The sequence below is a fragment of the Myotis daubentonii genome, chromosome 16 (genome assembly GCF_963259705.1).
Source record: "Myotis daubentonii chromosome 16, mMyoDau2.1, whole genome shotgun sequence".
In the NCBI taxonomy this organism is placed as follows: domain Eukaryota; kingdom Metazoa; phylum Chordata; class Mammalia; order Chiroptera; family Vespertilionidae; genus Myotis; species Myotis daubentonii.
Genome location: NC_081855.1, coordinates 20,174,010 through 20,312,204, shown reverse-complemented (window position 1 = coordinate 20,312,204; position 138,195 = coordinate 20,174,010). Strand labels below are relative to the sequence as shown.

At 55.0% G+C, this 138,195-nt stretch overlaps 4 protein-coding genes across 8 annotated transcripts; 2 read left to right on the top strand and 2 right to left on the bottom strand.

Annotated features, from left to right (window-relative positions):
- The first annotated feature begins 18,880 nt into the window (after positions 1-18,880).
- On the top strand, positions 18,881-61,657 carry SPNS3 (SPNS lysolipid transporter 3, sphingosine-1-phosphate (putative)). Its single transcript, XM_059669027.1, has 12 exons — positions 18,881-19,196; positions 22,467-22,532; positions 26,983-27,119; positions 27,628-27,779; positions 28,421-28,487; positions 29,181-29,323; positions 30,109-30,261; positions 34,707-34,896; positions 53,695-53,760; positions 59,917-60,015; positions 60,153-60,324; positions 61,282-61,657. Exons 1-12 carry the CDS (start codon positions 18,989-18,991, stop codon positions 61,353-61,355), a joined length of 1,527 nt encoding a protein of 508 aa, XP_059525010.1. The 5' UTR covers positions 18,881-18,988; the 3' UTR covers positions 61,356-61,657.
- A 6,608-nt stretch (positions 61,658-68,265) lies between these two features.
- On the top strand, positions 68,266-105,915 carry SPNS2 (SPNS lysolipid transporter 2, sphingosine-1-phosphate). 5 transcript variants are annotated; one of them, XM_059669029.1, is made up of 13 exons: positions 68,266-68,829; positions 82,928-82,993; positions 93,427-93,563; positions 98,320-98,471; positions 98,693-98,759; positions 100,033-100,175; positions 100,390-100,542; positions 100,661-100,850; positions 101,149-101,214; positions 103,120-103,218; positions 103,304-103,468; positions 103,738-103,928; positions 104,362-105,915. In XM_059669029.1, the coding sequence occupies exons 1-13, from the start codon at positions 68,460-68,462 to the stop codon at positions 104,834-104,836; spliced, it is 2,274 nt and encodes a 757-aa protein (XP_059525012.1). In that variant the 5' UTR covers positions 68,266-68,459; the 3' UTR covers positions 104,837-105,915. The 5 variants fall into 5 exon arrangements, 3 of the variants coding, with proteins under 3 accessions (XP_059525012.1, XP_059525014.1, XP_059525013.1); XM_059669031.1 differs by having other exon boundaries at positions 68,267-68,829; positions 103,304-103,467; positions 103,882-103,928; positions 104,362-104,500; XR_009449099.1 differs by having other exon boundaries at positions 68,318-68,829; positions 103,304-103,467; positions 103,780-103,928; positions 104,362-104,463.
- A 301-nt stretch (positions 105,916-106,216) lies between these two features.
- MYBBP1A (MYB binding protein 1a) lies at positions 106,217-121,463 on the bottom strand. The gene is made up of 26 exons (XM_059669028.1): positions 121,193-121,463; positions 120,919-121,014; positions 120,112-120,195; positions 119,951-120,025; positions 119,743-119,850; positions 118,444-118,619; positions 118,139-118,306; positions 117,896-118,013; positions 116,762-117,057; positions 116,394-116,504; positions 115,696-115,821; positions 115,352-115,519; positions 115,156-115,261; positions 112,508-112,604; positions 112,240-112,391; positions 111,850-111,933; positions 111,620-111,769; positions 111,365-111,535; positions 111,120-111,277; positions 109,692-109,938; positions 109,333-109,467; positions 109,185-109,253; positions 108,494-108,607; positions 108,232-108,333; positions 107,207-107,355; positions 106,217-107,028 (listed from the first exon to the last, which is right to left on the bottom strand). Exons 1-26 carry the CDS (start codon positions 121,403-121,405, stop codon positions 106,302-106,304), a joined length of 4,200 nt encoding a protein of 1,399 aa, XP_059525011.1. The 5' UTR covers positions 121,406-121,463; the 3' UTR covers positions 106,217-106,301.
- Positions 121,464-122,349: 886 nt separating this feature from the next.
- GGT6 (gamma-glutamyltransferase 6) lies at positions 122,350-125,538 on the bottom strand. Its single transcript, XM_059669032.1, has 4 exons — positions 125,325-125,538; positions 124,558-124,760; positions 124,362-124,475; positions 122,350-123,850 (listed from the first exon to the last, which is right to left on the bottom strand). The coding sequence occupies exons 1-4, from the start codon at positions 125,456-125,458 to the stop codon at positions 122,799-122,801; spliced, it is 1,503 nt and encodes a 500-aa protein (XP_059525015.1). The 5' UTR covers positions 125,459-125,538; the 3' UTR covers positions 122,350-122,798.
- Positions 125,539-138,195: the final 12,657 nt, after the last annotated feature.

Sequence of the window (138,195 nt, the reverse complement as noted above, 5' to 3'; positions counted from 1 at the left end):
ATTACCACATGAAAAGATGTTCAACATCATCGGTCATGAAGAAAATGCCAATCAAGCCACAATGAGACACCACTTTACACCCACTAGGATGGAGAGAATCAAAGACACAGCAAATGTTTGCAAAGGATGTGGAGAGATTGAAGCCTTCACACGTTGCTGGTGGGGAAGCAAACTGGTGCAGCCACTTTGGAAAACAGGCTAGCATTCCTCAAATGGTTAAACATGGAGTTACCATTTGATCCAGCAATTCTACTTCTAGGAATATACCCAGTATTCAATATTTGTGAGAATACAGGTTCACACAAAAACTCATACATGAATGTTCATAGCAGTGTTACTCTTGATAGCCAAAGGTGAAAACAACCCAAGTGTCTATCAACTGATGAATGGATAAACCAAGCGTAGTGGATTCATGCAATGAAATATCATTCAGCCACAGAAAGGAATGAAGTACTGACATATTCCACACGTGGCTGACCCTTGAAAGCATGCCAAGTGAAAGAAGCCAGGCACAACAGGCCATACATATATTGTATGATTCCATTTATATGAAGAGTCCAGGACAGGTAAATTCATAGAGACAGAAAGTCGACTGGTGGTAGCCAGAGCTGGGGTGGGGTGGGGTGGGGGTGGGGGGAAGAAGGGAGAAATTGGGGGGAAATAGGGAGCGACTGTTGATGGGTATAGGAATTCCATTTATGGTGATAAGATGTTTTAAAATTGATTGTGGTAATAGTTGCACAACTCTGAATATACTGAAAACCGTTGATGTACAATTTCAATGAATGAATTGTATGGCATGTGAATCATCTCAATAAAGGCGATATATATGTATATATCTGTATGTTTGTAAATTCGTCTTTATTTTATTCTGCCTTTTGATTTGGGGTCTGCTCCCCAAAAGAGGCCTGCCAGCCTGGGCTGGGGCTCCTCTGTGGGAAGGAAACTCCACCCTTGCTTGCCCTTGAGTATTTGACAAGGACCTGAGGCTCTGCTCCCGAGTCTTTCATTGGCTCTGGGCCTGAATATGCCCCCAGGAAGGTGCCCCCCTTCTCTTTTGGGGCTGGGTGGAATCAGGACAAGGATGAGTGTTCTAGCAAGAGGTATAACCCGCTCACTTTTGGCACCTTGACCACTTTGAGGTGTGCAGTAAAATTCATTTTTTTTAAAAAAATATATATATTTTTTAATTGATTTTTTTACAGAGAGGAAGGGAGAGAGAGAGTTAGAAACATCGATCAGCTGCCTCCTGCACACCTCCTACTGGGGATGTGCCTGCAACCAAGGCACATGCCCTTAACCAGAATCGAACCTGGGACCTTTCACTCCGCAGGCCAACGCTCTATCCATTGAGCCAAACCGGTCAGGGCAGTAAAATTCATTCTTACTGAAGATTGGGGTTTTTGAGACTTGAATTTCCCTCTTGGAATTGTCCCTCCCTCTTCTTCCTCTCTCCCTTGAGTTCATGAGGAGCAATTTGTTGAGCATATTTTGCATGTGTGTTTTATCTGACGGAAGAAAGTGAAGACACTGGACAGAACCATGCTTCTCCCTGTGGCTTGTCAGGATTTCCTAGACACTGGGGTCTGTGGATTCTGGCTGGCCGGCAAGCCTAGCTGTTGCTCTACTAGTATTTTTTTGTTATTGTTGTTAAATCCGCACCCAAGGAGATTCAAAAAATATATATATTTTTATTGATTTCAGAGAGGGAGAGATAGAAACATCAATGATGAGAGAGAATCATTGATTGGCTGCCTCCTGCACGCCCCACACTGGGGATGGAGCCCACAACCCGGGCATGTGCCCTTGATCGAATCAAACCCGGGACCTTTCAGTCCACAGGCCGACACTCTCTCCACTGAGCAAAACCAGCTAGGGCCTAAGGAGATTTTTTTCCACTGATTTTGTTTTGTTTTGTTAATCCTCACCTGAGGATATTTTCCCGTTGATTTTTTAGGGAGAGTAGAAGAGAAAGGGAAAGAGAGAGAGAAACATTGATGTGAGAGAAACACATTGGTTGCCTCCTGCATGAGCCCGGACCAGGGCCTGGGCCAGGGAGGAGTCTGCAACCAAGGTATGTGCCCTTGACCAGAATCGAACCCCTTCAGTTTGCGGGCTGATGCTCTGCCCACTGAGCCAAACCAGCTAGGGTCTCCATGGATTTTTAGAGAGTAGAAGGGAGGGGGAGAGGCAGAGAGCGAGAAACATGAATGTGGGGGACATATTGATTGGTTGCCTCCTGCACACACCGGACCAGGGCCAGGGATTGAGCCTGCAGCCGAGGTCGTACCCTTGAGCAGACTAGAACTTCAGTCTGCGGGCTGATGCTCTATGGATATCCATTGAGCCATACTGACTAGGGCTGGTGGTCTATTTTTATTGAATCCTTAGCTAATAACGGTTTTAACATTCGCTTGTTTAGAAAAATACATTTCCCCCCCTCTCCTCCAGGACCTCCTCAACCCTCATAAGAGGAAGGGTCCCTGAAAATACAAGAGAAAAGAAAAGGGGCCCCTTTTATCTCACTTTCCTCTCACCACCATTCTGCCACAGGAAGGGTCTGAACCAGAAGAGCCTGGACACCCAACAGACAGATGGGAAAGCTGAGGCGCAGCCCCAGAGACAACCCAGGCCTAGCCCCAGGTCCTCTGCCCGGCTGACTGAGTCACTGGAGACACCCTATTTCAGGGTCCCCCTTAGGTATGTGCTGACTCCAAGTGTTCTCAGTGGTGAGCTGGCCATTTGTCACTTGGGCCAAAAAACTGCAGCTTAGCGAATAGGTTCTCACCTTAGTCTTTATCGCCACCTGGTGGTCCCTGATCATTATAACTCTGACTCACCTTAAGGTTGGTTGGTCCTCAGAATCAAAGAGCTTATCCTCACATAACTTCATTTCCTAAAGTAGGTCACACAGGCATTCATTCTTTTCTTTATTAAAATGTAAATGAAGACGGCCTGAGTGCCAGGGACTGTGGCGCAGTGATACAGCAGCTGCTGAGATAGACAGTGGGGGAGAAGAAAGAGAAAAAGAAACAAGAAAACTATCAGACAGTTGGTAAGAGCTTTGCAGAACATTAAAGTATGGAGCTGGGCCGAAACCGGTTTGGCTCAGTGGATAGAGCGTCGGCCTGCGGACTGAAAGGTCCCAGGTTCGATTCCGGTCAAGGGCATGTACCTGGGTTGCGGGCATATCCCCAGTAGGAGATGTGCAGGAGGCAGCTGATCGATGTTTCTCTCTCATCGATGTTTCTAACTCTCTATCTCTCTCCCTTCCTCTCTGTAAAAAATCAATAAAATATATTTAAAAAAAAAAAAGTATGGAGCTGGGACATGCAGGTCACAGACGCTGGGAGGCAAACTGCACGGTCATGGAGGGCTTCTTGGAGGAGGTGACATTTAAGCTGTTACCTGAATAAGAGGAAGCCTCTTGTGCAAAAATCTCAAGGAGCAGTATTGCAGGCAGAGGACTGTTTGCGTCCCTGAAATGGGGATGAGCGCTCATGATGAGCGCTCATGTTTGAGAGACAGAGAAAGCAATGCGACTGTAACGGAGTGAGCAAGAGGGAGGGTGACAAGAGATGGGAGGCCAAGACAGCAGGGTAAGATCTGGCCTGAAGGGCTTGGTTTTACTCTATGTGTGGTGCAAAGCCTGTGGACTAGGCCGGTGGTGATGGAGATGGGGGAGAAAAGAATGGATGCAAAATGTGTCACAGAGGCAGAGTTGGCAGGATTTACTGAAGGACTGGGTGTGGAGGGTGAAAGAGGACGAGACTCATGGTTTTTACTCGAGCGTCTGGGTGACGACGGTGCCGGAATAGGTGTGAGAAGACTGAGGGCGGAGGAATTTGGGAGGAAGAACCAAGAATTGTTTTGGAAATGGTGAGTGTGCGATGCCTGTTGGATGTGCAGGTAGGGATGTTGAAGAGATGGCTAGAAATGTGCATTTGAGGCTCGGGGGAGAGGTCAAGGCTGAGGTTGCAGATATATTCAGATATTCAGATGTGGGAGTCATAGAGATGACCTTTAGCCTCGGGGTGCTGGTTGAGAGAGAGGGGTCGGGTGGGGTGGGGGAGAGGGAATGGCTGAGGGGTGAGCTCTGGTGTCTGCCTACAGAGTAGGCAGCAGAGTATGAAAAACAGCCATAGAAGCTGAGGGGAGCCAGTGAGGCAGGAGAACCAGGAGAGCATGCAGGTCACAGCGGCCGGAGGGAAACTTCGAAAGCGGGTGGGGTGAGCTGGGTGTCCTACTGCTGACAAGCCAGGAGCAGATTCAGAAGTGACCGTTTGTTATGGCTCTAAGGAGGCTGTGTGGTGACTTCCATTGGTTGAGACCCTCAGCTAAGAGGCCAGAACACATGAGGGATTGTGGGGCCAGAATTCCAGGCGGGGAAAGGAGACAGTGGGACAGACAGTGCCTTTGAGGTAACGCTGTGAAGGGGATAAATCAAGAGCTGAGCCAGGCCAGGGAGGCATTCTAGAGAATCGGGCAACAATAGATTATTCACTTTTGCAGCATAACCACTGTTATGAGGGATTTAAAGGAATGTGCTGTTTTAATCTTTCTCAATTGATAGAAAAACAACATTCAACAAATTAGGGAAACCATCTCCAAGGTAAAATTGTGCTGCACCAGCACGGCCAAGAGTGAGCCTGAGTGGGGGTGGTGAAGGATTAGAAAAGACAGACAAAAGAAGAAAGCTGGGCCCTGACTGGTGTGGCTCAGTGGATAGAGCTTCGGCCTGCGGACTTAAGGGTCCGGGGTTTGATTCCAGTCAAGGGCATGTACCTTGGTTGCAGGCACATCCCCGGTGGGGGGTGTGCAGGAGGCAGCTGATCGATGCTACTCTCTCATCGATGTTTCTGACTCTCTTTCCCTCTCCCTTCCTCTCTGTAAAAAATCAATAAAATTGTTATGCCCAGATTTCAAGATCCCCCAAAGGACATCACTAGGGAGCACCGAGTCTGATGCAAAAGCATAGAGTCTTTATTCAAGCCCGGGGCTTGGTCCCTCTGCCTCCCCTACCGACACAGCGATAGGGTGCGAGAGAGCCCCCGGAGTTCCAAGAGAACAAAGAATTTATAGGGCTTGGGGTTGGGGTGTAGGGGCACACTCTGACCACTGATTTGGCCGATTCCGGTTGGTTGAATGAGGGCCGGGGGCTAGTGACGCAAGGGCAGGGGGGTGCAACTAGGGTCTGGTTACACAGACGGGGGGGGTGGCTAGCATACTTTCGGCCTTGGGCTAGTTTCCCCCACTTTCCCATTGGCCGAGATAAGGGCAGGCTGAGTAACTGATACATTCTGCGGCTTTTTCTTGGAAGAGGGGTTAGGGACACAGCTATCAGTCCTGTTCTGTCCTTTCAAAATATATATATAAAAAAAAAGAAGAAGAAAGCTGGGTCTGGGTGGGACTCTGCCCTCTCTGATGAAGAGAGACAGTGCCACGGCCTGTAGGCCGTCTCTTTATTTTATAGCCAGATTCCACGAGGCAAAGTAAGAGCGTGGTTACAACGTTCTCGTGGGTTTCGATCCTACTCAATTACATGCACCTGAACTCTATCAAGCCCACATCACTCAGGCAGGTGGGGCCACATGTTCGGACCATAGGTTCAAGCTTACAACTACAGCTATTGGCTATAATTGTGCTGGGAGGGCTCTGCCCTCCAAGCTAGGAGTTGCACGTGGCCATGAGAGGACTGTGCCCTCTCATTAGTCCAAGGCTTGAACCTGTCCAAACACTGTAGCCACTCTCCACATAAAACAACCAGAAGGGTTTTTTGGATTTGACTCATCCAATGTCTGGGTTGCAGGAATTATTTTTAATTTTTCTCCTGTTTATTTGTTTATTTTTTTAAAAAATAGTTTTATTTTCAGAGAGGAAGGGAGAGGGAGAGAGAGATAGAAACATCAATGATGATAGCGAATCATTGATTGGCTGCCTCCTGCACGCCCCCCACTGAGGATCAAGCCTGCAACCTGGGCATGTGCCCTTGACCGGAGTTGAACCCATGACCCTTCAGTCCACAGGCTGATGCTCTATCCACTGGGGCAAACTGGCTAGGGCTTGTTTATTTCTTTATAGTCTAATTGTTGCTGCTGTATTCAATGCCTTCCTCTTTTTAGATCCTGCATTCCCTGTATTCCATCCCTGGGAACTGCTTTCAAGGCAGAAGCAAATGTCCGTCCAATAGGATGAGACTTTTCATCTAAAACTAATCTCATAGATATGAGATGATAGAAATAGCAGTGGGGAAATGTTAGGGGCAAAAATAAAATATTGGGAACTAGCTATAGTTAAAAAGAATATTAATCATGCTCTGTTAACCATGATTGCCTGGTTCTGATTAAAGAAAGGACATCCTAACCTGGCTGGGAGTTGTATGCCCCCGGGACTTGGGACCTGCAGTCAACCTTGGAATGCGGTCCATTCTCATTCAAATCTGCCTATTATCTTGGAAGATTAACAACCCTGTTGCTCAAACAATGGAGTCCCGCCCCAGCCCACCTTGCCTACTTCCCCATGCCTGTAATTCCTACTTCCCCAGTAATCTTTTTTTAGTCCTACCCTATATAAGCAGCTGGCCTGTGGGGTTTTGCGGAGCAGATTTTTGTGGATGACCTGCTGCTCTCTCATACTGCTGACATTATTGAAATAAATGCTCATATGATTAAAACAAAAAAAAAAAAAAAGAAAGAGGATCTTTTTTTTTCAATATACAACATAAATTATTATCAGATTGTATATACAAAATAATTAGCCATTTACATGCAATAAACATTGAAAAGAAAGGGAATTTTTTTTTGCTTTAAAAAAATTCATTTATTGATTTGAGAGAGAAGGGGACAGGAGAGAGAAATGTGGATGTGCTGTTCCTCATATTTATGCGTTCACTGGCTGATTCTTGTGTGTGCCCTGCCGGGAGATCAAACCCGCGACCTTGGTGTGTCAGGATGATGCTCTATCCAACTGAGCTGCCCGGCCAGGGCTGAGAAAGGGGATCTTTTAAGTCACGATTTCAATGGTGGTGCTTGATGCTGGCGATGACTGTGGGGAAATAATGGCTGAGAAGAGCACGACTCCTCTTCGAGAAGTGGAGGGACCAGGGGCGTCCGTGTGCATGGTGTAGGCACCCGAGGGTGACAGGAGCAGGGAGGACGGAAAGGCTGAGCCAGGCATCAGCATCTCCGTCCAATGAGGAGACGGCAAGGCGGATCCACGCGTGGCTGGGTCTGATGCCATCAGCGCCACAGAAACTGGGGTTTTGAAAGACAAGGGAGGAAAATGGTTTCAAAGTGGCCACGGGGAGCGAAAAGGACACCCAGCAAGCTCCGGGGTCTTGCGAAGTGAGGGATAGGAGGGGAGAGAAAGCAAGCAACATCCTGCTGAAACTTGGCCTGGAAAGCCGTGTTATCCAGTGATGGTGAGGCTCACCTGGGGCCAAAAGATGTAGAGGGATTGTGAAAGAGAAGAGTGGAGGAGTGGAGGGGACTTTGGAGCTGGTAGACTGTGGGTCTCAGAGGATGAGGGCAGGAAATTGGGTCAGATTAGCAGGGTAGAGAGTAGGATGCAAGGATGAGGTTCTAGGGCAGCGGTTCTCAACCTGTGGGTCGCAACCCCTTTGGCTGTCGAATGACCCTTTCACAGGGGTCGCCTAAGACCATCCTGCATATCAGATATTTACATTACGATTCATAACAGTAGCAACATGACAGTTATGAAGTAGCAACGAAAATAATTTTATGGTTGGGTCACAACATGAGGAACTGCATTTAAAGGGCCAGAAGGTTGAGAACCGCTGCTCTAGGGGATGATGGTAACTAGTTGTGGGTGTGTGTGAGGAAGGATGGGAGGGATTCTGGTGGTCTCTTCTGGGAAAATGGGGAAATTGGTCATGGCCAGCAGTCTCTAAGGTGACTCCCAATGGACCCTGCCTCCTAATATCCCTGCCTTTGTGTAGCCCCCTCCCCAGTGACTCAGGGCTGGTCTGTGTGACCAATGGAATATGGTGGACGTATTGGTGAGTGATTGACAAGGCAAGGTCATAAAAGCCATTGCAGTTTTTGTCTTGATCTCCTGGACTGGCCGCTCCGTGGGGAGCTAGTGGCTATGTCACAAGGACACTCAATCAACCCTGTAGAAAGGCCCAAGTGAGGGGAGGGGATGAGGGAAGGGGATAAGGAGAGGGAAAGGCCCAGGGGTGCTCCCACGAGGGAGTGTGCACTGGGTCCTCTGTCTTAAGGGTTGTAAGGGCGGAGATTTTAGGGGAGGTCCCAGGAAAGAATCTTAATAGAATATTGGGCAGTTTCCCAGGTGTGTCCATTCAGGGTTGTGGTATCCACTGATTGATTGGCCGGGGGTCATTATTATTATTTAAAAAATATATATTTTTATTAATTTCAGAGAAGAAGGGAGAGGGAGAGGGAAGTAGAAACATCAATGATGAGAGAGAATCATTGATCAGCTGCTTCCTGCACATCCCACACTGGGGATCCAGCCTCCAACCCAGGCATGTGCCCTGACTGGGAATTGAACCATGACCTCCTGGACCTCCTGGTTCATAGGTCGACGCTCAACCACTGAGCCACGCTGGCCGGGCAAGGGGTCATTATTCCATGCAGCTGGTCCTGATGTCAGCAGACAGGTTTTGTTGCTTATGTGAGCCTGGAGCTGAAGTAGGGCTGCAGCATAGGTGTTATCTCTAGGGAGGAGAGGTCAGGGTGTCCAAACTGCGACCAGGAGACCAGAGATATGCTAGGGGAGGAAGTCACCCTGGGGGCGAGGTCCCACCCTATAATTGATTGTCCTTGGCTAGGCACCTGTGGCTTTTCCACCCTGATGATGTGCTGTACCTGGCCCATTGTCCTTGTTCTGGTCATATTTGTCTAACTGCCTACATTATAAATAACTAAAAGGAATTCAGTCATGCCATAGCCAATTTGGCTCAGTGGATAGAGCGTCAGCCTGTGGACTGAAGGGTCCCGGGTTTGATTCCAGTCAAGGGCACATGCCTGGGTTGCGGGCTCAGTCCCCAGTAGGGAGTGTGCAGGAGGCAGCCAATCAGTGATTCTCTCTCATCATTGATGTTTCTCTCTCTCTCTTCCTCTCCCTTCTCCTCTGAAATCAATAAAAATATATTAAAAAAGAAAGAAAGAAATTCAGTCACTGTTAGAAATCCCACTCCAGCCTGGCCAGTGTGGCTCAGAGGTTGAGCGTCGACCTATGAACCAGGAGGTCACAGTTCGATTCCTGGTCAGGGCACATGCCCGGGTTGCAGGCTCGATCCCCAGTGTGGGGTGTGCAGGAGGCAGGCGGTCAACGATTCTCTATCATCATTTCTATCTCTCTCTCCCTTCCTCTCTTTGAAATCAATAAAAATATATTTTTTAAAACAGGAAATCTCACTCCAAAAAATTTTAAATTCTCATTCAGTCAAGGTGATAACCAACCCTCTGAGACTACACAAACAAATTTAAAATATTCTGTAGTACTTTTCTCTCCTTTTTAAAAAAAATATTTTTATTGATTTCAGAGAGAAAGGGAGAGGGAGAGAGATAGAAACATCAATGATGAGAGAGAATCATTGACCAGCTGCCTCCTGCACACCCCACACTGGGGATCCAGCCTGCAACCCTGGCATGTGCCCTGACCGGGAACTTCCTGGTTCATAGGTCAACGCTCAACCACTGAGCCATGCTGGCCGGGCTTGAGTTAATTTTTGTATGTGCTGTGAGGTAAGGCTCCCACTTCATTATTGTGCATGTGGTTATCCAGCTACCACAGCCTTATTTGTTGGAGAGACTATTCTTCCCCCTTCTCCACAGTCTGCTCTCTTGGGCAGCTGTGAGGGCCTTGTCTCTCAGCGGCTTGATGGTGGGGTAGCCCCACATGGAGCCGGGAGCCAGGGGCTCCCTCTTCTCTCTGGTGACATGAGTTTAGAGCTTGGGACACCTGGAGATGGAGCTGGGACTAGAACCTGAGCCTGGTGTCCCCTGGGTTTCCAAATATTTTCATTGGGAGTGAAGACTCAAGCTTGAGTTTCAGCTTGGTCTGTCTGTGGCTTCCAGTTATGCTTAGATACATGAGGAAGACAGCTGCTGTCTATTTGCCCAAGGGTCTAGCTTGTATCCTGGAAACTAATTTGCCCGAAATAGTGAGAGAGAGAGAGCCAGGGCCCCAGGCTTGGCTGGAGCAGCTTGCTCCCCAGGCTGGAGGGCAGAGCGATGCCCTGAAAGACTCCACTCACCCCCAGGCCCTGCTCTGCTCCTCAGACTCCAGTCCAGGCCAGAGCGGAGGGAGCTGTGCACACACCTCCCGGAATGGCTTCCTGAGGTCCCTGAGACGCTGGACGCCCCATGGAGACACGCCCTCTATGCAGAGAGCACCTGCCTGCTGATAGTTGGAAGGGCATTCCGTGGACACGCAAGCCTCCCTCAGCACAGTCCCAAAAGCAGTGTGTGGGCTCATGTCTCCCAAGGGGGTAGAATTCTCACTATTCTGCTGGTAAGGGCTAGCGTGACAGAAATACCTTTGCTGAAATCCAGAGTCTACTATCTTATCACTCCCAGGCTGGTGCAGCTGGTGGCCTAAGAAGCAAGGTTTCACTCACTCCTTCAGAACATCCACTCTGTCTTCCTGTTGGGGTCCAGGCGGGAGCCAGACTCTGGGGGAGGCAGAAAGGACACACACACTGCCTTTCCCGTAAGGGGCTCGCTGACCAGTGGGAAGACAGAAGATTTCAATTGTGAGCAGTCAGTATCCTGATAAAGATTAGCACTCAGCGGGCATACAGGCTTCCTGGAGGGGGTGCATTCCGAGTGGAGTTGGGCAACACCAGGAGGAGGTGGTTTCCTGAAGCCCATGGGTGGGGTTTTGAAAGCTCAGGGAGCTGGGAGAGCCAGGGGTAAGGGGAGTTTAGAACATTCTCTTCCAGAGATTGCTAAGCATCTACATTTGCTTCTCTTTTCCCATCATTTCTTCAGTTTGCCAGCCTCCCTCATCCATACCCCATTCCTAGTCCAGGCCCAAAGCTCACCTGGGCTAGGTCCCTGTTAACTGCTAGTCCCTGTATTTATCAATGCCAAAGGAAAGGAGAACTTTTCAAAACTGCTACCCACTCAGGAGAGCCCAGATGACGAGTGGGAGGGGGCCTCTGTAGGCATGCAGTCCTGACCTTTCTTTTCCTTTTTTTAAAACACACACACACACACACACAGACACACACACACACACGATTTCAGAGAGGAAGGGAGAGGGAAAGAGAGATCGAAGCATCAATGATGAGAGAGAATCATTGATCAGCTGCCTCCTGCACACCCCTCACTGGGGATCGAGCCTGCAACCGGAGCATACGTCCTTGACCGGAATCGAACCAGAAACCCTTCAGTCCGCAGGATGATGCTTGCCATAGTAATAGTGATAATGATAGGAAATACCCTTATACTCTGCTCAGACAATGCTCTGTCCACTGAGCCAAACCAGCTAGGGCCGTCCTGACCTTTCTGATGTAGCTACACCCATGGGGCACCAGCAGTCCCGACCCTCGCGGCCACAGGTGTAACATGCAGTCATACTTCTTTTGTCTTGTCTGGTAGCATCATTATTTTGTGCGATGATAAAAACTAGACATGCCACTGCTTTTTCTTCATTTATATTATTACATAAGCGATGCACTGCAGAGAAATTAGTACACACAAATAGGACAGGAAGGTCCCGTTGGAAAGAGGATAGGAGCACAGTGTTCAGAGCCAGAGGGAGCAGTTATTTAGCCTCTCTGTGCCTCAGTTTCCTCGGCACATGGTAAGTGCTATGTTAGTATTTGCTATTATTATTACTGGCAATTAAAGAAAAAAGCAAAGAAATGCAAGGAATTACCTATGATTCTGTGCTCCTGAGATAAGTGCTACTGTAAACCCTTTGGATATACCTTCCCTCACAGGGTGGGGCAGAAGTAGGTTTACAGTTGTGAGTACGTGGAACAGAGTTTATTCTTATATTATTATTTATTAATTATTGTATTATTTTCCACGTGAACAACTGTAAGCCTACTTTTGCCCCACCCTGGATGGTCATATGGTCGTTTCCACAATGTGGTATACAATATGGTCACAACTCTTATTTTCCCAATCAATCGCTCATGCTTGCACGTGTCTTGTTAGCCAGGAATCCAGGATCATGAAAGCTCAGGGAGCTGGGAGGAGAGCCAGGGGTGAGGGGAGTTTAGAACATTCTCTCCCTCCTTCTCATCCATCTTGCCCACTTCCTCTCTCCTCCCTTTCTTCCTTGAATTATCCAGGAACTTTGAGGGCTTACTAGTCCATGGAATCGTTCATGACTGCTGTTACTTCTTATGGCCACACGGTGTCGCTATTGAAGCCTAGTCCCTAGGACTTGCTGGTGAATGATGTGTCTTTTTTGAAAACGCGCTATAAACTCCGCTACCCAGTCCCCCTCGCCTTGAGATCCGAAGCTTTCAGCTCTCCGTGTTCAGCGGTGCTCTTCCCGGTACACTTTCCACAAGCTAGGGTGCCTCCTGGCTTCAGGGGCCCTGGGTTAGGACAGTTTCTGGCATCTGAGGCGTCCTAGATGCATCCAGAACCTCATTTTTTCCTTTCCTCCCCAGGAGCTTGTATAACCCTTCCAAACAGAAAGGCTCACATTACACCCCGTTTCCTGGGAATGTGGTTGCTCGGTCACTCTTGCAGGGCAGGCGACCCTCTCAGGCACGGAGGTGCTTAGCAATCTCTGGAAGACTTGTGTTCACCCAGCGGCGCTTCCCTTCGCTTCTTTCTCACCAACACAGGCAGCCTCCTGCGTGGGGTGGGGATGGGGGGCTTCTGAGCCTCTCTCGCAGCTGGGGCACGGACACGTGACTCAGACCTGGCCAGTGAGTCCTGAGGGGGATTTCTAGGAAAGATCCTCCTCCCTGGTCAGTGCACATGGACACGCTTCAGGAGAAACCTCCCTCCTTCTCACCTGTGAGAGGACAGACCCCAGGAGGAAGGCCTGCTAGCCAGCCTGCAAGCCGGTCTCCAGTGCGCGGCCCCTCCCCTGCTCTGGGGCGGTCCCTCCCACCTGGAATCAGGGCGACCCCCAGGGAGACTGCAACGGAATCCAGACCTGGGAGGCTAGGTCACCACAGGGGGTGGACCTCCTGCCTTGGTCCCTGCTGGGTCGCTTCCCTGGGAGGAAGCCAGCCTCCATACCGTAGGGACATTCAAGGACGCATGCCCTCCTGTGAGGGCACTCAAGCAGGCCTGTGGAGGGGAACCGCAGCCAGCACCAACTTGCCAGCCGTGTGAGCGAGCCACCTTGGGAACGGACCTGCGGCCCCATTCAGGCCCAGAGATGACGGCAGCCCCAGCTGACCTCTCTGCAGCCCCGTGAGACGCTCAGGCAGCACATCCAATAGGCGGCTCGCAAACTCCTGACCCGCCGGAAACCACAGGAGGTAATAAATGACTGTTGTTGTTCAAAGTCATAAGTTTGGGGGGGCGGGGGGCATTTGTTATGCCCTAAAAGATCAGTGGTCAAAGGCCAACACTGAAAAGAGCTGGAAAATACTGGCGTCTTCGATGACGTCGTAGTGCCTCTGAGTGAACCAATCCTGAAGCCTCCTGCTTCCCGACTTCTGCGAGATGATTGATGTCCTTGTTCAGCTGCGGTTGGGTCTGCTGCTGCAGCTTGCAGCCAAAAGGAGACTTCCTGCGGATTCTGACGGCTGGTTCCTGGGTGATTTCCTCTCACCTCTCATTTGGCAGGGCCGAACATTTCTTTTCTTTTGTTTTTTAAATATATTTTACTGATTTTTTACAGAGAGGAAGGGAGAGGGATAGAGAGCTAGAAACATCAATGAGAGAGAAACATCGATCAGCTGCCTCCTGCACACCCCCTACTGGGGATGTGCCTGCAACCAAGGTACATGCCCTTGACCGGAATCAAACCTGGGACCCTTCAGTCTGCAGGTGGATGCTCTACCCACTGAGCCAAACCAGCCAGGGCCGAACATTTCTTTTGTTCAAAAACAAAACAAAAACACAAATTTAAATTAGATTGGGATCCCCTCTGAAAGGGCCTCCATGAAAAATAATCTCAAATGAACTTCTGTATTAGTTTATAGAGGCAAGCAGCCAAGTGATTTATGATGGGCCAACTCATAAGTTTTCTTGTATTTGTTTTTTTAAAATATTTTATTTTATTTTTTAAAAATGTATTTTATTGATTTTTTTTACAGAGAGGAAGGGAGAGGGATAGAGAGTTAGAAACATCGATGAGAGAGAATCATTGATCAGCTGCCTCCTGCACACCCCCCACTGGAGATATGCCTGCAACCAAGGTACATGCCCTTGACTGGAATCGAACCTGGGACCCCTCAGTCTGCAGGCCGACGCTCTATCCACTGAGCCAAACCGGTCAGGGCTCTTGTATTTGGGTTTTTTTTTTTTTTTTTAATGTATTTTTATTGATTTCAAAGAGGGAAGGAGAGGGAGAGAGAGACAGAAACACCAATGATGAGAGAAAATTATGGATTGGCTGCCTCCTGCACACCCCGTACTTGGGATCAAGCCCACAACCCGGGCATGTGCCCTTGACAGGAATCAAACCCAGGACCCTTCAGTCCGCAGGCCAACCCTTTATCCCCTGAGCCAAACCGGCTAGGGCACAGGCATTTTCCTTAAAGGGCCTGTGCACAGACTCGCTCTGAACTCTAGCACTGGCACAGCAGCTTGAAAGGTGCCAGGAACATATGGGGAGGAACTGAATTGTCTGGCTTTGGAGCAAGGGCTGGAGGGGCAGCTTTCTCCCAGACAGAGATGCTGGCAGAAGCCATTGTTCCTTTACTGAGCCCTTCCCCCACAGAGCTGGCAGGTGGGTGCCATATCTGAGTCTCCATCAACCTGACTAATACTATTTGCCCAGCCCTGGTGATTCCATGAGACCCTGCCCCACCCAACTTGTGGGCCCACCTAAGTTTTCCAGTGGCTTTTCCATACTAACAGTCTGTCTTGACACGTTTTGTATTTTCCTAAAATCTCACAAAGATTTACAAACCCCGAACCAGTAGCATCTGGCCTCTGCGTGCCCCATATTCTTGCTAAGCAACCCCAAGCCAGCACTAGTGGCAGCTGGCCTCAGTTCACAGCTTAGCCTTTCCCAGCACAAGTGGCAACCACCTGCAGATCCCTTTGTAACTCATACCAGGTGGCCCTAGGCATGGTACAAGCAGCAGCTGACCTTGGCCTGCAACCCCCAAGAAGCCCCAGTACTTCTGGCGGCCAGCTTTAGACCACATGAGGGCATCACCCAGCCACCTCTAATGACACATCCAAAGGCAGGCTCAGCAGGCACCAGGATTCTGCTAAAGCAAATCCTATTCTGTGGGGTGAGCCCCTGCACTATAGTCGTGGCCAGGCCTCACAGACACTCAGCCTGAGGGTCAATCCCTCCCAGTGACATGCCAATAGCAATCAAAGCTCAACTACAACAGGAGGGCACACACAATCCACACAGGGATACACCTGGAACACCCAGCTCGGGTGACCAGGGAGGCTGTGGCACTGGACCCCACAGGATACTTATTACATAAGGCCACTCTACCAAGACCGGGAGACACAGCAGCTCTGCCTAATACATAGAAGTAAACAGGAAACAGCCAAAGTGAAGAGAAAAATAAACATGTTCCAAATGAAAGACTAGAACAAAACTCCAGAAAAAATAACTAAACAAAGTGGAGATAAGCAGTCTACCAGATGCACAGTTCAAAACACTGGTTATAAGGGTGGTCAGTGATCTCACTGAGAGTTTCAACAGAGATGGGAAATCTAAAGATGGAGGTAGAAAATATAAAAAAGGGTCAGTCAGAAATGAAGAATACACTAACGGGAATGAAGAATACATTAGAGGGAATCACAGTAGATTAGATGAAGCAGAGGATCAAATCAGCGATTTGGAAGATAAGGTAACAGAAAACACCCAGTCAGAACAGAAAAAAAAAAAAATCCAAGGAAATGAGGATAGTTTAAGGGGTTTCTGGGACCCCTTCAAGCAGACCAACATTCGAATCACAGGGGTACTAGAAAAAGAGAGAGAGAAAGGAATTGAAAACTTTTTGAAGAAATAATAATGAAAAACTTCCCTAACCTGGTGAAGGAAATAGACACACAAGTCCAGGAAGCACAGAGTCCCAAACGAGATGAACCCGCAGAGGCCTACACCAAGACGTATCATAATTAAAATGCTGTGGGCTAAAGACAAAGAGAGAATCTTAAAAGCTGCAAGAAAGAGCCAGTTACCTACAAGGGAGCTCCCATAAGACTGTCAGCTGATTTCTCAACAGAAACTTTGAAGGCCAGAAGGGAAAATATTCAAAGTAATGAAAATTAAGAACTGCCTACCATGTGCTGCTTGCCAGGGGTGTCACCTTAGAGATCTTGACGGGCTGGGCTTGTGAAAGGATCAACATGCCTTTGCTAGAGATTTATTATGTCTGTCCTTGGAAGAAGAAAAGAAAAAACCATAAAAAGAAATGGCTAGTTCAAAGTCCAAACTCTTGTTTTATGGATGTCAAATGTTCAGGTTGCTACAACATCATCACGGTTTTCAGCCATGCTCAGATGGGGGTGGCTCTTTATGCAGGTTGTTCAACAGTGTAATGTCAGCTGCCAGGAAGAAAGGCTAGACTCACGGGAGGGTGTTCATTGACGAAGGCTACACTAATGATCCGCACGACTTCCTGAATTGGTGTTCTGTCACCGAAAGCCTTATCAGTTCAGTGCTCTAGCTACTCTACCAAGACAATGTAACTCGTTTAGTTTTCTAAGTACTATACAGCAGTGATGTCCTTTTTTGGTGTTAGTTTTTCAATAAAGCTTTGATTATGGGCAAAAAAACAAAAACCTACAACCAAGATTACTTTACCCATGAAGGCTATCATTTAGAATCAAAGGACAGATAAAAAGCTTCCCAGAGAAGAAAAAGCTGAGTTCTTCACCACCAAACCAGTATTACCAAAAAAAAAAAAAAAAAAAAAAAAAAAAAAAAAAAAAAGTTAGACACTTCCTTAAGATAAAGAAGAAAAAAAGATAAAAATATGAATAATAAAATGGTAATAACTATATATTTATCCACAACTACTTTAAACACAAATGGATTAAATGCTTCAATCAAAAGACATAGGATGGTTGAATGGATAAATAAAACAAGACTATTATATATGCTGTTGATAAGAGACTTCAGATAGAAAGACACAGACAGACTAAAAGTAAAGGGATGGAAAAAGATATTTCATGAAAAAGGGCACAAACAAACAAATAAACAAAGCCAGGGGAATACTTATACCAGACAAACTAGATTTTATCCTTATTAATTTTTAAAAATATTTTTATTGATTTCAGAGAGGAAAGGAGAGGGAGAGACAGTTAGAAACATCAATGATGAGAGAATCATTGATCGGCTGCCTCCTGCATGCCCCCTACTGGGGATCAAGCCCACAACCCAGGCATGTGCCCTTGACTGGAATCGAACCTGGGACCCTTCAGTCCGCAGGCTGACGCTCTCTCTATCCACTGAGCCAAACCAGCTAGGGCATTATAGCCTTTGTTTTAAAATCTAGTTTGGCCCTAGCTGGTTTGGCTCAGTGGATAGAGAGAGTGTCAGCCTGTGGACTGAAGGGTCCCAGGTTCGATTCCAGTCAAGGTCATGTACCTTGGTTGCAGGCACATCCTCAGTAGGGAGTGTGCAGGAGGCAGCTGATTGATGTTTCTCTCTCATCGATGTTTCTGACTTTCTATCCCTCTCCCCTCCTCTCTGTAAAAAATCAATAAAATATATTAACAAAAATAAAACCAAGGCTGTAACAAGAGATAAAGAAGGACCCTGCAAAAGAAGTGGTGCAGATAATATGATGGAATATGACTCAGCCATAGAAAAGAACAAAATCATACCATCTGCAAGATGAACTTCGAGGGTAGTGTGCTGAGTGAAATAAGTCAGACAGAGAAAGACAAATGCCATGTAATTTCTCTTATATGTGGAATCTAAAAAGCAAAATAAATGAACACACAAAACAGAAACAAACTCATTGGTTGCCAGATGGGAGGGCGGTGGGAGGATAGGTGAAAGAAGGGGATGGATTAAGAAGTACAAATTAGTAGTTGCAAAATAGTCATGGGGATGGAAATTCACCATAGGGAAAATAGTCAATAATCCTATATAATAAAAGCCTAATATGCAAATTGTCCCCTCAAACGGGAGTTCAAACAGGAGGTGGGCCGGCTGGCCAACCACAGAAAGGGAGGCTCTGGCTGGCCAGCAGCCAGCAGCAGCTAGGGCCCTACCAGTGCAAAAATTTCATGCACTGGGCCTCTAGTATTGAAATAAGTATGTACGGTGTCAGATGGGTACTACATTGATTGGGGTGATCATTTTGTAAATTACATAAATGTCTAATCACTGGGTTGTACACCTGAAACGAATATAATATTATATGTTAAGTGTAAATGAAAAATAAAAAAATTGTTTAAAAATATTTCCCCCTAGATTTTTTTATCCATTGATGAGTTTTGCCCACAGGCTGTCCCAGTCCCTAGTTCACATCTCTTGTGTGGGCAGCCAGGTCCTCCCACATCCAGGAGTCTCATCTTATTTCCTGTCCGGTGAAGCTTCTCTTCCTCACTGCAGCCACTGCAGTCACCACAGCCACAGACTAGAATAGATCAACGCCGCAGACTAGATCAACGGGGCAATGGTGTTCAGTCGCCCAGGGCGGGGGGTGGGGGCAGGCGCCCTCTTCCCCTCTAGCAGCCTCTGGGGCAGGGGATGGTGAAATCTCACCATCGAGGCTGTGGTGGGCTCCGCAGGAACCTGTGATAAGATGCTCAAGCAGTTAGGGCAGCTGCTTTGAGGTTGGGCTGCTGGGAACCCACAGGAAGTGACTCGGTCCAGAGCTGTATGCCTCCTGGGACAGGAGTTGCAAGCCAGCAAGGTGTGGGGCATGTCTGCGGAGCTCCAGGAGCCCGGGCCAGAGGGGCCTCAGAGGTCCCCAGGGCCAGGCGGGCACTCAGGGGCCTCTGGCTCAGGTCAATGTCCTCCTCCACCCACGCCTGCCCTCTGGAGCCTGCCCCGCTGGAGAGCGTATGTGGCTGCTGCAGTGCTCTGCTACATCAACCTCCTCAACTACATGAACTGGTTCATCATCGCAGGTGAGGAAGGGGATAGGCATCCCGGGCAGCCCTGCCCATCTACCCACTGGCTGTCCTGCCAGCTTTCTGCTTGTGAAGCGTCATATCCCTGCTGTCTTCACCCCTGGCCATGCCAACCTAGTTTCCCAGTCCAGCCCCAAATTAAGAGTGTGCACATAGGTGGGTGGGTGGGTGGGTGAGGACAGCAGGCCTGGGCCTTTAGGCAAAGGCCTGGAGGTTCTGGGTGGAATGATTGGGTGAGGTTATGGAGGACAGGGCAGCCTGGCCTAGTCCCTAAGCAAGAAGTAGTTTGTTGGGTATTTGTGGGACAGTAGCTGCGTGCAAACCTTGCACATCTGCCTTCCTTCCCGTAGGCCCTAGGGTGTGATCTCCTCTGTCACTCATTTCCTCATTCATTCATTCAAAATTCAACCTTCTTTTCTCTATCCCTGATTCATTCAAAATTGACTGAGTACCAACTATGGGCAGGACCCTCTGGGTGGGGCTTGGGAACCCAGGGAAGGGGAAGCCAACCTCGTGGTTCCTGAACTCAGGAATGATCATCTCATAGGGCAGAGGGAGAAGAAGCTCATTATCAAGACTCCTGCAAGGTAGAGAGATGCAGCCAGATGAGGGAGGCACCACGTAGCCTGGGAGCTCAGAGGTGGCACCTGGCGTGGGTGGGATCCCTGAGACCACATCAGAGAGCGGCTGTGGAATGAATGGGACTCAGGGGTTGCAGAAAGCCCTAGATCCAGGGTCTGTCTTTGATGAACTCAGAGGGTCACAGACACGTGTGCAAGTAGGTCTAACACAGGCAGAGTGGGTGAGCATCAGCTGGGCGGTCCCAGGGCCAATGACTGAGGGTTCTGGTAGAATCCACAGGAGAGGGAGCATTTGTTCGGCCTTAAAGACTCAGAAAATTGGCGAGGCGGGGAATGGGATGAGGCAAGGGCATTCAGAGAGAGGGGTCCGGGTGAGCCAGGGCACAGGGGGCAAAAGTGCACGCTCTGATCAGGTATAGTGAAGGGGAGAAAGCAGGAAATTGTTCTAAAAGGGGGCTTGGGGCTAGATCATGGACTTTTTCGGCACGAAAGCCAGGAGCCGGGACTTCCTGCTAAAGCAGTGGGGAGCCATGGAAAATGTTTTTACATGGGGGGACCACAGTCAGATTTGAGGCCCCGATGGAAGCAAAGTGAAGCAGGGAAGCCAATTCAGGGGCAACTGCAAAGAATGAGGCCAAAGCCGAGGCGGCCGGAGCTGGAGTGTGGGCCCAGGGCGTGAAGAGGGAGGGACGGGCAGGACTCAGATGACAGCAGGGCCATCATGGGTGCAGCGCTCTCTGAGCCCCACGGGCCGAGGTCCCTGCTCTCACTGCCACTTGTCCGGATGCCTTTGGCTGGGTCAGGCCCTGAGTTCTGCCTGCCCGAGGCCCTTCCCAGCTGGGACTTCCTCTGCTGTGAGAAGCGAGGCTGAGGCTGTTAGTGGGAAGAAGGAGGCCTGGAGAAGTGAAACCAAGTGGGGCTGCTGGGGGCAGGCAGGTACCCCAGCCACTAGAGTTCTCTGTGGGAAGCAGCCCTTTGGGAGGCCCGAGTGACCGCTTAAGGTAAAAACGGAGGCTGCGCTCAAGCCCCAGAGCACCACAGGGCTGGGAGGGCCCAGGAGTGGACCAAACCCGGGGTGAGTCCTCATCCCTAAACATGGGAGATGAGTGTGGTTAGAGAGAATTTTTATTTAGTCATTTACTTTGCTGATCTGCTTGTCTATTTATTTTTTCCAATGATTCTGTCTTATTCGTGTAATTAAAAATATTGAAAGGGACGGAAAAGGCATAGAGGTTGGTATGCCTAGATGCTGTGGCAATTGGGCCCAGAGTAAAAGTCTGAACAAAAGTCTTCGCTTCTCCGATTCTTTGCTCTTTCCTCACCTGCTGACAGGTCTTGGAGGTGTGGATGGGGGCTTTCTCCTCCCTCCCCACCCCGTGGGCATTTCTGCAGGGCCCCATTGGGGGTTTCTGCCCCCTTCTGTGACTCTGGGTGGGATAGCAGCCTGCCTCTGGCTGGGATTCTAGTCCCAGCTCTCCCATTTCCAGCTGTGCAAGCATGGCTGGCTGGAGCCTCTGTCTCCTCGACTGTGTTGTGAGGACAATGATAGTTCCCAATTCTTGGCAAAATACTGCAAGCGTCCAGCTCAGGGTCTGGCCCTCATGCATCTCATAATTCACTGAAAGTAATGATTGCTCCTCATCATGACAGGCCAGAGCCCCACCGCTCAGATACTTGGGTGCCTGGGACCCCGACTTCCTAAAATACACCAAAGGGCTGAGGGATTTCAGGGAACAGAGCCTGGTGTCAGGGGGCCCGATTCCTACTCTGCAATAGGCTGAGGGCCCACGGCACCACCCACAGCCTAGCAAGGCCTTAGAGGGGCTTTGGAGACCTGGCTAGTGCAGAGCAGGAGCCTGCCACCCTCAGGGAGGTGGGGCCAAGGTCGGATCTATCTCTGAAGCGTTCACGTGCACTCGTCATGTCTGCGTGCTCGCGCCTCTGGAAGAACATGCTTGGGTGTGCGCACGTGCAGGCCACGGCGCATATGTCTTTGGATGTAGATGGATGTCTGTGAATATCGGGTTTGTACGCGAGCGGGGCTGCTATGCGCAATCCCAGGGACTTCCATTACACTGTGGCCCAAGGGGATGGCTGTGCACTGGGCAGCAGCAGGGAGCGGCCAGTCCCTCTGACTGTGATGTGAATGGCAGCCCTGCACATGTGCGGACGCGTGCATGCCTGTGGTGTGCCTTTATGCGTACATCTCAGCGTGTGTGTGTGTGTGTGCCTGGGTGTACGAGGCTGGGCTACCACGTCTGTGAGCACAGGCTCCTCTGTGTATGTATATCTGTGTCTCTGTGAGTATATTTCTCTGGGCGCTCCTGTTTGTATGTATGTGGACCTGCATGTCTGTGTGTCTGTATACCTATGTGTCTATGCCTGGGAGTGCATGCTGTGTGTGAATGTGGCTGCATAAGTTGGGGCCTTTGGGATGCATGTTTCTGTGTGTGTTTGACGTGCACACGTCTGTGTGTCTGCTTGCGTGCGTGCGTGTGTGTGTGTGTGTGTGTGTGGTTGTATTATGTGTGTGTGTGGGGGGGAGGACAGTGGGCCTGGGGCACGCCCTGTGCTGTCTTTCAGCTGTGGCCCTTTCCAAATGTGGGGCAGTTGCCTGTAGAGGCCCGTGGGCTACTTCCCATTTCCTGAGCGCGGTCCGTCCGTCCGTCTGTCCGTCTGTCCGCAGGAGTGCTGCTGGATGTACAGAAGTTTTTCCGGATCAGTGACAGCAGTGCTGGTTTGCTTCAGACGGGTAAGGAGCGAGTCCTGGCCCTGGGCTGGGCCGGGCTCAGGCCGGGCTGGGGTTCTCTGGCAGGTCCTGCTCTGTGCCCAGCAATAGCTCAGTCCCCGGCAGAGGAGGGCGCTGCGGGTGCGGTGGGTGAGAGGGACAGCCGGTAGCAGCGGAGACTCGTGCTTGAACAGGCAGCCCCTCGGGTCTGAGTGTGGTGCTGCCGGGAGAGCAGGGGCGCGGGCCTGGGAAGGGCTCCCGGGCTCCCGATCGTGGCTGTGGAGGTGGTCACTCACCCTTCATGTTGGTTCAGCTCAGCTGGGTACCGGAGCCTGGCAGGGATTGAGAACTCCTGACGCCTACTTTCCTCTCATGGATCTGAAAAATCTGGTCACCAGGACACACACACACACACACACACACACACACACGCACACAGACAGACAGAAAGACAAAGACCCCCACCCCCACACACAGCCTCAGAGAGGGTCTGGGCCCACAGGCGCCTGCAGTCCAGCATCAGGGAGCAGCCACGAGTCCCATTCCAAGGAGGGGGCAGTTGGGGTCATATGTGCCTGCACATGCACCCCCCAAATGTGTGCACGCACTGTCATAACATAGGACGCACATGTGTGAATACACCCGGCCAGTAACCAGCACATGCGTGGTTCCTCCTCCTAACAGTCCACCATCTCAGCATTTTAGAACAAGGCTGTCAAACTGGGGTACGGGGACCCCTGGGGAGACATAGAAACTTTCCAGGAGCTGCCGGAGCAGCGCCTTGAGAAAACCAGTTATAGATCCTCAAGCCCGTGGCTGTCTCTCCTACAGTGGACCTGCCTGAGAGCAGCCTCGGGCTCTCTCCTCTCTCCCCTCCAATCACCCACCCTCCACACCTCTCCCCATTTCCTCAGGGGTGCATGGCTTCGTGTGGGGAGGGGCTGGGGGCAGAGCCGTCAATAGGATCCCCTGGGGATGTTGTCTCCAGGCCACAGATCCATGGCAAGACGCCAAGCCTCATCTCGCTGTCTCGCTGGCGTGACAGTCTGCTATTTATCTATGATTTAGAATTCAGAAGTGAGAAGGTTGTCTCGGGGATGGGTGTCGGCACATTTATTTCAATAAAAAGTGAAGCCAACATTTTAATGTCTTTCTTACAGACAACCAGTCTGATTTGTCCTGTTGGTTTGGCAAATAGGTCTGGTTTTGCTCATTAGACTCTCGGGCAGGCATTTCTCATAAACTGAATGAACTTGATCTGCAGCCTTGAGGATTTGGATGAAAATATAGTTAAAAAAATATGATAATGCTGGAAATCACATCCTTTGCAACTATTTACACTTATGATGAAGGTGTTTTAAATGTCAGTGAAAAACAAGTGGAGGGGTGCACAATTCTATAAACTTCTCTAAGAGGCACGGAGCAGAAGCTGCTTCAGACCATGGCTCTCCCCGTTGCTCCTGTCTCAATTCCTTCATAATTGTAGCTAAAGCAAGATCATCTCCGCTCAATGCCCTCAAACTTCTAGATTAAACAGATAATGGTAGTTGAGTCAACATTTCCCTTGTCTGGCTCTTACCATGGTGAATAGGATCATTACTACAAGGCCCCTGATAAGGGAGATGCTGTGGAGGAAATTGTGTGTGTGTGTGTGTGTGTGTGTGTGTGTGTGAAAAGGAGAGAGGGAGGGAGGGAGAAGAAGAGGGAGAGAGAGAGAGAGAGAGAGAGAGAGAGAGAGAGAGAGAGAGAGAGAACGTGCAGATGTGGATACGTGAGCGTGTGTTTGGGAGTGGGTGAAGGGCAGGGTGACCTCTGTAGAAACAGCCCCAAAAGGTGTATGGATGGATGGAGAGGGCAGTGGGACTGGAGGCCTGATGGCCAAGCGTGTCTCCGGTGACCTCAGGTGAGTATTTTTATCTTTCCAATCACCATGCAGTGGCCCAGAGACTCACCCTGCTGTCTGTCCACAGGGCTGCAGCATGAAGGAAACCGCTAAGAGAGGGCTTGGTCAAGCTGTAAGAGTGGGGTAGAGGGAAGGGGGGAACAGTGCTCAGACCCCCTGCCCCCCAGTTGGACAGAGAAACTTCTGGAGTTAGTTGATTAATAATATTAAAAAGGAACATTGATGTGGCTTTACCCTGTGCCAGGCACTATTCTTTTCTTTTCTTTTTTTTTGTTTTGTTTTGTTTTGTTAATCTTCATCTGAGGATTTGAATCTATTGATTTTTAGAGAGAGTGGAAGGGAAAGGGAGAGACAGCGAGAAACATCAATGTGAAAGAGACACATCGATTGGTTGCCTCCTGCATGCACCCTGACCAGGACCAGGGAACCTGCAACCGAGGTGCATGTCCTTGACCAGAATCGAACCTGGGACCCTTCAGTCCACAGGCCAACGCTCTATCCACTGAGCCAAACCGGCCAGGGCCTAGGCACTATTCTAAGTGCTTTATAATATTAACTCATTTAATCTTCAAAACAATCCCACGAGGCAGGTATTATTATGATGCTCATTTTACAAATGCGAACCTGAGGCACAGAGCGGCTATGGAGCTTGCTGAAGGCCACACAGGGCTGGGATTCAAATCCAGACAGCTGCCTGTAGAGTCCTCTTAACCTGGCGGTGCTTGGTGACTCACTCCCACCTTGTCACAGAAATTATTTGAACTTGGAGATGCCAGAAAGGAAAGAAGGAGTGCTTGCCTTTCCCTGAGGGGCAGGTCTCTCCACCCCAGGGCATCTGCGGGTTTAAATAAGGTGTTTACGTTCCGTGAAGCATCCCTGCCCCAAATCTCATAAAAGCATTAGATTTAGGGAAATATTTTTTATATCCTTTGGGTAAAAAAGATAGGTGTTAACAGGACACAAGACAACTTCCCTAGAGGAAGATTATAAATTTGACTACATCAAAGCTAACCTCTCCTGCATGATGGTGATTGAAACTACAAATGCAATAAGTAATAACAGGTAACATTTATTAGGCATTTATATAAAGCCAGCCACTGCCTTTTATGTGCCTTATTTTATTTAATCTTACGAGGCAAATACTCTTACTGTCCTTGTGTAGGTGAGAGGCGAACAGGAGAGTTAAGGAATGTGCCCAAGGTCACAGAGCCAGGAAGTGGCGGCGGCGTCAGGAGGCGCCCAGGGAGTTTAGTCTCAGATCTTGCATTTTAAATCTTTGACTGGGAGAAATTATTTCCACCCAACCAAGGGCCCAACAGAGAAATGGGCAGCGGATGCTGAGCTTCACTGGGAATAGCACGCAGATTAAAACATCAGCGAGACACCATTTGTTTTTCAACCATTAGATGAACAATAACAAAGTGATTGATCCTATCAGGTGTCACAAGGGTGCTGGCATATGATTCTATGCAAGCGTAAATCGATACAGCCTTTTTGGAGGCCTATTTTGGCAGTCGCTATTAAAATTATAAATGCCATTGACACCAAAGACCATTCTCGGTGGAGTATTAGGTCGAACCATATTAAATTCTCGTTTTTGTAGGTCAAAACTGGCCTAATTTCTGCAATGGCAGGCGGCTCAACCCAACACTGGAGTGGGAGGGGCTGGAACCTGAGCCGGGAGGGATCTGGACACTCTTTGGGCTCAGGAAATGTCAATCATATGTGCTCAATGAATGGAGACCCAGGCAGTGGGCGGGGCCCTCCAAACCCTAAGGCCCTTGGATGGTGGGACTGGGTGGGGAGGGTCCAGCCCTTCCCCTCCCACCTGCAGGCGCTCAGAGGCAGTGGGCACGTCCTCCAAGGAGGGTGGGCGGAGGTGAGTTATTTAAGGAACAGAACCAGTGAGGGCATCTATTCACGTGGCAGTTTCTTTGTCTTCACAGAATAGCAAACGTATTCATTAATACAGCCGCCAGTTCTTACGGGTTTACTTTAAATAATGGTATAAACACAACTGACTTGTCAGGGGAATGTTTTACCTACTTAGGGAAACCAACGCAGCTCCAGCCTCCAGGAACCACTGTGCTCATTCTAAACTGTGCTCATCTGCTCCCAGAGGGCCCAGGCACATCAGCATCCCTTCTGCCACCCCTCACCCCCAGCAGGCTCAGTCCCAGATCAGGCTCACAGAGGGCAGGAGTTCTGGCAAAGCTAGGGCACTGGTGGGCACCGGTTCCATGCCAGGCTCCATGTCCACTTCTATCTCACAGCCTCGGAAGGGCTCCCGAGGGTTGGGGGTGCTGGGGTGCTGGTCAGAGAGGTGGAGTTAGTAACCCAGGGCCGCACAGTGAGCAAAGAGCCCCGCTGGATTTGAGCCTCTGCGCCGGGTCCAGCCCCTGACTCTGGGCAATGGGTTATGTGCTAGGAGGGGATTGAGGGTTCACCTTCTTCTTTCCTCCTTTGGGCCTTGACCTGCTGCCAAGGTGCCCTTCTGTGGGTCTGCTGGGCCCACCTGCCTGCCCCCGCTTTTGTGGGGAGATGCATGCTGCCCTTGCCTGTCTCCTCCAGTCTTCACCGGCTGCCTGCTGCTGTCGGCACCTGTGTTTGGCTACCTGGGCGACCGACACAGCCGCAAAGCCACGCTGAGCGTCGGGATCCTCCTCTGGTCAGGAGCAGGCCTCTCCAGCTCCTTCATCCCCCCCCAGGTAGGTGCTCTCACCCCTGCACAGGCCCCAGGGAACACCCCTCACCCCCCTTCCTCCCTGACCCAGCCCCATCAGAGCTGGGTGGGGCTGCTTCGGCCGTTCCAGGCTCCAGGCTTGCTGGGGATTCCTTCCAGGGCTGAGAGAGGAGCCCGTTAGGCTTTCTTAACAGGGGCCTTCCTCTCTTGCACTTCCCGCTGCTGCTGTGGCTTCTTTTCTGCCCACTGTGCGGGGGTTGGGGTGGTGGTGTAATACCACCTTACAGTTTGGGGGAACTGGCCTAGTGAGCAAGGGCTCCTTGGGGCTCAGGGCAGGCAGCAGCCGCAGGCGCCAGCAGGGGGCACCCGTGTGATTTGGGGAACCTGGGCTGGGAGGATAGCGAGGTGCCTGCAGCTGGATCCCCTCTTCCTCTCCTGGGGGCACGTGTCTCCATGCCCCTCTGACAAACCCTTGAGTCCCTTGCCTGTGGCGATTTCTGGAACGCACCGTGTTCTCGTGCCTGCCCGCCCAGTACTCCTGGCTCTTCTTCCTGTCCCGGGGAGTGGTGGGCATTGGCACCGCCAGCTACTCCACCATCGCGCCCACCATCCTGGCCGACCTCTTTGTGAAGGACCAGCGGACCCGGGCACTGGCTATCTTCTACATCTTTATTCCTGTTGGAAGGTTAGTAGCACCCTGGACCCACTTCCTGGGGTGGCAAACTGAGGCCCAAAGGAGTCAGAGCAGGGGCCGGGTTGGGGGAAGATCCATCGGACTCTACCCCTTTCTCACCGGGTCACTGTCCCTCTCTGGGCCTCAGCTCCTCATCTGTGAATGGGGACCATACGCTGGTGGGCTGTGGAGAGGTTTAGCGAGAGGAAAGGTGCTCCCGACATGCTAGTGCACTCCCGAAGGGTGAGCAAGAGCAGCTTGGAGGTGGGCCTGCTCAGAGAGGGGTGGCTCTGACAGGGGAGGCAGAGAAGTGCACCAGGGCTGCAGTGTACCCCACAGCGGGGCAGGACAGAGTGGGACTTACAGTTAGGCCCCAAGCGCTCTGACCCGGGTTTCCTGATGTCGCCTGACTCAGCCAGAGCTGGGCCTCGCGCGAGGGAGGGGGTCATCGTATAGAGACACAGTGGACAGTGGTGCTGGAATGGGCGAGGAGCCAGAGGTCCCTGGTGACCTGACCAAGGGCAGTGGACATCTGGGCCTCACGTGGCTCACTTTTCCCAGTGAAAGGGCCAGAGCTGCAGGGGGCCGGCTCCCTGGGGTGGGAGCGCCCAGGCTCAGGCTGGCGTGGCGCCCTCACGGCCCCTCTTTTGCAGTGGTCTGGGCTATGTGCTGGGGTCAGCTGTGAAGGCGCTGACTGGGAACTGGCGTTGGGCCCTGAGGGTGAGTCCAGCTCCTGTTTCTTCCCTCAGCTTTCCCCCTGGGTCGAGGGGACTTTCCAGCCTCCAGTGGCCTTTGCCACTTGGCACCGGACCCGGCGCCATGGGGGGTGATCAGTATTAGCAGCTTCTGACAGTTGGGCCTCCTATGGAATGTGGGCTGTGGAAGCCATGGCCCTGGGTTCAAGTCCTGACTGCTCAGGCTGCTAGCTGTGTGACCGGAAGCAAACCACCTCCCTCTTAGGAGCCTCACTTTGCCTATTTGTAAGACAAGGGAGTAGATGCTGCTTAGGAACTCTCTAGCTTACGGAGATGAGATGGAAAGTACTGGGGCAGGGCTGGCGTGGCAGATGGAGGGGGAGGGGCAGTGATGGGGGCAGCAGGACACAATAGCCAGGGCTCCGGTTCTCAGTCCTGTCAGGCTCATTGATCCAAAAGAGCAGTGTCTGCACTGGACCCACAGGTATTAAAGCAACCCCAAGGACACCTTGCTCTCATGGGGGGAAGGGAGGGCGGGGGTGATGGGGTGAGAAACGGTTAGGCTCTGTATAACCAGCACCCAGGAATTGAGCCCTTCTCCCACCACCCCCAGGGCACAGAGCACCCCAAGAGCCTGGACCACAGAGCTCAGTCACCCTAACATCTCTGGGCCACAGGGGCATGTGGCACTGAGCTTCCCGGGTCCTCCTGTCCCTAGATCATGCCCTGCCTGGAAGCTGTGGCCTTGATCCTGCTGATCACGCTGGTTCCAGACCCGCCTCGGGGAGCTGCGGAGAAGCAGAGGGAGGTGAGGGACCTGAGGAGCAGCTGGTGTGAGGATGTCAGATACCTGGGGAGAAAGTGAGTGTTCCTGCTCCTTCCTGCTTGTCCCCAGAATCCCTGCCTCCCCCTCTCTGCCTCCAGGGAGCCCTCTGTGACTGTCCGAGTTCACAGCCCTTTCTTTCTCCTCTGAGCTCCCACTCACCAACCGAGATGCCCCTCCCTCGCTTGGAGGCCCCCTCCCCCTCGCCACGTGACAGAATATGGGCTGGGAGGGAGGGAGAGGGGAGGGGGCAGCATGAGCTCCAGCCTTGGCTCAGCCATGGCCTTAGCCCTAAGTGACCTGAGCTTGGAGCCTCACTTCCCTCATTTATTCAGTGGACTGCTTCTCAGGGCGGCTGGGGGGATGGCGGGAGGTAATCACTTACCTCTCTGAGCCCCCTGGGAGTGCACCTCACCTCAATTCCAGGCATGGCCGGGGAGGCAGACAGGAGGCAACTGCACTCCCAGGCCTCATGATTTACCCACATGTGGGGCTCGACCAGGACCCAGCTGTTTGTTACAGAGCCATGAGGCCGAGGGCGGGCGCCCGGAGGAAGGTGGGGGCAGCAGGGGGGGCTTCTGGAGAGGGTGGTGTTGGATGTGGGCCTTTCAGGCTGGGGAGAGCTGGTCCCAGGGGAGGGAGGAAGGCAAAGCCTGAGTACAGGCGTGGAGGTGGGACGTGCAGGGGCCTCAGGGATGCTGGGTAGGAAGCGGAGCCCACCTGAGTGCCCGGATGGACGCTGGGAGAAGGGGAAGGAACAGAAGCGGACGCCCCTGCAGCCCCAGCCCTCTCCCTGCCTCAGCCAGGGTGCTTTCTCTTGCAGCTGGAGTTTTGTGTGGTTGACCCTTGGAGTGACAGCCATGGCCTTTGTGACTGGAGCTGTGGGCTTCTGGGCCCCCAAGTTTCTGTTTGAGGCTCGCGTGGTGCACGGGCTGCAGCCTCCCTGCTTCCAGCAGCCGTGTGACAGCAAGGACAGGTGAGGCCTCTGGGAGCCCTGGGCACCTGGCCCAGGTTAGGGGGCTCTTGGTGGAGAGGTGTCAGGTGGTTCCGAGCCCCCAAACTCAATCTGCCTGGGCACATGGTGCTCGGCGAAGACCCCAGAGCTCGGGAGCCAGCTGGCAGCAGGAGGCTGGTCTGGCTCTGGCTGAGCCCCAGCCACCCTGGGTGTCCTGAGGCGGCTCCCTTGTCCTCCCGGGACCCCAGTCCCTGGCTCCCCACTCTTGGACTGCTGCGGAGGTCCAGAAGGCACTTGGGGTGGGAGTGAGAATGACGGGACTCTTAGGCAAGTTTCCTTTGAAGGGACCCATAGTATGAGGTCATCCCATTTTACGGATGGCAAACCAAGGCACTGGGAGGCCTCGTTACTCACCCGGCTTAGGGATGTCACCCATGCATTCATTTGTTCTTTACCTCATTTGGGGCTCTGAGAATCCGGGAAAGCTGCTGGGAGGGTGGGGAGGAGCGGAGAACAAAAGCCCTCAGGGAATGCCCGCCTCACTCTCTGCCCTCCTCACCCTCTTCTCCAAGGACTCCATGACTCCTGATTGAGAGAGCACATCTCGGTCCTCTCCTACTAGCTTTCTCCTCCTCCTTGAAACCCTTAATCCTAGTTTCTCCTCCTAATGGATGCTTTTCAGTCCCTCCTGCTCTCTGCCCCTGCCCCATAGGCCCTTCAGAGTCCTGAGGGCTCTGAGCTCTTCCCGGAGCTCTGTGCTCGCTGAGGCTTTAGTGACACCAGCTCTCTGCTGGCCCCCTCTCTTGCCTCTTCCTCCCTCCCAGATGGCCAGAGGGAGAGCTCCCTGTCATTGCCAGGCTGTCCCATGCCCTTTCACTTGTTGGTGCCTTTGCTCAAACTACGCCCTCTGCCCATAGCTCTCTTCCCGTCTCTCATTGTTGCTTCTTAGGCTTTCACTTTACTTCAGGCCCTAAGCTATGCATTCCACATGAAAAACCATCTGAGGTTTTATAGTAATTAATCCTATTATTCCTGTATGACAAATGAGGCGATGGAAGATCGGAGAGGGTGAGTGACTTGTCCGAGGTCACACCACTAACAGGTAACAGAGCCAGGATGCAAACCCATCTGACTCCAAAGCTGGTGCTTTTAAGCTCCACATCCTGTTGCCTCTGGAGACTGCCTGTTACTGTTAATTGACCTGAACGTCTCTCCACTTAGCTGGGAGCAGCTTCCTGGCACTCACCCCGTGGGTGCTCAGGGAAAGCACCCGTGAGTCAATCCATGGATGCATCCAACGAGGCTGCCATGTTTGTCTTGGAGCTTGTTATCTCCCCGGAGGCAAAGACTGAGTCCGCACAGCCCCCAACAGCTTGGAAAAGTGGGGAAAAGCAGTACTCGGTTCCACCTCAGGCATTAACAGGCTGTGCGTTCCCTGGGCAGCTTACTTCCCCTTTTCTCAGCGTCGGCCTCTGTCTCAGCCCCGTCATAGAGCCTGTGTGAGAAACTGACATGGGAGTTTCTGTTAGTGTCCTGGGGCTGGTGCAACAAATTACTGCAAACTTGCTAGCTTAAAGAGACAGACATGTATGTTCTCCTAGTTCTGGAGGTCAGCAGTCCAACATGGTTTCACGGGGCTAAGATCAAGTTCAGCAGGGCCACAATCCCTCCGGAGGCGCTGTGGGAGAAACCGTTCTTGTCTCTTCCAACTCCTGGTGGCTGTCGGCATTCCTTGGTCTGTGGCTGCATCACTCCAGGTTCCACATCTGCAGACACATGGCTTCTCCTCTTCTGTCTCCAATCTCCCTCTGCTTCCTTCTTATAAGGACACGTGTGGTTGCACTTAGGGCCCACTAACTAATGGAGGATAAGCTCTCCTCTCAAGACCCTTTGTGCAATCACATCTTGTCATGTGAGGTAACATTCGCAGGTTCCAGAGAATAGGATGTGGACATCTTGGAGGGCCATTATACAGCCTATCACAGAGTGGGTAGAAGGTCCCAGTGTTGAAGTTCTGCACAGGCTCCATCTATTAATATGCCCTCTGTGGTTAGGATAAGCCTTAGGGTGAGGGTGGGTGAGGGCAGAAAGCTGCAGGACACAGGACACTCTAGCTTGGCCAGAGGGAAAACTTCCAACACTCAGAGCTGGCCAGATGGAAAGGGCTGCATGGGGGTAGTGAGCTTTCCACCCCTGGGGGTATGTAAGTAGAAGCTGGACAGCTGCTTGCCAGGACCATTGTGCAGAAAATCAGCATAGAACTTGCAGGCCTTTAAGCACCCCCCATTCTTGGCTCTGAGTGTCTGATTCTGGGAAGGCCTTATAGAGGGGCTTGGTGACTGGGTGTGTCCTCTGGCCACACCCTCTGCTTAGGGGTCTCCCCTGTCTACACAGCCTGTCTGAATAATGAACCCTAAGACCAATCAATCTTGGTCTCGAAAATCTGCCAACACCGGCTCAGACTAGGACTCAGGCAGATCGCATTCATCCGGGATTCAGGGTCACTTGACTGGGCTGAGCCGGAGCCTTGCACAGCGAGGAAGGGTGGGAGGGTTCAGTGAGCACCTTTAAGCTGCCTACGGACCCACGTGCTTCGGTCGGCAGAGGGCCAGGAAGCCCTGGCTGTGTGGAGGTCAGCAGGGGCTGTGCGACCTCAGGCAGGTGCCTGCCCACTCTGGGCTCTATACTTTCTTCTGTAAACCGAGGGGGTGGGGCAGAGGAACAGACCCACCAGTCCTCAGCCTGTGGAATGGCATTTCACAGAAGTTGCTTAGAGGAGAGGAGTTTCTTGCGACACTCAATTTGTCAGTAACCATAGTCTTGCATCTCTCATGTTCTTCCATCTTGTGGGAGCCACCACGAAGGTAATGGCAGGGCAGTGGGACATCCCATGAACTTCTGGAAATGTTTGGGTCTGGCCAGGTGGAGAAGTTGGGTGTGAGGTAATGCTACTCAAGGCCAAGAGAAGAGTGTGGGCCAAGGCAGGGAAACAAGAAAGCTTAGGACGAGTTTAGAGAATTCCCAGTCATTTGTGTTAGAGGGAGGGAGAGAGGAGAGAGGGGAGGTCACACAGGTGTGCGGGGGCCAGTCCTGCAGTACTGGCCGAGAACTTGCCCCGAGGACAACAGGGAGCCACTTGGGGGCTGGAAAGGTCCTGGTTACATTTGTGTTTTCAAGAATTCATGTTGATTAGTCTCGGTATCCCTTTGAGCTTCTTTAATGGGAGGCTTGGGAGAGCAGGATGGACTAGGAGATGACGATGTATGTCCAAATCCTGCCTCTGTCATTTATTAGCTGGGTAATCTTGACCTTAACCTTTTTCAGTCTAACTTTCCTCATCTGTCCACCTGGGAATTCTGGGAAGGTTCAATGAGCTCATCTGCTCAGCGTTTATCTCTTGTGGTCCAGGCTCTATGCTCCCAGCACAGTCAAGAAAGTAAACCAAACCTGGTCTCTGTTCTCCAGGAATTCACAGGTGATACCCTGATGACAGAGACACAGAAGTGCGATGGTAACCGAAGGGAGTAAAGGAATCAGGGGGAAGGCATTTCCAAAGAGGAGATACTTGCGATGGGTCTTGAAGGATGAGTAAGAGTCCAGTAGGTGCAGAAACTAGTGAAGTGTGTCCAGATGGAGGAATAAAAGTACGAAGTGGGAACGATAACAAGTTCCCACTTCTGGAGGCAGAGGAGGATGGAGCTGGAGGTTGGGGTTGAGGTCAGCCAGGGTCAGATCATGAAGGGCCATGTGTGCCAGGAGTTGGCACCAAGTCTGGTAGATGTTTGAGAGCTGGTGGAGACTTTTAGGCTGGGGGTGGGCAGGGGGACAGTCAGATCTGTGTTCTGGAAAGCACCCTCAGGGGACCTGTATGGAAACTGATTTGGAGGCACAGGTTTCCACAGGAGGGAGGTACAAGAGGGGCCAAGTGCGCTGAAGTAGGCCCCGGCGTAGGCGGGGAAAGATAGTGAAGTTAGGAGGGGGCTACTTGAGAGGTGCTCAAGGACAGAGAGTGGAAGGTGGGATTCAAGGAGGGAGGGTGTGCAGAGTGTCTAGGCCAGGGCAGAGGATCATAGGAACTCAGTAGATAAATGTTCACTTGCCTCCATTCCCATTAGTATTGGGGGTAGAAGGTGAGGAGGTTGGAGCAAGATTGGCACCAGAGAATTGAGATTTCTGAGTGGGATAGTTTTGGGTGGTGGGAGGATGGAGAAAGTTACTGGGGTTGAGGAAGCCTGGGAACTGGGGTGCTGGGCAGCTCACCTCATGGCCAGTGGTATCCCCAGAATGAGGCAGGAAAGGGGGCGGAGAGGACCTGGGTTCCTACCAGGTTCCCAAGGGCCTGGGGGCGCTGTGAGGAGGGAGGGAAAGGGGCCCACGTCCACATTTCTTTTGGATCCCAGATCATGCACAGCAGCAGGTGGCTGCACCCACCCACTGACCAATCCCTTCCTGTGCTTTCCCATCAGCCTGATTTTTGGGGCACTGACCATTGTGACCGGCATCATTGGGGTTGTCCTGGGAGCAGAGGCTTCAAGGAGGTACAAGAAAGTCAACCCGCGGGCTGAGCCCCTCATCTGTGCCTCCAGCCTGTTCGCTGCAGCCGTCTGCCTCTACCTGGCTCTCATCCTGGCCCCGACCACTCTCCTGGCCTCCTATGTAAGTGAGGGCCGCATCGGAGGCGGGGTGAGATGGGGTGCGATGGGAACTCCTGCCTGATAGAGGTTCACACTGTGCCAGGTCTTTACGTGCAGCAGGTGTATCAGTTCTTCCGGGTGGAGCTTGTTATTCCCATTTTACAGATGAGTAAACTGACGCTTACCAAGAGTTACCCAGCTAGGAACGGGGAAGAACTGGGATTTGAGCCTAAGCCTTTTAGATGCGAAAGTGTATTCTCTGAGCTCCTGGCTAATGCTTTGATTGGAGATAACGAGACTCCCTTGCTCCTAGGACTTGAAGAAATAGGGTGGTTCCTTCCAGGTTACAGAGGAGGACAGTGAGGCCCAGCTTGGCCATAGACAGTGCAGACACTGCTTTAGAGGTGACCCTTGTGATACTATCACGTTTCCAGATCCATGACACACACGTGCGCCTCACACTCTATACCAGTGACAGGTGCTCACGCCTCCCAGCCTTGGCCATGCCCGCGCCGCCGCCAGGGGCACCATTCTCTACTGTGTACCTGGAGATCCTTCTCCTTCTGCAAGACCCAAATCAAAGGCCACCTCCTACTCTCTGTCTGCTCTCAGTTCAGTTCCCACTTGGGCTCAGCACATGTGTGGCTCCCATCAGGCACCGCGGTGCACGGGTGGGGCTGTAGCCACATACACATGTATGTGTGTGCAGCAGTGTCCCTGCCCCCAAAGCGCCAGCCCTGACGGACCCACCTGGTGGGAAGGGCGCCGACTCTGGGAACATGGCTGCAGCCTCGCCCCGGCCGACAGGCTTGAGCGCCTCCCTGTCCCTGGTTCCAAGGCCGTGAGACCCACCCCATGGACACGGAGGCCCCTGCACGTGTGTGCGGGGTTCACTGAGCAGACTGGACTCAGAAAGAAAAATAAAAAAAGAGAAAAGGAAAACAAAGAAAGCAAATCAGTAACAGCTTTCCTGTTCTCCTGCCAGCAGTTTGGAGATCTCACTGCCACCCGATCTCACAGCTTTTCCAGCCACACTCATGGGCTAAAAAGCCAGTCCCGTTTAAATCGAAACTTGGGTTCTACTTCCCAATAACGCTTCTATCCAGGCCCAGATGGCATTGGGGGAAGGAGGGGAGCTCCAGGCGGCTCTGCTCTCCTGTCCCATCTCTGTCCCTTGTCCCCAACACGGCCCCTTCCCCTGGGTCCTGACCCCTCCAGGGCTGGGCAGGTGGGGGGTGGGGTGGGGGATGACCCCAAATGGGAGCTGAGCTGTTTTGCTGACTGTGCGTGGCCTCCACGGGAGGGTGCCCAGAAGCTGGCTGACGCCTCGCTTTGGGCCACGTCGTTAGGTGTTTGGGACCCGGGCCCTGGCTGCAGCATTGTGCGGCTCCCCGATGCAGCCGACACAGTCACCGCCGGCCTCTCGCTTCTCTCTCTGCCCCTCGTCAGGTGGTGCCTTTCCACCTTCCTGCCAGACCCTGTGTCCCGACAGGCACCCTGTGGGGCTTCTCTCGTGAGCCTCAAGCCTGTCTCCTCTCTTGTGTCCGTTTAATCCCCTGGATGAACTCAGGAAGTGCAGCTGCCCCCACCCCTGCCCTCTCTCCTCACCCCACACTGCAGGCTGCTCCCTCTGGCACTACTGTCCTCAGCCTCCCAGTGCCAGCTGACTGCTTCAAGATGCCCCGAGGATGCCCTCTGTGGATGCCCCTGGGTGGTCCTGGTGCGAAAGGGTCAGCATTTCCCTGGCGTCCAGCCAGAGAGAGAGGCCAGCCTCCTTCCTGATGGGCACTGCCCTGTCTGTGAGTGTCGCCAAGACCCCTCACTCAGCTTTCTCACGCTTCAAATAGACGCTCCCAGCCCACGTCTCCAGCCTTCTATACAAGCCGGGGCCACACCGGACAGCTCCATTTCTCTCTCTAAACCCTGAGGGTGTGTCCGGCGCCTCTTGTAAGGTGCGGAGCTTCTCACCTGTGTCCTTAGCTCTGGTTGGGCTTCTGCTGAGATTCCTGGAGAGCAGACAAGTCCAGTTAGCATGCCTCTCTCCCTCGGCTCTTATTTGGTCTTTATGACACCTCCGTGGGGAAGGCTTTTTCTCATTCATGTGCACTTGACAGATTGGAAAACTGAGGCCCAGAGACAGCAACACAAAGAACAGAACAGACAAAACCCAAACTCAACCCCACCGGCTCTAAAGTGTCTGTCCTTCATGCTGCACTGACCTTTGTCACCTGCATGGGAGAGAAACAGCCTGCATACACTTGGCGCCGACAAATGCCTTCATGCTTTCTGGCTGAGGGAGCAGAAGAGTGGCTGGGACCATCATCTCCAGCCGGCGGGACCTCGATGGGCCTGACCTTGCAGGCGGGCTGAGGCCCAGGCAGATGGAGGCCCGGCAAGGCCTGTCCCCACATTGGCTGGGGCCGTGGACCCCCTGCCAGCTCTGCTTCTGCCTCTGCTTGGTTGCCTCTGGGAGGCAGCTCCTTGGCTGTATTTTGGGGACACAGCTGTCCCCCCTCCCACAGCCTGGCACGTTTCCAGAGCTGGATGGCTCATCTAGAAATGACATTGCGTCTTGGCGGACAGAGCCAGCTGGAGAAGCTCTCCTCCAGGCCTGTCGGGTGCGGGCTGAGGGGCAAGGAGGCAGGAGGCCAGGATGCACGCGTCTTCCAGCGCTGGGAAGCTGCTCCTGCCTGTGGCTCGTGTCTGGCCCTGGCACGATGCCTAGCGGCGCTGAGCCTCCACGGCCGGATCTCCAGCCTCGCAGAAGCCGTGAGCTTCTTCTGGACCTCCCGACAGACCCCCACCGCCACTGTCCTGTTGTACCTCTGAAGTCCACCTGAAGTTCCGACTTGAGATTCAGGCTCTGGCTCCTTCCCCCAAAGTGATTATAAAACCCTAATCCTGCCAACCTACTCACTTCTCTCGGTCCCCTCTGTCCTTTCCTGGCTCATGTCTTACCGTCTTTCTCCAAGACTGTTCTGGGAGCCACCTTCCTGCCCACCCACCACGATCTGTTCTTCCCACTCTGCCAGAGCGGCACCATGGACCTTCCCTGCTCCGAAGCCTTGCATGGCTCCCTGGTGCCTCTGGAACCAAGTCGAATGCTTCATCCTGGAGTTCAAAGCCCCTCACAGACTCTCCTGACAATCTTAGTAGCCTTATGCCCATGCCGTCCGGCCGTGCAGGTCCCCTCTCGATTTCCAGGACATGCCCCAGGCTTCCCGCATCTGGGGCCTCCCTCTGTTGCCCCCACCCCTTTTCCATATGCCTGGACCACTCTGGGCCTTCAAGGACCAGCTTGAGCACCATCTCTCCACAGAGCCTTCCCTGATTGGTAGGCCTGACCCTCTCCCCATCCTCCATGCCCCTCAGCATTGCCTTCCTTGGTCCATGGCCATTTATACTTTCACCCTCTCCCAGCAGGGCCCAGGGTGGCTTTGGTCTTTCTCAGAACTCCAGCCTGAAACACAATGTCAGGTGTCTTGGGATGGGAGGGGTGGTCACTGCTTGCTGAGTGAACGGTTGAGTGACTAGCTATGTGCGATCATTTATTTATCCAACACATAGTTATTGAGTGCCTATGGAGTGGCATGCTGGTTTAAATGCTATGGATGTAACACTGGGTAAAACAGACTAAGATATCTATGCCCTCAGGGAGCTTACATTCTAGTCGGGGGAGATAGACACCAGGAAAGATACAGAAGTTCACCATGTTCTGGATGATCATAAATGCTTAGAGCACATTGAGGGGAAGGGAGATAGGGAGTGTGAGGGGAGAGGGCTGCATATTTTAAAAAAATACGTTTTTATTGATTTTTTTAGAGAGAGAAGTAAGAGGGAGAGTGAGACATCGACGAGAGAGATGTCTGCATGCCCCCTACTGAGGATGGAGCCCACAAGCTGGGCATGTGCCCTGACTGGGAATTGAACCGGTGACCTCTTGGTGCGTGGGACCACTCTCAATCAATTGAACTTCACTGGCCAGGACAAGGGCTGCAGTTTTAGGGAGCGTAACCAGAGAGGCCGCCCTGAGAAGGTGGTTGTTGCATGAAGACCTATAGGAGGTGAAAGAGTGAATTATGTGGCCATTCAGGGGAGCAGTTTTCCAGGCGGAGGAAACAGTAACTGTAAGCCCTGAGGCAGGAGTGTACCTGGAGGATTCGAGGAGCAGCAAGGAGCCTGTGGTTAGTGTGGAGAGGGTGAAGGGAGGGAGGGAGAAGAGGACAAGAAGTTGATGGGGCCGGGTTACATAGGGCCTCATGGGTACCAGGCGGGATCGGCTTTTACTGAGAGTGAGACAGGGTTTTGTGTAGAGGAGCGGGAGACCTGGCTTGTGTCTTCTGCATCAATTGAGATGATTGTGTTGTTTGTCCTTTATTCCATTCACATGGTGTATTACATTGATTGATAGTTGTGTGTAGCCAACCTTGCATTCCTGGGATAAATCCTGTCTTGGCCATGGTGTGCCATCGGCCCTCCATAGCCATGGGTTCTACATCCATGAATTCAACCAATCTCGGATAGAAAATAACTGGAAAAAAGGGAAGTTATGTTGTTGCTGACTTGTACTATGTTAAGCCTACAGTGGTTGTGTCTATACTAAACATGTACAGACCTTTTTCTTGTCATCATTCCCTAAACAATAATCTATAACCATTACTTACATAGCATTTCCATTGTGTTGGGTATTACAAGTACTCTAGAGATGATTTAAAGTATACAGGAGGATGCATCTAGGTCATATCCAAATACTGCACCATTTTATTTTTTATTTTAATTAAAAAATATACATATATTTAATTGATTTCAGAGAGGACACAGAGACAGAGAGAGAGAGAGAAACATCAATGATGAGAGAGAATCCTTGATCAGCTACCTCCTGCACCCTCCCCCCACTACTGGGGAGTGAGCCTGCAACCCGGGCATGTGCCCTTGACCAGAATCGAACCCAGGACTTTTCAGTCCACAGGCCGATGCCAAACCAGCGAGGGCTACTACACCATTTTATATAAGGAACTTGAGCAGTCACGGATTCTGGTGTCCTTAGAGGCCCTGGAACCAATCCCCTCCGACGCTGAGGACAACTGTCTAAATCATTTTTACGTGATGCTGAATTCGGCTTGCCAGTATTCGTGGAGGATTTCTGTATCTAGTGTATTCATTAGGAAAATTGGTCTGTAGTTTTCTTGGGAATGGCATCCTAGAATGACTGACAAGTGTTTCCCCCTCTTCTGTGTTTTTGGAAGGGTTTGTGACGGGCTGGTGTTAATCCATCTTTCGATGTTTGTTAGAATCCATTAGTGACGCCATCTGGTTCTGGGCTTTTGTTTGTGAGAAGTTTTTGATTACTGACTAAATATTTATTTGTTATAGGTCAATTAAGACTTTTTATTTCCTTTTAAGTCAGTTTTGGTAGTTTGGTATATTCTGAGTTTGTGGTGGGAGGTCAACATCCAAGTAGAGGTATGGTGGAGAGTTGGATACAAGAGTCTAGAGTCATGACATCACCCCTAAAACTTCAATGGGTGGAACTGGCTGCAGCCCACCATGAAGGATGTCATTATGTTTGAAGAGCCTGTGAGGTCAACATCAGAAAGGCACCTAAAGGGGCTGAGGAGTTGGCTGATGTTGAACTTCAAAATAGGCAGGGTCACTTGAACCTCTTTCATCCATCCATTTATCCCCTTTCCTCAGATTCCAGGAACCAAAGTTCTTGCACTATCTCTGCAAGTCCTCAGAAAACTGATGGCCCCAAGATCTGCTTGGGAAGAGCCCATGGGAAATTGGGCATGTGTGTAGTGTGTGCATGCATCTAAGTGGGAATATATTCAGGTCTGTGAATATGAGTGCTGATGTGTGCTCTGGTGTGTTCAACTTCTATGTACCTGTATAGTCATACTTCATGGGTATTGCATGTAAATGCATATTCACTAGAGGCCTGGTGCATGAAAATTTATGCACTGGAGGGGGGGGTCCCTCAGCCCGGCCTGCCCCCTCTCACAGTTCAGGAGCCCTCAGGAGCAGGAGGCAACCTGGCGATCAGGTGAAGGCAATGCCCCATCACACCTCTGCTGCTGCCACTGCCGGCAGTGCGAGCCTCAGCCAGCCCTGGTTACCTGCACCTCGGGCCAGCCCTGGGGGGGTAGGGGGCTGAGGGGACTGGGCGCTGCCATCTTGTGGCTGTGGGTGCCACCATCTTTGAGGGCGTGACAGTCAATTAGCATATTCCCTCTTTATTAGATAGGATTCTATATGTACATGGTGTGTATGAGTGAGTCTATGTGTGTGTTTTGTATTGTATATATGTTTGTGCATGTGTGTGCACGTACATGTGTCAGGGCATGCAGATAATTGTGTGGGACATGTGTGCATATGTGAGTGTGCACAGGTGTGTCTGCAGCTGAGTATAGTTTTTCTTCCATTGCTTTTGTGGCTGTAGCTGCATCATCTGTCTGCCCCCAAATTTCCTGAAGTAGGGGCCAAATCGTGCTGTATGTTTCATGGCAATGAGGTTTCTTGAGCTTGCAAAGTCTAATCTGGGACCTTCCCCGGGGGAGCTCACGCCCAGTGGCCCACCTGCCGGCACAGGGGTTTCCATCACTTCCCTCCTGCCAGTCCCCTTGGCACGGGAAGTGGCCTTTTTTGGCTGTTAATTGGGATCCAGACATGCACAGCAGGTCTTGGCTCACACCCTCTTCTTGGGCCTTCTTCCCAAAGCAGCTGCCCTTCAGCGGAGAAGGGGTTTGCACTCAGAGAGGGACTGAGCCCAGTGCCAGGCTCCACCGTCGCTGGCCTGATTGCTGGAGGACAGGGCTGAACTCTAGCAACCCCCGTGGGTGGGCTTTGCGGTCCAGATGGGAGGGCAGGAGTGGGGGATGGGAGTGAGCATGCATTGAGATGTCTGCAAGACCTGGATGTCATTCCCGCTTCGTCATTTACTAGCTCTGTGAGCCAGGGCAAGATCTTGGCCCTGCTGTGCCTCCATTTTCTCAGCTATAAAGTGGGAGTGCTAGTTCTTACCTCTTGGTTTCCTTAGGGAGCGAAATGAACTTTTGTGCTTGTTCTAGTAACTATGACTATGTGATGAAACTTAGTTTAAAACAGCCAGAACATATTTGCTCACAGATTTGCAGTTTGGCAAAGTTGGGGTGTGTGGGTCATTTACCTTTTTTCCACTGGGGGTTAAGCAGGCAGGATGGGGTAGGGCTGGGCCGCCTGAGCTGATGCTATCGGCTGAGGCCGCAGCTGGAACTTTTAGCTGGAACACCTGCCCGTGGCCTTTCCATGTGGCCTGGGCTTCCTCAGAGCATTGTGGCCGGGTTCCAAGGACCAGCATCCTGAGAGCCGGAGCCAGATGAAGCCATATTGCCTTTCATGACCTGCCCTTGAAAGTGACATAGCGTCACTTTCAAGGTGTTCAGCTCTTTGCTGGAACCACAAGTTCTCTCTTGGATTGGAGGGGAGAGAATATAGGTTCAGACTTTTGATGGGGACGGACAGTGATCTCAAAGAGCATGTGGAAATATGGCAGTGGGTGTTTGGGGGTAAATACAATCTGCCACAGTGCCCCAAGGGCTCCTCCTCCACTGTGGTCTGGGTCCTGCATTGTGGGAAATAGTGTCTGGGCACATAGCCACAAGGCCCCCACGAATGTGGGCATCCCCTCCCTGGGCAGGTGTCTAATCCCATGCTGCTCTTTTGGTCTCATAGGTGAGAAGCCTTGGGGTTCAGTCTTCACACTCAACCCCCGCTGGGCCCCCTAGGCTGAGGGAGCTGGGGCCAGGAGGAGCAGAGCCAAGGCCATGGTGAGGTGGCTGGAGGAGCTGCAATGCTCCCTTACTTATCAAGCATTTCCCAAGCACTTCCTGTGCTCCAGGCTCTGTTTCAGTTCTGGGGATACAACATTGAACAAAACAGGCAAAAATATGTGTGTAATGAAATAAACATGCAAAATAAGTGGTATGTTCGATGGGGATGAGCTCTGTGGACAATAACGGAGCAGGGAAAGGGGAGCAGAAGAGGGACGGGGCAGTGCAAGGTGGTCAGAGAGGCCTCACTGACATAGCGTCACTTCCGCCGTCACTTGAAGCAAAGAGGGAGGGGCCATGCGAACCTGGGGTGGAGTGGGGAAGAGCATTGCACACAGAGGGAACAGCAAGTGCCAAGGCCACGAAGGGGAAAGCGTGGCTGGCGTGTATAGGAAATGTGGTTGGAACGGGGTGAGCCAGGGAAGAGCAGGGGACATGAGGTCAGAGGTAATGGTGGTGGGGATGCAGGTTGCATGGGGCCCTGTACATACAAGGACTTTGGCTTCAAGCTTAAGTGAAATGGGAAGCCAGTAGAGGATGTCTAGCACAGATGAAACGACCTGATTTATGGGTGTACCAGGGATCTGTTGTTGTACAACAAATTGCCCCAAACTTGGTGGCTCAAAACAATGATTTATTATTTCCTGTGATTATGGGGGGTGGCTGGACAGTTTCTCTGTTGGTGCCCACTCCAGTGGCTCCCTTCACCCGGAGGACGGGCTGGGCTGGCATGTCCAAGCTGGCCTCACTCAGGTCTGGCTGTCCGATCCTACACTTGGCCTCTTGTCCTCCACTCGGGAAGACCACCTCCTTACATGGCGGTCCCAGGCCAGCATTCCAAGAAAGCAGAAGTGGAAGCTGCAAAGCCTCTTAAGCCCCCGGCCAGGAACAGCTCACCATCTCTTCTGCTATTTATTAGTCAAAACAAGGTGAAAGGCCAGCCCAATTTCACCACGGGGGGGGGGGGGGGGCCCTATGCAAGAGTATGAACGCCAAGAAGCATGATGAATTGGGGGGTCGTTTTGGAAGATCTCTCATGTGGTTTAACAGGGTCTCTCTGGCTCCTGTGCTGACAATAGAATGAAAAAAGACAAAGACAGAAACAGGGAAATGAATTAGGAGGCCTTCCAATAATACAGGCAAGAGAGGCTGTGGCTGGGACTAGGGCCATTATGGAGGAGGTGTGGAGAAGTGGTCAGATTCTGGTATATTTTGAGGTGGAATCAACAGGATTTCCTGACAGGTTGGGTGTGGAGTGCAAGTGAGAGGGAGGAGTTGAGGGCGGCTCCAGGGGTTTTGGCCCGAGCCATCGGAAGTATGGACTTGACATTGACTGAGATGGAGATGCAGTTTGTTTTGTTTTTGTTTCAGAGGGGGTGAAATTAGGAATTCAATTTTAGACATGTTAAATTTAAGATGCCTCTTAGGGCAGTCAACTGGAAATGTTAAGAGGCAGTTAGATATATATGAGTCTGGAGTTCAGGAGAGAGGTCTAGACTGGTTATTTAAAGCCATGAGGTCGAATGAGATCATCCAGGGAGTGAGCATGGCGAGAGAAGAGGACCACGGATTAAGCTTCAGGGCACTCCCCATGTCAAGGCTGTGGAGGCATCAAGCGCTGAGACCAACAATTCAGTCTACCACACGGCATCCAATGACCTTTACGTTTTTAATTGGGAGAAATAAAAAAAACAAAAGCAAAAGCAGAAAAGGACAATTTTATCCATATCCTCTTCTTTCAGAATTAGCAACTCTCAACATCTTGGCCTATTTGCTTCCACGTTTGTTATGTAATTAGGTGACTGTCATTCTATACATGTCACACAGATTTCTTTATTCATTTATTTATTTTAAAAATATTTTTATTGATTTTTTACAGAGAGGAAGGGAGAGGAATAGAGAGCTAGAAATATTGATGAGCGAGAAACATCGATCAGCTGTCTCCTGCACACCTCCCACTGGGGATGTGCCCGCAACCAAGGTACATGCCCTTGACTGGAATTGAACCTGGGACCCTTCAGTCCACAGGCCGACGCTCTATCCACTGAGCCAAACCGATCGGAGCTATTCATTTATTTTTTGTTAATTCTCACCTGAGGATATTTTTTCCATTGATTTTTAGATAGCGTGAAAGGGATGCAAGGGAGGGGGAGACAGAGAAACATCGATGTGTGAGAGAGACATCTATTGCCTCCCACACACACCCAGACCTGGCCGGGGATTGAACCTACAACGCAGACCCTAAATCAGTGATGGCGAACCTTTTGAGCTCGGCGTGTCAGCATTTTGAAAAACCCTAACTTAACTCTGGTGCCGTGTCACATATAGAAATTTTTTGATATTTGCAACCATAGTAAAACAAAGACTTATGTTTTTGATATTTATTTTATATATTTAAATGCCATTTAACAAAGAAAAATCGACCAAAACAATGAGTTCGTGTGTCACCTCTGACACGCGTGTCATAGGTTCGCCATCACTGCCCTAAATCGAACACTCGACCCTCCCCCTCAGGTGCATAGGCAGAGGTTCTAACCCTGAGCAACGCCGGCCAGGACCCAGCCTCCTGATTTTTGTTAGTTATATCATTAGTTTTACTTTTTCTAGATGTATAACACCCACAGCCTGTTCTGTAAGCATACTCCTTCTGGTTGTTTGACAGCAGTCCAGATTTAAATAGACGCAGTGCTCACTATCAGTCCCTTTACATAGATCCTCCATTCCCGAGTTCTTTATTTTGCTTCTTCTCCTAACCGGGTAGATTTTTGGGATTAAGTAGTTGTATTCATTTTCCCTCATCCCATGTCCCCCCCCCCCAGAAAGGCTAGAGAGATTGTATTCCTTTGGTTCATTCATGTTTGAGATCGTCTTCTCCTCTTCGACTCTTTGCTTGAACAACATCTAAGTGGATATATACACTCCTGGCTCACATTTTCTTTGCCTCATTCCTTTGCAAACATTTGCTCCGTTGTCTTTTGGCATCAAATGTTGCCATGGAGAACGAAGTTAGTCTGATTTTTTAAAAAATCCTTCATGTTGAGTCACTTTTTCCATCTGGATATCTGAAGGCTTTATTATTCATTCCTGAAATTCAGTAGCTTAGCTAGGATATTAGTTATCTCTTGCTGTGGAACAACTCACCCCAAAACTTAGCCATTGAAGGCAACACACATTTATCACCTCTCTGTTTCTGTGGGTCAGGAATCCAGGCACAGCCTAGCTGGCCCCTCTGCTTCATGGTCTCTTACAGGCTGCAGTCAAGGCAAGGGAGAGAAAACAAGGGCCATCTTGGGAATCATGTCGGAAGACGCTTACCACGGCTAGGCTATGTCTCAGTGGTAAATATCTTATAGCATAACAAAATCTCTTCCTAATAACATGAATGCTCGTCTCCTTTTTAAAAAATATGCTTTTATTGATTTCAGAGATAGAAACATCAAGGATGAGAGAGAATCATTGATTGTCTGCCTCCTGCACCCCCCGCCCCCCAATTGGGGATTGAGCCAGCAACCCGGGCATGTGCCCTGACTGGGAATCAAACTGTGACCTCCTGGCTCACAGGTTGCCGCTCAACCACTGAGCCACGCCGGAGTATCAGTGTGGAGTATCCTCCTTCCCCATTTCAACTCTTTGAATATTTCTTATGTTTGTTTGTTCGCTTTTACTTGGGTTGTGTCATCTCCAGGGCTGGGCCTAGGGAGAGGCAAGCAAGGCATCGAGGGCGCGCATAATTTCAGGAGGCGCTCACTCTCAGGTATTGACTCTGCCCTTGTGTCACCTGAGAGTGAGCAGCTCCTTAAATCCGTGCCTTGGGTGCTTGCTTGCTCCAGTCCCGCCCTGAGCACCTCCGCGTGTCTTCCATATCATCTACTTCTCTCTCATGTTTTCTTCTCTTGGTGTTTTAAAAAAATCATTGGTCAGTGAGATTATATCAAGCATTTTCTTTATATCAGTAAGTCTTCTGTTAAGGCCTATTCTGTTTCTAGCTGTTTATAATGTGTTTGTTCTGTAATAATGTTGTTTTCTGTTTTGTGCCCGCCCCCATGTATTTCCTTAGGTCTGTGATATTCCTTTATATCTCATCCTATGGGGGTTCGTTTCATCTCTGAGCTCTTTCTTTCTTTCTTTTTTAAATATACTTTATTGATTCTTTACAGAGAGGAAGGGAGAGGGATAGAGAGCTAGACACATCGATGAGAGAGAAACATCGATCAGCTGCCTCCTGCACAGTCCCTACTGGGGATGTGCCCGCAACCAAGGTACCTGCCCTTGACCAGAATCGAACCCGGGACCCCTGAGTCCGCAGGCCGACGCTCCATCCACTGAGCCAAACCGGTCAGGGTCTGAGCTCTTTCTTGATTGAATGAACATTCAATCTAGTTTGAAGCAATTATAAGGAATTGTCTTCTGTTCCTTCTCATATTATCTGTCTTCTAGGTTGGATTCTTTATTCTCTCCACCCCTTGCCTCCTTCCTTCCCTTCCCTTCCCTTCTTCCCCTCCCTCCTCTCCCTCCTTTTCATTTCTTTTCCTTTGCTTTTCTTTCTTCTACTCTCTCTCTGTCTGCTGGGTGTTTCCTCCTAGCTTGGGCCTGGGCAGCTCTGCTCAGATACTGAATTTGCTTTGATGGCCTGTGGGCGACTTTGCTCTTGACTCCCTTCCAGCCTTCTCGGTGACATTCTCTTCTCCAAAGGAGTGGCAGTTGGAGTTGAGCACTAGGTTTTCTGCCGCCTGAGGGAATTGCAGGTCTCAGGTGAGGCCTGAGGAGTCTTTGTTCCAACAGCTGGGCTCCCCGCTCTCTCTTCTGGGATTTAGGTAAATGCTCTACCATATTCTACCTAATGACTGGGTGCGTCCCCTTCTGGGACGGGGGGCTGTGCTCTGGCCTTGAGTGGAGTCAGTAACTGGAGCCATTGTTCACTTTCTCTACTTTTACCCATTCCCCCCACCCCACCCCACCCCGCCCCGCACACCCCTCCCCCCAGCAGCTTTTGCCCCTGGTTCTCAGCCAAGAGCAAGGACTTAGGATCCTTCCGCTATTTCCCTCCCATAAGGGGATTTTGGAGAATAGTTTGGGGAGGGAGCTGGGAAAGCTCTGCGCTCTACTCTAGTTCAGAATTGTGTTTGTTTTTCCCCTTGTCTGCCAATATTTAATGATTGTCTCATTAAGTTTTGTTCTTTGGTGAAAAACAACATTTTTCTGAGTTACTATTTTTTCCTTTGGGGGGAAAGGGAAGTCTATGTTGCAATTTCAGCCTTCCATCTTCACAAAGGAGCTGCCCCAGATGACCTCTGAGGCTCCCTCTAGCCCAGACTAGATCATAGCTCTGGGTTCCCTACTTGCCCAAGGAGGGATGTGTCCACCACCACCCAGGACAGAGCCAGCTTGGCGGTGACCGAGGCCTTTACATCCAGGTGGGAATTCTGTCCTTCTGAGCTGTGAGGACTCCTGAGCAAAAAGCAGGGGTGGAGGCCCAGTATCTGACCAGCCTGGTGCCCACGGGGGAGACTTGTGAAGTGGTTGGTGGGGATGTGCCAGGACGAGTGCTCACCACAGCCGTAGTGAGGGTCAGCTAAGGATTTTTCTCTCTGGCCCGGGGTGGTGGGGGCAGATAGCTGGGCCATGCAGGTGCCCAAACTTGGTCATGGCCATTCCTACAACTTAGTCCTGGAGGGGCTTTGTGAATAAGCCCTTTTCTCTTGCATCTTGGGCTGGAGTAACCAGACCTGCCAGGGGCTTCCTCAGAGGGACGGTAGAGACCACTGGCCCTTCCTCCGAAGGCCCCACTTCCCTGCCAAGATCTAGCAGGTGTCTCTTCTTGGATGGTCAGCAGAGCCCTCCTGGAGAGCCCACAGTCTCACTCCCCACCTGCCTGCCTATCAGGCTGCGGGCTGCTGCTGGCCCCTGGGAAACAGGTGGTGCCCTTGTGCCCTGAAGCCAGTCCCTGCAATTACAGATTGGCAGGCCCAGGGGCGAAGTGTGCCAGCCAGCACGGCAGCTTGCTGGCAGCCAGTCTGTGCCTGGGGCCTGTGTCCTGACTGGGCCAGCCTCACGGGGAGAGGAGCTGATCCATGAAAGGAGAGGATCGGGTCTTAGCTCTGTCCCTGTCTCCACGGGCCATGGAGGATGTCTGCCACCACCCTTCCTGGCGGGGCCTAGCATCCGTTCTTTGCAGGTCAGAGGTCAGGTACTGGCCAATTGGAAGACTTAGGTGGACCAAGGTGAAGACACTGCCCACCACCCCATCGGGACTGAGCCTTCTCTGGGCAGGAGCTTCCTCTTCCCTCCGGCTCCCTCCCCTGCGGCCCTGAGTGTGCAGGTGTGTGTGCGTGTGTGCGTGTGTGTGTGTGTGTGTGTGCAGGTGTGCCCGAGGAGAGGTGTGTGTGTGTGTGTGTGTGTGTGCAGGTGTGCCCGAGGAGAGGGGTGTGTGTGCGTGTGTGTGTGTGTGTGTGTGTGTGCAGGTGTGCCCGAGGAGAGGTGTGTGTGTGTGTGTGTGTGTGTGTGTGTGTGTGTGCAGGTGTGCCCGAGGAGAGGGGTGTGTGTGTGTGTGTGTGTGCAGGTGTGCCCGAGGAGAGGGGTGTGTGTGTGTGTGCGTGTGTGTGTGTGTGCAGGTGTGCCCGAGGAGAGGGGTGTGTGTGTGTGTGTGTGTGTGTGCAGGTGTGCCCGAAGAGAGGTGTGTGTGTGTGTGTGTGTGTGTGCAGGTGTGCCCGAGGAGAGGTGTGTGTGTGTGTGTGTGTGTGTGTGTGTGCAGGTGTGCCCGAGGAGAGGGGTGTGTGTGTGTGTGTGTGTGTGTGTGCAGGTGTGCCCGAAGAGAGGGGTGTGTGTGTGTGTGTGTGTGTGTGTGTGCAGGTGTGCCCGAGGAGAGGGGTGTGTGTGTGTGTGTGTGTGTGTGTGCAGGTGTGCCCGAGGAGAGGGGTGTGTGTGTGTGTGTGCAGGTGTGCCCGAGGAGAGGGGTGTGTGTGTGTGTGTGTGTGCAGGTGTGCCCGAGGAGAGGGGTGTGTGTGTGTGTGTGAAGGTGTGTGTGCAGGTGTGCCCGAGGAGAGGTGTGTGTGTGTGTGTGTGTGTGTGTGTGCAGGTGTGCCCGAGGAGAGGGGTGTGTGTGTGTGTGTGCAGGTGTGCCCGAGGAGAGGGGTGTGTGTGTGTGTGTGTGTGTGTGTGTGTGTGCAGGTGTGCCCGAGGAGAGGGGTGTGTGTGTGTGTGTGCAGGTGTGCCCGAGGAGAGGGGTGTGTGTGTGTGTGTGTGTGTGTGTGTGTGCAGGTGTGCCCGAGGAGAGGGGTGTGTGTGTGTGTGTGTGTGTGTGTGTGCAGGTGTGCCCGAGGAGAGGGGTGTGTGTGTGTGTGTGTGTGTGTGTGTGCAGGTGTGCCCGAGGAGAGGGGTGTGTGTGTGTGTGTGTGTGTGTGTGTGCGGGTGTGCCCGAGGAGAGGGGTGTGTGTGTGTGTGTGTGTGTGCAGGTGTGCCCGAGGAGAGGGGTGTGTGTGTGTGTGTGTGTGTGTGCAGGTGTGCCCGAGGAGAGGGGTGTGTGTGTGTGTGTGTGTGCAGGTGTGCCCGAGGAGAGGGGTGTGTGTGTGTGTGTGAAGGTGTGTGTGAAGGTGTGAGTGTATGTGTGTCCATGTGCATGAGTGCGAGGCCACAAGTATGTTTGTGTACATGCATATGTGTGTGCGCACATGTGATTGTGTGTGCTGTCCATGTTATGAGACCACAAGCATGCACACGCACATGCTAGGCTGTTTTTCACCAAGTGAGCATGTACCAGTGTTTACAGCCACCGTCTACTTGGTTGGTGCTTTGGCCACCTGAGTTTTAATGTCATTCATGTGACCTGCACATGCGTGTACTTGTGATGCATGAGTTTTGTGTGTGTTCCAGGTTATGAGTGTCCATGTACATGTGCGCGTGTGAGATTGTGCACGTGTGCTGAAGCTTGTGTACACGTGTGTGTGAGGTCTTGCATACGCATGTGTCTGTGCGTGCTTGTGTGCCTGCATCACAGTGTGTGTGAGTGTGTGTGTGTGTGCCCGCCTCCGTGGTTGGGGTGATCAAGGCCAGGGCTAGTCATCAAGGGGGAATCCTCTTGAGTCTGAAATGGGAAAGGCCAGAGGCTGAGGGGCAACACAGTTCTCAGGCTCCAGGCAGCATTCCCAGGCCCTGTCGCCCAGGGGGACTCAGTCAGGGTGCAGGGGAGCGTGATGAGGCGATGAGGGGACAAGGGCAGAATCCGATTTCCCTTTTGGAAGTCCCCTCCAGTGCTGGGGCGGGGGTTTGGGGCCTGGGAAACTGGTGAGGAGGAGGGAGAGGGGAGGCCTGGACCGGGCCAGCAGCAGTGGGCAGGAGGGACGGGCGATTGGAGAGATGTTTAGGATACAGAATGGACAGGACTCAGTGACTGGAGGGAGGGCTGTGAGGGTGAGCAGTGTATGGCGGAGCTCCCCCGCCCACTCCCCGTGTGTGGCCTGAGTGATGGCGTCCAACAGGCTTTCCCAGAGAGCAGCTTTGGGGCTCGCTGGCGGCCATCTGTCTGGGGCCTATGTCCTGGCTGGCTCATCCAGTGAGGACAGCGACGTGGGGGCACAGCAGGAGATGGCACATTTGGGGACCTGGTCAGTGAGAGGAGCCTGTGGCCATCGGGAGAGGGTGACCAGGGGGTGCTGGCCTGTGGGGCTGAAGCAACCACGTAGGAGTAGCTTCAGACAGTCGGCTACATTCTTCACGGCAACTGCATTTCAAGCCACAGCCCTTTCTCAGTTTTAGGAACCAGAGTCTGACCTGGTGACGGGCGCCCCTGAGCTCTCAGACCCAAGCTGCACGCAGCCTGTGGGGAGCAGGAGCCGTGCCCGGCGAGGGTCCCAGCTGTAGAAGCACAGGCTGGAGGCGCCTGGCAGAGCGTCTGGGCCACCCGATTGCCGCCTGGCTGGGGAAGCCAAGGCCCAGAGGGTGGTGCCCTCCCCAGGGTAGCCCAGCCTGGCAGGGTGGGGCCGGCCCGTCCACGGGGAGGACACACCCCTTTGTTGGGCCCCTGCTTGAGCCGCCGCCGTCTCAGGAGACTGTAATTGTGGGATTGGGAGGTGGCCTCTCCGCCGGCCACCGGCCGCCGGCCGCCGTGTGGAGAGGATTTGGTGGCTTGGGGCCGGTTTCCAGGTGTGTCAGGAAACCTGGCACCCTCGGGGCGGCTGCGTTCAGCCTGAATGGCCCATTGTGGCTGCAGCCTCCCTCTGATCTGCTCTATTCTGGGCTCGGGACCCACCCTGCCCAGCTGCAGGAAGGAAAAGGTGTATTTCAGCATGTCCTGTGGCTGTGAGGGGGCAGGGAGAGGCGGAGTGCGCGGTGCCAGGGCGGGTGCCCGCCACAGGCTGGAGGTGGCGGTCCAGGTGGAGGGGCTGGAATGTGAGGGGAGGAGGCTGTGAGCCCAGCCCAGGCTTTCATGTGGCCTCTGGAGGCTGGGGGCACAAATCCTGTCAGGCTGGAATGCGGGCCTGTGGCCTGCCCGGGCCTCGCCTGGGACCTGCCTGCCAGCAGGTCTGCCTCCCACCCTGTGGGTGCCCACCCCCCGCCTAGGCCCAGAGGGAGACCCGCCCTGCCCTCAGGGTTCCCGAGTTCCAGTGCAGAGGACCAGGGCCTGGTTAGACGAGAGAACACCCAGCTGCTCCCCCTCCTCGGTGGGTTCTGCCCTCTCCCCACACTGGGCCATCCTCCTGCCCGCCCCGCCCGGCGTGTGCATGCCCACCTCTCTGCCTCTGCTCCAGCCAGTCCTCTGCCTCCTGGCGGTGGGCTCTTCTCAGCCCAGCCCGATCCTGCCCACCCGCCAGGGCTTTGCTCAGGGCCACCTGCAGCCGGCGCCCTGCCCGTCCCGGGCTTTCCGCTGCCTCTCTCCTGCCAGCTTCGCGGGGCATGTGGCCTTTGTGGAGCCTCCCTCCCTGCCCCCCAGCTCCCTGTCCCTCGCCTTGCACAGGGCCAGCCACAGGGCCAGCCACAGGGCCAGCCACAGGGCCAGCCACAGGGCCGAGGGGCTTGCCAGAGGGTTTTGCTGTGTGAGCTTGGGCTTGAGCCTCCTCACCTGTGAAATAGGTGTAACGATATCTACCTTAGGAGGTGGCTGAGAGGTTAGGTGGGGGACCAGATTGACCCTGCCTGGCACACAGTGGTGTGCATGCAGGCAGTGAGCCCTTGGCTCCTCTGCCCTCGGTGCTCACAGGCCGTTGGAAGCCAGAGCCTGGGCTGCCCAGGGCACAGCCCCGTGATTCCAGGAATGGCAGGTTCCACCCCAATAAGCTCTTGGAAACTGAGAAATAAGACTTCTTTTTCTCCTTCGTGCTGCTTCATTAAGCTCTTCTTGAGTGAGTGGAATGAGGATTGTCCTAATCCTTTGGCACGAGGAGGGGGTTTAGGGAGCTGGGAGAGACAGGCCTCCTGTTACCAGCAGACATTGGGGTGGGGGTGGGGGACACACAATAGGCACCTCATCTGTGTCCACGGGCCTTAGGGGAGCAGAGAGGAGGCAAGGGCTTTGCCCTCTCCCAGCCTGTTGTCCTCCCTCTAAAGGTGGCCTGGAGTCCTGGCTGCCTCCTGCTGGGGCCCCAGGGGTGACCTCAAGTGCTGGACCCGGGGGCTGCCCGTGAGAGAGTGCTGTTCCCAGGCCGGGGCCTGCCCCCCACTCTGGGTCAAGGCTGCCAGCCTGCCCCGTGGGAATGCCCACCCACCCTTGAGGCTGCCGGACTAGGAAATGGTTCCAGACTCAGCATCCCAAGAAGTCTTTTTTTTTAAAAAAAAATATTTTTATTCATTTCAGGGAGGAAGGTAGAGGAAGAGAGAGAGAGAAACATCAGTGATGAGAGAGAATCACCGATTGGCTGCCTCCTGCTCGCCCCACACTGGGGGTTGAGCTCATCCCAGTAAGTCTTGATGGGCCTCCCTCTGGGCAGCCTCAGTCTCCCTCTCCGCAGCGGGGAGAGCCATTGCTCGGAGGGGTCGGTGACTGAGGTCCAGGGGCCTCACCCGCTGCCCTTTGTCCACAGGTGTTCCTGGCCCTTGGGGAGCTGCTTCTGTCCTGCAACTGGGCAGTGGTTGCTGATATCCTGCTGGTAGGTGTGGGGTCCGAGTGGGGGGCTGGTCTTGGGGCCTTTGAGCAGGGGAGCTGGAATCTGCCTGGCTCAGGCTGGACCCCTGCTCTTAGGTGGCCTGGATGTTGGGAGGGTGGCCCTGGAGGAGGGGACCGAGGTCACCGAATAGTTCCTTGGGCATGGGCCTCCCTGACACTCCTAAGCGTCTCCTCTATCACCCATTTTGCAGATGAGCAAATGGAGGCGCAGAGAGGGCAGGGCCCGGATGAAGGGCACACAGCATGCAAAGGCCCTGAGCCAGAACCGGAGCCCAGGCTTTCTGACTCCAGGGCTCCCTTCCTCCCACCCTCTTGCTCGGCTACACTGCTTTTCAACAAGCAGGCTCCTTGGCCTCCCCTCTGGGCTTGTAGGTGGGGATGCTGGACTTCAGGGCTCTGGCCACTGAGCCCAGGCGGGTCCGGGCCACCACAGCTCCCATGCCAGGGGCTGTAATGAGGCCGGATGCTGTCCTGACCACATCCCTCTGCTAGGCCCAGAGTCTCCCTTCTTCCTGGTCTCCCTTCCTTCTCGGAGACACCAGGGAAGGGCTTTGACCACCGAAGGGCTGTGCGCTTGTGGATGACACAGGGTCCCAGACCTTGGGGCACCCAAGAGCCCTCATCCCTGGGCACAGGGAGTCGGAGCAGCCTGGCTGAGCGCTGTCCTGAGGATGGGGTGGCCAGGGCACGGGCTGGGGTTCAGGAAACAGACCTGGTTTCAGCCCTGCTGCTGTCCCTTTCGGGCTGTATGGCCAAGGCAAGTGCTTCTGAGCCTCGGTTTCCCTGCGTGGCAAGTGGGGATGAAAATGCCCTATGGGTTACTGTGAGGGTGAAATGAGATGGTATGTGAGCAGCTTTGGCCGCTGGCTGGCACGGAGAATGCTGGCTGGGATTCTGAGAGCGGTTCAGAGGTTCCCACTTTCCTCCATCTCCCAGAGATATCCTGGCTCCTAGAACCTGCGTTCGAAAGGGCCGTGGGGAAGTGCAGTCACTTCATCAGCCGACAAGGCCTGCTTGAGTGCGGCTGCTGAAGGGGTGCTCACTCCTGCTCCTCCCCGGGGCCCAGGCCCAGCGGGGTAGACGGGCCTGCGGGGTCTGTGACTCTGGGTGGCTGTATCAGCTGCAGGGCGGGCAGGTCTGCTCTCCTCTCTCCACACAGGGTACCTGGGCTCCCGCCCACACTCAGCTACGGACCTGCTGAATGGGCCTGGGCCTCAGTTTCCTTGTCTGTAAAAAGGGGTAGCCATACAGGCCTGGCGGGGCACGCGAGGGAGCCTGCAGGAAGCCCTGCAGGTGAATGGGAAAGCAGGAACGTGTTGGCAGACGTGCTCTTTGTGGAATTGCCCACTTTCAGGCACAGGGAGCTACCCCTGAGCCCACATAGCTGTTCTCCCAGGCGGGTCAGAGGGAGCTGAAACCGGCCCCCCGCAGCGCCCTCGCCTGCCCCCCACTGCGCTGCTCCCTTTTCCACGCGACAGCACCCGAGATATGCGAAGACTGCGCCATGTCCCCCAGTGCCTGTGTTCGCAGGAATGATTAACCTGGCCAAGAAGCGCCCTTTGTAGGGCTGTGTGTGCTGGGGGTAGGGGTTGGGGAAAGGGGAGGGCTAGGGCCTGCTCGGCCATGGTTGGACCCATCTGGCTCTGCTGAGGAGCTACCCAGGGGGCCGGCTGGCCGTGGTCCAGACCCCTGGGTGCTCCCTGGTCCTTCCCTGGCCCAGCGGCCTCCAGCCCCCAAGCTTAGCAAGGCCCACCACCCCGGGAAGGCTTCATGCCCCATTCTTCTGCCTCCCCGCCTTCCCGGAGCCCCTTAGCGAAGACTGCCTTTGGGCACTTTGTCGGTGGGAGCTGGGCCAGCGCTTGCAGTCTTGGGAGCTCAGGTCCCTGGCAGAGAGGAAGTGGCCTTGGCCAAGCACAGGTGAGGGGCAGCTGTGGGGACCTGGTGTGTGGGGAGGAGGAGTAGATGCCAGCTGGGAGCAGGGCCAGGAAGGAGTGGGAGGGGAAGAAGGAGACCTGGAGTGCAGGCCCAGCCCGCAGGAAGCTGTGCCCGGGAGAGACAGGATGGCAGCTGGAGTTGGCAGAAGATCCTGGGAAGCTGGTGTTGCTTTTCCAGAGATGGGGCAGGAGCAGGGAGGGGAGAAGCGGGGGTAGGTGAGGGCTGCGGGAAGCAGCCTGGATCAGGGCAGGGAGCGTGTGGGGACATGGGTATGGCCGAAGGGTCCCATCTGTGCGCAGGCTCTTGCTCCTGAGGCACAGGTGGTCTCATTGGGCAAGACCCAGGGAGTGAGGAGGCCCCGGCTATGAGGACACGTGTGCTATCCCTGCTACCGCATCCTGCGGGCTCCTGAGGCCTCCACGGAGGCGGCCTCCATGTCCGCCCTGCCTCAGGAGCACTGCTCTCTGGTCCGAAAGTCCACACATAAGAGAGGCCGGATTCTCCCTGGGCAAGAGACCTCAGGGCTCTCTGGTCCAGTGGTTCTCGAAGCTCATTATTCAGATTTGGGGAGCTTGTTGCAAATTCAGCTCCGATGCAGTGGGTCTGCACTGGGGGCCAGGCACCTGCATTTCTAGTGGATGTTCCATGGGATCCTGACATAGATGTTCCTCACAGCGCACCTGGAGCCCACTGGTCTGGCACAGCAGCTCCTCAGGCCGTGAACCCTCTGCAAAACCTGACTAGTGCAGTCCACCCCCTTGTTCACGTCTCTCTGACAAGGAGCTCCCTCCCTGAGCCCTGGGAAGACCCCATCCTGGCTCATCCTGTTGATGAAAAGGATCTGGCTCCATCACAGCCAAGACCCACCTGAGACCCACTCCAACAAGCTCCCCCTAGCCCAGCTGGGTCCCCAAGGGCACTGCTCCCCAGAAGGCTAACAGTTGTGTCTTCCAGACGGAGCTCCCAGCTTCCCCGAACCTACCGTGGGTTCCAGCTCCCGCCCAGCCCCCCTGTCTGTCTGGGCCCCACCTGGGGTGACCCAGAGTCAGCTCACTCCAGCCCAGCCCTGGGGAGGAGAGCAGAGGGGAGCTCACGCCCTCTCCCAGGTCTGTCCTCTGGGGCCTGGAATTCATCTCCCACCTCCCAGCAGATTCCTCCTGCCCCCTGCAGGGTAACTCTCAGGTTCTGCTGACCCAGTCCCAGCACCTCCCTGCTCTGCCTTCTGCCCTCCAGGTAGCTGTCTGCTCACACTCCCAGGGGGGCCCAGTGTGAGGGCTGAGTGGGGAGCGCAGGAGGCAGGCTGCCAGGGTATCTGCACCTGATGGTTGCCACTCTGAATCTCTGTGGACTCTTGGCTGGCGCTGGTTATACCCCAGGCTATAAAGGGAACAGCTCCTCTAAGGAGGGGAATAAAAACAGAGGTGTATTTGTCTCAGAATAGAGCGAGCCTGGGTGTTTGGGAACCCAAAAGCCTCTCGCTTCTACAATGACCAGCTGGGCTCTCCAGCAGCTGGCGGGCCCAGCCCTGGCCCTCTGGCCACATGGAGGCAAGGGGGTCCAGAGCAGGCAGGGGGTCGGGGGGGACCTCCCTCTCTAGCCACTGCCTGGGGTTCCTGGAGGGGGGGAGGGAGGATGGGAGCAGCCTGCCTGGATCTTACTCTGAGGGTCCAAGCAGCCCCGGCCCCAATGGGCTTTTTTGGGCACTCAGGGCCTGGCCTCTAGGAATTCCTGTCCTTTTCCCCAGAACTGCTGGTGAGTAATCACATAATTATGGGGTGAGAAGGAAGTGCTTGGGGAAGGTGCAGCGCTGTGGTCAGTTCCTCCTCAGCCTGTTGGCAGGTTGCCGTGATGGGTGGGAGGCCCCGCTCTCTCAGCACCTGGAAAGAGTGGCTCAGCCCCAGTGACCCCAGGACGAGCGGGTCACCCACAACAGTGACGCCAACGACTCTGCCCTGCCCACCCACGAGGCCCCTCTCACCAGACCCCCTGCGGCTCCCAGGCCCTGGCCTCCTGCTCCCTTTGCTCACACTGTCCCTGGCCTGGAATGCCCCACCCCAGTCTCTACCAGCTACCTGTTTGCAGGGCTTAGGGATGAACCTGTCCTTCTTATCCTTCTCTCTGCTTTCCAAATGTTCTAGAACAAACACATAAATATCGTGGAAAGGCTCCTCCTTGCTCCTAGCAGCTGAGTGGTCAGTAGGCCAGGCACTGGAGGGAGAAAGCCTGGGGTCGAAGCTCAGCCCTGCTGTTTCCTGCCTGGGTGACCCTGCAAGTTACTCACCCTTCCTGTGGGAGGTTTGCTTACCGAGAAATGTGGATAATAATCATATCCCCTCATGGCTGGGCTGAATATACATGTGTATATTCATTTGTGTATATATGTACATACATATATACATATATACACACACATATATTTAAATATATATACACACATATATAAACATACACACATAAATATATATCCCATATAAATATATATTCACATATAAATATATACATGTACACACATATAAGTGACATGCACACAGGAGGCATTTGGTACATGTTAGTGATTATTCTCGTTGCTAGTGCTCTCTGAGGGGCTCTAGGGACACCTAGCTCTCAGGGAGGAGCCTCTGCAGTGGGAGGCTCCCCTGTGGCTGCTCCGTGGGGACCGTGTGGCCTCTGCTGGAACCCCCCGCCCTGGCCCCTGCCACAGCTGTGGGTCCAGGCAGGGTTTTTCCTGGGACCAGTTTCCAGATCCACTTGATTTATGTAGCAGTCCTCTCTGTGCCTGGTGCCTCGCTGTACCCCAGGGACCCCAAGAGAAATTCGGAGCTTTGCTGCCCAGCTCTCCTGGAAACCACTGGTCTGGCACGGCAGCTGCCCAGTCTGTGAACCCTCTGCAAAATCGGATGAGTGTAGTCCATCCCCTTGTTCTCGGCTCTCTGACAAGGAGCTCCCTCCCTGAGTCGAGAGGGGTGTACACCAGGGCCGTGGGAACTCAGGGCAGGTCCCTGAACTCTGAAAGGCTTCACAGAGGAGGTGACCCAAAGGTCAGTCCCAAAGGACAAAGAGGGATGTTCCAGCTGGACCAGAGAGGGAAGGCCGGCCAGGCAGAAGGCACAGCATGTTCCAATGTCCGGAGGCGTTCTGCCTCCCACAGTCGTAGGATGCTGTTTCCATCCGATGTCCACAGAAGCCTCCAGTACCAGATGAAGAGCGATAAGAACATAACCCTCCAGGGAGGCACTATTATTACCCCCATGTGGGGAGGAGGAGACTGAGGCACAGAGAGCAACTTGCCCAAAGTCACACAGACATCCTGACCCCAGAATTCATATTCCCAACCTCCCTACCCTCTTCCGGGGAGCTGTGTGGGGCTCCCCAGCTAGGCTGCTGTTGGTCCCTGCCAAGTGGGGCTTGAACAACAACTTCTCCTCCTCCTCCTCCTCCTCCTCCTCCTCCTCCTCCTCCTCCTCCTCCTCCTCCTCCTCCTCCTCCTCCTCCTTCTTCTTCTTCTTCTTCTTCTTCTTCTTCTTCTTCTTCTTCTTCAATATTTTTTTTTTTGCTTTCAGAGAGGAAGAGAGAGGGTGAGAGAGAGATACAAACATCAGTGATGAGAGAATCATTGATCGGCTGCCTCCTGCACACCCACCACTGGGGATCGAGCCTGTAACCTGGGCATGTATCCTTGACTAGAATCCAACTTGGGGCCCTCCAGTCCCCAGGCCGATGCTCTATCCACTGAGCCAAACCAGCTAGGGTGGGCTTGAACTTCTTGAAAGAAAGGCCCAGCTGTCCTTCCTCTGTCCTGCCCAAGCGCCCACCATGCCTGCACCTGGCGGGGTACCCACTTTCACCCTGGCAGCCTGCACTGCTGCTTCCCAGGCCTCTGAGCTGGAAGGCCCCACCCACCTCTGTTGTCCTAGCCATGCCTTGTCCCTGCTAGTTTAAGAGCAAACCCTCAAGAGGGGTGGCCTCAGCAGGGGCCTTGGCACCCCCATCCTGGGAGACCAGGGAGTCTTCCTGAACCTCGGTGGGGCCTGCCATTTGGTGGTGGGGCTTCAGGCACTGGGGTCGTTGACTCCCTCGCGTCGTATTCCCTGGGCCAGCCTATCACACCTCCGGTTCTTGGCAGGAGAGAAGCAGGAGGGGGCAGGAGGGGGCACCCACTCCCTGCCCTCGCTTGAGAGCTACCCTGGCCTCCTGTGCTTTACAGTCAGTGGTGCTGCCCAAATGCCGGGGGACCGCAGAGGCGCTTCAGATCACAGTGGGCCACGTCCTGGGAGACGCCGGCAGCCCCTATCTCATTGGACTGGTAAGGCCAGGTGGGTGGCTGGGCTGCCGGCGGGCCTGAGTGTGTGTGAGGTGGGGAAGGTCTGGGGAGGAAATGCCTGTGGAAAGGCCTGCAAGCTGCCCTGGTGGGCCTGCAGCCCCAGCCTCCCTTCTCTGCAGATCTCCAGTGTCCTGCGGGCCAGACGCCCCGACACCTACCTGCAGCGCTTCCTCAGCCTTCAGCAGAGTTTCCTGTGCTGTGCTTTCGCCATCGTCCTGGGGGGCGGCTGCTTCCTACAGGTTGCACTGCACCTGGAGCAGGACCAGGCACAGGCCCAGCAGCCTGGCTCAGGTACCTCCACCCCTCACACCCATGCCAGGCTCAGGGCTGAACCCCATAGGAGCAAGGGGCACCAGCTACCCCTGAGCTCCTGGCCAGTTTATTTGTTTGCTCATTCATTCATAATTCATTCATTCATCATTCATCATTCATTCATTCAAAAATAGTTATTATGCCCTTGCTATGTGCCCGGCAAGGTTGTAGATGCTGGCAAGTGAATGCCAAGTCCAAGTTCTCCTGGAGCTGATGCTCTAGAAGGCAGAGATTCATGAAACAAACAAACAAAAAAAAGCAAAAGATGGAGTGTGTTTGAGGTGATAAGTGCTACGGAGAGACATAAAGCAGGAAAAGTGGGTCGAGAGGAACAGGTAGGGGCAGTTTAAAATTTTCAAAAGGATGGTGAGGGAGGTCCTCACTGCACAGGTGACATTGGAGCAAAGATTTGGAGTTGAGGGCAGGAGCCCGGCAGCTGTCTGGGGGGAGGAAACAGCTAGTGCAAAGGTCCTGAGGTGGGATGTACCTAGGCAAACCTGATGTGTTTGAGGACTGGCAAGGAGGCTAGTGTAGCTGGAGCAGGAGCCAGGGGAAAGGCATAAGGGTGGCAGCAATGGAGTCAGAGCATGGGTGTTTCAAGGGGCCCTTGTGGGAACTGGGGCTCTAACTCTGAGTGAGATGGGGTCCCTGTGGGCTTTCCAGCAGATGAGCCTTAAGGCAACCGATTCATCCTGCAAAAGCATCACCCTGGCTTCTGTGCTGAGAACAGACTGTAGGGGCTTGGCAGTGATGCAGAGAGGCCACAAGAGGCTCCGCAGCCTCAAGGGAGAGCAGCGGGGCTGGGACCGTGGTGGTGGCATTGAAGACGGGATTTGGAATTTGTTTTGAAAATGGAAGCTAGAGGACTTCCTGACAGGCCTGGTCCCAGAGCTCCTTTTGCCTCCTTTGGGGTTGGCTGAGTTTTTCCTCACACAGGGACCCCGGATGACAAGGATGTGGAGTGCCAACGCCTGCTTCCTGGCACGGACGCTGCCACAGAGGACTCCTGAGGCCCCCTGTCCCGCAGCGAGGAGTCCCACCCACCCTGTCTGCAACCCGCTGTTGGTCTCCGCAGTGTCAGTGCCTCTGCTCACCCTTGGCTGTGGCTCCTGGACTCTGGCCGAGCTGCACCTGCCATGTCTTTGCTCCCAGCTAGAGAGCTGGCCGTGCCTGTGGCGGGGCTGGGAATGGAGCTATCAGCACCCTCCGTGGGAGGCCTGGGCCTGTGCCTGCACCCAGCACGGGGCTGCTCTAGCCTGGGGTCCTCAGCCTGTCTGTCAGGAGGCCCTGATTAAAGTGTGGCCAGTACAAAGCCCATGGATTTCAGGCCTTTGGGCCATTGTGTCATTTATAGTCTCGCCGTGCCTCTGCTGGGAGTGGGAGCAGGAAAGGAAGAGGTGGGGAAACTGAGGGAGCCGCTCAGATGGGTCTCTAGGCCTCTCCACCCTCGACTTCCCACTGTGACTCAGTGCCCTCACTCTGCAGGGTCAGGAGGCCCAGGACACCCCTCTCCGGGAAGTCAGCCTCTGAACAAAAGGCGGGGGCCAAACCGTAGTCCTGGAGATAGGTTTCTTCGAGGGTGCGGGTGTGGGTGTGTGGCTTCAAGTTCCAGGGAGCTGCATGGAGGAGTGCCCAAGCCTGCGCAGACCCAGCCGCCCCAACCACAAGGGGCTCACAGGGCTGAGCAGGAGCACTCCTGGCTGTGCCTTGCTCTGCACACTGGCCCCCACCCCGTCCCCACGCTCTGACCCTAGCACAGCCCACAAGGAGGGCTGGCTCTGCGGGACTCCCACTGGGCTCGGAGCAGCTGGGCGCAGTGGGCCCTGCAGGAGATCAGCAGCTTCCAGGCGGGCGGCATGTTCTTTCCGCCTGTGAGCATGAGCTCCTCGCCCCTCCCCTGGTGCCCGGCCAGGCGATCGCTTGTTTACTTGCTGATCGCCCCCTTCCCTGTGCCAGGCTGTGCCTGTCTCCCAGCAGCTGTGGGCAGGGCAGTGACCCAGCCCTATGCTCACCTCCTGGCCCTTGCTTGCTCCATCCCTGCCCCCTGTGTGCCCTCCCTGTGCTCATTGGTGGATGGGACAAGTTCCAGGAGCTAGACTCTCGCTCAGCCCACGCCTGTTCTCCAGGCCCAGCTCTCCCCCAGGAGAGGCCACACCAGGCCGACCAGCCCCTCAACCCAGGATTTGACACATGGAGCTCATGACGTGGGGGGAGCTGTCCCGTGATAAGAAAAAGGATTCCTGAGGATATTTAGTAAAGGGTTCTGCCCCCAATTACCATGTGGGTGGGGGCTTCCTACAGCACCAAGCAATTCTCTGATGCCAGCTGGGTGTCCTGCAGTCCCACTCGGTTCTGACAGTCTACCCAGTGATGGCGTCACACCCTACAGGCTAAGGGTTCAGTCCTACAAGCCTCCCCCACTCTCCCCATTTCTGATGCCAATCCCAAGTCCAGGTTGTTACCTGTGCCTCTGACCAGCTAGGCCTAGTGAGGCACACGTATGGGCCGAGGAAGGAAAGTAGGCAGAAGAGACTGGCTGGAACCAGAGGGGCTCAGATGCTAGCTGAGGAGTTGGGGCTTGAGTTCTGTAATCTGGGAGAGTTTCTTCTGACTTCAATGGATTCTGGTGTTTGGGTTGCTGGGCAGGGTGGGTGGAGCTTCTCAGGACTGAGCTAGACAAGATGCTGGGCAGGAGTTTATAGGATGTTATCATCGGAAGTGGTTTGAAGCAGAGTGGGAGCTTCGGGGCTGGTGGACTCGGGAGGGAGAGACCAGTACCAGAATGCGCTGAGGTCACAGGTGTAGGTCGGTGTGAGCTCAGCCACTCTGTAGAGCAGAGGAGTGGCCACTGGAACACACCTGTCTGGCTTAAAGGGCATTTGCTTTGTAATCCCCGTCACTAATACTCGGGACTTGTTTGTTGGGAATGTCACGAGGGAACATGCTGCTCAACAGGTTGAGGTCCTCAAGCCTGACCTGCTCCCACAATGTATGAACTGCTCTTCCCAGAAACGTGCCGCATGCCAGGTCCCAGGTGTCATCCTGGCATGTGGGTGTGCCTGCAGAGTGTGTGCCTGTGCTGCTCCTTTCTGTGTTGTTGTATGAGCATGTGCAGATGTGTTTACAGGGTCTTGATAAAAGCTCTTCTTCCGCCCTGACCCCAGGCTTGAAGGATTGAACATGTGTATCGAGATGATCACCCCAACCCTGGCTGTTCCCCTGCAATACCAGACATCGGCCTGCCTGCTTTAGTCCCTGAAGTGTCTGTCTTTCCTCCATGTCTGGTGGTGGTGGTGGTGGTGGTGGTGGTGGGGCGGCTGTGAGGTTCCTTGGTTTAATGCAGACTCTAGAGACAGAGCTGTCAGGAGGCAGCAAGAGGTATGTGACTACACGTGCTCCTTCTGTGTGGCCATGCCAGTTAGGGTGGTAGGGTTGTGTGCAACAGAAACTACCTTAAGTCGGAAGGAAATGTGCTGGAAGCACATCAGGAGTTCACAAAATTGATGGGAAGATAGGAGATTCAGGAGCCAGGGCTCCTTGGATCATCTTATTGGGGGGCCTTCACCAAGCTCCAGACAGATTTTCCCTGTTCTTTTGCCACCCTACTCAAGATTTAAAACACTGGGCAAGAGGATCCTATGCCAGTGATGGCGAACCTATGACATGCGTGTCAGAGGTGACACGCGAACTCATTTTTTTGGTTGATTTTTCTTTGTTAAATGGCATTTAAATATATAAAATAAATATCAAAAATATAAGTCTTTGTTTTACTATGGTTGCAAATATCAAAAAATTTCTATATGTGACACGGCACCAGAGTTAAGTTAGGGTTTTTCAAAACGCTGACACGCCGAGCTCAAAAGGTTCGCCATCACGCTCCTATGCCATGCCTTGATGTCTAACTCCACTAAGATCAGGAAACGAGGGTGCTGTTAGGAGAGGGGATGGACTCTGAACATCAAAACAAAACAGCAATGAAGGGGGGAAAAAGACCAACCCCCCCCATAAAACAATAAAAAACAAGAGAACAAACATGGTGTCCATTATAATGGTCTTGTGCAGGCCACTGGTCCTATCTCAGATGCAGTTTCTCCATGGGAAAGGGAAGAGGCTGGATTTGATGTCTTTCAAGGGATTCTTCTTTTCTGATGGTCTGTGTCCATGACCAGAGGAGGATGAAGCTTCTGTCATTTAGAAAGTGTTAGAAATGTTCAGATGACAGAACAGAAATGCCTGTGTTTGTGGGTACTCAGAGCCATCTGTTCTGAGCAGGAGAGAGAGGCAGAAATGAAGCATTCTGAGAAAACTCCTGAGCCAACCTGGGCTGGGGATGGAGGGGCTCCAACAAATCCGAGCTGGGAACACCTGGCCAGGTGCCTTCTCCCCACTTGTGTGTGGTGACCTGGAGAAGGTAATCAAAGGGCGGACAAAAATGGCACTTAGAAGTTAATGGAGGGTGGAGTCAATCGGGGAGAAAATGTCTTTTCCAGAGGGGCCGGGAGAGGAATCTGGCTGGTTTTGGAGTTGCCGAGAGCAATAGACACATGATACAAATCAACACATACTTCTGAGCACCTGCTAAATGTCATTTACTCATTCAATCAACAAACATTCTCTGAACACCTCCTGTGGACGGGGATGAGTCAGACAGGGTATGGGCCCTGGAGACTCAGCCTAATGTGGGGCGGGTGTGTGTGTGGGTGGACAAACACTATCAGCACAATGTGTGGGTGGGATGGAGGGACACACAGGTTACTCAGGTAGCCCAGAGGAGGAAATGACAGTTGCTCAGCTGGCTCAAGAAGGGCTTCCTGGAGGAAACCATGTCTGCACTGGGTTTCTAAATAACAAGTGGGAGGATAGGCAGAACAAGACCAGAGAGCCTGGGGAGGGGGACTAGCCCATGTGACGCTCTCCGTGGTACTGAAACATCATTGCATTAGTAGGACAATGGCTTTTTAAAAAATATATATATTTTATTGATTTTTTTACAGAGAGGAAGGGAGAGGGATAGAGAGTTAGAAACATCAATGAGAGAGAGAGAGAGAGAAGCATCGATCAGCTGCCTCCTGCACACCTCCTGCTGGGGATGTTGCCCGCAACCAAGGTACATGCCCTTGACCGGAATCGAACCTGGGACCCTTCAGTCTGCAGGCTGACGCTCTATCCACTGAGCCAAACCGGCTAGGGCAGGACAAGGGCTTTTGTGTGGATGGGAGAGCAGGAACTATACACAAGTGGCCCCAACTCCTGCCACTCCTCTGGGCTCCAGGAAGTATAACTATGCGTGAGTTTATGGAGCTCAATTTTCTGTGTGGTGGAATGTAATTTTGAGAGATGGGCGGCAGGATCTGAGGCTAGGGGTTGGTACGGCTCACAAAGCGCTATGAAAGGTTTCGGAGATCATATTAAGGACCTTAGATATATATTTTTTAGGGAACTTAGATATTTTTAATCCCACAGGCAGTAAGGAGACATGAAATGTTTTTATGTAGGGTAGTGATGGGGTCATATGTGTGATTTAGAAAACTGCTGGCAAGAAATATTGAGAAAAGACTGGAAGCGGATGTTGGGGCAGGTGGTGCTGAGCTTTAAAAGGGTCCCAGTGAGACAGAGAGATTTGTACTAAGTCAGTGAGCAATGCAGACCTTGGGAGATATTAGAGGAGCAAATGGAAGGGACTTAGATGTGGGAGTTGAGCGAGAGAAAGGAGTCCCAAATGGCAACCCAGATTTTCAGCTTGGTGACAGTGTAGATGATGATGCTATTTGCCAAGAGATAAATGATACTGGGGTGGGGGAGGTTTAGGAAAAAGATGATGAGTTCCATTTCGGATGTGCTGAGTTCAAGGAACTGTGGGTGGTCTAGGAGGGAATGTACAGAAGACTGCATATGGACCTAGTACTTGGAGATGAGGTTGTGTCTGGAGATGGAGATTGGTGTGTCATGGGCACGGGGTGAAGGCTGAAAGCCCATGCCTGGGTGAGAAGCTGCCAGGGGAGAGTGTGCCAAGCGAGAAGGGAAGAGACTGAAGCCTGAGCTGGAAACATTCTCATGTAGGGGGACGGGTGGAGGAGAGGTAGACTGAACTCCCAGTTGCTTCCTTGGTGATATGGAGACAGAACCCTAGAAGTCCTTTGACCAATGGTCTCATGACTGCCAGAGGCTCTCAGAAGGCTGCTGTCACTTGCCGGGGGCCACACAGCCAGAAAGGACTATGGCTGAAAGGATGAGGAATTTGGGGGAGGCAGACGGGGCCCCCAAGGCTGGGCTTACAGCCGTGGCTGTGCCTCCGTCACAGCTGGACAGTCTCACAGCCGGACACTGTGCTCCAGCTGGTACCATCGCACAGGAGGGCCATTGCCAGGGCCCAGCCCCAGCCCCATGGAGCTCCTAGGTCTGTCTTTACCTTTCAGTCACCTGTCATCCCAGGCCGCCCATCGGAACTTCCCCTGTCCAGCTTTGCAGGCTTGGATTCGGCAAGCTGGAAAGAGGCAGCGAGGCAACTTTCAGAATGAAATCTGCTTTTCTAACCCTTCCGTCACAGTCAGTCATACCCAACATGCCAAAGCATATTTTTAGTCATTTCGCAGAATTTAAAATACACCTCAAGGGTGTCAAAAGCCACAAGCAGCTTGGGGATTAACTGCTCACAAGAGACAGTGGGTCGGGGTTGTGTGGGGGGATGCCTCATGCTGAGTCACCCCTTTGCCATGTCATGACTCACTGTGGCCGACACCCTCTGAGAAGCACCTGCCTGAATTTGGCTCTGGAGGAGCCGGAGGTAGGAACTGAGCTCCCAGCCCAGGGGGTGGTGTTAGAGCCCCCACCCCCCCACTCCCCGTCAGCACCTGACACTGACTAGCCGTGTGCCCATAACGGGGTCATTTCTGGGCCCTGGGCCCTGTCTGTGAAAGACATGGAATAATTCTGGTTTCTCAGGTTCTGTCTAGTTCTACCATTCTGCCCTCAGCACTTTGTACAGGATTTTAATTTCAATCAAAGTCTCAAACGCATGAGTGGGGCGGGGGGGGGCAGAACCTCAGCACCTCTGAGATGGAAGACAGGACTCCCCCCTCCACTGACCACTCCTTGACTTCCAGATTGTCTGATTCCCATCTTTCCATCTACCCCGCAGAGAGAAACTGAGTCCCAGGGAGTCTAGGCCAGGGTCCTGCCACCCTCCGGGGACAGCTGGACTAGGTCCAAACCCCTTGTCTTCCATTCAGGGGTTCCTCCCTTACCTACTGCACAGCTGGAAGCTGACGCTTGGGGATGCCACCCACTCAGGAGAGGAGCCCCCTTCTTAATGCCCTGCTTCTGGTGGAGCCCTGGCTCTCGCTGCCCGGGGCTGCCTCTCTGTGAGACAGGGGTAGGGTCTCAGCGCACACACAGGAATGGGCCCAGAGGGAGGTGGGGGACTCATCAGGTTTCCCTGGGGAGATAGCCTCGTGTGCCTGTTGGAGACCTGGGTCCAGGGCTAAGCGCGCACGGCTCACGCTTCCTGGTTCTTAAGCAGTTCTCTCTGAACTGATTACATGAGGGCGGGTGAGCAGCTGCTGGAGCGGCCACGGGTTCTCCTACAGGAGCTCCCCTCACCCCCCCACTTCAGAGACCCTCTCTCCAGCACGTGCACGAGCTGGAGCCTTCAGCTTTCTTCCAGCTCCGCCAAGGGCCCAGTCTCGTGGTAGGAAGTGGAGACGGAGGGCACTGAATGGGTTCTGGGGAGTCCTGCTTCCCGCACCCTGATCCTCGCCCAGTAGCTCCCGCGGTGGTGCGGCTCCAGCGTGACTGCGCCCCCGTCGGGCAGAAGGGGCTCTGCGGAAGGACACCCCCCCGGGGCAGCACGTGCGGGGCGGGGCTGGGGGCCGGCTCTGCAGCTGATTGGGCGCGGCGTGGTGGGCGGAGCCGGACCTCAGCTGTCAGAGCCGCGGCGGCGGCGACCGCGCATCGTGCTGAACGCTGGCCGCGCCGCAACCAGGGCCGGAGCGCAGGAGCCGACGGGGCCGGGCCGGGATGGTGCTGCGGCGGCTCCGCGGCGCACACACGCACTGAGCGGGTCCAAGCTGGGCCGCGCGCCCCCCGCGCCCCCCGCCGCCGCGATCCCGGCCGGCATGATGTGCCTGGAATGCGCCTCGGCGGCGGCGGGCGGCGCGGAGGAGGAGGAGGCGGACGCGGAGCGGCGGCGCCGGCGCCGGGGGGCGCAGCTAGGAGCTAGCGGCGGCGGTTGCTGCGGGGCGCGGGCAGCGGGCGCCGCTGGAGTTGCGGCCGCCGACGATGAGGTGCAGACGCTGTCGGGCAGCGTGAGGAGGGCCCCGTCGGGACCTCCCAGCTCCCCCAGCACCCCCAGCTGCGCAGCCGCTGCCAAGGGCCCTGGCGCGCAGCAGCCCAAACCCGCCAGCCTGGGCCGCAGGCGAGGGGCAGCCGCCGCCATCCTCAGCTTGGGCAACGTGCTCAACTACCTGGACAGGTACACCGTAGTAGGTGAGCTAGTGCCCCATCCAGCCCGAGAACCAGAACTCCCCGCCTCGAGGTACCCCGGGGAGCCTGTGGTCCCAGATCCCCTTTATCCAAGCCTTACGCGGGGTCCCTAAGGGCCCTCCGCTCAGGCCCCCTGATCCAATCCAGAAACCGCCCCCACCCGGGGCTTGGGGTTGGGGGAGTCCCACCCCTGGAATAGCCCGCGCGTCCTCGCCAGCCCTTGACGTCCCATCCGTTGTCCTCTTTTCCAAGAGTCTCCTTTGCGTCTCTCTGCCTTTCGCCTCCGCGCCCCGTTCCGCCCCCACCTCAGATTTTCTGGCCTCTCCTCCCCTTCCCCCGGTCCAGGCTTCTGTAGGTCGGTAGCCCGTCAGTTCCTTCCTCCATCGCTTCCACTCCCCTGCGTCCGTGCGGCGAGTGCGCGCGCCCCTTGCTGGTGTGCGCTATGGGGGACCAAGTGTGTGCGCGCAGGCAGCGCGGGTGTGTGTGTGTGTGTGTGTGTGTGAGCGTGTGAGCGCGTGGCTGACAAAGGCTCCAGGCTGCGGGGAGCAGAGGGAAGGGCGGAGCGGGTCTGAGGCGCCTGGGGACCCAGGATGCGGTTTGCAGCTGGCCCTGGCTAGAGGCCTGAAGACGCCTCCCCCTGCTCTATGGCGCCTGGGGCCTGGGGTAGGGCGCTGGCCACTGGGGCTAGAGAAGGGTTGTCTCGTCCTCTATGGACATCTCGGCGAATTAGCCTGGGAGATGGCGTTCCATAGAATAACCGGGTTCTAGCCCCAGACTTACCTCTCCGGTACCTCGTGTGTGACCTTGGGCCAGTCTCCGCCTGTGTTTAGGTCTGTTTGTGAGGTGGTTGATCGCTGGGCCTTTGCGGATGGAGTTCCAGTCTGCTCCCTCCCCTCCCCCAATTCTCAGGAGTCTTGGAGTAGGGACTTCCCCGGAGGCTGCCCTTAGGTGGGAATGGTGCAGCCCAGAGAGAAAGGGACCTGGCATGGGTGGGGGCTCCGGAGCGTGCTGGAGAGCTGAGGCAGTATATCTGGCATGCTGGTCCAGAGCCTGCTGAACCACAGCTTAGGAAAATCCGGAACTACAAACAAATAAAAGGCAGGGGGAATTTGGGACGGACTTTAAGGAGGACTTGGAGGTGATCTGGAGGAGAGCCCTGTATAAACCAGATGCTACCTGGGTCCCCTTCTCTGGGCCTCGGTCTCCTCCTCTGTTGATGGGGGTTTTGTGTGAGTGGAAGGGAGGAACTCTGATGGGAGTGCAGCGGCCTCCCCCCTCTCTCACTCCAGCTTTCAAAACCTTTGCTCTCTCCATCCCTCCGCTGCACGCTCAGGGTGGAAGTGGACGCCAGTGGCACCAGTTTCTTCCTTTGCTCTTGTGAGCAGGAACACCCACTATGGCCCAAGTGCACCAGCTCTGTCATGCAGGTGCCTGCCTGGGACCTGGGAGTTTAAGAGCCACCCTAAGGCGGGGAGAAGTCAGAGAACATTGGGACCCTGTGGTCAGTGCAAAACAGACTTCTGTATACAGATGGGGAAACCCAGGCCCCTGTATGAGCCTTGTCCAAGATGGCCCGAGAGTGCACGGCCAGGAGGGCGTTAGAACTACCATTAAAGCTTGCCTAGGAGAGGGTTTCCCCCTCTCTCGGCTGAGCAGTGGATGGGCTGCTGCTGGCACTGCAGCACTTTCAACTTGTTTTTTCCGGCCCCAGACCACCCGCTCTGATCTTCTTAAGGAAGCCCACTCTGCCGGAGGCTGAGAGGAGAGGGTGGGATCCGGGAGGTCTGGTGTTTATCTGCCCCCACCCCGACTCGGGTCCCAGCATCAGAATATCAGAAGCTAGGAAATTTCTGGTGAATTGGTACCGGGGGTGGGGGTGGGGTGAGGGGGGGATGGGGAGCAGTGGCCAAGCGGGGCGTGGACAGGAGGGAGGAAGGCCAGGAAAGCCCTGTGCAAACAGGGCCGGAGCTCATGCACCACCCCGCCTCCAACACACAACATACACAGATTTCCTCTCCGGATGAGTCTGGCTCCCTCTCCCTGTCTTTATGGTAGATTTCCCCTACACTCTCCTGGCCCCAAGTGCAGTTTTTAGGAAGATTTACTGTCTCTATGGCAACTACTATGGCTTGGGTGGGGCAGGGGAATGGTCATTCCAGGTCTGAGCCCACCTGTTGCTGGCTGGCCCATCTGAGAGAGAGCCAGGGGATGCTGACACTCCATTGATCGGTCACTTTTGATGTCCCCCCCCACGCACCCCTCCCCCACCCCCCAGAACTTTACAGTCTGGTCCTGGCTCCCGCCTCAAAAAAGAGACTTCCCACTCTCTTTTAAATCTGTCCTGTGGATTTCTGTCTTCATGGTATAGATCAGCTCTGCCCAAAAGGAATATAATGTAGGCCCCATATACCATTAAAAATTTCTAGCAGTCGCATTTAAAAAAGTAAATAAGTGAAATGAATTAATATATTTTATTCAACTCAATATACCCAACCTACTTCGACATGTAGTCAGTATAAGAGCTACGGGTGAGATATTTTGCCTTCTTTTTCATACTAAGTTTTGAAACACTGCATGTTTGACATTTTAGCACGTGTCAGTTCAGGCGACTTGCATCTCAGGTGCTCACCAGACACAGTGGCTGGGGCCGCTGCAGTGGGCAGTGCAGCTCTAGAGTCCCTGGTGCCAGATGTAAGTCCAGCTCTTCAGCGGCCAGCTGTGTGACCTTGGGCATGTCCCCCGAGGCTTGCAGGTGATCATTTCCTCCTCTCCACCGCTGGGTCGTGTGGAGCAAATGGAATGTCTTTTAAGCACCTGGGACAAGGCCAGACTCCTAGGAGAGCGTCACAGATGTCAGCTGCCTTCTCTCCTTTGCCTCTGAGCAAGCTGTGGCCTGGCCCCGATGCCCTCCCGCCGTTCTCTGTTTTGAACAGTCTCTTTCAGGACACCTTTTCAAACCTCTCTCTTCTCCACCAGGACTGCTCTCTGTCCTGGGAACAGCGGTAGACCTGCCTCTGCCCTAGCATTCCCAGCGCCACCCAGTGATCCAGCTAATTATGGCCTCTCCTTGCCTTGGGAACCCCTGAGGGCAGCAGGTGAGGAGGGCCAGGCTCCGGCTCTTGCTTCCTTCCCGAGCTGTTTCAGTTGGATGAAAACGAGGGAACCCAGAAACCACTCCTGCCCTCCGCCTCCTTGTGCCGATGGGACACTGGGGAATGCAGGCGCTCATCCGAGGTCGCAGGGCCCAGAGAGCAGAACCAGAGCCCCAGTGCAGTGTTCTCTTGGTGGAGGTCCCTGCTCTCTGCTGGCCAGACTCTGGGCGATGACTTTCACTCAGTTTATCAGAGGCTGGTTAAGGCCCCCCCCCTCCCCAGGGCATGTGGCTTCTGCTCCCCTGGCCCCTCCCAGCCTGGCAGCCACCCACTCTCCATTCTGAGTCCACTTGTGGCTGCCAGGTGAGGAGGAGGAGGGAGCTGCTCAGGTGTGGGTCCTGGATCCCCTCTTCCCAGCTCTGCTTCCTGGTGCCAGAGTTGCCTCTGCCCCTGGACTCCCATTCTTTCATCTGTAAAGTGGGAGCAGAGCTGAGGGTGTGGGCGGCAGCCTTCTGCTCCTGCAACCAGGCCCCGCAAGAGGGGGCCCGCGCCGGCCCTATCCATGGTTGGAAGACCGACTACTTGAGAGCTGGGATCTGTCCCCAACTTCTCTGGGGTACCTGTCCCTTCCTAGGTTCCTTCCCTTTGATCCAGCCCATGGATCCACTAGAAACTGGGTGGGTGGGGGCTGGTGAGGAGGAGCAGAGCCCTGCCCTGGGGGAGTCCTTTTCTGCCCAAGAAGCTGAGACTGGTGTCCGTGGCAACCGCTCACTAACACAAACCCGGAAGAAGAGTGGAGCATAGGGACCCAGCCAAGAACACAGGCCTGGCACGGGGCCTGGGGGCTTCCCCAAACACCTGAGCCGGTGGCGAGGGGGCTGCCAGGCTCGGTATCTTGGCTCCTTTTTGTCTGCTTGGCTGTCTGTCCAGAGCTGACAGATGGGGAAATGGAGGCCCAGGGTCTCTCTCCTACAGGGTTACCTGGTGGGAAGGGCCCGTTAAGCCTCACCTCTGTGGCTGTCTTTGTGGATAAGGTTGGTCAATACTGCCTCCATCCCGTCCCCCCAGGTAGTTTTGTCCCCTTGGGTGGGCCTGCTGTAGCCTCTGACACACCAGCACTCCCTGAAAGCTGCAGGGCAGGTGTCCCAGGGCTGCATTCCAGAGCACCTGTCTGCCAGGTCAGCAGGCAGGTGAACCGCAGGCCGGCCTGGAATGCCGGCACCCTGATGACTAACTGCCTGCTGCCCATTTCCTTGATCCTTCTTCCTCCTCAGGCATTTTTGCGGTTGGTTCCGTCAGTACCTGGGCTGTGCTGTAAGACCTGTTGGAGGAAGTGTCTTTAAAAAATTTTTCTTTTAAGTTTATTAATTGACTTAAGAGAGGGAGAGAGAGAAGAAGGGAGAGATAGAAACATTGACTTGTTGTTCCACTTATTTCTGCATTCATTGGTTGATTTGCATATGTGCCCTGACTGGGGATCGAACTGGCAACCTTAGTGTATTGGAAGGATGCTCTAACCAACTGAGCTACCTGAACCTCACTACCTTAGTCTGGGAATTGAATGCCCCAGCCTGTGCCTTAGATTCCCATTTTATGAATGGGGCAAGAGGCTGCAGGCTGCAGGTTACAGCCTGATCTGAGAGTAAGCCTGTCTGTGTCAGAGCTGCTCAGAGAGGAGAGAGCTCCTTGTCACTTCTCCAGACAGGAAGTGGCTTTTGTTTCTGCCCAGGTGTGGGGGTCCTGACATCCTGATAGTAGAAAGGGAGTGAGAGGAGGGGGGCAAAGGGGATACGGGTTTGATTTTCTTTGTGTTTCTGTTAAAATACATTTTTTTTTTTTATTTCAAAGAGGAAGGGAGAGATAGAAACATCAATGATAAGAGAGAATCATTGATTGGCTGCCTCCTGCACTGGGCATGTGCCCTTGGCCAGAATCAAACCTGGGACCCTTCAGTCTGCAGGACGATGCTCTATCCACTGAGCCAAACTGGCTAGAGCCTGGTTTGCTTTTCAAGCTCCTGGGGCTGGACTCCTGTTGGGCTCTGAATGTCCTCTGGGCTGAGCTCCTGGCTTTGCCAGACTTGCTGTGTGACATGATGCAGATCCTGCCCCCCTCTGAACCCTAAATCCATAATAGGTGATTTTGCGCCTCTCTGTTTTTTTAAAAATATATATTTTTATTGATTTCTCAGAGAGGAAGGGAGAGGAGAGAGATAGAAACATCGATGATGAGAGAGAATCAGTGATTGGCTGCCTTCTACAGGCCCCACACTGGGGATCGAGCCCACAACCCAGGCATGTGTCCTGACCTGGAATTGAGCCATGATCTGGTTCATAGGTCGATGCTCAACCACTGAGCCATGCGGGTCAGGCTGCTCCTCTCTTTTTGTGGTCAGCATCTTGCTCCCAAGGGTAGCATGGGCCACTTGGTCACAGGAACGCTGATCTGCTGGCCCCTGGCTCTGCCTGCATCTCCCTCCCCCAGGGTAACCAGATCCGTTCCCCAGTTACTGCAGCAGCCAACCTCAGTTTCCCTGGTTGGGTCTCAGTGGTACCGCTCCCCTCCTTCCGAGAAGTCCTCCCCAACTTTCTGGGCTGAGCCAGGCACCTAACTTGTGGTTTTCAACTGTACTCTTTCCCATATCCATCCCAACACCTACCCCTGTGTAGGGTGGCTGTCTCCCTCCAGCCTTGAGGGGCTGAGCCTGGTCATCTCTGGTTGTGGGTTCGATATCCAAGGGCCTGGCACAAGCTTGGCCCTTGTTGACTGACTTGAATGGCAGAGTTGGGTTGACCCTGACCTGTCTGACCCCAAAGCCCATGCTTCTGAGCTGAAAGGGCCTTGAAAGGTTTGGACAACCTAGATAAGCTGCTGAGGTCAGGGTTTCTCACTAGGTGGCCGGCCCAACCCTTTCGTCCTCACCAGATTACACAATGATCTGTGGGACCTCCCCCCCCCCCCCCCGAAGGAAATTGGGGAAGTGGTCAGCATGGTCCCTGCCTGCCCAGCTCTTAGCCCCGACAGTGGGGGCCCCTGGCCCCCGTACTGGGAAGAATGGCTTCTGTACATTCTGGAGGGCACTGGGTGGCTATGCCCGGTCTCTCCTGCAGAGAGGGCACTAAAGGTGAAGGGCTGGCCCAGGTACACAGGGAGGCTGTCTGCTCTGGGCCTGGCCCTCTCCGGGTAGCTAGCTGGGAAGTTGGTGAAAGGAGCCCTAGGGGAGACGTAGCAGAAATAAGCAGGAACAATCCCCCCCCCGGAGCTCCGAGGGAGGACTGGGGCCTGGCTTCCTGCCCCCCCTCAATTCCCTGCCATCCCGGAGACCTTGCTGGGGTCTCTCCCCAAACCTGGTAGCTCTGGAGGTCTTTGTGGTCCCTTTACGTCAAGCATGGATTTCCCAATGGGGTCCCAGGAGGCAAGGTGCATGATTAGGCTTTGAAAACCGTAAAGGGCTGTGCCTGGGGAGGGGTGGTGCTACTTGGCCACGCCCACGTGAGGGCTGTGGATGTGGATGCGCAGAAGGGGCTGGTTGCGCCCCCTTTTCTGGGTTTTGTTGGGGTGAGGTGGGAGAACACAGGCCAGGTCTGGACCTTGGAGGCCAGCTCAGCCTTACTTCCCACCTGTTTTTTTGGCCTTTGTCCCATTCACCTCTGAATCTCAACTTTCCACCCGAGAAGTGGGAGCAGAAGCCGCTGGTCCCCTTGGCCACTGAAGCAGCACACCAGGAAAGCTGGGAGTCGGTGGCTTGAGCTGCGCCGTTCTGCGGTCTCTTATCTCTCTCCCTACACTCCCCTTATCTTATGCCCGTGGTCACACAGGCCACGCCCTCTGAGGATCATGACGAGGGTGTGGCCACCTTGTCCTCCGTCCAGTGGTCTGGGGAGCCTCTGAGGCAGGACAGGGCCAGGGAGGCTGAGCTGGGAAAGGAGGGGCGGTGCAAAGCCCCCAAATTGCTAAGGCCGAGCCTGGTTCCAGGAAAGCTGGCCCCAAATGATAGACTAGAACCACAGGACAGAGGCCGGCTGCCTGTCCCCGCCCACCCTGGGCATGGAGACTTGGTGGGGAGAAGGGGGGCTCTCTGAGCTCTGAGGGTGGGTCCTCTCTAGGGCTGGCAGGCAGGGCTTTTGGTAGGGAGGGGTGCTATGGTCTCCAGCTGGAGTGCCCTTTAGGGGGACAAGCTTGCAGTCTAGATCCTCTAGGGAGGGGGTAGGGCCTCTCTGAGGGCACTGGGGTTGGGGCCTTATACTCAGGATCCCTGCAGAGATAACCACTAAGCTATCCTGTCATTAATGACCCAGGGTTGTAGAACAACATGCGGGTAGGAGGGCCAGCATATGAAGAACAAATGTGAGGTTTAGGATGAACCTGGCAGGGATGTAGGGCGATCCTGGGTTCCTCTCGTCCTGAGGCTCCCAGTAGGGGCCAGAAGCTCCTGGCAGTCACTAAGCTTGTCCCTGGTGGGAGCTCTGGGTGGAAGAAGTGTGTGTGCTAGAGAGCCTGGGGCCCCGATCGGGCACGGCCTTGGCCAGTCCCGTTAGGCTAAAGGGGGAGAGGGTGTTGTCAGTCGGGCCAGGCTGTGGTTTCCCAGCCTTAGCCATCCATCCAGAGCCAGGTCAGCAGAGCCAGGCCCTCAGGCCCTATAATTACTGGGGTGGGAGCTGTGGCCCAGTGTTAAAGCAGAGAAAGCCAGCTCTGAGGCCTCCAGAGGGGGCCCAGGGTCCCTCCTAGGGGGACCAATCAATGGCAGGCCTGACCCATCCCTTCAGATCCCTAGGTCCCGTCTCTCTAGCCATCTGCCCTCATTTTGGAGAAAAGATCACTGAGGTGGGAGTTCCCATTGTTCTCTGTCAGGACGAGGACTCCTGCCCCATGAGCTAATGACCTGTGATGACATTTATTGACTACCTACTGTGTGCCAGGCACCATTCTAAGCACTTTACATGGACCAACCTACTCAAACCTCACAACAACCATAGAAAGCAGATCTTTTTTTTTAAAAAAAAATATATTTTATTGATTTTTTACAGAGAGAAAGGGAGAGGGATAGAGAGTTAGAAACATCGATGAGAGAGAAACATCGACCAGCTGCCTCCGGCATACCCCCCACTGGGGATGTGCCTGCAACCAAGGTACATGCCCTTGACCGGAATTGAACCTGGGACCCTTGAGTCTGCAGGCCGATGCTCTATCCACTGAGCCAAACCAGTTAGGGCAAGAAAGCAGATCTTAAAACTAAGCCATATTACAGAAGATGAGACCGGCACAGAGAGGTTAAGTAACTTGCTTGGGTCACACAGCAGGGGAGGTTGAGAAGCCAGGATTTGAACCCAGATGGTTTGGCTCTAGAGCCCATGCTCTTGGGAATTCAGCTAAGTTGCCTGTTGCTCTGAGAGAGGCAGAGTGACTGTGGGGTGGTGATGACTGTGCTTGGGGAGTGAGCTTGAGTGGCCTGCCCTGGCAGACTAGGCAAGAAGAGACCTCAGGATCACAATGTCCCTACCTTGCATCTGAGGCTGGTCTGAACTGGGGCTCCTGAGGTCATTGTGGGCTTCCTTGTACACCGTGGCCTTTCGGCGGACTCGGTGATGTCAGCAGTTTGGGTCTGGACCTGGCTCCTCTGGTGTCTACAGAGGGACCAGCAGTGATGGGGATCACCGTGAGTATCTGTGACCAGCCAACTGGGTGAGTCAGGCCAGATTCCAACCAGCTCTGGGGGTGCCCTCAGGGTTACAGGTACCTCTTCAATAGGAGCTGCAGAGGAGGGGTTGGGTGGGGGTGGGGGTGTCCTGGCAGAAGTGATCTTGGATCTGGGCTCTGGATCAGGTGGATCTTAACAAGTGGACGTGGACACTCCAGGAGGGGGGCATGGCTGTAGTCAAGCCTGGAGGCCTACATACAGGCTGTTACGTGAGAGTCATCGTGGCCTCAGATCAGCCAGGCCCGTGGTTTCCCAACACCCGGGCTGTGTGTTAATGGGACCCTGCTCCTCACCTCTAGACCGGGTGATTGTACAGACGTGGATCACGGAGGCCTCAGATGCTAGAAGAAATCTGGCCTTCATTTGGGTGGCAATTGGGAGCCACTCAACATTATTGGGCAGCCACGCCAATGAGCTAAGACTGGTAGCCCTCTGAGAACAGTGTCTGGCACATAGTAAGCACGAAACACGTTAAAACCCAGATTATTGTTGCTGTTGGTAGTCGTTATACTGAACCAGGGGCCTGGGCCAGTGGACTTTGAAGAACACATGGGTAACTGAGCCCTACCCAGAGGTGACAACCACTGGATCATGGCATTAGCTCCCTGAGTCCAGACACTGTCTGGAGTCTCTGAACCCAGCCCAGGACCTAGTAGATCGATACGTGCTTGTGAGGTCAGGCTGCGGGAGCGATGCTAGATGGGCCAAGAGAGGAAGCAGGGAGCCCGGAGAGGAGGCCACGTGGTGAAGGAGAGAATTGTTGGGCCCACTCATGGGCCAGTGGGAGGCAAGGGGGTATCATGGCTGACCCCCAGGTGTCTGGCCTGGGGGGTGCCACTCAGGGAATGGGGACCAAGGGGTGGAGCCCAGGTGGCTGGAACACTGAGGGGTGAGAGGGCCTGTGGGACTGAGCCACCAGGAGGAGTGATGGAGGTGAGGCCGTCGAGTTGAGGAGGGGCGCGGACATTCGCTGTAAAGTGGGGAGAGAGAAGAAGCAGTTGGCAGAGGGGACAGGTCAGGACTGCTTTCGCCACCAGGATGAGAGAGTTGTGAGCGCTTTCTTAGGCTGATGTGCAGGAGACAGCGGTGAGGGAGCTGAAAGTCCAAGCTCAAGCCAGGGGCAGGCCCGGGGCAAGATCCCCGAGAGGCAGGAGGAACAGGTGGCCTAGAGGGGACCTTCCACAAGAGACAAGACCCTTGGGGCTCGGAGGGTGTAGCTGGGGTCAGTGGAGGAGAAGATTCCGCTGCTCCTGCTGCTCCTGAATGTTTCCTGGGCCCAGGGAAGAGGACCCTGCGGGCAGAGGGCGATTCTGGCTGTGGATTTGGGGTGACTGCCTGGAGACGCCTGGACTGGGACCTGTGGCCATGGGACGGGTGGGGTGGGGCCTCCACCGTGCGTGCCCTGGCTGGTGGGGCTGGTGGAGTGGGCTTGGCCTGAGTTGTAGGCGGCTTCTCCTGGGCGTGAGGCCCATCCTGTGACCCACCAAACCTCAGCCTCCAGGAAAGAGGCTAAAAATAAGGCTGTGGTGAAGAAGGGAGGGGGTGTGGGCCCAGGCCAGGCTGGAGCCCAGAGGAAAATCTGAGACGACCGGCCGGGCTGCTGTGACACACGCTTCCCGTGCCAGTGGCCGGCGGGATCTCATCCTCTTGTGGCCGTCGCTCCTTCCAGGCCCGTTAGCGGGACAACAACCCAGAAAGGCTCAGGCGGGGCCTGCAGGAGGCCCTGCTTCCTGGGAAGGTTCCCTCGGGGCTTCTGCCTAGAGCTCAGGCCTTGGACCTAAGTCGGGGTGCTGGGGGGTGCGCATGGGCAGGGGCATCCAAAGCTTCCTGTGTTCTGGGGTCTAGACTGCCTGGGAGCCCCCTGGGATGCTGGATGCCATCTGGATGTGGAGGAACGTTCCTCCTCCTTCCCAGGAGCTCCGTGCAGTAGAGGAGGCCAGGGACGCTGCCTGGAGGCAGAGGCAAACTTTGGGCCAAGAAGACATGGGAGGGAGACTGGTCAGGTGGCTAGAATATGCCTTGGGAGGAAGCAAGAGTCTTTCTTTTTTTCTTTTTCTCTCTCTTTCTTTCTTTCTTTCTTTCTTTCTTTCTTTCTTTCTTTCTTTCACATATTTTTATTGATTTCAGAGAGGAAGGGAGAGGGATAGAAAGATAGAAACATCAATGATGAGAGAGAATCATTGATTGGCTGTCTCCTACACGCCCCCAACTAGAGACCAAGCCCGCAACCTGGGTATGCGCCCTTGACTGGAATCGAACCTGGGACCGATGCTCTACCCATTGAGCCAAACCAGCTAGGGCGAGAGTGTTTTTTTTGCTGTGCACATAGGCCGTCTTCATGATGCCGATTGTGATATGGCCTTCTTCCCAGGAAGTGGCCAATAGTTACTGTAGATCCGTGCCCTTCATTCGGCTGTGGTTGGGGACCCACTGTTCAGGGGCCCAGGGGGAGTTTTACCCGCCTACCCAACTCCCCACTCCACCCATCCTTACCCAGTCCTTAAACAGCCCCTGTTCTGGGTTCTGGAGGTGACTTTCTGGCTCCAGCGCCCCAGGGACTCCTGGTCTAGTTGGGGAGGGGGCAGACACACACATTCGTCTGTGCTGCCGCTCCACAAATGGTCACGGTGGGCTGGCTGCGTGCTGGGCGCTGGGCCGGGGACAAGAGCAAACCACACAGAAGCAGTGTGGCCGAAGAACAAGCTTTGATTCTGGCAATAGACCGGTTTCAGATCTCACCTCTGACACCTGAAGTGCTCCATGACAAGTTATTTAACTTCTCAGAGCCTGTTTCCTCCTATGTAAAATGGGGTTAATGAAATACCATCTGAAGAGCCTCACACGGTACCTGGAACTTAGTGGGAACCAGTACCTGGTGGCTCTTAGCTCCTGGCCACAGTGGGTTCCCCACCCCAAGCCCTGACAAGGAGCTCATATCCATGTCCCTATGTGTCTCCCCTGTAGAACTAACTAATCCTAGTGTGCCAAGTGCTAAAACAAGGACAGGGCCATTAACTCATTGAAGTTGGTGGGAGGGGAGAAATCAGGGAAGACTTCCCAGAAGAGGAAGCATCTGAACTAGTTTTGAAGGAGTGGCAGGAATGAGCAGAGTCAACAAAGTTGTGCCAGGGTAGAAGAGGAAGCATGTGTAATTGTGGGGCCATGAGTAGTTTGGGGTGGCTGGAGTATGGGGTGGAGGGGTGGTTTCCTGAGCTGGAAGGTGGGCGGGTACGGTTGATAAGGCTGAACCTGCAGCTGGTGGCCTGGTGAAGGGGCCTGTGTCCCCCTGAAGCGCTGGGGAGTCTCAGCTGATAATGACTGTGCGAGAGAGGGATGTGATCAGACCCACACGTCAGGAGGGGAACAAGTCCTGGCTCAGGAGTGGGAATGGACTGTGGGGTGGGAGGTGAGTGTGGGTGGTTCCCCAAATCAGGCCCACCAGGGCCACCCACAGGCCCCGATGGAACTCTGGGCCTCTGAGGCCGGGTCAGGGCACCTTGGAGGTCCCACTTGGTGGCTGCATTCCACAGGCCCAGGAGCGGCCCTGGGCTTCTGCCTTCAAGCAAGGCCACAGCCCGCCTTGGTTATTAAGTCATTACCTGGGCCTCACACAGCCTCTCCATTACGGGTAATTATGGTAACTCCACCGCGGCATTAGCAGAGAGGAGGCCAGCTTCTCCTGGCTTTCAGGCTGCAGCTGGGGCTGACCCCCATCCCAGGCATCTGCCCAGCATCCCAGCCCTGAGTCTTGGGAGAGACAGGGAGACAGTCTCCCCACGTACACCCCAGCCATCAGGTGGGGCCCTCATACAATGCTTGGAGATTCCACTTTCACGAGGCATGACGTTGACCGTGCGGCTTCACTTCCTGTGCCCCGGTTTCTTCCTCTGTCCAGTGGGATAATAGTACCCTAATAGGGCTATATGAGGATTAAACTGGCAAAGCCCTTAATGCTCAATAATTTGAACCATCATCATTTCAAATGCTGACATCATTTTCATCATCATTATCATCATCATCATCATCATCATCATGAAGAGCCTGGGAATCCCTTGAAGGCAGGGTCTAGTCCAGTGATGGCGAACCTTTTGAGCTCGGTGTGTCACCATTTTGAAAAACCCTAATTTAACTCTGGTGCCGTGTCACATATAGAAATTTTTTGGTATTTGCAACCATAGTAAAACAAAGACTTATATTTTTGGTATGTATTTTATGTATTTAAATGCCATTTAACAAAGAAAAATCAACCAAAAAAATGAGTTCGCGTGTCACCTCTGACACGCGTGTCATAGGTTCGCCATCACTGGTCTAGTCCCTTCTTCTGTCCCCTGCATGGGGTGCTCTAAGGCAGGCCCCGTCTCCTCCTCCTTTCCCCCCCGCCCTCCCTCCCCCCCCCGTCCCTCCCCAGAGCAGGTGTGTGGTGGTCAGCGGGGCTCTGGCCTGGCCTCCTGGTGTCCTAGAGATAAGCCTGCGGGGGCCCCTGGGTCCTCGGGGCTGGGGTTGTGCGCACTCAGGCCCTGGTTGAGTGCAGAGAGGAGAGAGGGCCCCAGGAGCTTGCTGGCCCCTCACAGCCTTGGCCCTGTCTGTTCACAGCTGGGGGCAGTTTCTGGTTGTTCCGGTTCTCCCCCCCCAACCCCCGCCCTGACATGAGTGCGCTAATGGGAGAGCAGAGGTGGCTGGGACTTGGGGGAAGGAATCTCCTTCCCCCAGAAAAGCATGTCTGGAGCCCCACCTGCTTCCCGCTGCGTCCACCAGGTGGGGGTCCTGGTTTTACTCCTGAGGACACCTGGGGGGATGTGCGTTTGTGTGCGTGTGCGCATGCGCTTGTGCACACGTGCAGGCGAGCAGGTGTGAGCATTGCTCCTCAGCCCCCTCCCAGCCAGAGAGCTTCCCTCGCAGTTTCAGCGGCTGCCCCGCTGCTCTCTGGGCTGAGGGGCCGTGTCTGCTCCTCACTGAGGCTGGGGCTGGGCCACAGGTGGGCAGGTAGGAAGCTCAGCGGCCTCCCTGGGCCGCGGAACCACGGGGGAGCCGGCCTGCCTGCGCCTTGGCCCCTGCCATGGCGGAGGGAGGGGGTGAGCTCCTCTCCCCAGGGTGGGCACAGGAGGCCCAGTGGGGCAGGATGGAAGCTTGGCCCCCAAGGTCCCCAGAGGCCTGGCTGACCTGGCCAGGGTGGAGTTGTGTAGATGGGGCCAGGCTGGCCCTGCAAGGTGGAAAGAGGGCTGGTGTGGGACTGGGGTAACCCAGTCGGGTGGGGGATGGGGGTACCAGGCATCAGACGTCACCAGTAAGTACCGTCTGTCTCCCCCGCCAGGCGTCCTGCTGGACATCCAGCAGCACTTCGGGGTCAAGGACCGAGGAGCCGGGTTGCTGCAGTCAGGTGAGGCCTCTACCCCTGCCGGGCCCTGCCCCTCCTTCCTGGGGGGTCATTCTCCGCTGGGGCTCTGCTTTGTGTACAGATCCCACTGTTGCCACTCACAAAGGCCCCCCCCCCCTCCCGTCTCTGCTTCTCTTCTGGCAAAAGAAATCAAGCTGCCACGCCCCTGCCCTGAGAGGCCGTGGGAGGCCGAGTGCAGGCCAAGGGCCCAGGTCCCTGCGGGCGGCTCCGGGGCCTCAGGGGACCCAGGGCTCCAGGTTTCATCCGGAGACTTGAAAGGAGCTCCTTAGGGTCAGTAAGTTGGCGCTGTCCTCAGGCCCGGGCAGCCCTGTTTCCATATCCCCCCCCACCCCCAACTCCTTCCATTGCCATCAGCCTGTGAGTTATCGCTTAGATTCAAATCAGGAACCACCCTGGTCAGCCCAGAGCCCTTCCCAGACGTGGGGCAGGAGCCTAGATCTGGGCCTGAGGTTCTTGGCCTGCCTCCCTTGAGGCTCTGGGCCTTCTGACTCTTGGGGAGGCAGGGCTGGAGCCCCTGGGCCAGGGCAGGGTGGCAGGTCATTAAGCAATTACCCCTGCCTGTCGGCCCCTCCCTCTAGGGTCCATGTCTCCCTTGTCCCTGCCCGGCCCACTGCATGGCCCGGGTGGGTCTGAGCTCCTGGCTCCCTGGCCCTCTCACTAGTTGTGGCCATGCTGGCTGTGTTCTCGGCAGGCCCCTCAGACCTGGGCCGAGGCTCAGGGCCAGCACCCCGTCCCAGCCTTGCTGTGCGGCTCCACCTGACTTTGAGGCCCAGTCAGATGTGTGGGAGGAAGCCCATAGGCTGCATTCCAGGCTGCGAACCCCTTCCCCTGCCTGGGCTCTCCTGGGGGGAGGGGTGGAGTGAGCTGGCTTTGTCCAGGAACCTGCCTGACCTGTCTAGGTGGCATTCCAGTCGAACAATGACTTCATACAGCCTGGCTACCTGTTGGGGTCTTTGGGGCTCAGAGAGAGGAGGGGGTGTGACAGCTCCGGGCTCATCCCTACTATGTGAGAGCTGACAGAGTGAGGACTGGGGCAAGGCCGTGTGGTCCAGCACCTCCTAAGGTCCCTGCCATTGCAGATGTCACCTCCACCCAGGATGTGAGCCCAAACCCCCTCCCCTGGCCCTTGCTGGGAGTCCCTGGCTGGGCCAGAGCAAGTCAGCCTGCGCTGGGGTCTGGGACAGGTCCCTCCAGCCTGGGCTGTGCACTTAGAGCAGCGGTTCTCAACCTGTGGGTCGAGACCCCTTTGGCGGTTGAACGACCCTTTCACAGGGGTCTCCTAAGACGATCCTGCATATCAGATATTTACATGACGATTCATAACAGTAGCAACATCACAGTGATGAAGTAGCCACGAAAATAATTTTATGGTTGGGTCACAGCATGAGGAACTGTATTTAAAGGGCCAGAAGGTTGAGAACCACTGATTAGAGAGTTCAAGCCAGGTGGGAGCCTGGGAGGGAGCAGGCTGCTGAGCTGGGGAGGAAAGGGCAGGAGAGAGCCCAGCCACCAGACCCTCCCTCTGTGGCCCCTGGGTCCCTGGGAGCTGCTGAGCTTCATCCCCCCTGGCCTTGGCCGTGCGGACTGATACAGAACAAGGCTCTGCCCCAGGCTCTCCACTCAGCCCCACTAGTGAGGTCAGGCCAGTGCAGCCGCCCAGCGAGCAGGTGGGCGGGCTCTGAGGGCTGTAGCGCTGCCACAGTGATGTCCCAGGCTGCCTTCTTGGCTAAGAGAGAAGTCATGGTGGTCCCTGCGATCCCTGGCGACCTGGCCAGAGATGGACAAATATCCCATAGGCATCATCTCGTTTGATTATTCCTCCTCCAAGCTTCACTTTCTAGATCAAGGGACAGAGGCTAAGAGAGGGGAATTGACTTGCTTAAGGTCTCGTGGTGAGCCAGCAGCAGGCCTGGAACAGGCATTCTGCATATACTGTCCTCTTGGTTTGGGGAGGGAGCACAGATGGCCCCTGGATTGGTGAGTCTTGTCCCAGGTGTCTGAGAGTCTGGACCTCAGCGTTCTCAGGGGGAGGGGATGAGGGTGGGGGCTCTGGGCCATGATGAGAGTCCCAGCACTCTCAGAGACCCCCTAGTCTTACGCCCTGACCCTCACCCTAACACCTACCCCAGCACAGCTGGGATGGTTCCTAGAGTGTCCTCACCCCGTTGGCCATGTGAGCCAAGAAGCCAGGTGAGCTAGACCAGGATATGGCCCAGTGGGCACCCAGGCAAATCACCTAATTGCCTGGGCCGCAGGCACCTGTCTCTTCCCCAAGCCCTGATAAGGTCGGAGACAGGTGGAGGGCGCCAGCCAGGCGTTGGTGCTTGCCCGGATCAAAGGGCCAGGGCTGAGAGCCAGTTGTCTGCTTATTTCTGGGCACCAGGGGCTGCTGGGCCAGGAGACAGGCTGGGATGCGGCTGAGGGTGAGGCCTGGGCCTGCCCCTGCTTTTCCGGTTGGGACCAGAGCGGGAACCTGGCTTGGGAAAAGCCTGCTTTCTGTAGTCCCCTTGCAGGTTGCTGGTAGCTCAGAGCTGACCCCCGAGTCTCCAGAAATCTGGCTCTGGCTCCTCCTGTTTGGGAAACCTGGGCCTCCTTAACCTACACCTGAAGAGGCAGCTGCCACAGACACAGTCCCTGCTCTCAGGGAGTCCCCTCAGATGACGGGATCAGAAAACATCCAGCCTCCAGCCAGGCCTGGGGGCAGGGGCCCAGCTCTGCCCGGACGCAGGTGGAGACGTTCCTCAAGGAGGGCATGTGAGTGGGCTTTGAAGGATGAGTTAGAATTTATTCAGGGGAAAGAACGTCTACTCAGTCTGTCAGGTTGCGTGGCTGTGAGAAGCCTTCCATTCCCCTCCACGCTGGATGAAAGATGCCGGGAAACACCTAAATCGCACGGCTGAGCTTGAACGCTGAAGCTAGCAGGACAGTTTCAGGGGCCAGAAGCAAAGAACTGAACTCACACACAGGAGTGGGAGCTGGTATGAAAGCCCAGTGCTGCAGAGTGTTTTGGGAAAGTATGTCTTAGACGCTTCTTACAGTATTTTTAATGTAAACATTAAGCGATTTTATTGATTTCAGAGAGGGGAAGGGAGAGGGAGAGAGAGATAGAAACATCAATGCCAGAGAAACATTGATCAGCTGCCTCCTGCACGCCCCCTACTGGGGATCCAAGCTCACAACCCAGGCATGTGCCCCGATGGGAATTGAACCATGACCTTCTGGTTCATGGGATGACACTCAGCCAACTGGGCCATACAGGCTGAGCTCATGTAAACATTTTGTATGATGAAAAAAATTTAAATATCCATACAGCGTAGAGAGGATAGTACAATGACCCTCCATCTGGCCATCACCCAGATTCATCAGGTATCTCCGGGCTCCAGGGTTACTTTGTTCTGAGGAGCCGGCAGTGCAGGCTTGGCTTCTCGTGCCGCCGGGTAGCTTGGTTTCCACTCAGAGCCCAGGCAGCTCCCTGATTTCAATCTGTACCCCCAGGCCGGTAGGCAGTGTTTCCATCTGTGGAAGACATCGCCTTCCTGGTTCCGGCTGCATGCAAAGCCTCGTCCAGCCCCTGCTCTGTGCAGTTCTGAGACTTCCCCTGCCTTTCCCGTATAGGCCCGAGGTTTCCAGGAACCCAGCAGAGGCCAGTGCAAAAGTGCTCGTTAGGGAAGCCTTAACGATCCAGATCCTGCCCGGGACACAGGGGACCACTCCCGCTGAAGGCAAACTCAAATGTGAAATGGGTAGAGCACACACAGACACCCACCTTGGAGGGAGGGAGTCAGCTGGCCCAGACAGTGGGAAAACCAGCTCCCGGAGAGCCGCAGAACCCTAGCCGCAGAACCCCTGGAGGGGCCTGAACGCTAGGCAGACTCAACTTGCAAAGCTCTCCGGGAAAGAGTAGGATTTATAAGGCAGGAACAGTCCCTGATTACAAAAGAACAGGGAGATATCGAAAAGACCTACATTTTAAATTCTACTAGAGAAAAATCTAATGGTTAAAATGAAAAAGGGTAGTAATTAGCATTCTTAACAGGTAGACTAGACCCAGTTGAAGAGAAAATGAGCAAGTTGGAAGATGGAGCTGAGGAAATCAGCAGAAGTGCGGCCCGGAGGGGGAAGAGTGAAGGTTGTGGCTGGAGTGTGGGGGGATGAGAGGAGGGGCTGGATAGCAGGCAGGGTCTGATGGTGAAAGGCACCTGGGCTTGGTCTGGGGCAGGGGGGAGCCAGAGAAGGTTTCAGGGCAGGGCAGGTGCCTCGGGACCATTACTCCGGGGCCCAGTGTGGGAAGGGACGGCATTTCCGGCCTAGGGTTTGTGGAGTCATGAGGAAGTGGGTGGGGGGAAGCCCTGGGGGGAGGGGGGAGGCGTAGTGGGGATAGAGGACAGAGGAAGAGCCAGCTCAGACTGAAACCAGACAGCGCATCTGCTTTGGGGCTGAGTCTCCTTCTGGCCTTGCTTCCCTCCCCACTTTGGCCAACGTAGTGACATCCTCTGCTTTGATTCTGAAGGCAAAGCTGGGCACCCCTGTGGCTACTCCCCCAGGACCTCCTGAGGCCTGAGGGGCCCACCTAGGGCTTCTGTCCCAGCAGACTGTAAAGGAGAAGTGGTTCCCGCAGGAAGTCTGGGCATGGTGGCTTTCAGGCACTGCTGGGTCCAGCTGTCCGGGTCCTCCCCTCATCTTGGCTGGCCTGGGCCGCCATCCTCCACATCCCCCGGGCAGGGAGGGCACTCGGCAGAGCCTGGCCCCTGCCCACCCCCTGCTGCCCCAAGCACTGCTGCCCGCAGGATGTGGAGGAGGCGGATCTTTTCCAAATCACAGGCCAGCCAGATCTGGACTTGGTAAAAATAGTCCTGGTTCAGCCCGGGCTAAGGTGGGGGCTGGAGGTGTGCTCCAAGGCCACAGTGTGGGAGCCAGGGCTCCCCAGCTCAGACCTTGCCCACTCCTGCTCCAGGACCACCTTCTGGGGTCAGACGGGGAGCATGTGCACTGAGGGTGGCTCAGCAGCCTGTGGTGGGTCCCGGGGTGTCCTGCCAGGGCACAGAGACCTCAGTGGGGCTGTCCTGAGCTCCTGGGTGCTGGTCCCTCTGTGGGCCCCCAAGGGGAGAAGGCCTTCAGCCAGTACCCTGAGCCCCTGGACCGCTGTGGGGTGGACAGATGGTGCCCATGCCCTGCCTTCTGGTGACTCTCAGCCGCAGGAGGAGGGGGCCTGGCCATCCCACTGGAAGCGGGTGAAGTTCAGCCCTGGCTCCCCCCAACCCCTGTTCCCCCACCCGCCCCATCCCACCCCCTGACTCCCCGCTGGCTACTCCATTGTCCCAGACCTGTGGGCTCAGCACACGTGAGCTGAGCGTGAGCTGAGCGTGAGCTGAGGGAGGGCTTCCCCACACCGGGCCACAGGATGTCCTCCTGTGGGAGCTGCTGGGAAAGCCATCCCCGGGGAGATGAGGGGTGGGGCAGCCGCGTTGCCCAGAAAGCTCTCCTGAAACAAACAAAGACGGTGGGGTGGGGGTGGGGCACAGGGAAGCTTCTAGCCGGGCTGTTCTCTATTTGCAGCAGAGCTGCCTGCCCTGCTGGCCAGATTGGCCTCTGTGCCCTGCCCGGGACAGGCTCACGCGCCCCTGCCTTTGTCTGTGCCCTTCCTCCTGCCAGCAGCATCTTTCCTCCTGTTCCTGTCGTGATCGATTGTGGTCAGCCCCCTCCGCTGGCCTGGGACAGCCCTGAGGGCCAGGAGAGGTCCTCTCTTGTCTGCCTCGGGCAGAGCAGAGGGGAGGGCTGCAAAGATGGGTTGCATCTCCCATTTCCCAGCCGGGGCCACTGGTTTGTGGGGGACTTGCCCAAGACGACACTGACCCTCCTGACCCTGGACTCCCTTGTCCCCAAGGAAAGGCACTGAGGGAAGAGGGAGCCCGGGGTCAGGAGGGTCAGATACCATCTTGGGCAAGTCCCCCATGTATCAGTGGCCTCAGCTGTGACATGGGACAGACATGCTGAAGCTCAGGGTGGTGCCTGGTGACCTCAGCAGGCTGGAGTCAGGGTGGGGACAGGGAGTACCTGCTGCAATAGGGGTGCACCTGCAGTCCAGGGTACCTCTGCCCACCCAGGCGAGCAGGCAGAAAGCCGGGGAGTGGGGTGGGGGGTGGGGGGTAAGGGGGAGCTAGCAGCTGCCTCCCTGCTCCGCTGCAGGCAGACAGGTGGGGATGGACCAGGAGGGTCGGGGTCTGGCCAAGGCCCTGCTCCCTTCCTTCAGCCCCTCTCCACCCACCAGGTGGAGCATGAAGGATGCTGTGGTTCTCTACTGCCCGCTAACTAAAGCCCAAACCTGGTCCTAGTGTTTAGGGCCCATCCTCGCTCCACGCCTTATCTCCCGCTGCTTCCTCCAGCTTCCTCAGCTGTAGCCTGACCCACTTTCTCGCTGTCCCCAACACAATCTGAACTTTCTCTGACCTTGGGAACATTGGTCGGGACCACCCCCCTTCCTAGCCTGACAGTCCGTAGTGTGATTGAGAGCAAGGACTCCGGAGTCAGACAAATTGGGGGTTAAATTCTGGCTCAGCCACACACTAGTTGTGTGATGTCACTCCTTTCAGCCCCTATTGTCCCCTCTGTGCGATGAAGACAGTAGTGAGACTCAGATGAGAGAACCTGTGCTTATGTCCAGGGCACATCCTTGGGCCTTGCCTGTAATAAATACCCCGTAAATGATAGCTGAGGTTATTATTAACAAAAGGCATGGTGCCTCCTTCACCGTTATACAGGATCGCTTATAAGATTTGTAGTTTATATTTTAAGTATTATTATCATGGCCAGTTGCTATGCATCCCTCAATGCCCAGCACCGACAGCACCACCTCCAGGAAGCCTCCCTTCATTATCCTGGCAGGAGCTGGCCTTCCTTGCTGGTTCCCTGACATTTTAGCCCTTTACTCTGGGCAACCCACGGATGGGGTCTGCCCCCGGGACCAGACAGGGTGCAGCTCCCACTCTGATTCTTTCTGCTCACTCCCCACCTAGCACAGACAAGCATAGAGGGAACATTCTCCCTCCCCCCTGAGGTGTGTAAGTCCTAATGAGACCGACATCTCTTTCCTGCCCGTATCCTGGTTTGATCTCAGAAAGGGCCTGGGAGACAGGCCCAGCAGGAAAAATTATTTTTCTAGAGACGAGGAAATGATTTCTGCCTTGATTAATCTAAACAAGGGCCCAGTGTGAACTGGGCGGGGTGTGGCATGGAGCACCTAACGATCCTTATCTCATCCTCTGCCAAGAGCAACTGGGGAGTCGCTACTTTTATCTTCATTTTACAGAGGAGGAAGTTGGCCTACTGGAAATGACTTAGACCTGCGCCTCAGAGTCATTGTTAGATTTTTGGGAATCGTGTGAGCTGGTTTTTAAATACAACCATTATTAAAATCTAAATTATATAAACTTACGATTAAACAACTTATATTAAAAACGAAGGTAATAGCCCTGGCCAGGGGTTGGGCGTCGTCCCGTGCACCTAGAGGTTGCATGGGACATTCCCCTGGGTTTTGGGCTCCATCCCCAGAAGGGGGTGTGCAGAAGGCAGCTCATCAATGTTTCTCTCATTGATGTTTCTCTCCTCCCTCTCCCTTCCACTCTTTCTAAAACCAATAAAAACAGCCCTAGCCTGTTCTGCACAGTGGATAGAGCGTCAGCCTGTGGACTAAAGGTTCCTGGGTTTGATTCTGGTCAGGGGCATGTACCTTGGTTGCAGGCTCCATCCCCAGCCCTGGTCCAGGTATGTGCGGGAGGCAACCAATTGATTTGTCTCTCTCACATCGATGTTTCTCTCTCTGTCTCTCCCTGTCCCTGCCGCTCTCTCTAAAAATTAATGGAAAAATACCCTCGAGTGAGGATTAACACCCTCCAAAATAATAATAAAATAAAATTAATAAAAACATGTTTTAAAAAAACACAAATGCCCTAACTGGCTTGGCTCAGTGGATAGAGCATCGGTCTGAGGACTGAAGGGTCCCAAGTTCGATTCCGGTCAAGGGCATGTACCTTGGTTGCGGGCACATCCTCAGTAGGGGGTGTGCAGGAGGCAGCTGATCGATGTTTCTCTCTCATTAATGTTTCTAACTCTCTATCCCTCTCCCTTCTCTCTGTAAAAAAATCAATAAAATACATTTAAAAAAAACACAAAAACACAAAGATGTTAAGTACAATTCATCACTTCTTAATTATTTTACTGTGTTTTACTCTTATCTGTGTTCTTAAAGCTACTTACTTCTATTATATCTGCCTGGTAGAAATACTGTATATACTAGCATTTCTCAACCTGTGGGTCGTGACCCCTTTGGCGGTTGAACGACACTTTCACAGGGGTCGCCTAAGACCATCCTGCATATCAGATATTTACATTACGATTCATAACAGTAGCAACATTACAATTATGAAATAGCAACGAAAATAATTTTATGGTTGGGTCACACATGAGGAACTATATTTAAAGGGCCAGAAGGTTGAGAACCACTGGTATATACAGTGCTGTGTGGAACAGTGACATCACAATGGTAGCTTGAAATCAGCCAGGGTGGGAGTCTTTACACCGTGGAAATTGGCACACAGTGTACATCCGGAGAGCCAGTTGTCCAACATTTGTCAGTATACCACTAACTGAGGCACAGAGAGGCTGTGACCTGCTTAGGTCACCCAGCTGGGAACGAACAGAGTGGACTTAGAACCCAGGCAGTGTGTCCCTCGTGCCCACTTTTGTGCATCTGTATGTTGATTATGTCCAAGGTCCAGTCACACATAGTTGGGATTAACAGGCCCCCACACACCCCATACATACTGTTCTCACTAGGATAGGAGACCGCCATACCCTCCAGCCAGCCCTCTCTCCCCTAGTTCATCTCCTTCCCTCTTTCCTCCCCTCCCCCTTTCTCTTTACCAGTCCAGCCTCCCTGGGGAGCAGCCCAGCCCATGTGCACATTCAGCCTGGTGTCAGAGGCCAGTCACTGGCCACCTTGTCTGCCCACTCCCAGCCTTTGTCTGGCCATCTGCCCATCAGCTGTGGGACTGTCTGCCTGGGGGGGGGGGCAAAAAGGGGGCTGCCTTGCCTATTGACCCAGACCTACCTTTGCTTGCTGGCCTCTTTACCCCACCTGGGACCTCCAAGGCCCCTCCCATCACCGGCAGTGGCATCCCCACGGAGTCCTCTGAGCCTCTGCCCTTGTCTTGCTCTGGAAGAACAAAACCAGGTCAGATCACTGCTCTGCTCACATCCTCCAGTGTTTTCCTTTCTCACCCCAGGCGCCACAGCAATGGGCCGTAAGGCCGCAGCCCACCTGGCCTTTCCCCTTTGCCTCTTGTTCCAGCCACTCTGGCCTCTTTGCTGTTCTCAGATGTGCTAAGCACACTCCTGCCCCAGGGCCTTTGTACTGCCATTCTTGCCCCAATATATGCGTGATTTGTTTTTTCACCTCCTCCAGGTCTGTGTTGAAATGTCAGTTTCTCTGACCCTTCTTTTTATTTTATTTTTTTTTAAAAAAATATTTTTTAATTGATTTCAGAGAGGAAGGGAGAGATAGAAACATCAATGATGAGAGAGAATCATTGATCAGCTGCCTTCTGCTGGGGATCGAGCCCAAAACCCAGCTGACGCTTTATCCACTGAGCTATACCAGCTAGGGCTGCCTGTTTTGTTGGATGGATGGACGAATGAATAAATGAATGAATGAACAAATGAACCACAGTGTTTCCAAATGTCAGGGAAGCCTTGCAGCCGGCTGGGAGGGAGGGTGCTGTGATGTGTCAGGGGAGGGACCTGGCGTTTCGGCCCATTCTGCCCTGACTGGCTGTGACCTTGGGTCGTCCTCTTCCCCTCTTCCCCAAGTCTCACGGGGAAGGCAGTGTGGCCAAGCATCAGGACCGCTGGCTCTGGAGACAGACAGGCAGGATCAAATCCCCACTGGGCTGCTCACTACTGGTGGGGCCCTGGGCAGGTCCCTTCTCCCTGAGCCTGTCTCCCATCTGTGAGGTGGGACGGGCTGGAAGGATCCACAGGGGGCTGTGCGGCGAGGCCTAGCGCAGCTCCTGGCATGTAGAACCTGTTCCACGAGAACATCTGTACTGTTTTAAAAGTACCCAAGGGCTCCCCTCCAGCTGGGTAAGTCGGGGGCCTGCATACAGAGGATGGGGTCGTAGAATCACCTGAACCCAGAGGGCCTTTCCTGCCGCCCTGGGCCCAGGCCTGGCTGCGGCTGCTTCCCCATCATCATGAGCATTTCTCCTTCACACGCGCTTCCTCTCTGGGGCTGCTGCCTCGGGCCCTGGCCCAGGCTCAGCTCTGTCTCCTGGGCTCTGGCCTCGAGCTGGCGTGGGGTGGGCAGGTGGGTCCAGGCCCAGGGACCCTGCCCGGCCCTCACGCTCTCCTCTGCCGCACAGTGTTCATCTGCAGCTTCATGGTGGCGGCGCCCATCTTCGGCTACCTGGGCGACCGCTTCAACCGGAAGGTGATCCTCAGCTGCGGCATTTTCTTCTGGTCGGCAGTCACGTTCTCCAGCTCCTTCATCTCCCAGCAGGTGAGCCTGGCCGGACGGCCTGTCCCCTCCGCTCCTCCGGTGGGTGCGGTCTGCTGGCCTGTCTTCGTCTAGACTGGGGGTTCCAGCTCCTTTGCTCCAGCTCCAGAGAGTATCCTCCAAGGACAGTGGGATGGGGGGTCTTCGGGGACTTTTAGAAACTGGCCCTGCAAATAGGGCCTTCCCCACACTGGCCGGGACTGAGGGACCCACAGCCCAGCAGCCGGGCTCTCTAAGCTGCCTCTGATCTGGGGCGGATGCGAGGGACACGGGGAACTAGGGAGTCTGGCCTAGGAGTCGGGACCCATTGGTTCTGGTCCTGGCCCCACCATCATCTTGCTGTGAGCCACTACTCCTGTCTCGGCCTCCCACAGTTTGATGACCAGCTAACTACTTGGATCAAAGTCTTAGGGAAGCCAGCGTGACTTCAACATGAGGAAGATGTTTCTTACTCAGCTCTCACAGTTCTGGGTTTGAATATATCAGTTCTGTTGCCCACTCAGCCTTGTGATCTGGAGAAACTTACTTAACTTCTCTGAGCCTCAGTTTCTTTACCTATAAAATGGGGATAATACTGCTCAAAGGGTTATTGTGAGAAATAACTAAGCCAAGAATATCTAGGCCCTGGAACATGGCAGGTGTTCAGCAAATCATTACTTTTACTCTTTCTTCCAAAAAGGAGATATGTTGTTTGAGAGGTAGTGAGTTTCCCATCGCTAGGGATGTTCAAGCAGAAGAAGGACAGTCACATGATGGTGACAGTAGAGCAGCGGTTCTCAACCTGTGGATCACGACCCTTTCACAGGGGTCGCCTAAGACCATCCTGCATATCAGATATTTACATTACGATTCATAACAGTAGCAACATTACAGTTATGAAGTAGCAACGAAAATAATTTTATGGTTGGGTCACAATATGAGGAACTGTATTTAAAGGGGCAGAAGGGTGAGAACCACTGCAGTAGAGGGAGGTAGAGGGAGAAGGGGAGAATACCAGATCTGTCCTCAAGAAGTTTCAGCTTAGGGGACAGAGGAGGAGACCCTGGCCCTGTCCTTGGGAGCACCCAGGCTGGGGGTGGGAAGATGTGACAGAAGGTCCCATGTTTAGAGCCTTCAAGATGTGCTGAGTGCTGAGAGTCGATGTGAGGAGTGCAGTCTCTTAAAATCCATGGTTCAAGGAAGGCTTCCTGGAGGAGGTGGCATTGAGCGGGGCAGGCAGGACAGGGAGATGAGGCCTTTTGGTGGAGATAGCATGGGCAGAGGGAGCAAACCCATGGGTGCAGATGGTGGGGTGTGTTCAGAAATGGAGGGAAAGAGTGTTTTGGCTGGAAAGGAAGGCAGGGACCAAGTCAAGGAGAGCTTCAGATGCCAGGCGGGAGGGCCTGGGCTTCCTCCTGAGGGCAGTGCAGAGCCCTGGAAGAGTGTGAAGAGGGACATGGTGGGTCAGAGTTACATCGATCGAGAGGAGGTTGGAAGCCAGGGCAGAGGGAATCAGCAGGTTTGGGGATACAGCTTTCCTTCTTGGGCTGCTTCAGAGGAAGGTCAGGCTCAGGAAAGCTCTGAGCCGTAGTGTCAACCTGACACCCACAGTAAACAATGGGGCCTGGACCGGAAGCCGCTAGGGCCTCGCTGGGCTTGCCCTGCCTGGCCAGGCCCCTTGGTGCTATTTCTGGGACTGACCAGTGAGTCCAGGACCAGGATGCCAGGGCTGAGCCCCTCCAGGTGTGTAGAGGAGAGAGGGTCGGGAAGAGAAGATGAGCAGAGGCAGAGAGAGAAGCAGACAGATCACCCCAATTACTCTATAAACTCACTGCAAGCACAATCCGAGTCCCACAGGATTCTGAAGTTAATTTGGCAGAGAAAACGCCTAGGAACAGCCAAGGACATGGTGAAAAATAACAGCGAAAGGGGACTTGCCCTCTCAGTTAATCCAACATGGCTATTCTACCTGGAACAGCAGAGGGACAGACGAAGCCATCGGGAGACACAGTTCTCCTTCCTGTGGGAATTGGCTGTAGCATCAAAGTTGCATCTCAGGGTTTTGGGAGAACTGACTGTCCATCTGGACGAAACATAAAGTTTAGCCCGTATTTCGAACCACACGTCAAAATAAATTCTGGATAAGTCAGAGTAAAGTAAAAAGCAAACTATAATAGAACTATGAATCAACAAGCAAAAGACAGATAACCCAGTGGGAAAATGGGCAAAGGATAGCGACAGACAGTTGCGGGAGAAGATACCCAGTGGGCATTGACAGTAGGAAGAGACTCTACCAGGGTGGGCAAACTTTTTGACTCGAGGGCCACAGTGGGTTCTTAAACAAAAGCATGGATGGAGTGATTGTGTGAACTAATATAAATTCAAAGTAAACATCATTACATAAAAGGGTACGGTCTTTTTTTTTTTTTTAGTTTTATTCATTTCAAAGGAGCCGGATCCGTGCCCACGGCTGGACTATACTCTCTCAAGTAATCAGGGAGATGCAAATTAAAACAACAATGAGATAGCATTTCACACCCATCAGATTGGCAACAATTAGAAAGGCTGGCAATAGTAAGTGTTATTCAAGCTGCTGGTGGGAGTGTAAATGGATAGACTCTTTGGAGAGCAACACGCCAGGGTTTTGCAAAATTCTAGTTGTGTAAATCCCACAGCCCAGCCTTTTACTTTGAGGTCTATGCCCAAGCCAGAAACTCCAACTTGGGGACACAAGTGCATGTGAGGATGTTTGCTGTATCTTAAAATAGAACAAAAGGGAGACTAACTAAAGGACCATGACGGGGAAAGCCCAGATAAAATGGGGTGTCTTCATCTCATGAGACTTTTTCTTTGTTAATACTCACCTCAGGATATTTTTTTCATTGATTTTTAGAGAGAGTAGAAGGGAGGAGGAGGGGGGGGAGAGAGAGAGAAAAACGTCGATGTGAGAGAGACACATCATTTGGTTGCCTCCCGAACGCACCTGGACTGGGGCCAGGTATTGAACTTGCAACCCAGGCACCTGCCCTTGACTGGAATTGAACCTGAGACCCTCCGATGCGTGGGCCGGTGCTGTAACCACTGAGCCACGGCAGCCAGGGCATCTTATGAGACTCCTAATCACAAAAGAAGGAACTAGATCTATATTAAAAGATAAAAATGAGGGAAAGAGCAAGTTGTGGGACAAGATTCATGGAATGGTTCCTTTTATGGTCATGTTTTTTCAAAGCACATGGGACACTAAATGCTGTTTGTTCATTGGTACGTGGGTGTGCAAGTAACAAGTGCACAGAGCAGTGGTCTGGGGGGAGGGGCGGGGGGGAGTGGGGATCAACAGGATCCCTGGTCCAACAGGGCTGGCTTGCCTGCTCCTGTACCGAGGAGAATGGCTGAGGACACCCCTCCCAGTCGCGGTCCTTCTACAACAGGGGTCCTCAAACTACGGCCCGCGGGCCACATGCAAATACAAATATTGTATTTGTTCCCGTTTGGTTTTTTTACTTCAAAATAAGATATGTGCAGTGTGCATAGGAATTTGTTCATAGTTTTTTTTTTTAACTATAGTCTGGCCCTCCAACGGTGTGAGGGACAGTGAACTGGCCCCCTGTTTAAAAAGTTTGAGGACCCCTGCTCTACAATAACATACCAGAGAACACTTCTCTCATTTGGGGATGGAATGAATAGGCCTTCCTGAACGAGATGTGAAATCCAGAAGCCCTTAAGGAGAAATGAGCAGACCGGACATTCTCAAATTAAACAACACGAAGTGAAGCTTCTGCCTGGAGGAGCTCCATGCACGAAGTGGAGAGAAAGATGACGGAGACTATTTGTGACATACGTAATAAAGGGTCATTACCCAGGATGTCCAGCAAGCTAACAGAAGTCAAGGCAAGAAAGACAGTCCAACAAAAAATAGGCAAGGGCTGTGGGCAGATGGCCCCCAGGAAAAGAAGTAGAAGTAAGGAACCAGGAAAGGACTTGGGGATGGAGAGAGTGACGAGCTACAGAAATGAGAGGCGCAGTGATGGCTGAGCAGGACCAGTGACTCAGAGAAAGGCCCGGAAAGAGCCGGGCAGATGGAGAGAGGGAAGCAGAGCCCGGAGGAGGGCTGGAGGTGGGCGATGCTGGCCGGATGGGTGGTCAGGGTGGGGCTGGGGAAAGATGACCAGCTGGGTTCTCAGGCCCTGGGCAGCTGGGGACAGAGAGGACCGGTCCACATCAAAGGGGTCGTACACTGGCAGTGGGCACGGCCCCACCCTTCCCAGATCCGCAGGGCTGAGCTCTTTGATGTGTGTGTGTGTGTGTGTGTGGTGGGGGAGGAGCACCGAGCACTGGGCTGCCCTGCCCACTCCCCACTCACACTTGCTCCTCAGTGCTGCCAGGGCCAGCACTCGGGGGGTGACTCGGGCTCCCAAGGCGGGGCCAGAACACAGGGAGGAAGTCTCCCAATTGGGGGGGTGGGGAAGACACAGGCTTGTGCCCACGGTGCTTACGAGGACAGAGGGGGCCTGTCTGGGCCAGAATTACAACACTCAACGTGGGAGAGTCAAGTCCCATCTCAGCACTGGGCCAACCAGGCCCTGTCAGACCCACTCTCTGGAGGGGGAAACTGAGGCCCAGAGTGGCCTAAGGGTGCCGTTGTTGCTGGGGCAGGGGTTGGGCTCCGACCTCTCCCCTAGCCCCCGGGCCCTGCAGGGGTGTGGGGCAGAGGGGGGGCGGAGGATGAGCAGGCGGAGGAGCAGGATGGTCCCAGCATTCTCCGCCCCTCCCTCCCCCACAGCACTTCTGGCTGCTGGTGGTGTCCCGGGGGCTGGTGGGCATCGGGGAGGCCAGCTACTCCACCATCGCGCCCACCATCATCGGCGACCTCTTCACCAAGAACACGCGCACGCTCATGCTGTCCGTCTTCTACTTCGCCATCCCGCTGGGCAGGTGAGGGTTGGCGAGGTCCCCTCCAGCTCTGACCACGCCTCTCCCTGAGGTTTGGTCCTCGGTGACCTAAACATGCGGGGGGCAGCCTTGGGGCAACGCTGGCCCTGCTCTCCAGGCCGCTGGCCGGGCGGTTGGGGCAGGTGGGCAGGGGTCCTGCCTCGTGGACGGTGAGCATCTCCCGCCCCCACCTGTCCTGCTGACTGTGCCTGTCTTCCCTGCAGCGGCCTGGGCTACATCACTGGCTCCAGCGTGAAGCAGGCAGCCGGAGACTGGCACTGGGCTTTGCGGGTAAGGACACCTCCAGACCAGCTTGTGCCCAGGGTCACCCAGAGATCTGGGGACAGACCCCGGGCTAGGATGCAGGCCTGGGCCTCCAGGCTTCCCGCCCTGCAGGCCTGCACTCTGTTGGGGACTCCAGGTGTGAGCAGAGCCCAAGTCAGGCCCCTCACCCTCAGGGCCCCCCAGGCTGAGGGGCGAACTCTCCCAGCAGGTCAGGAAATTCCAGCTCCACGATGGCGCTTCCTGCTGTGAGCGCTGGCTCTGTGCTAGGGCGAGGCTGAGACAAGACCTCTTGGGGGCCTGCAGCCACTTCCTGTCCCCGGAAACAGAGATCCCCAGTCTCGCAGAGGAGAGGAAGCTAAGACAAAGTGTTTTTTCCTCAAAAGCAGGAAGGAAGCAGCCTCCGTGGAATTCCTTAATGGGAGTGGGAGCGCATGGGGGGTGGCAGCAGGTTTCCCGGTTCTCACGAGCTGGAGCCGGCACCGTGGAATCCAGGCTGCCTGATGGCCCCCCATGTGGAGAGAAGCTGGGGCCTGGAGTTTCTGTTCTCACACGGGGCAGGACCCAGGGAAGACCCCAAGGGGGCCCTGAGCCTCTGTTCTGGGACCACACGGGCTCCTCCCACATGATAACCTACCTGGTCTATGTGATGGATGCTTCATGCCCAGCCAGTCCCTTCCCAGAGACCCACAGGGCGAGGACCTGCCTGGGAAACTCTCCCAGACCCAGGGGTTCGGGCAGGGCTGGTGTCTGGCTCCCTGTCCACAGGCACTCTCTCCTCTCCCACTCATCATCCCACATGCTTATCCATTCCCTACCTGTCTTCCTTCTTTCCATCCATTACCCACCCAGCCATCCAGCCATCTTCCTGCTTTTCCATGTGTTAATGCACCCACCCAGTGATTCATCGTCCCATCGTCCATCTTCCTGTTAATTCACTCATCCATCCATTCTTCCTCCCATCTGTCTGTCCACATACCCAGCCATCTGTCCTCCCTCCTCTATCCATCTGACCCCCCCCCCTCCCTTCTTCCTGCGGTCCCCCCTCCCATCCCGCCCCTGCTCTGGACACTGCAGGCTGAGCCCCCAAGCCCTTTCTACCGACCTCATTCCCAGCGGCTCTGCTCAGCCGCCCAATCGGGAAGGCTGAGCAGATGCCAGCCCAGAGGAACCTGGAGCCCAGAGCCCAGAGTGTGACCTGCCTGCGCTCCCCCTCCTGGTGCAGCAGAGACAGCGCCGGCGTGGCCCTGGCATCCTAACCTGGTGCTCCCTGTGCCATCAGGTGTCCCCTATCGCGGGCATGATCACAGGAACGCTCATCCTCGTCCTGGTCCCAGCCACGAAGAGAGGCCATGCCGACCAGCTCGGGGGGCAGCTCAAGGCCCGGACCTCGTGGCTCCGAGACATGAAGGCCCTGATCCGCAAGTGAGTCCTGCTGGGGGGTGTCTGGTGAGAAGAGGGGGGCCCGCCCAGCACCCGTGGCCGGACTCCCTGCTGCTGTCTCCGCTGCCGGCAGTGCTGGGAGTGACATGGGGGCCACGTGTTGATTACTCTGCCCTCCCGCCTGGAGCCCGGGAGGAGTGGGGAGCGAAGGCTGCCTCCGGGCCCCACTCAGTGTCGCTGCCCGGCCTCTCCCCAGCCGCAGCTACGTCTTCTCCTCCCTGGCCACGTCGGCCGTGTCCTTCGCCACAGGGGCCCTGGGCATGTGGATCCCGCTGTACCTGTACCGCGCCCAAGTCGTGCAGAAGACGGCAGAGGCGTGCAGCAGCCCGCCCTGTGGGACCAAGGACAGGTGGGGCCAGGCCCAGGTGGGGGAGGTGGGCGGCGAGGGACGCTGGACAGAGGTGCCGGCCCTCTGCCCCAGCGTTGGCCTTCCTCTCAACCCATCCCCCACCTCCTCTGTCCCACAGCCTCATCTTCGGGGCCATCACCTGCTTTACGGGCTTTCTGGGTGTGGTCACGGGGGCAGGAGCCACTCGCTGGTGCCGCCTGCGGACCCAGCGAGCCGACCCGCTGGTGTGTGCTGTGGGCATGCTGGGCTCTGCCATCTTCATCTGCCTCATCTTCGTGGCCGCCAAGAGCAGCATCGTGGGGGCCTATGTGAGTGCAGTGGGGGGCTCAGGGGTGGTGGGGAGCAGCCTGGCAGGAGAAGCAGTGTGATTTATGGGGAGGCTCCTATGTGCCTGTCCCTGTTCTGTCCAGGGCCTGTCCAGGGCTCGGCTGTGGGCATCTTGATAAGCCACACAATCCTCACGAGCCTGACTGCCAGGAGCTGCAGGCCAGGGAAGGCTGGGAGGCTTTGGGGTTCCCTTCCTGCAGCCAGGGTGCAGGGAGCAAGCTGAGGCCACGGGTGTGTGTGTGGGGCTTCCTGACGGTTGTTCCGGTCTCTCCTGGGCAGATCTGCATCTTTGTTGGGGAGACGCTGCTGTTTTCTAACTGGGCCATCACCGCAGACATCCTCATGGTGAGGCAGGCTGAGGTCGCCTCTGCTGACCAGGCCTCTTGACTCTCCAGGCAGCTGGGGAGGGCGAAGGAAGGGGAGGAAGAGCTGCAGGACTTGGTGGTGGTGGTGGTGGTGGAGTGTGTGTGTGTGTGGTGGTGGGGGAGGCAGGCTGGGAAGGTGAGCCTAGAGGCAGGGAGGTGATCAGAGATGTTGGGGTCTGCATGGAGCAGGGCCTGAAATTGGAGTGTTGAGCAGGCTGGATGGATGTGGAGACTGGATAGGGAGGGGATGTCTGGAGGCTCACGTCTGTGGCCAGGAGGCTGGCAGTGCCAGGCTGGCACCAAGGGGTTGCCGCCTGCCAGCGCTCCTCCCCCAGGGTCTGAGCTTCCATCGACCCAGCTCAGCCTGCGTCCCAGGCGTGCCTGCCTGAGTGCCCGCGGCTAGGCTGTGGCCAGGCGGACAGAGGCCGTCTTCACAGGGCCAACAATGGGCTCCAGACCAGCCGGCCGGGGACAAAGGGCTGTCTGAGCGCAGGGGGCGGGGGTCTGTGTCCCTGGGCGAGGTTGGGTGCAGCCCGGGAGGGGCTGTGGTCCTGGTCAGTGGCAGCAGTCTGAGGGTGGCGAGGGTTGGGGATGGGGTGACACCTGGTCCTATGCCCTGGACTCCAAGTCAGTGTCAGGAGAGAACTGGGAGAAGGGGGTGCAGAGCCCAGCAGGGTGGGGTTGGGGTGGGGAGAGTGTCTGGGAGCTTCAGGGACAGGCCCTGGGGCAGAAGGCTGAGGGCTCCTCTGGGCCGATCCTGGGGCACTCAGGGTTTGGTGCCACTGTAGGGGGCAGCCCAGGGGATCAGAGGTGGCCGGGCACTGGGCTCCTGCCAGCCCCTCTTCTCCAGGAAGGCTGTCCTGCCCACCAGTTTCCTGCATCTCTGCCTCCCTGAGCCGTCTCTCTCTCACCCACACCAGGGACTGGGCTGGGGGGTACAGGGGGGTCTGACTCAACTGTGCCTAGGCATGGAGCCAGGCAGGGTGGCAGGGGTTGTGGGGGTGTCACTGCACATGCCCGGAGTGGAGGGAGGAGGAATCTGTCTGAATCAAGTGTGCTTGGTGCTGGCAGGAGGCCCTCCCTGCCTCTGCCCCCAGGGGCAGCCCCAGCTGCTGACAGAGTTTGGGTCCCAGGGAAATCGTGTCCCATTTTATTTAGTGTCACAGCCACGTGACGATTGTTGGAAATGGGGCCACACAATCCCATCGGGTCCAGGTCTCCTCCCTGCCCCCTGTAGTGGGGTGCCCAGGGGGCACTGGCTGCTCCCACAGACTGTCCAAGGGCAGGCACTCTGCCTGGAAGAGGAGCTCAGGGCAGGGGGCTGCTGCCTGCCCATGCTCCTCCTCTGGCCTGGGCCCTCGCAGCGCGGGGCTGCCACCGGTGGTTAGGGCCTGCTTGGTCTGACAGGGTTCCCGGCCTAGCAGCTCCAGGCACTTGGTACTTAGGGTGCCCAGGGGTCAAAGTGCAGGCTCTTCCAGGTAGGGCCCTTCTCCCCCTCCCTCGTGGGCCAACGTAGGCCTTGCCAGGTCCTCAGGAGGGGAACTCTGGTGGGTCTGTAGCTGCAGGAGGTGAGGGCAGGAGGCTGAGGAGTCAGGGGCCTGACCCTTGTGTAACCTGTGTCCCTCTGGGCCTCAGTTTCCCTGACCACTGCAGCTGGCTCTCCAAGAGCCCAGTGCAGAATCCAAGGCGGCCGGTCTGTGAGCTGGGGATGAGCAGAGGGCCCTGGGGCAGAGGTGGGAGGGAGAGGGGGGAAGGAGAAGGGCTGAGGGGGGTGAGGTGCTAAGACACCAGGGCAGAAGGGATCTTCAGAAGTGTCCTGACCCCAGGGATGAGGCCAGGGGGTGGCCTGGCTCCCTGGCCTCTGACCTGCCACCTTCCTCCACAGTACGTGGTCATCCCCACCAGACGGGCCACCGCCGTGGCCCTGCAGAGCTTCACCTCTCACCTGCTGGGGGACGCTGGCAGCCCCTACCTCATCGGCTTTGTGAGTGCCTGGGGTGGGCGCGGCCGTGGTGGGTGACGGGCTACAGGGGCTGGCCTGCCTTGACACGCACCCACGATCCTCGCAGATCTCCGACCTGATCCGCCAGAGCACCAAGGAATCCCCGCTCTGGGAGTTCCTGAGCCTGGGCTACGCCCTCATGCTCTGCCCCTTCGTCGTGGTCCTGGGTGGCATGTTCTTCCTAGCCACTGCCCTCTTCTTCCTCAGTGACCGTGCCAAGGCCGAGCAGCAGTGAGTGGGTGTGGGTGGGCCGGCTGCCTCCGCTGCCACAGCCCTGCCTGGGTGGGAGGGGGTGGTCGCCTGGCCCCTGGGGTCCCGCCTCCCTGACCTCCTGATGGAGCTGTGGGAGCCTGTGGTGAGCCAGCTGTGCCTGTGGTTCGAGGCTTGGGTTTTTCTTGGAGCTAACGGTTTTCAGAGCTGGGACCCCTCTCCTTCCTTTTTCTCTCATTTTCTGACTTTCTCCTCTTTACTCTTCTCTCTCTTTCCTCTCCCCACCCCTGGGCTCTCCCACCTCCCCCTGGGGCTGACGAGGTCCCTGCCCAGCACGTCCGGTCAACCGGCCCCCGTGACTCGATGCGCCAGAGCAGTGCCCGGGCCCGGCCCCCGCTGATGTGCCACCTTGACCCCTGCCCGTCTCTCCCCCAGGGCGAACGAGCTGGTGATGCCACCCGCATCCATGAAGGTCTGAGGCGGTGAGTGCAGGCCAGGGAGGCTGAGGGGGCTCCTGGGAGGGGAGGCGGGACTAGGGAGGGGGCACTCAGGGCACTTCCTCCTGAGGATCGGGGGAGGGGTGCAGGCTCCCTCTTCCAGTAAATCAGCCCCCTTCCTTCCTCAGAAGGGCTGAGGGCACAGGTCAGGGCCACGACTCCCTGCTGTCATCCTCATTTCCTAGAAGTGCCACGGCCTGACTACTTTGACCTTCCTCTGGACCTGGCCCCTGGGGCAGCACTTCCTAGCAGGGCAAGACCCAAGGTCACCACCCCATACCCTGGCCCCCACAGACCCTCACCCCTTTCATGCCCCCAGAGCCCAGAGGAAGTCACTTCTCCAAACAGCAAGGGAAAGGAAGCTTTAAAAATGCCTCCCAAAGCCCCACCTCTGACCTCTGACCCCCCTTCCCTCTAGGTGCCTCTGGAACTATGAAGAATGCTCGCTCCCACCTAGTCTGGGAAGTGTCCTTCAGCATCCCAGTCCTGCTGGGCTGCCCAGCTTCCCACGGGACCCACGGCTGGACGCCCAGCTCTGGTCTGGGACAGCTGAGTGGCCGTGGCTCCACGAGGCCACGTCCTCAACTAACCTGGAAGGCTGTGTGTGCTGGGGCCACGTGGTCAGACAGACCCCCAGCCCTGGGCTTGGCCTGCAGGGCCGCTGGGACCCAGGGAGAAGACAGCCCCCAGTGAGTGTGTGGAGAGAGCCTGGCCTGTCACCAGCTTATATGATCCTGGGCCAGGCCCTGACCTCCGCAGACCGCGGGGCCAGGGAGTCAGACTTTGCAGTGCAGCTGGCCGGGCAAGGCACCACCGGCAGCTCTGAAGACCCAGCAGCTCCCGGACTGCGCAGAGAGGTCGTCCAGGCCTCGGGGTGGCCCTTCAGGCTCTGAGGCTCCCTGGTGTGTGGGGACCGGAGCCTTTCGGCTGGGCCTCTGGACTCAACCTGGCAGAGCTGGGCAGCTGTCGCTGAGAACTTCCTAGCCTGGCGGTCACTCTAGAGGGCACTTGTCTCGGTGGCTTTGTCCGGGCATAGCCTGGGTCCCTCAGGTGGAGACCACCCCAACAAGGAGCTGGCATCACCAGGGGTGAAGGCCCTGGTGCTTGCTACAAGCCACCTGTGCCCCAGGCCTGAGATCATTGGGGGTGCCCACCACACAGGGCTCCTTGAAGCCCCTGGAAAACCTGTTCATCTCCTGAACCCCCCACAGGAGCCAGACCACTCCTGCCCCACTCTAGACTCTTTCCAGGGGCAGGGCCCTGGGGGATCATTCCCAGAATCCCTGGGGCAGTGGCCAGGGCTCTGACAGCCAGAGGAAGCAGCCTTCCACTCAGCTTCCTGACCCAGGGAGTAGCCTGGTGGAGGCTGACATCCCAGAACCATCTCCATCAACATCAGCTGCCGCTGCTCACGCGCATTTCCACAGCCCACTACTGCCCCCAGCCGCTGGCCACCCTATGGTCCTGTCTGCATATACCACCCCACCCTCATAGCCACATGCAGGGTGCAGCTGCCAATGTCACCTGAGCCCTGGTCCCCAGCGTGCAGCTTCTCATGTCTGCTCCGCTCCACTCCCTCCCTGCACACGTGCTGGGCCTAGTGGCCAGGAGCCCCTCTGAGCCAGCCTAGACAATGCTCGCTGCCCTGTAGTTACTGGCCGGTGTGGCTTCAGTGGTGTGGAAGCTACTGGAAACCCCACTCCCTGCCATGCTCTGGGGCACCCTGGGGGCCTAGCGAGGGGGTGGGATCCCTAAAGACCAGCCTGGCCTCCACCCCCACCCCAGCCTCAACTGGGGCCCCAGCAATGTTTTCTTGTTGTACAAGAACCAGGTCCAAGTGTTGCCTCCTCTTCCTTCCGGAAGCCAAACTGCTCCTTTATTTTTTAGAGCTGCTGATTGTGAATCTCAGAGTCTTAAGAGAAGCCAAATATATTCCTCTTGTAAATGAAGAAATAAACCTATTTAAATCATGCTCTGGTGGCTCTTGCAGGAAAGCAGCGTGGGGGGAGGGCACAAGGAGTGGTCACACCTGTGCTCAGCCAGCCTGTGGCCAGGCCTGCACTGGGGGGGGGGTCTACGAGCTGACCCACCTGAACATGAGCCCTCACCTGGCCCACACTGCCAGGAGCCAGGGTCCCAGCCCCATACGACGTACACGTGTTCTGGGCTGAGAAGGACAGCAGCCCAGGCCATGCAGGAAAGGACTCGGGTTGCCCCTGCTGCAGCAGGACCTCCCCGCAGACCCTCTCCCCCCAGTACCAGAAGGCAGTACCTCAGAGTGGCTGGTTTATTGAAATCCTGGTGAAAAAATAGGAGTCTCTAGGGCTGACGGGGAGGGCCGAGGGGCAGGGCCGGCACTCAGGGCTTCGTCGCCTTCCGCAGCTGTGCTTTCTTTTTCTTGGCCCCACTCTGGAGAAAGCTGGGGCTCCTGTTGGCCAAAGACAACCTTAATCTTGCCTTTTTCCGCGGCAGTGCCGACTGTGGCGATTTGCCGGAGACCCCCTTTTGGGGCAGCTCCTTCTGATCCTGCTTTTCCACAACAGGCTCCGTGGGGGACACAGGCGTGGCTCCGTTCATCTGAGACAGCTTCCGATTTCTCTTCTGTAGCTTTGGGGTCTTGGCCGGGGGCTGCAGTGCCAACTGTGGAGATTTGCCTGAGACCCCCTTTTGGGGCAGCTCCTTCTGATCCTGCTTTTCCACAACAGGCTCCGTGGGGGACACAGGCGTGGCTCCGTTCACCTGGGACAGCTTCCGATTTCTCTTCCGCAGCTTTGGGGTCTTGGCCGGGGGCTCTGGGGACAGACTCTCGGTGGCAGGACTCTTGGCAGCAGGCGTCCCTTCCGCCTGGGCCTGGGCTGCAACCTTAGCCTTCTTCCTTTTCCTCTTCTTGCCTGTGCTGGGGGGCTGGGGCTGGTCCCCGCCGGTGGCTGCAGGCTTGGCCTCCTCCTCTGGTGTGGTGCCCTCTGACTTGCGTTTCTTGCGCTTCTTGGTCTCCGGCAAGAATCCCTTTTTCTTCCGTTTCATGCTAACAGGGCTCTGCGTGGCACTAACTTCCTTGGCTTCCTTCTTCTCCGACTTGGGGCGCCTGGGAGGAAGTGAGCAAAGTAAGGAAGCATCTGGTGAGGGCAGAGATAAGAGTGTCCCCCATCTCTGTGGCCCATGGGACCCAACTGCCCACGCCGGGCACGCCGAGTCAGAATGTGTGCAGCGTGGGGATCGCTCCAGCCCTCCCAAGGTGTGTGGGCCCTCCTCCCAGAACCTACGGGACTCCGAGGACCTTCATGGCGTGCCAGTAAATGTTGTAGAGGCGGCTGGACCCGGCCACTTGCTCCTTCTGCTGCACCCTGTGCTGCAGGTACTGCTGTTGGCTCTGCAGCACGCCCCGCACAACGGTCAGGTCCAAGGTCAGCTTCTGCGGGAGGTGGGAAAGCTGTGGTCAGCGTGGAAATGGGAAGCGGGGCTTCTTGCCAGCTCTTGGCCCTGTCTTCCCACCCTTGACCAATGACTGCCTCTCCAGGGACCCCCGCGCCCCCTTCTGTACCCTCAGCCACTCCTGCCTGTGAGTCACCAGTTTCACTTGCCTTAGGAAGAAAAGGAGCCCAGGTGCCACATTCATTCCCTCTCCCTACAGCCAGAAGCTCCGATCTCTGCTCCCGCACCTCCCTCCCTCTCAGCCCGCCCCTCTGGCGGCACCATGCAATGACGCGAGGGTGGCCACATCCCTTCTACCCATCTCACCCTTCCTGCCACAGACGGGATGGGTTATGTGAAACCCACTGGCTTCCAGAACACCCTTTCCTCCTGGCATTTTGCTGCCACTCAGCTGCTTTTCAGGTCCCCCGCTGTTCGGCAAGGCCCTGCCCTGGCCCCACCTGCTCCCTCCAGCACCCTCAGCAAGCTTGCCCTGCATGTGGGCCTTGGCCAGTGTCTATGCCGGAACTCCCAGACCTCTCCCTCTGGGCCAGACTGAGGGACCCAGACACTAAGCCACAGCTGCCACTGCCCCATTCTGATGGCCCCTGGCCCATCTCTGCAGGCCTGGGAACCGGCTCCTCCTGACGCTGCCCACCAGGAACCCTCACCTCCTCAGCTTTCTGACTGGAGCACCAACACCAGCGCAGCCTCCTACCCTGACCCTGGACAGGCACAAGTGGGCACTCTCCCTCCCAAGTCAAGCACCTGTGTCCACGGCTCTCTAAACACAGAAAGAGCCCGATTCCTCCCCTGGCAGCCTGAACTCCCCCACGTGGCATCCAGAACCTTCCCCTGTGACCTCCCTCCAGCTCACCTCATGATTAATGATCCAGAGGAGGGTGTTGAGCAGCTCCAAGGAAGACCGGTTCTTCAGCTGCTGCGACTTGGTCTGCGCCTCCCCCAGGGCCCGCAGATTCTAAGGAGAAGGTGGCCAGGCTGAGCCACTCGAGTGCTTCCCATGTGACCAAGTGTCTCCCAACCCCCAGCCACCCCCAGGCTTAGTGTCCCGGTAACCCTCCCTCCTCTGAGAGAACAACTCCTGATGGGGGGTGGAAGGGGAGCCCTGTGGCTGTTACCTCCGTGACCTTTGCCAGGATCTGGCCGGTCAGCTGCTCCCACTCGGGGTCCTCAAAGCACAATCTCAGCTCCCGCATGGGCAGGGTCTTCTGGAGCAGCAGGCAGGCCTGGGCCTGGGGTGGTGGAAAGTGGTCACCAGGAGCTTGGGCATGCTGGCCAAGGCTTAGGGAACCACAGGGGACCCCAAGAGCTCTGGCAGCCTGCTGGGCACCTCCTGAGGCCAAGGCAACACTAGGTTGGGGGAGGGGCACCTGCTGCTCTGGCTCCAACCTGCCTGGGTTGTCACCACAGAGCTCTGGGCCCAGAAGTCATCTGCTCCTGTCCCCTCTTCTTAGGGGGGTGCGGAAACAGAGGCCTGGGGTGCGGGAGCAAGGCTCTCAGCTGGGTAGAGGTAGCAACCTGGATTGAGAAGTTTTGCCCTCTCGCTACTCACTACTGTCTTCCTCCAGCCTCCCCAGCCTCGTCTCCGTCCTCGCCCTGCCCTGTCTGCTAGGACCTGAGCGGGTAGCCAGAGTATGAGCACTATGGAGTCGGAGGGCTCAGGCCACATGGGAAGTGGCAGAGGCAGGAGCCGGCCAGGTCACAGGGACAGGGGTGCGGTGAGCCTGCCTGCCCTTAGTCAGCAGGGCACTCCTGGGCCTCACAAACACCCAGAAGTGAGTCGAGTGGGTAGTTCAGACAGGCCCCTACCTGATGGCGAGGCCGCGTTTGGCCCGTCACATGCTGGACCACCACAGGGAGCAGGCTCTTACAGAGCATCTACGGAGGGAATGGCAGGGCTATGAGACGGGGAACGGGGTGAGCAGGGCCCGAGGGGTGGGCCGGCCCCTATACTCACCGGGTGCCGGGAAAAGAGACTGAGGAACATGGGAACGGTGAGCGGGCTGTTGCGCTTGGTCAGGAAGGAGCTCAGTGCTGATGAGTAGATCGGGGTCACGAGGTTCAAATCCAAGCAGCTGGCAGCCTGGGCCACCTGCGAGAGCGCACTGGTTAATGCCAGGGAGAGGGAGCCCTGGTTGGGAGCCGAGCCTGGGCTGCCTCAGGAGGCTGAAAGCTGGGCCCTTGGGAAGTCAGGGCCTGAAGTCCCCATCTGTGAAAGAGGCAGGTGGTCCCGGCCTGCTGCCTGGAGTCTGCTCCTCTCTACCGGCACTGCCCTTCCTACTAGTAGGCTGAGCCCTCTGGGCAGCGCCTGCTCACCTCGGGGCCCTTGGGCTTGGTGCCGGTGCCAGCTTTCTCTTTCTTCTGGGGCTTGTGGATGGACCTGTCAGCGGTGTTGCCCTTCAGCACCCGGAGCAGGTAGAGGGAGGCGTTGAAGTAGTAGAGGGCGACGGAGGAGTCGGCCTGGTGAGCAGCCTGCTGCACCAGCCGCTCCACCTGGGTGGACAGTGTCCCCACGCAGTTGCCCACGTCACGGCAGTAACGCCGGGAGCGGCACAGGTGGTGTCTGCGGGGAGGTAAGGGGCACAACTAGTTACAACATTCTCTTCCCACCCCTGCTCCCAAGCAAAGCCACCCCCCAATAGGGACCCCAAGCCCATTTCCCAGGTGGGGAATCGACACCTAGAGAGGAAAGGGATCTGACTAAGGCTCAGTGGGAGGTCCAGGGCCAGCTGCAGATCTGCTCCAGAACGGCCCCTGGGCCTTGGGCTCAACACCCCCGGCCGGGTCCACATCTCCTGTCTACACCTCTCTCTCCTGGGCTTTCAGGCCCTTCATAAAGCAAGACCATGGTCTATGTACTCAGAACCCGCACGGCCCGCAGGGCTGGGAACACAGTAGCGACGAAAGGTTAGGACACTAAGCAAGACCAAGGGTACCCAAGCAGGTGGCAGGAGGAGCGGAGAAGGTGTGGCCTGAAGCTGGCACGGAAGAGTTGGGGTGCACCGTCCGTCGCACTCTCCCCACCTGCGCTAGTCTGTGTACCAGCATCTCCCGTCCCTGGGCCTTCGTCTCCCAGCACACCTGCCCCCTCTCGTCCCTCTGGCTGGGCTCCCTGCGCTAGTGCCGCCCATGCTGCCACCCATTCCTTAAAGGGCAGGCCAGCCCTGCCCCCTGCCCGAGCCCTTGGTGAAACGTCTGTGGCTCCTAAGACAGCTAGAGGTCCACAGGACTCTCACGTCCCAGCTGCACCCGACCGGCTCCCCGCTGGACCTTCTGCCTCACCCGTGGCCGCAGGCATGACGGCCTCTACAGGTCCCAGCACTGCTGACGCTTCCCCAGCCGGCCGGCCCTCACCCTGAGACCGGGTTAGTGCCCTCACCACCCTGTGCCCCCACTGTCTCTTACCCACTACCCTACCCCGCCCCCACAATTCCAGGGTGTCACTGCCGGATCGACAGTCTGGTTTCCCAACTGCAGGGACCCTGAGGGCTGGGGCTCCCCGAGGACTGCTGGTCTAGCGCAGAGCTGCTCCGTGTGGGAGATGGATGGATGAGGCGGCCTGTGGCGGGGTGGCTGAGTGACACGTGCTCTCAGGGCAGAGCAGTGAACCTCGAGGGCGGAGAGGGCCCCCTCTGGAAACCTGGCTTCTACCGTTTCTACTTGGGAAACCCCGAAGGCCTAGTGCTCCTCGGAGCGTGGGTTTTGGGGCGTGTCGGCGGTCCCCGCCCACCCGCCCGGGCTCACGTGAAGATGCGGGCCGTCTTGTGCAGGAGGTCCTGCTCCTGTTTGGTGCTGCTGGTGCGCATGCTGCGCCGGATGATGTTCAGCAGCGGCTCGAGCAGCTCCAGGACCAGGGGGTTCTCGGGCTGCTTGGTCACCAGCACCTCAATCAGGTCCAGGACCTGTGGCGGGACGGGCGGGCTCAGTGCGGTGTGGGAGGCGACTGGGCTGGACAGCGTCGGAGGCGCTCAGGCTGGTTCTCGGCTCACCCTGATCTGGAAGTCCCGCCGGAGCGCCTTCTCCTTCTGCAGCTTGTTCTTCTCGTCCCTCCGGGCCTGGATGCGCAGCTTCTGCTCGGCAAAGAGGCTGGCGAGGTTCTGGTCCAGCGCCATCATGGCCTCGTCCCCCAGCTCCTCATCGTCGTCGTCATCGACTCCACCCTGAGCGACAGATGCCCAGTGAGCGGCCTGGCCTCCGGGCACATGCAGACAGACAGGGACGGGAGTCTCCGAGCTTCTGCTCACCAGCGCCTTCCCTGCCTGCAGCACGGCCATCAGCTGCTCCCGGAAGCCGGGGTCGACGTCCCCGTCGCGATCCTCCTCATCACTCTCCTCCTCATCACTCCCGTACTCACTCTCCGAGTTTTTGTTGTCCTCGCTCTCAGAGTTCTTGTCCTGTGGGTGGCTGGTGTGTAGTAGTCCCCATTGCACACCACGTGCCTGCCCACCCCGCGCCGCCCCTTGCTGGCAAGTACCTCCTCGTTCTCCAGCTGCTTCTCGGAATCGTCCGTGACCACCACGTTGTCGTCCTCGTCCTCGCTCTGCTCTGGGTTTAGCACCTGCAGGGTATTCCCAGATGCTGACACTTGACCTCCTCAGACCACTGGGCCCTCTCGACTAACTTCCCTGGCCTTGCCCAGTCCAGTCTCGGCCAAAGGGTCAAGGCAGGAAAGTGACGCCCAGGAGGTAAGGCTACACCCTCCATGCCCAACGCCAGCACCTCCTGGGTCAGGGCTGCACGGCAGCAGAGCGCTGAGGCCCCCACGCGCTCGGCAGGTTCCAGTGAGGACCAGGGGCTGATGTGGCAGCCCTGGTGCTTGGACAGCCACCTCCCGGGACCCTTTTCCTCAGAGGCCCCAACTCACATCCAGGATTAGCTGCAGGGCACGTGGAGTCAGGTGGGCGCAGATGTGGCTAAACACGCTCCAGGCCACCTGGCGAATCAAGTGGCTGGGCTGGACCAGGAGGGCCAGGAGGATCTCCACCAGCACCTCCACCCATGGCGGCTCCTGGGGTTCTGCAAGCGGGAGAGGTCTGAGTCCGGGCAGGCACCGCTGTCCCATCCTGGTCCCCGCTGTGCCCAGGATGTGCCCTGCCCATTCCTCCTCGCTCCCCCCAGGGGCAAGGACCCACTGGCAGCCTTGGAGCGGGTCCGGCGGGTCTTCTCCCCCAGGCTCTTCTGGATGCAGGTCTGGATGTCACCTAGGAGTTCGCAGCTCTCTGTGGGGTTCTGTGGGGAGGCCAGAAATCAGGAGCCGAGCCCCATCCCCATTCCCAGGGGAGGGGCCAGTCCGGGGGAGCTGCTGCATCATCAGAGGCCGAGAACATGGCAGCGTGCCTTGTCCAGTCACCCTCACCAGCCAGGAGGACTCCAGCTGGACACCAGAGACAGAGCTGGACAAGGATGGCTGGGCAGTCACAGGAAGCCAGCAGGCCCCATGCTTAAGGTTCACAATTCCTCCTACTCTTAGTTCAACATTACTACATAGAAAGAATGGAAAATCATTCATTTTAACTAATGTAATTTAAACTCATTTAACCCGTCTTGTTGGGGACAAGCCCAGACTCCAGCCACCTACCCTTTAGGGATGGGGGGGCTCTAAAAGCAGCCTGTGTGATCCATGGTACTGAAATGGCGGAGTTCTCCCTCGCCATGCAGTGGGGGTTTAATGTTGGGGCCAGGGGTCACAGAACACGCCGGAATAGAAGCCCAGCGCTCTGGCCTCCTTCGTCTCCAGCTCCCTGGCTGTGTAGGCACCTTTTCTTTTTTTAAAACTCTCACCCGAGGAGATGTTTTTATTGATTTTAGAGAGAGAGGAAGGGGGGAGGGAGAAAGAGACAGAATATGACTTGTTGCCTCCCATATACACCCCGACTGGGGATCGAACCACAGCACTGTGTGTACGGGATGACACTCCAGTGGAGCCACCTGGCCAGGGCCATGGATCCCCAGCCGATTGATGTTTCTTACATCAATGTTTCTCTCTCCCTTACCCCTCATTTTTCTCTCAAATCAATAAAAACATATTTTTAAAAAGCTTAAAAAAAAAGTACCACTACAGAACAACCGTAATTGAGAACAGCCTGAAAACTAGCTGAACAGAAGTCCCAGAATTAAGAATGTACACAAGAAGCGAGGCTGGTAGGAGGGCAGAGACATGGAAGGGGCTGGCCCCACACCCATGTATTGTGGTTAAAAATCGGGAGGCGTATCTCGGCTGTGGAGACCTCCGCTGAGGAGTAAAGGGTCCCGGCACCACAATGGGCTCCCAGCCCAGGGTTCCAGTGCTGGGAAGAGAAGTCCCCGTAACTTCTGCCTATGAAAACCAGCGGAGGTTGTGGCTGATGGGACAGAGGGACGCTGGAGTCCCTAACAGCTCAAAAAGTGCCAGAGATATATAGGGAGGAACGGAATTGTCTGGCGCAGGCCACTGTTCCTTTTGTGAGCCCTTCCCCTACAGAGCCGGCAGCAGGCAACATATCTGAGTCTCCATTAACCTGGCTAACATGGTCTGCCCAGGCCTGGGGATTCCCTGAGACCCTGCCTCATCCAGCTTTCAGGCCCACTCAGTGCTTCCAGTGCCTTTTCCACACTAACAGCCTGTTTTGGCTTATGATGTGGACTTTCCTAAAAATCTCACAAAAGCTCACAAACCCTAAACAAGGAGCCTCTGGCCTCAGACCTCTTGCTAAGCAGCCCCAGGCCTGCACTAGTGGCAGCTGCCCTCAGTGTGCAGGTTAGCCTTTCCCGGGCACCTCCAAGTGGCAACCGTCTGCAGATCGCTTTGAAGCTCATACCAGGTAACCCTAGGAAAGCAAAGGCCACTGCTGAACTTGGCTGCACCAGCCTCTCCCAAGAGCACCGCCCAACCACCCCAAATGGCACACCCAAGGGTGGACTCAGCAGGCACCGGAGCCTGGCCACAGTAAATCCTGCTCTGTGGGGCCAGTCCCCACACAACAGTTCCTCCACTTTAGTCATGGCCAGTCCTCAGACACTCAGCCTGAGGGTCAATCCCTCCCACTGCCAACAGCAATCAAAGCTCAACTATAACAGGACACACACAGCCCACACTAGGGACACACCTGGCGCACCCAGCTCGGCCAACCAGGGAGGCTAAGTCACTGGGCCCCACGGGATACCTACGACTTAAGGCCACTCTACCAAGACCGCAGTTTGCCCACGGCTGCCCTAGAGGGTATTATGCTAAACGAAATAAGGCAGAGAGAGAAAGACAAATACCATATGACTTCACTTAGATGTGGAACCTAAAAAAACAAAAACACAAGCAAACAGAAACAAACTCATAGGTACAGAGAACATTTTGATAATTTGTCAGGTGTGAGGGTGATTGGGAGGATGGGTGAAAAGGGGCAGAAATTTAGAAGCACAAATCGCCAGGTATAAGAAAGTAGTCATGGGAATATGAAGTACAGCACGGTGGATGGGTAGTCAGTAAACTGTAATAAGTACGTATGGTGTCAGGTGGGTACTAGTGTTACTAGGGCGACCACTCTGTAAGTTACAGAAACCTCTCATCACTACGCTGTACACCTGAAACGAATACTGTACGCCAACTGAGAAACGAAGGTTCAGAGTTAAGAAGAAATCATGAGGGTGAGAAGAGCTGCCGGCGCTGAACTCCACTGGGACCAGCTGGTTCAACCCCCTAAACGTTCAGCCCCCCAGAGCCTTCCCTGGCAAAGCCCTCAAGCTGCTCGGGAGGAAGCCTTAGGGCCCCGACCCCACGTCCACCGCCCCTCCTGTCCAGGTGCCGTACCTTGAAAAGGTGGATGCCCACCAGGAGTAGCAGGTGCTGAAAGGCAGTGGCCTTGGCCTTGGCCTCTGAGGAGCAAGCCTCCAGTTCCTTCAGCGTCTGTAGCATCCTGGTGGGAGACGGGCATGCTCTCAGGCCACGGCTGCCAGGGTCAGACCCCAGAGCGACCCACCCACCCTCTGGAAATCCCACCCCTCACCGGGTCCAGGCCTGGCGCTGCTGCGTAGTGAAGGGCGCCAGGGGGGACACGTTGCGGCTGTGGTTCAGCAGCATGTCAGCAAACTGTACCAGGCGGTAGGTCCAGGGCTGCTTGTCCTGGCTCTGCTCCAGAGCCTGCTTAAACTGTGTGCTGAGGGTCTGCAGCAGGCTGGGGGAGGGAGGGTCACCGGCTGGGTTAGTAAACACGGCCGCCCGTCCCAGCCCCACACCCTGACCCACCGGAACGCCAGCATTTCTCCCAGCTTAGAACTGGAGAAGCACCCAAGGCCACCTTCCAGCCCTGCCAGCCCACCCTCAGCTTCTCCAGAGCTGCCCGTGACCTACCTGAAGAAGGCAATGCTGACCACCGATCGGGCCCGGCCGTCCACAGGGAAGGAGAACTGCTGCCCAGTTTCAGGGATCTGGGATGTGGGCTTCTTTGTTTCAAAGAACGAGTGGAAAAAGCAAAACCTGGGGAAGGTGGGAGATCAAGCCGTGTTGCCGGTTAGTGCCACGCAGTTTCACCAGCCCCTCCTTAGATGGCACCACCGAAGGCCTGGAGGCAGAGGAGGGAGCCACTCCGAAGAGAAGTAGACACTTCTCAGATCTGGAGCCAACATCCCTCCCTTGGAACCAAGACCCACTCAAGGCTGTGTGACCTCAACCAAGTCACACCATTGTTTCTGCAAACACGGGCTACCCCCCTGGTACTGCAGTGAGAGCCGAATGAGCACCTGGCAAGGTGAGGCCAATGGTGAGACCTCCCTGACCCTGTCCATGTGCAGAGGCTGCCCATGGGACACTCGGAGCCTGCGAGGCCCCTGCAGCCTTGCACTTCCTGGGTCCCTTCCTTTCACAGGCTCCCAAGGAATTTCTCCCAAATCCCTTCTGCCTGAGGGACAGGAATGGCTTGCCTGCTCCCCATGGACAACCTGACCCCAACACTTCTGGCTCCAGGGGCGACCCAAACTAGGACTAGGCAAGAGGCCCAACTCTTCGGCTGCTCCACCCATGGGGGGCTGTGGTTTGAGCACGTCTCACACCTGGCCACCTCCTCAATCAAGGCCTCCTCCTTCTCCAGGTGCAAGCTGTTCACGATGCTGACCAGGCGGAGGATGATCCACTTCCGCAGCCGGAACACAGCTCGCTCAGGCCTGGAGGGCAGAAGCCAGGTCACAGGAGCCATTCAGCCATGGTAACAATGGTGCTCCTCTGCCCATTTCGGAGACAGGAACACCAAGACCTCCGCCCTCCTAACACCAGCATGGGAACACGTGAGGAAACTGAGGCCTTCTTTGAGAGCTATGGCTCAGCTCCCCATCATCTTTCCTCCCCTTCCATGGAACCCCAATAGTGTAGGAGGGAGAGTCCTGGTCCCTGGGCCCCTCCCTGCCCTGCTGGGCCCATTCACCCGTGGATCGAAGCATCCTGGGCTTTCTTCTGATTGCCGGTGCTGAAGTCCACCAAGGAGTCCAGGTCAGGCTGCAGAAACATGTCCCGCAGCCAGGCCACATAGCCCTTGAGGGCGGGGGAACTCAGGCACCGCGCGACCCGCCAGTAGGTAGGCACCACGGGGAGGCCCTGGTTGGTGATGGAAGTGTAGGCCACCAGCACAGCCAACTGCCTCTCGGGGTCATCTCGGCAGCCTTCCAGGAAGGTCCCAACGTACTCGTTCATCTCTGGAGCAAACTTGAATTGGCCCGGGTACTGCAAGAGTCAGGCACTGCACTGACCGACAGCCCTGCCAGCCTCTTCCACCACAGGGTACACGAGGCCCAGCCAGTGCCTCTCCCTCGTGCAGCCAATAAAAGGCTTAGAAGTAATTTCTGGGGGCTCTGATTGGTACAACTGGGATGTGGGCCCGGTTGGCGGGGCCTCCCAGCCTGTGCTCTTTACTTTCTGATCTGCCCCGCCCCCACCAGCCCGCCCCGAATTCTAACAGGAGGCAGCTCTCCAAAGCTGCTTGTGAGGGTGAAATGAGCCGGCGAGGAGCAAACCCAGCTATGCTTCCTACTTTAAGAGAACATCTTCACAACAACTCTGAGGAAGCTCCGCTCCTCTCCTCAGGGAGAGGCAGGCACGGGGCCGGGAAGCACCCTGTGTGGGCTCACATAGCAGTGAGTGGTGGAGCCAGGACGGGGACTGTGGTCTGGTCCCCCATCCCATGCTCCTAACCACCACCTGACTCCCCTGTTGAGTGCTTGGCTCAGTGAAGGATGCATGGACAGTGTTAAGATCGACACCGGGGTGGATGGGGGTCTGGGCAGGCTGCTGGCTGTAATGCCTCTGCCGAGGGCAGAAGGGCCAACCTTGCCGAAATTCTGCTCAGAGGGGCAGAGGGAAGGGACACCCAGCTCCCAGGCTCCTTCCAAAAGGAGTTGTGCTTACCCATACCAGGCAGGACCAGGGGCAGGAAGACCCCTGATGCTGGAGCGAAGAGCAACCTTGTATTCCAGAAGCTGACTGATCCCTGAGGCGGCCCACCCCCCTGCTTAGCAGGAAGCCTGGCTGTTTCTGGCAGTGTGGGCTGCAGGGTGGCACCCACCTTAGAAGTGACCACGTGCTCCCCATAATGTCGGATCGTGTCTCCTCGCATCACCAGCTGCAGCTGCTCCTTGGACAGCATGGGCAAGGATGCGCCCAGCAGGCGGAAACACACGTAGCTAAGGGTGCGTGACAGAGCCTGGTCAGAGCCCTCAGTTCCCCTGGGTGGACTTTGGGACTGCCAACCCACCTCAGCCTAACAAACAGGAAAGAGGGGTCAAGAGTGGAGAAGCGCCACAGGCACCTGGCCGGCCAGAACTGCTTCTTCAGCAGCCCTTGTTCCACAATTTCGTTCCAGAACCACGGGAACTTGTCTTCCCGAAGCGCCAGGCGGAGCAGGTCCAGAGCCACAGCGGGCAGTTTGCGCTCCCTCTTCACAGAGTTGGCGGCCAGCTTCAGCACAGTCACCAGTCTGTGGACGGCAGAGGGGACTCAGGTGGCATCCACCGAGCAGACAAGGGAAGCAGGGACACCCCAGGCCATACTGCAAATCCGTGAATGGCCAGATGCAGCCCCTTGGCCTCAGAAACCCGCCCACCTCCCTCACACCTGGGGATATTCTCATCCGACAATAGGTTGACCGATCCCATGAGCTTCTCCAGCTGCACGGGCACCTTCTGCTGGGCCAAGAGGAAGATCTCCAGGTGCTCAGGGGAGCCCAGTATTGAATTCAAGTCGGGCTTGAGAACCTTCGGCAGGAGCTCCTGCCACATGGACTCCGGGACCTGGGGTGGGGAGACACAGCACCCTGTCTCTTCTCCTGTGAAGAGAGGCCTACGGGCTCCCTCGAGGGCCCTGGTACAGTGCCAATCTGAGGTGGGGGAGCCACAATCCCCCTTGCTAGGCATCAAAATCATCAGAGGGTATTTGTTAAAAAGCTCCAATTTCCAAGTCTCAGGAAGCTGTTTTTAAAATATATTTCTTTATTGATTTCAGAGAGGAAGGGAGAGGGAGATAGAAACATCAATGAGAGAATCACTGAGTGGCTGCCTCCTGCATGCCGCCCACAACCCGTCAGACCGCAGGCCGATGCTCTATCCACTGAGCCAAACCGGCTAGAGCAGGAAGCTGGGTTTTTAATAAGCACCCCACTGATGCCAATTGGTTTGGGGTCACCATTTTTATCATTCCTCTTTCGTGTTTTTCAGGACTAGCCCATTTCTTATATAAGGAACCCCAAGTGGAGAGCTGGGGTTCAAATTCAGATCCTCTGATTCTGCAGCCAGAACCGTGCAGAAAGCTGGGGCCCAGTATTTTGCTGTCCTTGCCTTTTCCCCAGTAGCAAAAGGTTCCAGGTATTAGCCTATCTCCATTTCCCAAGTAGGGCAGTGGGGAGGGGGTCCCCCCTGAGGGGCCAGTTCTGCCCCCAAACAACAGCAAACATGTTTAAATATAGTTGCAACATGCCAGGTGCTGTTCTAGTAACTACACTGTCCAATATGGCAGCCATTGGCTATAAGTGGCTACTGAGCACCTGGGAAATGCTAATCGGAACAGTCTTGCTCTAAGTGCACCATACACACTGGCTTTCAAAAACTTAACATGACAAAAAGAATGTAAAGTACTTCTACAACTTTTTATATTGATTGCATGTTGAAATAACACTAGGTTGTTATTTAGGCAACCTAATAGATGTACCAGGTTAATTAAGTATGCCATTAAGCTAGTTGGTGTTTGTTTGTTTTTTACCTTTGTAATATAGTTACTGTCAGTTACACATTTTTGTATTTCTACAGAACAGTGCTGCTCTAGAGCATCTCCACCAGTTAACATTAACTCGTGTCTTCTCCATGTCTCTGTAACGAGTAGCGCTCGCTACCCAAGGTCCCACACCCCATAAACCCGTACCTCAGAGAGGATGTCCACCAGGGCCTTCTGGGGCTGCTCCCGGAAGTGGTTGTAGTGCTGGGCCAGGGTTTGCAGTAGCTTCACGGACTTCATCAGTGCCTCTGAGTCCTGGTGCCCACAAAAGGGTAGAGGGTTCGAGCAGGATGTGTCACCGCCACCCAGCACTCCCCAGCCAGTCCACATAATCCCGTTCCCCCAAAGCTTTTACCTTCACCAGCCTGCCTGACTGAAAGAGGGCTAGCACCCCAAACAGGTTTGCAAAAAGAGCAGGTCTCCTCATCACCTACAAAAGGATTCCGGCATCGGTGAGAAGGCCCCAAGTACCCGCCACCCAGGGCTGCTGACCTCCCTGGGGACACTGGCTCTTACCTTCTTAACTGTCCGCAGGTCATGTTTCTCTTGTATCTGCTGCAGGATGCTGCACAAAGGGATGTCTTCGAAAGACTGTAACAACTGCCAGGAGTTGTGGCAGGAGGGAGAGGGCTCAGGGGGGTGGCCCAGCCACATCCCAACAGACCGCAACCTCCTCCTGCTTCTCCCTTCAGTTTCTGCCCAGAGGCCTTGGATCCCTGCTCCAACCCTGAGGATGCCTCTGAAGCTACCCACCGATGATGGCATCTGCTGCTGGAGAGGAGCTGAATCTTGCCTCCCTGCCCCATGCCTACCCAGGTTGCAGAAAGTACCTCCTTCGGACAATAGATTCCCAGACACTCTATCCCCACAGCCTGCTCGGAGCTCCCCTCAGGCTGACCCTAAAGGAATGATCTTTATTGTGCTTCCAGCTCTTTAAGTTCCTCAGAAGCGGGTCGGCCTATAATCGGCTGAGCGGCACTTGGCATCAGAGGGCCCTGGACGTTGCAGAGATAAGTGAACCCACTCCAAAGCCTACTGCCCCCAGTCAACTGCGCACTCAGAGGTCGGTCAATCCATGTACCAAGAAGAAAACCGCTCAACCTCCTATCCACCTGTCAGGGCTTCTCTACAGACATGCCTGGCTCATACACTCTCTACACCTCCACGTGGGGACGCGTCCCATCAGCTCAGATGTCACCTCCCCCAACTTCTCCCTCCGAAGACCACTGACCCCCTCCCTTCCTGCAACCGAGCATCTGCCCTCCTCACTCCCCACCGTTTTGACCGGCACGGCCGGTCCCCTTCCAGGAGTCCCCATCTCACCTGGGCCAAGGCCAGACTGTAGCAGGGCCGGGCGGTTTCTCGCCCCATTCCGAGCCCAGCGATGAGGCGCTTCTGGGCGTACTTCATCTCGGACCCCTGCGGAACCAGCGCATTCCCGGGGCGACCCGTCAAGAGAATCGCACCGCGCCCGCCTCCCGCCTCCGCCCTTCGGCCCGCGCTCACCTGGACATCCAGGTTCGCGACCATGTGCCCCAACCCCCAACCCCTCTTTGCTGAGACCCTCGCAGCCCTGTCCCAGGCCCCGCCGCCATACCTCCGGTCTCGCGCGCAGATACTCCAGCAACTTCTCCGTGGCCTGCAGCCGCGTCTCCTGCTCCGGCTTCGCAATGTCCCAGAAAAAGTCCAAGAACTCGCGGCTGTGCTGCAGCAGGCCCTGGCGGTCGGCAGGCCGAGCGCCGCCCTTCGCCGCCTCTCCGGGAGACATAGCCGCGGCGCCGTCCCGCTTCTCCATCTCCACCGCCACCATGCTCCGCGAACACGTGGGCTCCGGGGCAGCCTCTTCCGGGTCGGGTCGCTGCGCGTGCGCTCTCGGTTGGGTCGGCTGGGGACAGCGCAGCCGGGAAGAGATGGGCGGGGCCGGAGAGACTGGGCGGGGCCTAGAGGAGCTGGGCGGGGCCGGGAGAGGCTGGGCGGGGCCGGGACCGTCAGGGCCTTTCTCTGGGGCACCAGTAAATGAGTTTGAATTTTATCCTGAGTGTGGTGGGTCGTTGGAGGGTTTTATGGAGGGTCAAGTCTTGATTCTGTTTACACTCTAAAAAGATTATACGCAGCTGTATTGGGAGGTGAGGCGTGGATTGTAGGAGTGAAGAGGTAGAAGCAGAAGGAACAGACAATGGTGGATTGGGTCAAGGTAATAGGAGAACAGGTCAGAGTCTAGCTAATTTGGAGCTGGTAGTGGGTGATGGATGTGGGGGGTGGGGGGAGGGAAGAGATGGATGCCAGATTTAGGGCTAAAATGAGTGGGTAGGTTGTGCTACCATTTACTGAGCAGGGGAAGAATTTTCTTTCTAAGCAGGGGTGGGGGGCAGATTGAGGTGGTAGGATCTAGAGTTCTATTACATCAGAAATACCTTTTACAATGTGTATATATGGAGGTGCTACTGGTCACCCCGTTTGTCAACTTGAGAATCTGTCTTTGGAGGGTGTAGTCCAGAGAGACCCCAGCCCTGAGGGAGGTGGGATGGTCAGGGCCCAACCTGGCATTTAAATTTCATACACCCAGCTTTTCTGTACCCAGGCCCTGGGGAACCTCCTATTCACCCTCTTAACCTTTTCCTTGCTCTGCTGTCTGTTTCAGGAAGTGAGATGAAGAGGTTTGCCTTGTACATGTGGTGCCCTCGGAGACAGGAGGCGGGCAGAGCAGGGGGAGCTGAAAGCATCAGCGCAGGCTCTGCCTCTTTGGGTGGGGCCTCCTGTGCTGCTCCAGGGGGAAGCCCTGACACAGGCGCCTCAAAGACTGACGGGAAATTAACCAAGTAGCAGGAATGGCACATGGCATCCGTGGGACTTGATCTTTATTTTGTTTCCAGCCTCATTGAGGGAGATCAGCAGAGGGTGGCCTGAAGGGGAGGATGGAGATGCCAGCAGTACCCCGGGCTCTGCCTGCCCTGCCCACGGAGCCCAGAGCCTAGGCAGGCACTTGGCATTCGTCCTTCTTTCCTCCCCAGAGCTGGACCCCAACTCAGGGCTGGCCCCAGGCCCTGGTGCTCTTTTCTTATTATCCTCAGTTTCCTTAGCTGAGAAGAGCCAGTCCCCGTAACTGACCAGGCCAGAGTCTGAGGGCTTCAGCCAGCCGTGAGCACATAATCCAGGCATACTCTGCACACTCCATCGCAGCTGGGCCTGCTCTGCCTGCCCGCTTAGAAGCCCTGGAAGGGGCAGCAGCCACTGGGTACACTGGAGACGTGGGCGTGCTCTGCATGGGCTGCCACCCGGAGCAGGGTTCCTTGGCCACAAACACTGGAGGCCTCTGTCGGTCCTTGCTGGTTCTGGTGCTGGTGCTGGTGCTGGTGCTGGGCCTGGGTTTGGGACCCGGCCAGGTGGCTGAGCAGGGCCTGAATTGTCACTCTGGCTACTGCGGGGGTCCCTGAAGCCACCAGCCCCAACACATCGTCCTCTGTGCCATCTGGGCTACCACGAAGAATGAGGGGGCAGGCCCAGGTACTAACTGCGGACTTGTCCACTAGGTTGCTGAGTAGAACCCCAGTGCTTGGGGACAGGCGTCCAGAGCCAAAGGAGCTGTTGAGTGAGGCGATGAGAAGGAGCACAGAGCCGCTGCTATCCACGGTGGCCAGGACACTGCTCACGGGGGTCTCATTAGCGTGTAGGGGTGGTGGGCACGGAGCAGGGCTGAGTCCTCTAGACTGCAGGGCTGCCTCCAGCAATGCCAGGAGTTCTGGGCCAGCTGAGGGGCTGGGGGTGGTGAACAGGATGCCCTGGGCCGACGTTAGCTGCAGTGCTGGCTCCAAGGTGGGCATAGGCTCAGCTGAGGGTCTCTCCAGCCCCAGGTCTCTGGCCAGCAGACTCAGTAGAGCATCCTCAGCAAAGTCTGGGGTGGGGGCCAGTGCTGCCCTGCGTAGCACAGCTGCCAGTTTAGGGTTGGTAGCACGGGCCCCAGGGCCCAGGGGGGTCCCATCAGTGTGGCAAAGTAGTGGACAGAGACCCTCTGTGCCCTGGGCTGCCAAAGCCCTGGCCAAGGGTGTGTCCACCAGGAAACCCTCTTGAGCCAGTGTGGTGGGGCCCACCAGCAGCCGTGGCCAGGGCAGGCGGCCGAAGCGTGTGTGCAGCAAGCGCAGGGTCGGCAGAGCCGAGGGCAGCCCCAGGCCGGGGGCCAGGGTCTGGGCCGGGCCTGATGTCAGGGCGGTTGAATTGCCCGAGGAGCTATTGTGGAAGAGGCCCCAAAACATGGCACCTGGGGAAGACAAAGGGGTCACGGCCACTCAGTAGCCCCTGGTTAAGGGCTACTGACTTAGCCTGGGGCCGGGAGTTACTGACTGGGCCTGGAAACCCACCTGGGGTCAAGATCACCTAGAATTAAAAGTCACAGCCTGCCCTAACCGATTTGGCTCGGTGGATGGAGTGTCGGCCTGTGGACTGAAGGGTCCCAGGTTCGATTCTGGTCAAGGGCATGTACCTTGGTTGCGGGCACATCCCCTATAGGGGGTGTGCAGGAGGCAGCTGATGGATGTTTCTCTCTCATCGATGTTTCTAACTCTCTATTCTTCTCCCTTCCTCTCTGTAAAAAAATCAATAAAATATATATATATTTTTAAAAATCATTAAAAAAAAAAGTCACAGCCTAGGGTTGGCCAAGTCCCAGTCCTGCTCACTAACCAGCCTTGAGGTCAGGGCCACTGACTCCCCGGCTTCCAGGTCACCGATTGGGCCCAGGGTAGGGATCACTGGGGTTGTGGGTCACTGACCTAGCCCTGTGGCATGAGGATGCACTACTGCCAGACACAAAGCTGCTCCAACTCCGGCGTCCACGACATTGCCCCCGGCAACAAGCAGCTCTCGGCCCAGGTCGGAGCACGGGGCTGCAGCAAGGAAGGGACTGTCATGGGAAGGGGCCCGAGTGATCCTGACCCTTCCTTTCCCCGAGCTGCTCTCATCACTGACCTGCAGGGCTGATGATGGCACCGTGGTGGTAGACGCCAGGGCGGTGGGAGTGCCCGCTGGGGGGAGGGGCCCCAGAGCCCGAGGTTTCTGTAGCGCCAGCCCTGGTGTGGAGCTGCCACACGGCCAGGGAGAAGCCAACGGCCAACAGCAGCAGGGCGGCCACTAGCTGAGCCCAGGCCCCGGGCCGAGCACCAACTTTCTTCCTGCAGAGAGGTTGTCCTGAGCCAGGGCCGAGGCAGCAGCCAGCCGGGAGCCCCAAGAAAACCCAGGGCATATTTCCCCAAAGGTTGACCTTGCTTGCAAGAGGAGTATAAGTTTGCCAAGGAGAAGGGCTTCTCGGTAGATGGCCCAGCCCGGACAGAAACAGGAAGATTGGGGACAGCGAGGGAGGGCGTCCTAGAGAGGAGGTTGGACAGGCAGGGTTGAGCCAGCGGGAGGACAGCCGGACAGGAGGTTGGCAGGCTGAGGAGCGGGCCCAGCCAGGTGCAGCCAGGCCCTAACCTGCTCAACAGGTGCCTCCTGCACCAGGGGGTGGGATTGGGAACCTCTGACAGAGTAGCTGGCAGGGCTGGCTTGGTACAAATGTCCCTTCAGACACACAGACCTCGAATTGACTGGTTCAGGCCAGGTCTGGGGCTGCAGCAAGGGTTCCTCCTATTCAACCAGAAAGTTCCTGGAGCCGAGCCAAGCACTAGGGGCCCCAGAGGGAGGGACATGCCCAGCCGCAGTCCTGAGTTGCCAGGTGCCCAGACCCCTCCCTGACTCACCCAGAGGAGTCCTGCGGCTTCCAGGGGCCCAGAACGAGCGGCTCTGCTATCTCCTCCTCTTCTTCCCCAGACTCCCAGCTCTCCTCCCAGAGCAGCAGTTTCCGATAGAGCATGGGCTCCGCTGTGGCTTCCATGGCCCCGGAGCCTGCCCCAGCCGCCTGCCTGCCAGATCTCCCAGCTGAGTCTCAGGAGGCCCTGCCCGAGCCAGGCAGGTGGGAGGTGAGGCAGCCTTGGGGAAGGGTGGTGTGGAATCTAGAACAGGTCTGGGCAGGTCACGGGCCGGGAAGGCTGCGGGAGAGCCTGGCCCAGCAGGGCACAGGGCCTAGGGGCTCACAGGGCAGGGGACTCTTGCCATAGGCCCTGAGATCCAGGATGCTTGCTTGCTGGCTCCCTGTTCAGGGGATGCAGCCCCGGAACCCCCAGGCCTGTTCAGAATGCTAATGCAGGGCAGTGGAGCTTGAATTGGGACTGCAGTTACATTGTTGCTTGGATCGGGGCTCAGCACTCGCCTAGGTTCTAAGTGGAGGTAGGTGTCTGGCTGTGTTCAAGGCTCAGCCTGAGGTTCCTCTAGGACAGTGGTTCTCAACCTGTGGGTCGCGACCCCTTTGGGGGTCGAACGACCCTTTCACAGGGGTCGCCTAAGACCATCGGAAAACACATATACAATTACATATTGTTTTTGTGATTAATCGCTATGCTTTCATTATGTTCAATTTGTAACAATGAAAATACATCCTGCATATCAGATATTTACATGACGATTCATAACAGTAGCAAAATTACAGTTATGAAGTAGCAATGAAAATAATTTTATGGTTGGGGGGTCACACAACATGAGGAACTGTATTAAAGGGTTGCGGCGTTAGGAAGGTTGAGAACCGCTGCTCTAGGATCAGGGTTTCTCTATCTGGGGAGCCACGGGAGGTAGAGAAACAGTCATATGGCTCTTGGCCAGCAGGTGGCGCTACAGCCCCTCTCCCTTGGGGAGCCACAGCCTGGAAACCAGGTTTCCGAATTCCTTCTCTCTGGGACTCACATCAAGGACTTGTTCTGTGGCAAAATCCCAGAATCCCAGAGTGCTACCAGACAGGTTATGGACTCAGTCTCATTCGTCCTCCAGTCATCTCTCTGCTGGCCGTTCTGACCACCTCAAACCTTCCCCCTCTCTCCTGCCTCAAACCCCGAACCCTGCGACTCCACACTTCAGGCTACCATCTTGCTTCCTACGTCACGTGGGCAAATCAAGGCTGGTCCACCCCCAAGTACAAACCCACCTTCCACTGCTCTCTCCTCCCCACCTGTTGCCACTCCCTGCCTCTGGTTCAGGCCCAACCCTTCCCACCGCTTGCCTCCTACTTCCCCAGGGACCTCGCTTCCTTTGACTCCCTTCTCTCCCATAGCTTCACATCTTCTCTACTGGTTTCTTCTCAACGACGTTTAAACAGGGTCGAGTCCTCAGAAATTCCTCTCCTGGGTATGTACCCAACGGACACGTCCTAGAATGTTCATAGCATCACTAATGGGAACAGCCCCACTTTGGGAAGTGTCCGCACACCCATTAACAGTGGTTCTCAACCTTCTGGCCCTTTAAATACAGTTCCTCATGTTGGGACCCAACCATAAAATTATTTTCGTTGCTACTTCATAACTGTAACGTTGCTACTGTTATGAATCCTAAGGTAAATATTTGCTATGCAGGATGGTCTTAAGCGACCCCTGTGAAAGGTTCGTTCGACCGCCAAAGGGGTCGCGACCCACAGGTTGAGAACCGCTGCATTATCAGTAGCGGGAGGCAGCGGTGGGAATGAGGGATCTACAATAGCATGCCACAACACAGACGATCTCACAGACACACCGATGAGTGAAAAAGGCCAGCTACCAAAGAGCACATGTCTTCTGCTTCCATTTATATAAGGTACAAGGACAGGTCAAACGAGTTTCTGCCATTAGAAGTCAGGTGGTGACAGGAGAAGGCACGAGAGGGCCGCCGGGATGTGGGCGGTGTTGTTTCTTAATCCGATGTTGGCTACACGAATGTGCTGTGCACATGCCTCCAGCTGTCCATTTATGACACGTGCCCTTCTCGGGAGGTGCACTGTATTTCAATAAAAAGCTTCTTTAAAAGCTCGAGTATTGCCCTGGTGGGTTTGGCTCAGTGGATGGAGCGTTGGCCTGCGGACCAGGGGGTCCCGGGTTCGATTCCGGTTGAGGGCATGTACCTTGGTTGCGGGTGCATCCCCAGTAGGAGGCGTGCAGGAGGCGGCTGATCGATGTTTCTAACTCTCTCTCGCCCTTCCTCTCTGTAAAAAATCAATAAAAAATATTTTTAAAAAAATAAAAATAAAAGCTCGAGTATTTTCTCCATTTAAACAACCTCCACAAACATCATCCGTTAGTCCCACTTGGCTCTCCAGCCACATCCTTTCTCTCGGCCTCTTCACAGGCAGGTCGAGTTGGTGCCCTGGCTTTGGTGTGCACTGGAATCACCCAGGGAGCTTGTTAAGTCAGGATGGTGGGCTCATTCCCAGAGAGCCTGGCTTTGTCGGCTTGGAGCAGGGACCAGGGACCAGGGACCAGGGACCAGGAGTGTGGTTCCCCAACTCCCAGGTGACGCCACTGCCACCAGTCCTGGAACCACACGGATCTACAGAAAATCACCTACACCTGCTGTCTCCATTTCCTGCCTCCCCTTCCCTCCCCCTCAAGCTGCTCTCCATCCCCAAACCCCCAGAGAAACCTTTGGTTTCCAGATTTTCTGATTTTTTTGGACCAATAAAAAAACCAACCAACCAAATGGAGAGATTAGCAAAGGTTGTCACGTCTTTTTTTTTTTTTTTTTTTGCCAAGGGTGGGGTGGGGGAACACAGTTCCACTCCCTCTACTGAGAATGGGTGTGTGGACACTTTCCAATGAGGGACTGTGCCAATTAGTGAGGCTATGAACATTCTAGGACATGTCTGTTGGGTACATACCTAGGGGAGGAATTTCTGAGGACTCCACCCTGTTTAGATAAATTGCTCTTATTAAAATGATTTGATCCCACTTCCTGTTAACACAATGTGGGAAGGTTATAATCTCAGAATGAAGGTCAGGCCTTCCTTCCTAAGAAAAGGTGGCCGGGACTCTAACATCCTGGGCTACCCCGCCTCCTGCCCCATCTTCCGTCTGACCTCTGGGCCCCCACGTTGGCTCCCTTTGTCCAGCTGACATGATGCTTTGGCCCCTGTCCAGCCAGAGTTCCTCAGCTTCAGAGCTATGTCCCAGCAGCTCTTTGGGACCAAGGCCTCCATGACTGGGTCACGGGGACCTTTCCCTCTGTGGTCGTTCTCACCCCCGAAGCCCTGGGCCTGGACAGCACTGCCCACGCCCCAGGAGATGACCATCAGCTAAGCTTCAGTTAGACGCCAGGCAGGCTCTGGGGATGAATGGTGGTCAGGCCAAGACATCTTCCGGGCAGATGGGGCCAGTCATTTCAACGCAGTCAGGAAAGGCACTGGCTTTAGTACACCTGGGTCTCATCTAGTTTCTGCCACTGACTCACTACGTGACTGCAGGCAAGTCACTTAACCTCTGGGAGTCTTGACCCCAATTCTGTGAAAACGTGTCTAACAATATCTGTCCTCCCAGGGCTATTGGGAGGATTCCACAAGGAAGTACATTTAAAGCTTTCAGGCCACTGTCTGGGACAGAGGGGACCCTCCAGAACACATGAAGCCCTGCTCCTGTTCTGTGGGCCTCAGTACCACAATGCGGAAATGATGTAGGTACCCCCCCTGCAGCCCCCCCCCCTCTCTCCCTCTCACACACACTCACAGGGTAGCTCTAAGTGGGAAGTACAGAACTATAGAATGAACTTCATTCATTTCCCCAGGTTAGCTTTTATTCATTCTCTTATCCCAGTGGTCGGCAAACTCATTAGTCAACAGAGCCAAATATCAACAGTGCAACGATTGAAATCTCTTTTGAGAGCCAAATTTTTAAAACTTAAACTATATAGGTAGGTACATTGTTATTAACTTAATTAGGGTACTCCTAAGGCTTAGGAAGAGTCACACTCAAGGGACCAAAGAGCCGCATGTGGCTCGTGAGCCGCAGTTTGCCGACCACTGTCTTATCCTAATGGTCCTCATCACTCATTCGTTCTCTTATCCTACTAGTTTTCAAACTCATCCTACTGCTTCTGCACATTAGAATCACCTAGGAAAATCCCAATACCCAGGCAGATCAATTACATAATTAAGTCAGAATCTTTAGGTTGGCATTTCATTGGTATTTTCTTTTTAAAAAAATATTTTTATTGATTTCAGAGAGGGAGGGAGAGAGAAAGAGATAGAAACATCAATATTGAGAGAGAATCATTGCCTGGCTGCCTCCTGCATGCCCCCTGTTGGGGGATTGAGCCCACAACTGACCGGAATCAAACCTGGGACCCTTCAGTCGGCAGGCCGACACGCTATCCACTGCGCCAAACCAGCTAGGGCCATTGGCATTTTCTTTAAAGCTGCACAGGTGTTTTATTATTATTATTATTATTATTATTATTATTATTATTAATCCTCATTCGAGGATATTTTTCCATTGAATTTTAGGGAAAGTGGAAGAGAGAGGGAAAGACAGTAAGAAACATCGATGTGAAAGAAACACGAGCCCTGACCAGGTCCCGGGGGTGGGGGAGTGGGTGGGAGGAGTCTGCAACCGAGGTACCTACCCTTGACTGGAATTGAACCTGGGCCACTTCAGTCTGCAGGCCGACACTCTATCCACAGAGCCAAGCGGCTAGGGCTCCCAGGTGCTTTCAATGTGCAGCCAAGGCTGCGAACTGCTGCCTTCTCTAGGCTCCTAGTCCAGTGATTTCTGCAGCTGGAATCCCTACCAGTGATGAAAAAATACAACCAGTGTGCCGGTCCTTCCCCTTCCCCCAGTCCCCACCAACGGCATCAGCGTCTCCGGAAGTGAGCCTCGGCCATCGGCCATCCTGAGAGCTGGTAAAGCTCCCCACGTGATTCTAAGGGGGAGCCAGGGCTGCGAATGGCTGCTTATGATGATACCCTCGCAGGCGCATTTCTCGGGCGTTCCCCGGCTACCTCTCCTGAGGGGCGTGTGCTGGGGGAGGGCAGGGAGGAGCTTGGGAACGGCTAATGGTTGGATGTCCCCCGTTCACAGAGCACGTGCTCCAGCAGCCCGGCTGCTCCTTCCAACAGGAGGGCTCCGCAGGCCAGCAGTCCGCTCTTGTCCGGTCCCTTCAGCTGACTTTCCCACTCATCCTCTCCTCGGCTCAGACCTGCTGTGTGTGTTGACTTGACAACTGGCCCCCTGGGCCATGCTGGGATTTGACTCTGATGATAGATTTGGAGACAATGAAGTGTCCTGGGGATCGAATCATTGGTGTTTCCTTGCAAAGTGACTCTGTGTGCTGTGACCAGAATATTGGTGTGTGTGTGTTTCAAGTCACTCCCGGTGAATCCAGTTGCAGAAACCACTGAAAAGGGCCCTTGAGCAAGTCAGGAGCAGCCGTGGCAGACAGGCGGCAGCGTTAGAGTGAGTGCAGGCCGCTTGCTAGGGCACGTGCCCCTGGGAGGAGAAGTACCCAAACCTTCCGGGGGTTATTGGGTGCTGGCTCTAAGCTGCTAATTCCCGAGTGCCACTGTGGCCCACTAGTCCACTAGCTAGAAGGGGGACTTTAGGCGCTACAGGGAAATTGGTAAGTCAGATAGAATTCTTAACTTATCCGCATGCTCAGATTCCCAAACACCAGTAGGAAATACAGTTAAAAACAATGAAAATCCGTCCGGCTGGCGTGACTCAGGGGTTGAGCGTCGACCTATGAACCAGGAGGTCACGGTTTGATTCCCAGTCAGGGCACATGCCCGGGTTGCGGGCTCAATTCCCAGTGTGGGCATATGGGGTGTGCAGGCGGCAACAGCTCAATGATTCCCTCTCATCATTGATGTTCCTATCTCTTTCTCCTTCTCCCATCCTCTCTGAAATCAATAGCCAAAATGTATTAAAAAATAATGAAAATCCATCCCATGTTATTCAGGGGTCAATTCTAGTAATAAGAGGTAAGTCAAACTGCCGCTGCTATTCCAGGTGATTCTTTATTGGGGAAAATCAACACAGCCCCTGGCAAATGCTTCATTCTCTGTCCCAATAGGCAGAGAATCCAGAAGTCATTTGTTTTTACCTGGCAGGGATAGCAGCACACCTTTAAAATCTTGCTTCAGAGTTATGGCAACACAGCATCCAGTGCTCATGTCAGGGGTACACACTGTGGCATCCGCTCCCAGATGAGGGGGAAACAGCAGTGCCCTCACCAGACATCTCAGCAGCACAATTCTGAGCACTGGTCCTTGCTGCATATCCCCTGGGCCAGTTCTCAGACAGCATCCACTTTCTGTGCGCACAGACTGTTCATAAATGTATTTCTTTGTAGTTCAGGCAGAAGTGTGGCTTTGCTTACAGCTGATGACATTGATGGGGGCACATACTGCTAGGAGTCTCTGCAGGGCAGCGGACACATGCACTTGAGAGGTGGTGGTGCCAGGTAGAAGCAGCACTTTGACCTTGACTCGAAGGCCCTGAGGACCTAGAGTGCCGGAAGCCGGTCCATCCTTGCTGCTTGACAGTCGCTGCAGGGAAGAAACATCTGCACAGCTTATGTTTCAAGGGACCTGGCGTATATGGCATATGTTTGCTCCCCCTCTTAGCGCTATGTGTTTTAAACAGGACCACCTCCCGAGAAAGGTTGTTTCCCCAGGTGAGGATTTTTCCCTGGAGTTAGGGAGGGAATAAAACCCCTTAACTAAGTGCCAGGCAGGTAATTAATCACTTTAACTATGAACAATCACACTTAAACTACATAATCTTTACTTAGGATAATCTCCTTCAGTTACTTCCTTGTAGCTTAATAGAACAATAGAGTAACCTTGGAATGGAGATAAGAAATGCCCTAACCTTTGGAATAGAATGGATAGGATTAAAATCAACTGGTATAAATACAGATGTAACAAGACAATAAACACAGAACCTGGCCACAGAACCTGGTTAGAGAACCAACTATGATGATCATCTGGACGCTGCCTCTGTGTCATTCCTTCTTCGCTGACTCCGTCCACACCTTTGGGAACCCTTGGACCTGCTGGGGTTTGACCCCAACGTCTGGAAAGTGCAACACTAGAGCAGTGATGGCGAACCTATGACACGCGTGTCAGAGGTGACACGCGAACTCATTCTTTTGGTTGATTTTTCTTTGTTAAATGGCATTTGAATATATAAAATAAATATAAAAAATATAAACCTTTGTTTTACTATGGTTGCAAATATAAAAAAAAATTCTATATGTGACACAGCACCAGAGTTAAGTTAGGGTTTTTCAAAATGCTGACACGCTGAGCTCAAAAGGTTCGCCATCACTGACCTAGAGGACAAGGAGGCCATATGTGCTCTCCTGACTGCTGGCTCCCAGGTGCAGTGTGTTTCACACCCAGACTTAGAATGGGGAGTTCAACTCCAGTAAGAGGTCGTTGGTCCGTGTCTTGTCTGAATATTCCTAAAGCAGAAGGCCTGAATCTGGAAGTAGCTTTGAAGTAGGATGCTGTCCCTTTCCTGGCAACATCTAGGTCTTTTTTCACCGCTTTTATCTTTTGCCAAAATGTTCCAGTTGCCTTTGGGCCCAGTCCTATCCTCGGCTGAGGGCCTTATTTCACCTAGACACTACTGACTGTAGTGTGTTTACCAGGTTTTCAGATGTCTACTCTCTATTCTCTTTCCTAGTAGCATCGGGATTTTCTACTGGGGAATTATTCCCCTCCCTAACTCCTTCCTGTTGTGTGGAGTTCCAAGATTTGGGGCTGATCAAGGAAAAAAAGCATAACCACCAGATGGCAGTAGCACCCAGAGAGCTGTGTGTGGGTGGTGCCTGGAGCGGGCTGCCTGGAGGGGAAGTCCCCAGTTGCAGAAGACCTTCCCGGAATGGGAATGGGCCTCTTGGGGGAGAAGGGACTGGAGAGGGGATTTCCGTAGGCGTCTAGGTCCCTGGAGGAGGGGAGTCCCTAGTCGGAGGGCTCTGAGGGGCAGCAGCGGCTTGGGGTCTTACAGCCCCGAGGTTTGTCGTATCTATGGCCAGCAGACATTGGTTAAAGTTTACAAGGTATGCAAAGCAGGCAGGCACTAAATGGGCAAAAATATGCTTATCCGGGCTATGCTTAAAGCAATTGGGTATATATAAATTTGAGTCTGCCTTCTGTGGTCTTTTGAGCTATCAGGCCCCAGCCTGCTATGAAGAAATAAACACCACAGGAGCCAGTATACAGGGCTCAGCCATAGCCCATTCGTCTGACAGAGGCGGACACTGTCAATACACTCTCCCCACTACAGAAGCGGAGGGAGCAAACCCCTCCTCCGCCTACCCTGCTGGTAGGGCAAGGACATGCATGTGGCTCAGCCAGTTAGACAAGTGCCCTCTGGGCTTTTCCTCTGGGTGAGGGACTTGACTATTTGGAGACTATTTGTGTCAGTTTGCATATTACCCTGTTACTATATAGGATAGAGGCCTGGTTTTCCCTGAAGGGTGTCCTGGATCAGGGTGGGGGTCCCGCTTGGGTGCCTGGCCAGCCTGGGTGAGGGGATGATGGCTGTTTGCAGCTGGTCACACCCCCTTCAGGGTGGGGGGTCCCCACTGGGGTGCCTGGCCAGCCTGGGTGAGAGGCTGAGGGCTGTTTGCAGGCTGGCCACAGCCCCTTCAGGGTGGGGGTCCCTCCTGGGGTGCCTGGCCAGCCTGGGTGAGAGGCTGAGGGCTGTTTGCAGGCTGGCCTCACCCCCTTCAGGGTGGGGGGGTCCTTCTAGGGTGCCTGGCCAGCCTGGGTGAGGGGCTGATGGCCATTTGCAGGCTGGCCAGGGCCTCCAGGCACCCAAGCTCCCAGTGGAGGCTGGCTGGAAGCAGGTATCTGGGATTTATTTGTCTTCTATAATTGAAACTTTGTTGCCATGAGCAGAGGCCACAGCTGGCTCAGGTTAGGCAGGAAGCTTGGCTTCCTCCATCGCTGGGCAACCAAGCCTCCTGCTTGCTCCAGCTCCATGGCTGCTGGCTGCCATCTTGGTTGGGTTAATTTGCATATAGTTGCTCTGATTGGCTGGTGGGCATGGCTTGGGGCATAGCGAAGGTATGGTTAATTAGCATCTTTGTCTTTTATTACTGTAGATGAGACTCACTGACCAGCCTGGCCCTACGGAGAGACAGTGCCATGCTCTGGCTTCGTAATCTGTTAGAGCAGGTTTTGTCATCCAGTTACTCACTGAACCACAGAGCACAGAAGTGACTGAGTGAAAATTTCCCCAGTTCCTCCCAAAGCTTTTGTCTTTTCTCTTCCTTCCTTCCTGGAACTCAGAGACCCAGGCCAAGTGGATGGGAGCTACACTAAGGATGGGATGGTAAGGAGCTACTAGTAAGAGGAGCCTGCGCTCTGATGACTTTGCAACCAGCTATGAGCCCTAGGCTGCCTGTTTTTAGATTTCTTGTCACATGAGAAAAATAACCCCTTATTTGTGAAGTGTGAGGCTGAAAAAATAGGACTCAGAGGGTGCCATCTTAATGCAATTTTTTAAAATAAATATTTTCATTGATTTCGGAGAGGAAAGGAGAGAGAGATAGAAACATCAATGATGAGAGAGAATCATTGATTGGCTGCCTCCTGCACGCCCACACTGGGGATCGAGCCTGCAATCTGAGCATGTACCCTGATACTGTAACATCCTAGTTCATAGGTCGACGCTTAATCACTGAGCCACGTCGGCTGGGCCATCATAACACAATTTTATTTCTATCTCCCAATCTCCATTGAAACTTGTCCTGTGGGGATGGTTTGTCGCCACCCTTTGCATTGAACATAGGGCGGGCTCGTGTCTTCTCTGGCTACTCTGTTGGTAAAATGTTTCTGGGTCGCCCTGACCGGTTTGGCTCAGTGGATAGAGCGTTGGCCTGTGGACTGAAGGGTCCCGGGTTCGATTCCGGTCAAGGGCATGTACCTTGGTTGCGGGCACATCCCCAGTGGGAGGTGTGCAGGAGGCAGCTGATTGATGTTTCTCTCTCATCGATGTTTCCAACTCTCTATCCCACTCACTTCCTCTCTGTAAAAAATCAATAAAATATATTTTAAAAAAAGTTTCTGGGTCACTTCAAATTAGAAAAGTCTCATTCCAGTAACTGCAATTTAAAAAACTGGACAGAGCCCTAGCTGGCTTGGCTCAGTGGATAGAACGTCAGCCTGCGGACTGATGGGTCCCAGGTTCGATTCCGTCCAAGGGCATATGCCTGGGTTGTGGGCTCCATCCTCAGTAGGGGGTGTGCAGGAGGCAGCCGATCAATGATTCTCTCTCATCATTGATGTTTCTATCTCTCTCTCCTTCTCCCTTCCTCTCTGAAATCAATAAAGAAATATATTAAAAAAAATAAAATAAAATAAAAAACTGGACAGAGCCTAGCCGTTGTGGCTCAGTGGTTGAGCGTTGACCTGTAAACCAGGAGGCCATGGTTCGATTCTAGTCAGGGCACATGCCTGGGTTGCAGGCTTGTTTCCCAACAGGGGGTGTGCAGGAGGCAGCCAAACAGTGATTCTCTCTCATCATTGATATTTCTATCCCTCTCTCTCCTTTCCTCTCTGAAATAAACAAAAAATATACTAGAAAAAAAACACCACACTGGACAGAGTGGTCAAATTCATGGAGACAAAGGGCAGAATGCTGGTGCTGGGGGCAGGGCAGGGGTAGTGGGGAGCATTCTTTAGTAGGTAGAGGCTTCGGTTGGGGATGATGAAAATGTTCTTGAGATGGATGTACAACAACGTAAGTGTACGTGGTGTCACTGAATTGTGGTTAAAATGGTAAATTGTTATTTATATTTCACCACAATAAAAAAATACAAGAAAATGGAAGTTCCTTTACAGTTAAAAACTCCTCCCTAGCACCTTCTTGGTCTGTTTTGGGATGGCAGCATGCAGTGGGGAAAAGGGTGCAAGTGTGTGTGCGTGTGAGAGAGAGAGAGAGAGAGAGAGAGAGAGAGTGAGAGAGAGAGAGAGAGAGAGAACGTGTGTGTATCTGATTAACTCCTTCTCAGTTTCCCCTCCCCTCACTGCTCATACACCCTGAGATTCTCTTCCTCACACACTAGCCTGCTTTTTGCTCCTCCGCAGCTGAAGTGGGGAAGAGAGAGGACCAGGGCAAGAAAGCTCTTGTTCTGACCGGTTCTGTGTGAGCTGCCACAGTCTCCCCAGGCTTGGTGTGTGTGTAAAGCTGACTCCTCATCTAGTGGGTTCTTGTAAGTTCTTCCAAAACCTTTTAGTGCCTGGTACCATTATCAAGTTGAGTCCAGGGATGTGGTGGATCCGCAGCTGGTAGCTCAGGCTTCCGCTTCTTGCTGCTAAGGTCTCATCTCTCCTCCAGGGGGCACTCTTGGACAGGTTTTAATAGGGCTCTATGTAGGTCTTTGCTCATATCTGGACCATGGATATTCACACATCCTTTTTTCTCTCTCCCGCATAGATTTTTTAAAAAATTTATTTATTTAAAAAAATATCTTTTTATTGATTCAGAGAGGAAGGGAGAGGGAGAGAGAGATAGGAGCATCAATGACGAGAGAGAATCATCAATTGGCTGCCCCCCGCACGCCCCACACTGGGGACTGAGCCTGCAACCCGGGCATGTTCTTTTGACTAGAATCAAACCCAGGACCTTTCAGTCCGAAGGCCGATGCTCTATCCACTGAGCCAAACCAGCGAGGGCTCCCCCATAGATTTGAGGGGTACCAATTCCCAGTGCAGCAAGCTGTTTTCACTTTATTATAAGAAACATAATAGGTCAGCGAGTCTGTCATGAGTTCTATTTTTTTTAAAAAAATTGATTTCAGAGAGGAAGGGAGAGGGAGAGAGAGATGGAAACATCATTGATGAAAGATAATCATTGATGGGCTGCCTCCTGCACGCCCCCTACTGGGGATCAAGCCCACAACCCGGGTATGTGCCTTTGACTGGAATCAAACCCAGGACTCTTCAGTCTGCAGGCCAATGCTCTATCCACTGAGCCAAACCAGCTAGAGAGAAAGGGAGAGGGAGAGATAGAAATATCAATGATGAGAGAGACTAATTGATCGGCTGCCTCCTGCATGCCCCCTACTGGGGATGGAGCCCACAACCCAGGCATGTGTCCTGACCAAGAATCCAACCATGACCTCCTGGTTCATAGGTTGATGCTCAACCACTCAGCCACACCGGCAGGGCTCCAGCTGCATTTTTAGAACTTATTTTGTTTGTTAATTCTCACCGGAGGATATTTTTTCATTGATTTTTAGAGAGAGTGGAGGGGGAGAGACAGAGAGAGAGAGAGAGAGAGAGAGAGAGAAACAGTGATATGAGAGAGACACACGGATTGGTTGAGATCAAATTTGCAATCGAAGTATGTGCCTTTGACTGGAATTAAACCTGGGACCCTTCATTTGAGGGCCAATGCTTTATCCACTGATCCAAACCGGCTGGGGCTCTAGCTGCATTTTTAGAAAAGATTTTCCCTTCCTCACATTTCAACATTTCTTGAAAAGCAATCAACTATATGTGTGTGACTTAATTTTGTTCCAGTGATGTCACTGTTTATCCTAAACGGAGAGAACATTATTTTGATTACTGTAGTTTTAGAGTGAGTCTGAAAATTGAGTAGTTTGAGTCTTCCTACAGATATATTTTTTAAATTTTGGGATAAATTTTGGAATTATCAATTTTTAAGAAAGAAAGCCTACAGAAATTTTGATTGGGATAGTAAGACTCTATAGATTCATTTAGGGTGAATCGACAACAACATTGATTCTTATGATTTGTGAACATGGTAT

Excerpts from the sequence above, each read along its gene's own strand:
- SPNS3 (XM_059669027.1), top strand. The coding sequence starts at position 18,989 with ATGTCTGCGGAGCTCCAGGAGCCCGGGCCAGAGGGGCCTCAGAGGTCC. Across the intron at positions 27,780-28,420 it reads ATCTTTATTCCTGTTGGAAG|TGGTCTGGGCTATGTGCTGG; the intron begins GTTAGTAGCACC and ends CCTCTTTTGCAG. Across the intron at positions 60,325-61,281 it reads GGCCCAGCAGCCTGGCTCAG|GGACCCCGGATGACAAGGAT; the intron begins GTACCTCCACCC and ends TTCCTCACACAG.
- SPNS2 (XM_059669029.1), top strand. The coding sequence starts at position 68,460 with ATGATGTGCCTGGAATGCGCCTCGGCGGCGGCGGGCGGCGCGGAGGAG. Across the intron at positions 68,830-82,927 it reads GGACAGGTACACCGTAGTAG|GCGTCCTGCTGGACATCCAG; the intron begins GTGAGCTAGTGC and ends CTCCCCCGCCAG. Across the intron at positions 100,176-100,389 it reads ATGAAGGCCCTGATCCGCAA|CCGCAGCTACGTCTTCTCCT; the intron begins GTGAGTCCTGCT and ends GCCTCTCCCCAG.
- MYBBP1A (XM_059669028.1), bottom strand. The coding sequence starts at position 121,405 with ATGGTGGCGGTGGAGATGGAGAAGCGGGACGGCGCCGCGGCTATGTCT. Across the intron at positions 115,822-116,393 it reads TTGATTGAGGAGGTGGCCAG|GTTTTGCTTTTTCCACTCGT; the intron begins GTGTGAGACGTG and ends CACCTTCCCCAG. Across the intron at positions 111,536-111,619 it reads TGCAGGCAGGGAAGGCGCTG|GGTGGAGTCGATGACGACGA; the intron begins GTGAGCAGAAGC and ends TCTGTCGCTCAG.
- GGT6 (XM_059669032.1), bottom strand. The coding sequence starts at position 125,458 with ATGGAAGCCACAGCGGAGCCCATGCTCTATCGGAAACTGCTGCTCTGG. Across the intron at positions 124,761-125,324 it reads AAGCCGCAGGACTCCTCTGG|GAAGAAAGTTGGTGCTCGGC; the intron begins GTGAGTCAGGGA and ends ACCTCTCTGCAG. Across the intron at positions 123,851-124,361 it reads TCCTCATGCCACAGGGCTAG|GTGCCATGTTTTGGGGCCTC; the intron begins GTCAGTGACCCA and ends TGTCTTCCCCAG.